Source organism: Schistocerca piceifrons, chromosome 4 (assembly GCF_021461385.2).
Source record: "Schistocerca piceifrons isolate TAMUIC-IGC-003096 chromosome 4, iqSchPice1.1, whole genome shotgun sequence".
In the NCBI taxonomy this organism is placed as follows: domain Eukaryota; kingdom Metazoa; phylum Arthropoda; class Insecta; order Orthoptera; family Acrididae; genus Schistocerca; species Schistocerca piceifrons.
In genome coordinates, this window is record NC_060141.1 from 841,150,723 (window position 1) to 841,294,901 (window position 144,179).

A 144,179-nucleotide genomic window follows, 5' to 3' on the forward strand; every position below is an offset into this window, starting at 1 on the left:
GTGCTCAGAGCCATTTGAACCATTTTGAAAAAATAAATAGGCCCTATATTAAATCTATGGGAAAGCCTTACCAGTAGAATGGTCACGTTAATGGAACATTTGCCACGCAGGCCGCTAAAATTAATTTTGCGCTGGAAGGAATTAGAAATGGAAAAAAAGTAATGTGGGTGTAGACAGATACTAGAACATGCGTCCTAGTACAAAGAAATTATAAACTTGGTGTTCTAGATACGTTGAAACAGACTTCGAGGGGTTGTAGATGGTATCTTGAGGACTACGTTGCAGGTAGAAACGTCGTTCAACAACGCTAGAGCGCGCCGATGTTATAGGCGCTGGCAGCAAACGTGACTTTGCACGCTGAAGGACGGTAGGCAGAAAGTCTCTCAATGTTGTTTGTTTATTCACTGATCGACTGATTACCACGACCTTCAGTGGAGAAGGTGGAGCTAGCTGCTGCTTAGAACGGCTTTGTTTCCTATGAATATGATGCTCTGGTGCTTCGGTTGGTGGCGGTTTCCGACACGAGTATCCACTCGCAGTTTATTTTTCTCCTGGAACCCTCTAAAATACAGGAGAAAAATAAACTACAGATGGAAACCCGTGTCCGAAACAGTCATCCACCAAGGCAACAGAACATCGCATTCATTGGAGACAAGGCCTGTCTACGCAGCAGCTATCTCCATCCTCTCCAATGGTGATCATGGCAATCAGTTGCGATCACTGAATAAGAAATAACATTGCGAGGCATTCCTCTTACATTTCGTCAGTGTACAACGTGATTTTGCTGCCGAAGGGGTGCCCTAGTGGCAGACATAGGCTTCTATGACTTCGACGTTCTGTAGCTTCGTTGGATGAAATTTCTGGACACGTATTCCTATCCTCCATTTATTCCTCAAGACACCCTCTACAACTCCTCGAATTTTGTCGCAACATTTCGGGGACACCCTGTAGAGATGAAAAGTAGTGCAGAAGATAGGAAGCGATGTAGGACTCCAAACCAGTCGAAAGACAGATGAATTAAAAGAACAGACAGTACTTTGGATACACAGCTGTACACCAGGATAAACTGAAGCAATACCACGTGGGAAGACTGTGGCTAAGGTCCTAAATTCTAAGCTTGTATATGTATTGTCAAGCAACGTACAACTCGTTCATGAATCAGTACTGACAATGTTACGCGTCAGTTGTTAAATGTGTGATATAATAACCAGAACATGTTTTGGGACTACGTTATTACGTTATAAAGTGGTATAAAGTAAGGAAACAAATCGAAGATCGCAATACTACATACACTGAAAACCATGTAATTATATTGTCCTGCATTATACCATACCCTGATTGAGCCGTGCGCGGCTCGTGTTAGTGCCGTTTATTGCTTAACATCTTGTCTTTGCGGTACTGCCGTCCCGTTTCTTATTAGATTTACTGGCGTCACTAAGTTGCTGGCTTGCCTGCCCGTGAGTGGCACCAGCGGCGCTTATCGATAAGAGGACTGTCGCACTATCTTTAGAGCGACCGCTAGTATTTCCGGGTCGTCGTGTGTCGGGACGGAGCAGCAGTGAGGTCCGGACAGCCATGTACCTGTTATTGGAACACAGCATTCTGGACAGCTCAGGAACGTATTTAGATAGTTGCATGTATTCTCTGCGGTTATCAAGATTAGTGCTGAACCATCTTTTTTTCTGATTCAGTGCTGGCAGACAGTAATAAACTTAGTTTCATGTAAGTACTGTGTGAATTATGAAATTTTTCCACCACAGTGCTGCCTGCTTATTACTGGATGTTCTGTGAGTAAATTTTCCACTGTAACTGCGAGAAATGCGTTCGATTTTCCCCAAATAGTTGCATAGCTATATCGTTAAAACACTTTCCCCGGTTTTCAGAAAGCATGGGTGGTTTTTCAGGAATTCCATTTCTAATCTGTGCAATCGCATGTGAGCTCGAGAGCAAACTTTTTTATATCCTATTTTGAAATTTAATTCATAGTGTCGCACTTCATAGATTTATACTTAGTCATAGGTTACAGAAGTAGGGGGGGGGGGGGGAGGAGGGGGACGTCAGGGGACGGACAGCAAGGAGTTGCACTTGCCGCTAACCCCCCCCCCCCCCCCTCCCTCCCCACCATGAGCGTCTGCGATAAACTTCATCCATTTAAGAATTCTCACTAATTTCTGGATGTGTCCTGCATGTAATTCGCGACAGACTAAATATTGAGTGTCCTGTCAGTTATTTGTGCAATGTTTCATTCGTTATAATAAATACATCATTTGCCTGTCATTTCGGAACACTGCTGAAACAAAGTACCTTGTGTTGCTTCTTTCGCCCCCTCATACAGCTGGAAATTAGTTGCGGTAATGGACAGTTCCGACTTAGCACCGTGTATACCTGTCTGACAACTGTCTGAAATTTTAAGAACAGCCCTTTCGTTTCTGGACATCGTGACCTTAACAATATGTCTCAACTTACCTGTTAAGGCTTGCTGAGACTTTAACAGCAGACAACTGGATTTCATATCCAAAGATTTATTTCATTTGCGGTATGGACAACATAACATCCTATACTACGTGTTTCTTTACTTTTGGTTCATCTGAGGGCAAACAATAATCCTAGGCTAAACGCGATGGAAAATTGTGAATATTGAGGTTGAAATGGTGTTTGGATCTTTCTCAACTACATACTACTGTATGACCCCGTCTCACTTCTAGTCACATACTTGTGTACTCGAGTTCACGCATGTACACATGATCACTCCAAACCGAAGAGACGAAGACCATTTTGTTTGCATCTTTGGCCATTGATACGTGATTATGCGTATTCATGTCGGCTCTCCAGCCAGATCAGATGATGTTTTGAATCTGGAGCCCCGACATGAATACAACCAATTATTACGCCGGCAGAGATTACGGAATCACATGAAGATCCTCTACGGTGAGGGGAAGTTTCAACTTTCAAGGGTATTTCATGAACTTCGTAAGAAGGGGAAATTACTGAGCGACCTCGCTTTTCGGCTGAGATGCTGGAATGAAGTTTTAATACCTAAATTTGCCAGAATTGTTGATTACATTGAGACAAGAATGGCCAACACCATTAAGAAGCGTGCTGGTTTTGCCTTACTAAGGGAGCGCAATAGTTTTATACGTGCACAACTGGATTTCATATCCAAAGATTTATTTTATCTGCATTTGGCAGTTTCAGCGCTGCTTCAGCTGCATACTGGAATTGGGTTGACAGTTCGTCCTGGGCAATATCAGACTGGGTGTATGCAAATGCCGTCAGTAGGAAATCTTCGAAAATTCAACGGTTTTCTTCGCAGTCTACAGTGATAACACCCGTCGACATGTGATCAGTCTCACAACGAAAGAGTGAACGATGCTAGCCTGCAGTATTGGAACAGGAATTCAATTTTACCCATACACCCAGTGAAGTTCCAATTACGGAATACATTTCCGCCGTTGAACAAGTCGTGTCCAGGTTTCCCGACCATCTAGCTGATGAGGTTAGGTAAGAGGTGTCTCAGCTGCGTCAGGTGCCGCAATCCGGTCCTTCAGAGAAGATTTAGTAATTCCTCCAGCGGACAAGGCCAGTACAACGGTTCTTCTTTCGCGGGACAAATATGTGCTTAAAATTGATCTCTCTCTTGCACACTTGGCATACCAAAGATTGCAGAACTATCCAACTCACCGTATAAAACCCAAGACTCTCAAGACTCTTCCAGTCATTAAAAGAGACTTCATTATCTGATGAAGTTCTGGGAAAAACGTCGACCTGGTTCTGCAGTCCAGCCGAGATTATACGGTTTGCCTAAGGTAGACAGGAAGGACTTTCTCTTTGGCTTTTTGTTAGAAATTTGGGCACTCCTACTTATAAGTTGGCTAAGTATCTAGCGTCTATTCTCAGTCCCCCTGTCGGAAATTGCTATAATCTTATTTCCAATTCTCTGGTTTTTATTCAACATATGACTTCTGAGTCTCAATCCCAAGAATTGGCTCTTTAGTTTTGATGTTGCGTCTCTGTTTCCCAAAGTTCCTCTTGAGGATTCTTTGCAGTTAATATGTGAAAAATTGGACGAAGAAACAACAAGCTTTGTCGCCATGTGTTGACGTTGACGTATTTTTTTACTTAATGTCAAAAGTTTTAAACAAACTGAGTGGCTATTGGGAGTCCATTATCCCCCGTGGTCGCCAATTTGTGGAAGATTGAGGACATTGCAACATGGTTCTTTAAACCAACTTGTTCCTGGGGATACGTCGACCATATGTTTATGGGATGACCATTTGGGAGGGATGATCTGGATCGTTTTCTGTATCATTTTAATTGTGTGCATCCCAATATTGAGTTCACGATGGAAGTCGAAGAGGACGGCGAACATCCGTTTTTAGGTGTCTTGGTTCACAGGAGGGGTGATGGGACATTAGGACAGTTTATCTGAAGCACACGCATATGAACAGATATCTTTATCCATCAGGCAGTCATCAATCCTACCAACGCAACGGGGTCCTACGTACATTGGTGAAAAGGGTTTACGCTATCTGAGATGCAGACAGTTTGACGCAAGAACTGGAGACTGGACATTCGCGGGAACTAACAGAAGATACAAGCAAATCTGAGGAATTCCTACATTTTTCGGGGAGCATATCTTCAGAAACAGGAAAAATTTTAAAGAAGTTTGATATTAAAAGTATTTTCCGTCCACCGCCTGAGACCACACCTCTGCTGGGCTTAGTGAAGGATAACTTTGGTTCGAGAAAGCCCGGGATCTACACAATTCCCTGCAATTGCGGGAAAGCCTATATTGGACGAACTATTCGTACGCTCCAGTATTGTTGCGTGAAGCACGATCGGCATGCACATTTAATTCAGCCAGAAAAATCTGAGTGTCTGAACATTGTCTTACTGAAAAATATGAAATGTTGTACGATGAGACAAGTGGTTGACCCTGCGTCGCTGTATTGGGACTGTGTAGTGGAAGAAGCCATTGGAATGCGGCTATCTAACAATACTCTGAATTGAGATAAGAGGTACCCTTTAACTAACAATTAGAACCTTGTTCTGTTTGATGTTAAGAAACACAATGGTCCCTGTTTCGGTCATCAGAAACTGTCAGTTTTTTATATCTATTGTTCCCACGAGCTTTCACCACCTGTGCGCTGTTGTGCCTGTCGCTAGAGGGCAGTTGTGTTCGCGCACGCGCGGTGGACCCATGGTCGATGGATATTTGTGTTCCGGCAGATAGTGCGATGGCTCACAGCCGTAGTATTGTGACCAGATGACAATGTGTTCCACCTGGAGACCTGACATGAAAACAACCAATGGGGACGTTTACGGAACCTCAAATGGTGATTCTGCCAGCCAATTCTATAATTGTTTTTAACTATTATTCTATGTTCACATTCACATCAAGCATGTCAGAAGATGTACTGCTGATATACTCACGAGGTACGCTTACTTTCAAGGTACAGCTGCCATCTACATTTGAATAATATTCGCTGTGTAGCTGTCAAGCGTTTGAGACAGGATAAGCTGTGTGTACTTCATGTGAAACTTATTTCTGCTGCCAAGGGTATTTAACTCCACTGGACGCTCTTTGTTGCTTCCGTACAAGGTAAAACAAAATTAACCACTCTGGAGCAACCCATACCTCTAGCTACGCTACATATAAATCTGACCACAACCAACATTTCATTGGGGAGGTGGCAGTATTTCTAACTAGTCAAAATCAGCCTCTGATTATCACAAGAAGCAACTGCATGGAAAAAAACGGGAATTTCAGAACATCCTTTAGTTACATGATTTGGCCTCACCAAACACCTGTAATACTTTACTCGGAAGAAACACAGCAGTATGATGAATCTCACAGGATACTGAGCTACAAGCGTGTGAATTGGGCATTGTTCAAGGAAATGCTTGAAAAGTCGTATCCCACAAATTCCCAAAATTACACAAAGCAGGAAACTTGTTGACGCTGTCAAAGCCCTTACCACCGCAGTTCAGGATGCAATAGCAGGTACCATTACAGTACTTATACCACAAGAATGCTCAATGGCCCTGCTCCCAGAAATACAGGGGCCGATGTCAGTGAGAGATCATCTCGGGAGATACTGGCTGTACAAACAGCATATTAGCAGGCTCCAGGGGATCATACAGGCTAAATTAAAACTTTTAAAACCACGAACTGGGACAATACACTCACAGGGCTGCACACCACATGACCTGGAGTGTGGCAAATAGCTGTCCACTCCACCAAGAAGAAATACTACACACCAAGTTTACAAATACCTTACAGACCAGCATACTCCATGGAGGAGAAGCACGAGCTGATGACCAGAACACTAGCAACATCATTCACACTGAATCTGGCTCCTTCCAATCCAGCACTGCTACTTGAAATGGACCAGGAGGTTACATGGCTTGTAACCCAGCCCAAGTGCAATGTAACAATACATACTGCTACACATGAAATTACACAGGTTATTAAGCACAAAACAGCTAGAAAAGCTCCTGGTCCCAATCACTTTCAAAACCGTGTCACCCAGGAGTTCATGAATAAAGCTATAGAGCATCTCACACATATGACGAATACCATTCTACAACATCAACACTTCCCTGTCCTGATGTTCAGGAAGCCAGGGAAATACCACTCCCTACCACAAAATTACGGAGCCATCAGCCTGCTGAGCTCCCCGAATAAGATTGTTGAGAAGATGATTCTCAAACATCTTAGTATGCACTGCAACACCAATGACTCGCTGAGACTGGAGCAATTTGGATTCAGCAATCACCACTCCACAACACAACAACTCCTCCGTGTAGTAGAACATATTACACACACCCCCAACACCAACAAAGCTACAGGAGCGCTGTTCCTGGTCTTCAGTCATCTACGGCACAATCGTCTCATTCGCAAACTCTGCACTGCTAGTCTCTCCGACGAGCTCATACATCTTACACACTCATATCTCACCCACAGAAGCTTCAACACCGACGTTCAGGGCAAACAGTCAATACAACACAGTATACAAGTGGGAGTACCCCGAGGCAGCATCCAAGGGCCCCTCTTGTTTAATCTCTACGTCAATGACTTTCCAACTGAACAAAACACAATGGCAACCATCTACGCAGATGACACTACCATCCTAGTGCAAGACTGGAAACCATCAGGCATAGTTCGCAACTGCAAACAAAACTGCCTAGCTGGAACGACAGTGTGTGCCCCGAGCATCGCACGATACCCAAAACTAACGACAACCTCACCCTTGCAGACAGAAAGAAACTGCTACTGCTCTTACTATCTGACAAGTGTGAAGCAGTTCTGTTCACTGACAAACCATAACAACTGCACAAACATTAAGTGTTCTGGCATACCCACAAGCTCTGGAATGAAAATTAAGATCGCAAGAGCAAAGAAGGCAGTGAACGCACCGTCAGCCAATAGCCCACTGGCAAGGACCACACCACGACGGGAGCAGGCCCCTAGACAAAGAGAATATAAGTGCCGCTCCTGCCAGCCTTGGCTTCTCAGTATTTGGACAGGATTAGGACAGTATACGGACAGGCCTAGCGCAGAATGCTACAATAACAGTTATTAGTGATCCACAAACTGTGTGTCAAACTTGCACGAACATTGTATATATCAAAGGACTCGGATTTATACTGCATGTCGCCTATTGCTTGCGACACCATTGTAAATTCCAGGTTAAGCATTGTCAAGCTTCTTATTTGTAATAAAAACTATTAATGTTGTTTGCTTGAATTGTTGTATAGCATTTTGAGAATGCAGCATCCTTTAGGCACCCTATACGAGATGAGTGGGCAGGACCCCACATTAAGACTGCAGACAAATAACACTACACACACGCCCAATACGTTTCAGTGTGAAAGTCAAATAGTTCAGTGCCAGGCCAACTGAGCAAATGCAAGGCTCAAACAGTGTTACTCTAAGCTTAACAGGTAAAGCACACTGAATAGGAGGGTATCGAGGTCCGTGTACATGATACTGATTAGACCCATGATGATACATGCAGCTGCAGTCTGGGGTTACGTGGCTCTGACCGCCTATGCCGCCTACAGGTGATACAGAACGAAGTGCACCACAGTCCACACACACTGTCGACCTTCACAGAGAATACTGCCTTGAGACTCACACACAGATATTCAAAAAACTCACCACACGACTGTACAGGAACTTGAGACACTCTGACATTCACTTCATTCTTAACGTGGGAAACTACGACCACAACCACGGGTGAAAAGACAACTGCTGAAAAACACTTCAATCTAGGGACAATTAATCACCTGTGGACAGCACAGCACAAGCTCACAGACAAAATAAACACTGGTGAATCCCTGCATTACAGCAAAACTAAATGGCATTGCCAGCTGCAAATATCTAGCTAACCAACTGGCAATACGGGAAAGCAGTATTGCACACTAAACATAAACATATCCAACCAAACCTCTTTATGGCCAATTGACCACTCGTATAACGACCTTGGCATGTTACAAGTACAGATGCTGCAGGTGGCCCAGGAGACACTCAGGTGCACAGCCCAAGAGTACCCCTCCTCAATAGGACTGACACTCGTAAAGAGTGTTTTAAGCTGCGACAGTGGTATCGAGCATCGCACAATACCCAAAACTAACGACAACCTCACCCTTGCAGACAGAAAGAAACTGCTACTGCTCTTACTATCTGTCCAGACTATTGCAGAAGTTCTTTTCCTTTGGTGCTTGCCTTGGCACTTTTCTCCCTCTGCCTTTAAAACTGCTATCTTCTGCTCACTTCTCGACCACTTCTATCGCCTCAAAGTGCCTGTATTAATGGGTAATCCTACGGACAACATCATGACCCCACATCCTGTGCACTTCTCAATTGTAACGAAGCAAACGGAGATGATGGTAGAACTTTGGTGATGGTCACCATGTCAGTGTGGGTGTGGAGTAGCTTCGCCCTTTAAAAAAAAAGGCATTACCACGAATTGGACCTGGGTCCTCCACATAGCAGCAAGATATGCTGACCTCTGAGCTGCTCAAATGGACAAGAGAGAATTTGGCATTAATTGCAAAGTTTGCAACCATAACAATCACAATATAAATAATTTACATAGAGAATATGCATTGAAGCTTAGGGTTAAGAAAACTGTTTTATATTCAGGTGCAACACCCTTTTAACATCTGCCAGCCGACTTTAGGAGCAATCTGGAAATCCCCAAATATTCAAAATTAAAGTAAAAAATGTTTTATTAGCCAGTACACCAATAATTTACCTGGATATGTGAATTTACCTACCTGTCCCACCTCAGATACACAACGCACAAACACTTTCTAACAGAAAACCATATTTAGCCATGCAACATATTCTCTAGAAGCAGACAGGAATGGTAGATGGTTTACTCCACAGAGGGAAGCTGGCAGCAGCTTTGGAATGCCTTTTGAAGTGGTGATTCCATCATAATAATAGCGTATGTGCAGGTACGGTTGGTTCTCCATGGAACAGAAACTACTGTACCGGTCCCAACGTGGCATTGACAGCATAAAGGGCATTGCACAGGAAGGAAGTATATGAATTTATCAGAATAAGTTTAGATGACAGTGTCCTGTGTAAAATTAAATGCCCATTTAGCATGAAGTATTAAATCAAAATAGTGGCAGAGCAGTTTAAGTAGCAGAGCATTGGCTTTTTTCAAGTAGTTGCTTCTCTGTATATTTATAAAAATAAAATGATGTAGAACTGATCCCCTTGAATAATGATTAATGTGAGCAGATTAGTAGTAGATGAAAATGGTTGTTAGTAGTTCAGTGGCACTTCTCACTTACTCGTTTTACACCCCTGAAGGCTCTCTTCGGTGATGGAGCTGTTGGAATATTACATGTGAATGAATGGCTGAACTCGATAATTTTCAAGGTATTCAATATTCTTGTACAGTGCATTCAAAACAAAGTTATATAAAAATGAAGAGGGATGTGTACTTCATAAACTGGCTTGACAACAAGCACGCAACAAAGCAGTGTGATGTAGCTTACCCAAGCACCTCAGTTTCGCAGGAGACCCTGGGGCAACAAGTACACACATCATGTTTGCTCACTGTTTTTTATTGCCTGTGCTCGAGCACAATATGAAATGTATTAATTTTTATGGAGTCAGCTATCCGTCCAATTTCCTTCTCCAGTCTGGGGCTGCTTCCCATCTCTAATTAATTTGTCGTTAACAGGATGTTAATTGTAATATTCCCTTTAATGAACTCATTTTCAGCAAATTGCTAAGCTGGTAATCTTCCTTTCTGTACTGAATAATAATAGTAACTCTGACATTTACATGAAGAGGCATACAAGCAGCAGGAGTTAGCTGTCTTTTAAACTTCATTTGATGCATCCAGAACATTGGAGATATACTGCAACATCAGTAGGACATATTTATTGTGAAAAATCATACACGACACACTTGCCTCCACTGAACGCATCCACACGCATTAATGTACAGGCAAAAATCCACAAAACCAAAGATTCTAGAAGTGGAACAAAATGAATAATATTTTTCAAATACAGTGCTTAAAAAAGTTTCACACTGCCCCCACAGCTTGCATACTTTGTTTTATTAGCCAGTACACCAATAATTTACCTGGATATGTGAATTTACCTACCTGTCCCACCTCAGATACACAACGCACAAACACTTTCTAACAGAAAACTATATTTAGCCATGCAACATATTCTCTAGGAGCAGACAGGAATGGTAGATGTTTTACTCCACAGAATGCCTTTTGAAGTGGTGATTCCATCATAATAATAGCGTATGTGCAGGTACGGTTGGTTCTCCACGGAACAGAAACTACTGTACCGGTCCCAACATGGCATTGACAGCATAAAGGGCAGCAGCCCTGTAAAGTTAATTGTTTCTAAATCATTTTTAATCTGATTGATTTGGTTCAAGGTTAACCCTGTTTTCAGCACAAAATTTCCTGGCTGCTTTGATTTCATCTTTACGCTGTTTTTTGGAAGCCTGCACCCTCCTACTTTAGTCATCACAAAGCTTCTTTCTGTCTTCTACACATTTACTACTCATTAATGTTAATTTCTCATTAGTGTTATGTGCTACTTTCTTTATCTTTTCATCACAACCGTTAGCTACTGCCTCAACCTTCTTATTTAATTCTGAAAGATTAGAGCTGACTACCTTAATCTCCTTTTTAATTTATTTCTCCAATTCATCCTTGAAGCTAACCATGTCAGTTCTAATGCTATGAGTTTTCTTTTCCACCTTAATAATGTCTTCTTTCGTACACATACTACTCATAATTTCTTTTAACATTCATTCCAATTTTTGTCTGCCCTAACCTGTTGCCCTCACTGACTTTCACTACTCCCCCTTAACCTTAATGATTTCATCCACTTCAGTACTGTTTTCATCCATTTCACTTCCATCACCATACAGTGTACATGACCCTTTTATCGTTTCATCTACAATAGGGCTTTTGTCCCCATCATTCAGAGTTACGTGCATGTCATTTACAGAACCAGTTCCCCATTGTCCCTTCTCTCTCATCACACTGTCTCGTTCGTTAAGGCCATTCATAATTTAATATAAAATGCCTTTTTTATGAAATTACCTTATTCTTATTCACTCGTCTTCTGCGGCTGCTGCTGCTGCTGCTGGAGTTGCAGCAGCAGTAATCATCATCTCGATTCATCGTCTGCACAGCTGCGTCTATGTGTGTGCTGATTTGCTGCTCCTGTACTCAATGGCTGCTTCCATAGAACCCACTAGCTGATTGGCTGCTGTCATACTGTGGCCATGAAACCCATTCGCTGATTTGCTGTTGCACTTCCTTCGTTATAATCACTGTATTGTAAACTGTTCTTGAGATAGTGTTCATAGTTCGTGAGTCCTAGTTTTTTGTGCCCAATTATGATAATCATCACCCAGAAGGGAACCATACATGATGTTCACCTGCTTTATTTGTTTGTTCATGGTCCTTGGTGTCAACATATTGCATTGTGTTACTGACTGAAAAATGGGGAGCGGAATTTCAACACTGACTACTGTAAATAATGTAGCCAACAGATGCACAGTTGCATTCCTAGTTCTTTACTTTCACTGTTCACGACCTGCCAATAAACACAGTTAATATGGCCAGTGCACTATTGTTTAACTTTCGATGAACCTCATTGATAGTATTCAGGCAAACCTCAGCATACTGCTACCGTAGTTTACTGTTGAACACCTATGAGCAGTAAAAACCTGATCACACAGTTATTGCAGAATAATATGCTACATATTGAATAAACACTGTCATTGTTTTAACACATGACCTATTACACGTATTTCACAGTTACGTTGATGCATTGTTGTTGACCTAACCAGCACAGGTTTCTCGTCTGAAAATCGCCCGTGGACTGATTGTCTCGGGACCAAAAATTGGGCCTTTATACATCATCTCAGTAATAGGCACTGAAACTACACATTGGTCAGTGTTTAAGTTGCAGAAGTTACAATTAAAACATAAATCATTAAATTAACTGAATACATTGAAAAATTGGTTCTTTTTAACAGTTTGTTCTACACAGGGGTTAAGCCGAATTATTTGTTTAAATGATGAAATTAACAGATATAGATATAGAAACAATACTTTTTACAAACCTGTTAATTACTTTGGAATTAATGAAGGGCTGGATTTGTTAATATATTTTCAAATAGAGCCAAATAAATACTTCAAGAATCCTAGTGATTCTTTTTCCAAATGTGTATAATTAGTACAGAATTTGTATTTGTTTGTAAGTCAGCAATAGAATCTAAGCCACAAAACAATTACTGATTTCATCCTATAACAAAAGATATTAACAATAAATTGTCAAAATAAATTAGAAAATCAATTACATACATAAAACGGAGCACAAATTTAGATCTGGTGCTATATTCTTTAAAACTGAGGGCCAACCTTTCTCTTTTATGAAATTGCAGATTACATTTACATATTTTGATGGTAATTGGTCAAAAATTAAAAAAAAAATGAATTTAAGGAGGCAGATAACAAATCAAGAGGAAGTAAGAAGATCCCAGCTTGCTTTGTCATAAGCTTACATTTTGACAGTGTAAGAAGACTACTGCATCTCACAGGATGATTAAATAAATTTCAGACATTGTTTGTAATACCTTAAAGCTGTTTGTATACTTTTCATTTGATACACAGAAATTAATGTTCCTTTGAATACTCCTCATTGAAGCATTGAGCCTAGATTGAAATGCTTATTTCTTACATGTGTATATGCTGAAGCTTATGTATGATTTATATCCTCAACAGATAGTTTGTTCAAATATTTACACTATGTGATCAAATCACATGTTGAAAACTGCATTCTTCCCTTAGGTGAGAATGGTCTCTTCTACATTTCACAATGATCCTGGTACTTCCTTAAGCAGGAAAGTGTATGAAATTGGTCCATAATTTGAAGAGTCACCCTTGTGGTGGTTTTGAAGGTACTGAAGGTTCATTGGATAAACAAGTCAGTCACCTTTGTTCTAATAGCTTACAATACTTCCTGAAGTCTTGCTCAGTGCACACAAAATAACCTAGACCATAGCTGCTGTGCAGATGGCGTGGTTGGGGAGGGCAACAATAGTTATGGAGACTTTGTTGTGGACAACCACACCATGTTGGGGGAGGTGCAGATCAACAGCTGAAACATCTGCACAAATGTATTTCTTCCATAGCTTGTCAGCTACAACTACTGAGCCTGTGAATGATAATATCAACTGGTTATGCAAGTATGGCCAATGGTTTGACAAATGTAGATGTTAAGATTAAGTACTGTCGCACTAGAATACTGAAGAAGAACAAACCACATAAACAGAAGATCATTGAAAGTGAAACCAGGTGGACTGTGTGCCGCCAGAAGGAAATCTCCTAAAACAAAAAATATGTCATAATGGCCAACACCACTTAATATGGTACTGTCAGTGTAAAATAAAGAAAATGTCACACATAGGGATTGTGTGTAATCCCCCTGATAACCATTTCAGCAGGCATTACCTAAAAATATAATGTTCATATTCTTCTTCTTCTGGTTTTTCCGAAGTAGTGAAGCCTGAGGAAGTACTTTCAGTTATTATATGAGCATGGTGTCTATTGTTTTGGACATTTCTGGAAGAACACACACCACACTGAATCCGCAGCTATGACAGCAATTGTAGTTGGAGGGAGAGGAAGGCAGAGAAAGGGAAGGGACTAATGATATTAGCTGCATCGAGACTTTACACAGAGTCACCAGCGATGAGTGAAAATGTGTGCTGTAGAGGGACTCAAACCCGTGATCTTGTGGTTACTAGGCAGTCACATTAACCGCAATGCCACCTGGACACAGTGTTTATTGCAAAAACGCAGACTATCTCATCGTGCTCCCCAGCAGACTCCCACAGCCCCCCAGTGGCACCTATCAGCAGTCCCTGTCCATGTCGTACTTTCTCGCTGATTTTATATTCACACTGGAGGTTGAATGTAAGTGTACATCCACACTGAAGGTAGGGAATTAATTACCTATTGAGGTGAATCAATAGTATGAATGCATGGTAAAATGTGCTCACAATTAACTCACCATGTAAAAAGAAATTGGTCAAATCTAGAACATAGAACTATTCACACAAATTTTATTCAGCATAACTAAAACAAACTTTTCTTCATATCATTGTCAACTCTCTGCCAGGACAAGAACTTTTTTTTCTTTCCTTCATTATGGGATACTTAACCAACCACAGTTTGTATTTCAAGATGGCTTTCATACTGAGGTAGTTTTCAGTCAGCAGTTGGTTCCCACTCCTTGTTGCACATATCCTGCAGATGCGTGCTGTTTCATTTAGTTTCAACACGATAGACAACTAAATTTTTACCCAGTGAACTCAGTCGTGTAACAGTCCATCCCACAGAAATCAGCTGAAGACAGCAACATTCTCTGTTGCCAAAATAACTGGTGATCTGAGGCATCTCAACACCTTGGAAGATTACTAACATTATCAGACATATTGGGTTTTTAAAATGTTGTCTATATCTTGCTTGCGTCTTTCATTCTTGCAGTCTGTAAATATAATACTGTAATACTGTATTGTATAAGTTGGGCAAGCCCAGATAAACCTATTGTTGACTGCACAAAAATTAGTTGTCCTCTAAGAATTCTAAGTCTGGCCGTCTACACAATCTGGCAACACTATAGTATGTGTATGTGTCTGGAGGAAATGTTGTCTTCCACTCGAGCTGTTACAGTGTTGTATCTGGTAGTAAATGTCGCGCAATGTAGAGGCATAGTTGAAAGTTTAAGTCCTCTCATTCTTTTATTTTTTAACCACATTTCAGCTGTGTACTTAATGTATCAGTCTGATAGAAACTCAGGGATAATTTGCTTCACTTTCTAATCTTCTGTGCAAGAGCTCATGGCTGCATCAAGATCGGAATAGATTATAGTCGAGAGTTTTCTTTCCATAGAGCAGCAACCAGCTGTCTGCCACTGGTCTCTTGATGCCAGCCACCATCTGACCAGTTGAGCTCATTGCGACGTATTTTTGGCACCATGCCGCTCTCGCATTTAAATTGTTTCTTTGTGTAGTTTGATTCTCCGCATGAAATAACTTTGATAAATGGGGTGGACACCGTGCAGTTACACATGTGTAGGTTATTGTGAATATATTTATCAGTTGCCATTTTCTTATTTGAACTTCCAATATTTGATGTGTAGTTATGAACTGGATTGTGTGTAGTTGAATCTTATCAATATTGTTTAAGTGTTATGAAATAGATGCAAGAGGAAAGGGTCTAACACTTCAGACATATTTTTCATTTTGGGGTTAACTGACAGGTGAAGGAGCCTCCATATTTGCCATGTCTTTTATAACAGCATCTTCTCATTGTTGATAGCCATGGCATAGGGAAGCTCTATGAGTGAACTGATGACACTGAAACGAAAATGCGGTAATAGACACCAGTTTGATTTTTGTTGCTGTTAATTGTGGCATGTCGTACTTCTGCTATTGACTTCTTAACTTTGGCAGTTGGGTTGTACGAAAGTTAAATGGTAACAGTTCATCACATATGTCAGCTATTGAAACTTCGTGAATGTGGAAATTCATTCATGCCAGAATGAAAGAAACAAGAAAATGCTTTTCTGATGTGGTTTTCCTAATATCGTTCCACACTTCACACAAATGCTTCAAGGTGCATTCACCCCTCTGTTAAACCCACAGCAAACAGTATGTCACATATATTAGATATCTTCCTCGTGCTACTTAGTTTATAATGCATAAACAATGTTAAAAAGATCAAATTATGAAAAATCCAATTCATAACTGCAAGTCAAATACTAGAATTTTAAATTAGAAAATGACAGTTGATAAATACACTCATACCTTTTGTGTAGCTCCATGTTCACTTGGTTTACTAAAGTTATTTACTGCAGAAAATCCGACTATGCTAATAAATAATTTCATGCTTATCAGTGTGAGAGCATAAATTTACTCCAAACGCAGATGCACCACATTCATCTGTTCAGACTACAAACAGTGTCAGATGCCTGGTGGTGAGCAGCTGGGTTGCAGTGGTTATGTAGGGTGAGGAAACATTTAAGCATAAACTGTTGTGATCTTGATGCAGCCAAAGGCTCTTTTCTTATTACTGTGTGGTTAGAAAGTGAAGCAGATTACCTTTGAGGTTTCATCAGGTTCACACTTTTAGCAGGCAGTCAAACTACAGTTAAAAAATAAAGGAATGCATAGACTGGAGCATACAACTTTGCATCTACATTGCATGACATTTACCACTAGACCACGAGTGGTACAACACTCTAACAACTCAAGTGAAAGACAATGTCTACATCTTACAGTGTCTGCATCCTGTGTTGTCAAATCATGCATATGACAAGGCTTAGAATTCTGAGGGGTGGGGAACTTTCTGTGCTGTCAAGTGTATATGTTCAGTTGTTTCATTTAATGTGGTCTGGTAGTTGCTTCACATACTCATTTGATATAACTTTTTGTTAATGGTAACTACATTACCTGAGAGCTTGTATAGTTACAAATATTATTGATTGATCAATGGAAGGTCCAGGATGTAAGAACAATAATATAGAGGATAGATTTCTACTCGTAACGTAGAGAGTCATCGAGTTGTGGACCGGCACAATGAAAAGGACACTGGAAGTATGCACAATCTCCGACAAAGTCCTTCCTCAGAAGTAGAACTCTCTCTCTCTCTCTCTCTCTCTCTCTCTCTCTCTCTCTCTCACACACACACACACACACACACACACACACACACACACACACACACACACACACACACGGCTACTGTCTGTGGCTATTAAGGCCCGACTGTGACTGTGTTTGACATGAGCAACAACTGCTGAAGTGAGTGACAGGTAAAAGGAGGCAGCACAGGTTGAGGAGTGGGAGGGATAGTGGGGTAGGGGTTGGGGAAGAAGTGAACCAACTGTGAGCTACTACCTGTATTCTGTAATGGTCTAACTTCTGTATCAATATTTTGTGATCAACACAACTGAACACCTTAGTTGATTAAAAAAAGATGGCTAGTGCTCGAAACCATTTGTTTAATCCATCCAGTACCTCACAGAGAAAAGAGAATATAGCATTTTCAGTTGTTAAACCACTTCTAAAACTGATCTGGACATTTGATAGCAAATTATGTGAAATAAAATGATCAATTATCCTTACATACACAGCCTTTTCAATAACTTAAGCAAACACTGTTGGCATAGAAATAGGTCTAAAATTGGTCACATTATCCCTTTCTCCCCTTTTACAAAGTAGCTTTTTCATGCAGACAGATAGTTTGTTAGTGGTCATGCCCACATAGAATGTGTCACAGATGTTACCGCTTATTTGGTAGATCGTATGGCTGTTTTCACAGGTGGCTCTGTCTTTGATCAAATAGGAGATGCCAGTGATAGGACTGGAGTAGATATGGCTTCTGGGTCTGTTGCAGGAATATAAACCTTGAGGCAAGGGGCTAGGAGCAAGAGAGGAGTAGTGATGGATAAGAGTATTGTCTAGGACTGGTGGGCAACAAGATATCATTATGGGAGGGTTGGGGAAGACAGTAGTGAGGATATTTTAGGACAGGTCGGGAGACAGTCAAAACTGAAATGACAAATATCCTCCCCATCCCTCCCACAGTGATATTCCACCACCCACCCAACATATGAAATATACTTGTCCATCTCTAGCCTGCCCCAGTTCCCAACTCCTTGGTACATACATGCCTCATATCTATGCAATAGACTCAGATGCAAGACCTGGCATGACAAATTTTTTCGAAAGTCTGTGCCGAATTTTATTAAATTAGTGGGGTGCCTTAACGATTTAAGAAATTTCACATGGGATGAAAGTCATCCAGAATCTTCTGAAGCCATTAAGGTGGTGCTTAGTAACCCACTAGTATTAGACATACCAAATTTTGAGGTCATGTTCTTCTTGCAGACAGACACCTAATTCTTCTGGAGTAGAAAGTGGTAGCTGTCCTCCTACAGGAACAGAATGGCAGGGGAGGTGTTGCATGTTGATGCCCTATAGCAATGCACCTTGGGAACTTTCACCTGCGGAGATGAAATATTCTATGTGTGAATGGGAAGCCTTGGCGGTTATGTTTGCCCTTAAGAAATTCAGATTTTATTTTGAACACCAGGAATTTTGTTTAGAGACTGACAATCAAGCTCTTAGTTAGGTTTTGGCTCATTATTTCCATAATACCCTCTTAGGCATTTATAAAACTGTTGTCAAGATCAGACGACACATCACCTGGTCCCCCCTGTATAAGCAAGCCTGGAGGTTGGTGGGGTCAAGATCACTCAACATGTCACCTGGTCCTCCCTGAATAAGGCTGTCCAGAGGTTGGTGGAGGAGTGTGAGAGCCGTAAGGGAGCTGAGCCCAACTGGAATTCCCTCAAGTGGCTTTTAGAGCCTACCTGTTAGGAATGCCTGATGGATTAACTTTGTATGGATTATGTGTGTGTGTGTATTAGGCACCTACTAGTTATCATTGATGAATTTTCTCGTTTTTTTTGACACATTCCGAGCAGAGAAATGACATTCCTGGCAGCTGGCCAGCATTTGTTATGAATATTTTCTGTTTCCAGGCCACCGAGGATGCTTGATAGCTTCTGTTTCCCAGCTATTTGTTAGGTTCTGCTTTGACAATGGAATTAAAGATGGGACCACAAATCCTTTTACCAGCATACTTTGCTGACCAGGTGAACTGCAAGTTGAAGGCTGTGCTTATCTTTCACAACAAGGCTCAGACAACGTGGCTCAATTTTATCTTTAACACTGCACAACCCAAGTCCCTGGAGGCTGCTCCAGTATCCCTTATGTTAGCACATCCAGTCAATTTTCCTCTTGTCAACCTGTAGTCAATCAATGATTTGCTTCAAGAACAAGTCACCCTAGCAGTAACACAGCACAACTGGAGCCAGGCTAGACATAATACCAAAATTGCCTGTCACAGGTTATCCATCTGTTAGTCAGGGGCTAAATGGTTCATTGGAAAGGCTGGGGACACAGTGTTAGTCCGAAACCCTAATATTGCTGAAAAGGGGGAGTTAGGGTTCGATAGCAAGCTAGCTCCTCAGTTGTTGGGACCCTGTTAGATTGTCAGGGTGGTGAGTTCGGCAAACCTCCTGGTTCTGAATTTATGGACGAGTAAAGCCTCACACATGCACATTACTCATATCAAGGAGAGGCATATGTAAAGGGCTCCTTAATGGTGGGGACGGGGGATTTTGGTTTGGTGGAGGAGGCTGAACCATGGTGGGCTCCCTCTTCGAATTGGAGCCCCATGTGCCTGGCAGATGTCACTTCTCACAGCTCAGAGCTCGTGGCACCAGTGGGCATTGTGGAGCAAGAATGGGTGTAGAGGAACAGCAGTGGATCTCACGGGCAGTCGGTGTCTTGAAGCTGGACTGGAGGGTGAGTCATGCAGGGCTCGTGGGCAGCATGTACTGTTTATCCGAACTTTATGTGGCAGTATCATTATACCATCACAATCATTACAATAATACAACCTTCTTTCAATAATGGTAACTGCCATAGGCTGATCAGCCCAAGATTATCATCACTCATCTAAAAGCTGGTATGTACACCTCTGGCACAGACAACAGTAGGGAGACATAGTGGCACAGAAGCAATGAGGCCTTCATAGATCACTGGAGGAAGTTGGAACCATATTTATACAATCAGGCCACTTCATTCCCATAAATTCTGGAAGGGGAGATGATCTCTGACGTTATGTTAAATCACATCCCAGATCTGTTCAACCAGGTTCAGGGCTGGCGAGTTGGGTGGCCAACACATCAATTGGAACTCACCACTGTGTTCCTGAAACCACTCGATCACACTCATGGCCTTGTGAAATGGTGCATTGTTTTCATGAAAAATGCCACACTCAATGCAAATACTTTCAGAAAAGACTTCCTGACACTTAAACGTTTACTCAATGGGAAACATGATCGTCACGAAGGAGTGGACCTAACATGAACCATGGACTGTGACAGTGGTAGCGAGGCTTGCGTGCCTCAGCAATACAGATAGTCATTCCATAGGTGCAACCCCAACGGAGGGGTATCTGTTGTGGGGCCAGACAAACATGTGGTCCCTTAAGAGGGGCAGCAGTCTTTTCAGTAGTTGCAGGGGCGACAGTCAGGATGAATGACTGATCTGGTCTTGTAACATTAACCAAAACAGCCTTGCTGTGCTGGTACTGTAAACGGATGAAAGCAAGGGGAAACTATAGCCGTAATTTTTCACGAGGGGATGCAAATTTACTGTCCATTAAATGATGATGGTGTCCTCTTGGGTAAATCATTCCGGAAGTCAAATAGTCCCCCATTCAGATCTCCAGGATGACATCATTACCAGGAGACAGAAAACTTATGTTCTACAAATTGGAACATGGAATGTCAGACCCTTTAATCAGGCAGGCAGGTTAGAAAATTTAAAAAGGGAAATGGATAGTGTAAAGATAAATATGGTGGGAATTGGTTAAGTTTGATGGCATGAGGAAAAAGACTTCTGGTCAGATGAATACAGGATTATAAATACAAAATCATATAGGGGTAATGGAGGAGTAGGTTTAAAAATGAATAAAAAACAGGAGTGCGGGTAAGCTACTATGAACAGCATAGTGAATGCAGTATTGCAGCCAAGATAGACACAAAGCCCACACCTGCCACAGTAGTACAAGTTCATATGCCAACTAGGTCCCCAGATGATGAAGAGATTAAAGAAATGTATGATGAGATAAAAGAAATTATTCAGATAACGAAGGAAGACGAAAATTTAATAGACGTAGGGGATTGGAATTCAATAGTAGGAAAAGGAAGAGAAGGAAAAGGAGGAGGTGAATATGGAATGTGGGTAAGGAATGAAAGAGGAAGCCGTCTGGTAGAATTTTGCACAGCTTCGGGCCACCCCCAAAAACTTACTTTTTTATATGTGGTGCATTGTGCTGCCACCTACTCCATATCAGAGACCTCAGTAGTCATTATACATCGTGAGAGAGCAAAATGGGGCGCTCCGCGGAGCTCATTGACTTTGAATGTGGTCAGGTGATAGGGTGTCATTGGTGTCACATGTCTGTATGCGAGCTTTCCACACTCCAGAACATTCCTACATCCACTGTTTCTGATGAGATAGTGAAGTGGAAGCATGAAGGGACACATGCAGCACAAAAGCATACAGGCCAATCTTGTCTGCTGACTGAAAGATACCGCCGACATTTGGAGAAGGTTGTAATGTGTAATAAGCAGATATCTATCCAGACCTGAAAGAACTGCAAAAAGGTAGGAATTGTAAGAGATGGGATCTGGATAAAGTGAAAGGATCAGAGATTTTAGAGTGTTTCAGAAAGCACTGGGGAACCATTGACAAGGACATGGGTAAGAGATACAGCAGAAGAGAAAGGGTAGCTTTGAGAGATTACTAGTGAAAGTAGCAGAGGATCAAGTAGGTAAAAAGATGAGGCTAGTAGAAATCCTTGGGTAACAGAGGAGATACTGAATTTAATAGATGAATGGTGAAAATATAAAAATGCGGTAAATGAAGCAGGCTGAAAGGAATACAAACGTCTCAAAAATGAGATCGACAGGAAGTGCAAAATGGCTCAGCAGGGATGGTAACAGGACAAATTTAAGGATGTAGAGGCATACTAGGGGTAAGACAAACACTGCCTACTGGAATACTGAAGAGACCTATAGAGGGTCTATACAAGGGTGATGCACTTGCGGGCAATATTTTGAAAATGGAAGAGAACGTAGATGAGGATGAAATGGGAGATACGATATTGCGTGAAGAATTTGACAGTGCTGAAGGACATAAGTTGAAACAAGGCCCTGTGATGAGGCAACCTCCATTAAAACTACTGATAGCCTTGGGACAGCCAGCCTTGAAAAAACTCTGCCATCTGGTCAGAAAAATGTGTGAGACAGGCAAAATACCTCCAGACTTCAAGAAGAATATAATAATTGCAATTCCAAAGAAAGCAAATGTTGAACGGCATGAAAATTACCTATCTATCAGTTTAATAAGTCATGGCTGTAGAATACTAACATGAATTCTGTACAGTCGAATGGAAAAACTGGTAGGTGCTGACCTCAGGGAAGATTAGTTTCGATTCCGTAGAAACGTTGGAACACGTGAGGCAATACCGACCCTTTGATTTATCTTAGATGATAGATGAAGGAAAGGCAAACCTACATTTCTAGTATTTGTAAACTTAAAGAAGCTTTCGACAATGTTGACTGGCATACTCTCTTTCAATTCTGAAGGTGGCAGTCGTCAAATGCAGGGAGTGAAAGGCTATTTACAATTTGTACAGAAACCAGATGCCAGTTATAAAAGGGGAGGAGCAAAAGGGAAGCAGTGGTTGGGAAGGGAGTGAGACAGGGTTTAAGCCTATCCCTGGTGTCGCTCAGTCTGCATATTGAGCAAGCAATAAAGGGAACAAATGAAAAATTTTGAGTAGGAATTAAAATCCAGGGAGGAGAAATAAAAACTTTGAGGTTAGCCAATGACATTTTAATTCTGTCAGCGACAGTAAAGGGCCTGGAAGATCAGTTGAACAGAATGGATAGCACATTCAAAGAGGGATATAAGATGAACATCAACAAAAGCAAAACAAGAATAATGAAATGTAGTCGAATTAAATTGGGTGATGATGACAGATTTACATTATGAAATAAGACAATTAAGGTAATAGATAAGTTCTGCTATTTGGGGAGCAAAATAACTGACGAAGGTTGAAGTAGAGAGAATATAAAATGTAGTCTGGCAGTGCCAAGGACAGCATTTCTGAAGAAGAGAAATTTGTTCACATTGAGCATACATTTAAGTGTCAGGAAGTGTTTTCAGAAAGTATTTGCATTGAGTGTAACCATCTATGGAAGTGAAACATGGACGATAAATAGTTTAGACAAAAAGAGAACAGAAGCTTTCGAAATGTGGTGCTACAGAAGAATGCTGAAGATTAGATGGGTAGATTATGTGACTAATGAGGAGATACTGAATAGAATTGGGAAGAAGAGGAATTTGTGGCACAACTTAACTATTGGGTGGCATACAAAATGTGTTACCAATTGTTTCTTTTACAATTTACACCACACATTAGATACTCCGCTGGGATCTCTACAGCAGTACCAGCAGAGCTTGGAAAAACAAATGAGTTACGAAATGACATGTAATTCATGATACTGCCACTAGGAGACTAGTAACCAGCAATGACTGACAGTGGAAGACTGACAACACAGCAACGATCGGCAATTGTGTTACTTTTTCATGAAACGAAAAGCCTTGTTGTGACTCAGAGGCGTTTTCGACAACAGTTTAACACACGATGGGTCCCTTACAAGAAGACCATTCATGGGTTGTACGATAAATTTGTACAGGAAGGAACAGTATTGGAATCGAAGAGACCTCGGCCTAAGCCTGTTTGTTCGCCAGAGAATATTTAAGCAGTACGAGTTGCTGTACAGAGAAGTCCCAGGAAATTGTGCAGAAAGGCAGCAGTGCAACTGGGAATACCCAGTCGCTCCATTCAATGCATTCTTAAAAGTGGCCTCCACATGTACCCATACAAGATGACCTGTGCACAGAAGCTCACTGAAGAACACAAGCAGCAGAGACTACTGTTTGCTCAGTGGGTGGAGGATAGGGAAGAAACTCTCAACAACGTTTGGTTTTCAGATGAGGCGCATTTTCATTTAGATGGTGTGGTTAACAAACAAAAAGTACACTTTTGGGCCACTGAAAACCCACAAGTGCTTCATGAATGACATTATGCTCTGAGAATTACAGCGTGGGCAGCAATTTCCAGTCACGGACTTACTGGACCCTTTTTCTTTGAAGAAACTGAACAGCGAACGTTATTTGAGCATGCTTCGCAATAGATTCATTCCACAGCTTCTTGCTACTGCCTTGCCCTTCAACACACAGTGATTCATGCAAGATGGAGCAAGGCCACATACTGCAAACACTGTGTTGGAGTTTTTACACAAGCATTTCGACATGCGGATCATTTCACTCAGGTTTCCAGGTTGCTTCAATGATGGACAAAATTGGCCCCCCAATAGTCCAGACCTCAATCCATGTGACTCTTTTCTTTGGGGGTACCTAAAGGAAAAAAATTTCCTGAAATGTCCACGTGATTTAATGGAGCTCAGAAGACTTATTCTTTAAGCTTTCAGTGAAATTAGGGAAGACATGTGCTGTAGGGTACTCATTAACTTCAGCGTTCCTTTGAAGAAAGTTGGGAAACAAAATGGTGGGCATATTGAGCATGTACTGAGTTAGAACAAATCTCCATGGACGGCTCTTCATTATAGCATATGTTCCTTTCGGATTGTATTGACAATAAAGTTTATATTCAAAAACAAAATGGTAACACATTTCGTTGCGCCACCCTATAGAAGAAGGGACTGGTTGGTAGGACAGGTTCTGAGCCATCAAGGGATCATCGATTTAGTATTGCAGGGAAGGGTGGAGGGTGAAAATCAGAGGGAGACCAAGACATGAATACACTAAACAGATTCAGGAGGATGTGGGTTGCAGTAGTTACTCGGGGATGAAGAAGCTTGCACAGGATAGAGTGGCATGGAGAGCTGCATCAATCCAGTCTTGCCACTGAAGAGCACAACAATAGAAGGGGTGGATGTGCTTTGCAACCAGTTTACAATACTTCTTTTGTGACACAGTGCCTCACACAAGCTTCACTGGACCCATGGGTGCCCACGTGGTTGTTTCCCAGAGTATAATGGAGGCCCCTACAGTACAGGAGTCAAGAGGCTGTTCCCCTTGTGGGTGACGGAAATGCACCCTCCAAAAGGCACGATGAAGGTATCGGCCATTGTGCCAACATCCAGCGCCAATAGTTACATACCTATTTCAGTTGTTGTCGATGTCATGGCGTGGGTCATCAGCGGCACAGACTCATGATTAGGAGTGTTTGGAGCATTGTGCATTCAAACACAATTGTACTCTGCCCAGCTTAATGTCTGATGTTAGTTACACCACAGTTTGTTGCCTGTCTTGTTTTACCAGTCTGCCTAGTCTATGATGTCTACCATCTGTGATGAGGAGTACTTGCCCAACCCCATAACGTCTGGCCATGGTCTCACCTTTGTTTTGCCATGTGTTGAAGACAACTGCCATAGTACTACTTCAACACCTGGCAAGCTGTGCAGCTTCCAAAACGTTCATACCAAGCCTTCAGGCCATCAAAATCTGCTCTTGGTCAAACTCAGATTGTGCGCATTTCCTATTTTACAACAAGACGAGATGCTCACTGATACTCCATGCAACGTGTGTGTGTCTGACTAGAAGACAAGGTGAGATGCTATTGCTTGGATGAGTTTATACTGACAGTAGATCAGTGATCATAATGTTTTGGCTGCTGTGTATATGGATTTAGTATTATGACTTCCAAGTGGATGCTGGGCAATGCCAAGGGAACCATTCTGCAACATTTGAGGCAACTGTAAAATGCATCAATTTATTACAAGGGTGTGCCAGAAAATAATGCCTGCAAAATTTTGATTCTGTTCTTAATATCAGTTGTCATGCATATGACACTGTTGATGTTACCACTTTGCTGACACAGTATGCAGCACCCTCCAGATGAACAGTTCTGAACTGCAGGGTGTGTGTGTGTGTGTGTTATTTAACTGTGTCAGCATGTGAGAAAACCCTCAGACAACAGAGCACCAATTCAAATAGTTCATCCACATGTGGAGCACCCTCTCCTTCAGCATGACAATGCCAGACCATACACAACTTTTTTTTTTTTGCACCTGCAACAGTCTGACACCTTTGATTCATTATTATTGATCATCCTCCATACTGACCCGGTTTGAGCCAATGAATTTTCAACTGTTTGCAAAACTTAAAGAACACCTTCAGGGACTCAACTTTGATAGTGATGAATTAGTGTAAGTGTAGGTGAGGCTGTGGGTCTGCCAACGAAGTCAAGCATTCTACAGTGACGACACCAACAACCTGGTGTCTCACTGGGAGAAAGGTGTTCAGTGCCACGGTGACTATGTTAGAAATAAATATAGAAACATGAAGAATAAATATGTTAAATATTAAGTTTGTTTTAATTAAAATGCTTCAATAATTTCCGAATAGAAATTTTGTGTCATTACTTTCCAGCATGTGCTCATGCCCAAAATATACACCAATTAAAAATTGACATTTAATTAATTTGGCAAAGAAAGTGGCTTTCAACTGATACAATGTTAAGGTCATAGGGTAGTTCAGTTCATCAAGTAACACAGCACACAGAGGATGAGAAGACTTCTTGTAGGTAAAAAGTTACATTATGGGCACCATTTGGATGTTTTGGTTAACATTAGGCTGTGCTACTGATCAATTTGCTACCATATCCTTTACATGGCTTTCACATTTCTAGACTTTGTCAGCTCACAGCCACACTGCCACTTTTGAACATAGGCTAAGCCTTGAGATGCACTATGAATCAGACTCCCACTACAACCAATGTTACAAGGGGGGAGTGGGTCTAGAACCACATTTTAACCTTGTAGCCTTTGAATAGTTCTCCAGTTTAGGTCCAAAGTCAATGGATCTTCAAACTGCTTTTCATTTACATGATGTGTCTTGTGCATACATATCATCCTGAATGCCAAACCATCATTACTTCAGGGTTCAAAGCCAAAGCCTGAACTGTGTTGGGTCTAACCACTCTTTTACTGTATTTAATAAAATTTAGTATATTTATTTTCCTATCATTTCCTCACAGTGATTGTTTAGGATTACTGTTGTGATAATGCTTGTCAAATGAATTGCAAGCTGTTCACATAGTTTGTATAATCTATAATGAAGTACTCACATATATTCAAATGCAAATGCTGCATTAATGCTATCCCAGTACTTCTGCAGTTGCACTCAAGATGTATGTTGAAGCAGAGTTTTTCAGCACAGATAGTTCACAAGTAGTTTGCGTGATTGTGTCAGTTCGCTCAATTCTCATTTGCAGGATAAAAATACTAGTGGCACCAAGTGAATTTGTTTGCTGCTGATAGGTGAATACCCTACAACCAGTTGCACTACGTCAGATTTCAAGTGACATGTATATGTAAGATTATTTACACCAGTAACTGTAACATTGTGACAGTTTCACGAACAATATGAGTAACAATGTGCAGCAAATGCAGAAAGTGGTTATGAACAAACCTGTCAATATTTAATGTGTAGCCCCATGGCTTCATCAAAACTTTGCTGCCAACATACAAATTCATTCTGCTGTGTAACAATTTATGCTTCCATGTGATATTTGCCTGAAATTTTACTTTACTGCTGAGAGTTCTACTTACATATGGTTCACATATTCAAAGTAAACAAAATGTACTTCTCAGATTAGTGACCATGCAAGTGTCACTTCAAAATTATTTATAAATAATTTATTTTACATTATCAGTAAATAAATTAGAATTCTCATTCCATACAATGATACACTGCAATAATGCATTAACTGCAGCCATACCATTTATAAATTTAATGGCACTGCTAAGGTTCACTACAGTCATAATCATTCTTAAGTTGCACATTAAGGTTGTCATTCAAAAGAAGTGTATCAGAGCAGAATATACCCACTTTATGGCAACCAGTTTATCAGTATAATTGGGTTGTGCATTAAAAAAGTTTTGCATGTTTACTAACCATTAAATTGAAACTCTTGCTCAATTCTATGTGAGGTTTAATACAAGGCTTATTTCAATGCACTGTGCAAAATGTCATATTTAAGACAGTAAGTTCATCATTTTAGTAAACCGAATTATTCATGTTTCCAGCTGTATGACAGCAATTGTATGTATTCACGCATCACACTGCACACAGAAATTAATGAAACCCTGTTAAGAAATACAAGTAAGCCACTTACTATGAAGTGTAACTCAGTTTGTACTTCATCAGTTTCATCTTTTTTTATCCACTTAGTTGGCTCCTGGTCCATCGCTTCAGTTCTACAGTCTGAAAAGAATAAGCAATCAGATAAGAAAAGTTTTTGGCCCACTCAGTATCTGTTTTTACCATGAGGTATAGCTCAAAGGCAGTATTGTCACTCATATATTGCGTGCAGTAAATGGGTGATTACACACGAAACAGATGCAAAGTGGCTGAGGAAAAGTGTGTTCATTGATATAAACTTATTCACATTTTGCAGGTCATGAAGAGTGAGAACAATCATAAAATAACACGCAATGGAAACTGAGCATTTAAATTTGCTACTGCTTCTTTGTAACACTGGCTCATGGACACCATCCTGTTGTGACAATTATGGAAGATGTGTAATTTTGTGTGCATGCATTAACTTCAGCATTACAAACAATCACAGCAGTCAATAGATTGCAGCAATATTACTTAATAACATCAAATATTTCATTCTATACTTGGTTCATTGTGTTAATTTCAGTGTGATAGGGACATGAAGAAAATCCGGATATACGGATTGTTTATCAGTGAATATGCATTTTCAATGTAGGCATTACCTTGAAACTTACTTCATCTGTATTCATTCACGGATGTATGCCCAATTTACAGGAAGCGTCATCATTTTAGAATCTTTACCTGCTATTAAAGGAAACCAATACCTGCACTGTAGAGTGCACATTGCAATGTGGAAATTCTCATTCTTGATTACCATCAAGATTAAACATTGGTTAGCATTTTCTAACAAAACTGATTTACTGAAACGACTTCATACTAACTGTAAATATGATGAATGATCTATTGAGATCTGATGACATGTAATGCTTTACGTTAGGCAGATTATAGTTAATCTGTACCTTGTATCTTGCCAGTTCATAAATGATGTTACAGTACTCTTATACAGAACTCCATTAAAACCCACACACTACAACAAACTGGTATTTACATATGATTACACGAATACTAACGACACGAATAATCAAAGCACAGTGAAAACTAACAAAATGCAACAGAATTGCAGCATTTCCTTTCATGCGAACATACTCAAACCATGAAATGATGTAACTGTGGGCACTTTAAAAAATGCTTACGTTAGCCCTAAGATCTGGAGCCGCTTTATGTCTACATCACATCACAGAAAATTATCATCACAATCATTACTACTGCTAAGTAAGTCAAAATAACCGTACTAACATGGACAACCTTTGAATTTCACTGTCCGCCTTTTCTCGTTAGCCACGAAGTATATGAGGAGATTACTTCGTAGACAAACTGCTCCTGACAGCACGTCACACACTCAGCCGTTTCTTTTACGAAGATACACGTAGTGATTTTAACGGTCAGGCCAAAAACAAGCACTAACAACTCAGGTATTTAGTTGTTACGAACATAACCTGAAAAATTACAACATTCACACACCGTCACCAAGCACACTATAGGTGATGTGATCACAATTAAATACAGAATAAAATCTCATCCTTATGTACCCATTAAAAATTAAAACATAAAAAAGACAGCAGCCTCAAACAGCAGAGTCATCACAAGATATTCACGAACTAGTACACTCATCAAACTCAACTGTTACTGTGATAGAAATTAAGTACCATGTTAATTTACTTCCGAAACACATTTCTTCACTTATTCTTGTTTACAGTTTATAAACGCTTATAAATTACCTGGAGAATATCACACACAAATTTCCACAACACCACGAGGTTGCTGCTGACTACACAGTACACGAAGGGTGACAGTATCGCAGAACCAGCAGATGCATTCAAAACCAGCGTGAATCTTGTCGCTCGTGTGGCCAACAGCAGAATTTTACGTCTTTTTCAGTGAGTGTTACGAGATATGTAATTAACAGTTTTTTCTGTATTTTCTATAGTATTTGCGTGCATTAGTGTGAAATAGACTTGATAAATTGAAGGTTTCAGTTTTTATTTGCGTTTGAATAGGAAAAGCGAAGGACAGCTTCGCATGTACGCAAACGTTTGTTTACATTCTTAAATTATATTGTTAAATGTGCGGGATCATCAATTAAGTAGTGCACAGTACTCAGTATTTATGTTTATTAGTGTCATTTAGACTCAATACATTGAACATAGCAGTTTTTATACATTTTATTAGGTCATTTTTCGCGTGTACGTGAACGTTTGTTTACATTATAAATACGAGGGTTAATCAGTTTAAGTTAGTGTTGGATGCTTAGTATTCACGCTTATTAGTGTCATTTAGGCTCGTTACATTGAAGGTAGCAGTTTTTATACGTTTTATTAGGAAAAGTGATACTGACGGTGAACTCTAACGCCACTTGCATACGTTTGACTAGCGTTAACAGTTAAGTAGACGTAAAATACGTGGTAAATTGGTGTTACACTAAAATGTCTGAGTAAATCAATGTTGCAATAAAACTTCTGAGCCATTCTTACATACGGTTTAGTTAGCAGAAATCTAATACTCTCCTCGCCGTCTGCTTATTTTCCTTAGCTTGTTGTGGGCATTAGTGATCGTGTACTGTGAGCCTATGGGTTCCTATAAAGTAGAACTTGTATTTGTGCTTTTCATTCTGAACTCTTATTGTTAGCTACAGGTTTTGTTTTGTACCTGCATCTGTCAGTGTACAATACTCAGTATTTACGTTTATTTGTGTCATTTCGACTCGATACATTGAATGTAGCCGTTTTTATAGTTTAGGTCATTTTAGCGTGTACGTAAATGTTTGTTTACTCTGTAAATGTGAGGGATAACCAGTAGGTGTAGTTTACCGCTGGTTACTGTTTAACATTTATAAATAACATTCACTATATAGCCCCTAGCAGTATACTGTAGGTCACTGTTTTTTCCTGTAGTATCCACTTGATAGCCCTAGCAGCAAAATAAGCACCAGATCTAGCTTCTACCATAAATATTTATTGTTTTTCATTGTTGAGTGTCCTTTCTGCCACCTAGAGTGTAGTTGTTAACCTAGTGTGGCAGTAGGTTTCCTTAAGTTTCTTATAGTAAATCACATATTAGCTAGATGGATAGGGACTGTGTCTGTTGTGTGCGGATGCAGGAGGAGTTAGCCACAGTCCAAATGCAGCTGGAAGCTTTGTTGGCCATAGTCAACTGGCTCCAGAGTGCCACCTTGAGGTGCAGTGGGGAGGGGGTACCTGTGCGGGCAGGGGGGCGGGGGAGAGATGTCACAGCTCTCTGTCACAGAGCCGACCTACACTAGTAACATAAAACTGTTTATTTGCTGCCATTAATCATCAATGAGGAAAGAAGTCAACAAACCTAACTCAAAAACTTCATAAAAAGACTGAAAGCATTACAAAAACACACACACATGGAAAAAGATCCTAAATGTAAAACCAAAATGAACTCCCAACACTGAAAAGATAGTCAACAAAAATGTAATAAAGGAGAAATTTTTAAAAAGAAAATCTGAAACTAAATATAATGTGTCATTTCTTATTAATGTGCTCTATTTGTATGTATCCAGTCAATTGAATAAAGTTGAAAAAAGGTTCAAGTCATGGCTGTGATAGAAATTTTAATTAATTTCTTCAGCTTCTACAATTATTAAAGATAAAGCTGAGACTCATACACCTCAAGGAAACTTTAAAACCATCAGTTCATGAAATGAAAGAAAATGATCTGTTTTATGCCCAGTTGTGCAATAAAATCTTCAAAGAAATGTAAATCCAAGTGTATGAAATATCTTTATTGATTTATGAATATTTCAATACCATAAACAGAGGATCATTTATAATTTTTGTCTGTCTGATGCAGTGTATGCGGTACTTTCACTCCTGTGCACTTCACACGTGTAAAAGAGACATCAAGGGACTCCAAACCTCCTGTTTGTGTATTAGTCAGTACAGTATCTTCTCTGAAAAATAACATGAAGAATGACAGAGAGCTTGGATCATTCCCTGGCTGATTGCTGTGTCCTAAGGACAAGTCTTCAAATGCGTGATTAAGTGGACTAAAATGATTTTTTTTTCTAGTCAAATTTGTCACCACCCTTTCTTCCTCGGACAGACTATCAATTACATCTTGTTGACACAAGACTACATGTTACACTTGTTGAGGTACATGACTTCAAGACTGTCATGGTCAGAATCTGTGGAGGAGTTACCACTTGTATCAACATCGAATAATTCATCCCCACTGTGACTATCAATTACATCTTGTTGACACAAGACTACATGTTACACTTGTTGAGGTACATGACTTCAAGACTGTCATGGTCAGAATCTGTGGAGGAGTTACCACTTGTATCAACATCGAATAATTCATCCCCACTGTCATGCTTCATATCTTCATAATTTCATCCTCAATAGAAGGGAACAACAACAACAACATATTCAATAGAAGGGCTGAAGATAAAAACATTTGGATCAACAGAGGCATCCAATCCAACTCGTCGGCTTTGATCCGTGACGTAAGCATGTTGTGGTGTGTGAGGTCATGACGGTGCGGAGTTTAGTTTATGAGTGTGTTGTGTTTGTAGCTGTCGTCTTGTTGCAGTTGGAGGTGTCCTCAAGTGGTGTGTGTATGGTCCGTGTATTATGTGGTGTATTGGGTTCATTTGGTTATCACTGCTTGAAGTGTGCATTTATCGGTCATGACTGTTATAGAAGAACAGAAATTGGTTTCAGTGAGTTAAGAATTAAGTTTGTGTTGTGTTTATGTTATTGTGGTGTCATTTGCTGTTTGTTGAGTGGTAAGTCATTTAATTTAATTTGTGGCTTCTTTTGTTTGGTATGGATATGTTTTCTAAGTTAAATTGGGTTAAGGTTGAGGGGGGGGGGGGGCTGGTTGGTTTTGGATGTGTTTTTGTTTGTTTGTTTGGCGGAGGTGGGGGGATTGGGGTTGCTGACCTAGTGTGTAGCGCTGGAACTTTTTTGTGGTAAGTAGCCATTTTTTTGGATCTATTGTTTGCATGTTATGATGATTGGTGGGGTATTTGTGTGTTGTTGGGTCAGTGTTATTTATTGCATGTGTTGGTGGTTGGTGTTTTGTTATCAGCACTTGTAGTTGATTTATGTATCTTATGGGAAGTACTTTATTTCAATTTTTTTGGTATTGTCAGTTGTATTTGAGTTATATAGGTCAAGGGAAGTGTCCAATTCCAATGACTCGTCGTAGCTACGTGTTTTGGTATTGTGAGCTGCTGTTGACCTATATAGGTCAAGTGAAGTGTCCGATTCCCATTTTTGATGGTATGTGTAGTCGCAGTGTTGCAATTTTTCTAGATGTCAATTTTTCTTTTGTGGTATCGGTAATTGTGGTTGAGCTATGTAGATGAAGGGAAGTGACAGATTCCTGTGAATATTGTGAATGTAGTGGAATTGGGGAAATTTTGATTGGTTTTATGTTGTCATTTTTGTGTGTGTGTGTGTGTGTGTGTGTGTGTGTGTGTGTGTGTGTGTGTGTGTGTCTCTGTTTAGTTTGTCCCCACCCAAAAACCCCCAATTTCCCGCACTGGTCCCGTGAGTTTGATTATATTTATGGATTTTGTAATCGTGTTTACATAATGACCTCATAGGCGCCATATTGGAGACATTGTGAATGGTCGTGTCCGCCATATTGGTGATGTCATTGGTCAAAGCATACGGGTGGAATTGGACATTTCCGTAATCCCAAATATTTTTATTCTAATCTTGATGAACAGTAAGATGAAGTAAAATTGAATGCAGTGAAATAATATCGTAGTAGACGCAGTACTACTACTACTACCAACTTAGTAGCCAGAACTGTGAGAAACTGCTAAAAAATAGGTTCAAAGCTCTATTGTGCACTTAAATTCATGAACAGTACACAGCTGCCTGTGAAGTTGCACATTTATACTTGTCATTAGTGGTCAGGGGGCAGCAGGATGGCTTAAGTTAACTCATCAATAGCGCTCAAGGAAAACCCACAACCTGTGCTTAAACTCGTCAAAAGTACCTGGTGACCAGCAGAACATGAAGACAGTACTCAACAACAACAGTTAAAGGACTATGGACAGATGAGACAGTGGTTGGCCAAGAAATTTATTTGGAGGGTAGGCCCTGAAATTGTCATTTTGTATATAGCTCAGTTGGTCAGTTTCATACTGCATCATGCCCAAAAACAAGTGTGTCCATTCATAGTAGTGAATCATATTAAAAAAAAAACTGTGTTATTAAAAACTAAGTTAAGGAAAAACTGTAGTGTCCTACGATTTCGAACCAAGCATCACAAGAAGTGAACCAAGTATGGCTTATCCCTGGACAATAAGAATAACAATAAAGATGATGATGATGATGTAGTAGTATTCCACATTAATATTAAAGGAAATAATTTTCAACAGACAAAACATCATGCTGCGTTAACTGAAGCCTGTGTCATTCGAAGGAATTAATTAATTCATTGTATATGTGCTATGCCAATCAACGATATCAATTCATTTTGAAATGTGAATTGACCACCTAGTATCTGTTAATGATCAACTTAGGTGGCAACCACTGATCAATGCAACTAGGTGATAGTAATAATTTGAATCTAAGCTTGCTTGCTAAAGAGACTTGATTTTGTAACCCCAAATACAGACTCACATAAGTGCCAAGAGCAGACATTATCAACAAATATTGACTGCAATATCAGACAGTTCTGTGTCGCCTCGCTTTCCCGCTAATGGAGGACATTTTGAACATTTCCTGTAACACAGTGTTTGAAGTCACGCTGGTACGTTCTGTTGCTGTGTGTTTCCATTCCATGATTAATGTGATTTGAAGAGAAGTAATAAAATGAGCTCTAACATGGAAATTAAGTGTTTCTGGACACATGTCCACATAACATATTTTCTTCCTTTGTGTGTGAGGAATATTTCCTGAAAGTTTGGCCGTACCTTTTTGTAACACCCTGTATAATAACCATTTTGATTTTCCCAGCATAATTATTCATAGTTTTCTTATCAGGTTGCCTACTAGAGTGAAAAACCATCATGACAATGTATCTAATTGACTGCCATTTCATATGAGATGCTATTTCTCAATAATGGCATGCCTCACTACTTCATTTTCATCACTGGCACCACAGCGCGCACACAATGCATTAGGGGCAGCATTGATGTGTCTGGTACATATGTCACTCCATATTTTGATCTACATAATATTGCTATCTCCAAAAACAGTATCAATCAATAGCTCACAGAGTAAATTTTATACATGAGATATTTCATCTACCTTTTTTCAATTACTGTAGAAGTAACATGGGGTCAAATTTCTGACACTACTCTGTTTGTTTTAGTGTAACTCAAACCATGTACACAAAATATGAATCATTCTGTATAGAAAGTGAACATTTCAGAAGTAATTTTCTGTTAATCAGTAATGTAACAAAACAAATCTGTAAGCATGTAAGACTCTGAAACCCTTAACATGGGATTATAAAAGAAAGAAGTTATTTTGAAATAACAAATGAATGGAGAGGTGAAACAATTAGTAATAGGGTAAAAGGAACTACTACTATCAATAAGTAAGATATTGTAACAGACTACTGCACACAATGAAGTAGACGAGTACAAATGTAAAATAAGTTACAAATGTAAGACAGGACACAAGATATGATAAAAAATACAACATTATAACAAGGTTTATGGTACATTAATAAATAATCTAGAGAAAATTTATAACTGGTAGAAAATAAACTTTTTCTCGCTTGCATTGAAGTTTCAACACAAAACTTTCCAAGAAGAGACTTAACTCTGTCAAAATTTTAGGTCTCGTACTAATTTTATATTAACCACAACAGAGCAGAAAGTAAAAAAGAAGTCCATAAATGGAAAAAAAAAGTCGTTAAGATTTGAGCGTTATGCTATGTCATCACTAAAAGCATGCACAGTATAAGTGCTATCTTACGTCAATTTCGCCTCAACTTTCCAAAGTATCTAAAGAATCAAGAGTTGTACTCTTATACAGAATGGGTAATGCTGAATATATAAAATTGTGCTTAGGAAACTCGGGCAATAGCCTCAGACCACAGGGCACATACAGCTACTTCTGCATTTGATCACTTGGGCCTTAGAAACACAAATGTTTCTACAACTTCTGAAACAGTGACAATAAACTGCAGATCTCTGGGATCACGATCTAGGTTAGTGGAGTTGCAAGAGGAGCTAATGAAGACCAAATAATATGTAGAAAGGTTATCAGAAGTGTTGAAAAAAATCCAGACCAAATGGAATTAAAATCAGGCCATATGTTTTATTACAGATGAAAAGAGTGGAAGTAAATACAAGTGTAGCCTTTGTAGCAAATAAGAAAATTAAAAATACTACAGGTATTAAAGGAAACTCAAATATTATATTAAAACTGGTTTTAAAAATAAAAAAGAGATATACTGTGGCAATCGCTTGAACCTATGGACCAACACTCAGATGCTGTTGAGGTATAACACCTCTACAAATATTTACAGTTATTTCAAGCAGAATGACCTCCTCCAAACCAACAAGCACGAATTCTGAAAACCTCCATCACACAACACCCCCCTACACTTTTTTGTATTTATTTATTTGTTTTACTCCACATACCATCCTCAAAGACAAAGATTGAGGGAATAAGGTAGATGGAATATTTCCTGATTTATAAAAACAATTCGACTTAATACTGCACCAGTGTTTATTATCAAAAGTATGGTGATATGGGTATCAGACAACATATGTGACTGGGTTGATGTTTTCTATGTAAACAGGGTACAGCATAATCCCTAGACTGTAAATTGATGGGGTAACAGAATGTAAATTATACCAAAATCTGTTCTAAACATTTCTGAGATTTGCTGGATCCACTACAGTAGATGCTATAGGTATATCTTTATACTTGGTCAAGCGATCAAACTGAGCTATAATCTTCTGATTTGTAATTCAACGTTGACAGGCAATGTGAAATACAGTCATGTAAATTTCTTAGTTCTGCCCAATTTCATGGCAGTTTGTCATAACATCCCATGATCTCCTAATGGGTATATCAGCATCGTAGCATCCTTTCAACTATGGAGCTGTCTCCATGTTCAGCTGCATTGTTCTGCTGAACAATCTGTAATGGTCTAGTGCATGGTCATGTAAATTTCTTAGTTCTGCCCAATTTCATGGCAGTTTGTCCTAACATCCCATGATCTCCTAATGGGTATATCAGCATCCTAGCATCCTTTCAACTATGGAGCTGTCTCCATGTTCAGCTGCATTGTTCTGCTGAATTCTCTTCAAAATAAATGTTAATCTTTTAGCCAGGTACTTCACTTTGCTGGAATTCATTTCGGGTGACAGCTTATAAGTCTTGAAACATGAATGGATTTTGTGGTGATAAACAACCTCAAAGGGAATCGACACTATGGTTTCATGTATTCTGGTGTTGTATGATGAAATCACATATGGTAATAGACAATCCCAGTCTGAGGGGAAGCTAATCATGTTATAAGATAAGATTCTAGGTACTGTTTTATGAATGTGTTCAACCCTGCCATTACTCTTAGAATGAAATGACGTAGCTCTGAACTTCTTTATTTTAAACAGTCAAGATAACTGTATGATAAGATTGGCCATAACGTTTGTCCCTCAGTCTGCTATAATGGCCTCTGGACTTCTAGATTATAGTGCAAAATAAGTTACCAGTGCTCTCACAACCACCTCAGCGGCCATGTCTGCAGTGGGTCACACAATAAGATGATGAGAGAAACGGTCACCGACAGATAAAATGTATGTTACTTTTTACTGTTAAGGCAAATGGTCCTGCAATGTAGAGTGCTAAGACTTTGAAAGGTCCAGCTACCTCAGATATAGTTTGAAGAGGTACATTTGGTTTTTGTTCTTGCACTCTCTGCAAAAAGACAATTTTGAACATAATATCCTAATTTATTTGTGGCACTTTCCCCATTATGATGTGTCTGTATACACTCATGACTTTGTCGCAGTATATACTTGCCAGTAGTCTCGGGATTCTTGTGCCTTTTTTAATTCCTCAGTAAGCACATCATCTACTTGCAGGATCTTAATTTTTGTATCAAGGCGCCTGGATTCTGATTTAACTTTCCAGGCTTAAGTCTGGTTATGTAGTCATATTCACAGAGTTTTAAGGCCAATCTAACAAGTCCACTGCTGGGATCCTTTAAACTCAAAAGGCACTGTAAAGCAACACAATCTGCAATTACTGTGAACTGTCATGCCTATAGGTAACACTGACAGTAATGGGTGCCAAAAACAAGAATCAGAAGTTCATTTTGTGTGGTGGTGTAATTTTGCACAGCTGCTACAGCTGATGTGAAGCATAACCAATTGGTTTTTATTCACCATTTTGTATCTGACTCAAAATACAACCAGCTGAGACATTGCTAGCATCACACAACAAGATTAAAGGTAGAGCAAAATGCCGATAACCCAAAACAGGTGCACTTGTTAAGAATGTCTTTCAGTTTTAACATGGCCCTCCTGCTATCCATTGTCCAGACAGGAGCAACTCCCTTCGTTAGTAATTTTGCAAGCCATTTTGTGGTGACCGGATAGTTCTCCACAAAACGGCGATAGTAATTTATTAACCTGAGAAATCAGTTGCAATTCTTTAATGTTCCTCGATGCTGGAAAATCATTCACTGCATTTTTTAATTGTGGTTCTGGTCTTGACCATCTGCTAAAATTATATGGCCTGGATAGTGCAATTATGATAGTGCAAAATCGCAGTTTTTGAATTTCAAATTTATATTAGCATCACTAAAATGGGTTAGTATGTTTTTTAGTTACTTTGCATGTTCTCTCACTGAATTTGAAAAGACAACTGTGTTATCCAGGTATACTAGTCACATGGTTGGCTTTAAACCTCCTAAAAGTAAATCAGCAAAATGTTAAAATTTTGTGGAGGGGGAGAGGCAGGTGTTTGGGGGGGAGGGGGTGGGGGAAGGGCTTTCTTTGATATTCATAATGCCCACAGGGTACAACAAAAGCTGTCTTTTTCTCCATCTTTAATAGCTACATGAATCTGATAGTAGCTGGAGCATGGTGAAGAATTTGCATTTGACAAGATGATTGAAAATATCATCAATCCTTGCAAAAAATGCTGCAAGCTTTTCCTCTGTAACTGGTTTTGTTGGGGACTACCACTGTAACGAGCGTACATAAAAAAGGTGTATACGACCCGGGACAACCGTTTTTTTTTTAGAATTCTAGGTATTTTTCATTGTTTTCAGTTAATTTTTTGTAATTTTGACTGGTAAGAACCGATCCTCTAACAAAGGATATTACTGTACCCCACTACTGCATTATAATACTTCGACAATAAAAGATAAACGAGAGAAAAAGACCGAAAATTACTTAAATTGCAAAGGAAATGCGCCATATACAACGACGACACACAGTGTTCGTGCAAGTGTCTGCCAAATGCAAAATGTGTCAAAGGCTTTAGGAAGACTATGCAATGCTTCATGACAACAAATTGCCTCCGATGAGCATGAAGTCACAACTGTTTACATTAGATTCGTTTTAGCAGTTACGAGTGGGCTCATGCCCATGCGCAGTTGAGTTGCTTTTGAGTAGTAGATTCTCCTAATTCTGGCTACAGGAATGTGGATGTTGGCTGTGCAAGCAGTCGCATCAAGCAGCTAGATGCTACCGGGAAAAGGGGGTGCCAAATTCATATTCTTGAGGAAAAAAACTTGTATCGCAAAGTGCCTAGCATGCAGCGCATGTTTGTCAATTGATTATTCATATGATTTTGAAACGCATCCCTATTGGATTTTGAACATTTTTGAACACATTTTAAGTTTATTTCTGACTGAATCATAAGTAGATTTTTGAATGCATGCATAGTGTATGTGATGTCTCATCGCATCTAGAAATAAACTTCCCGTAGATGGGACAGGGCTATACGATCTGAGCGGACTAAAGCCAAACGGATGAATGCCAATTGCTGTCTGATTATGTGGTTGATTGGGTTTGTGAAAGATCAGTGTTGTTATAATTACTAGCGAAATCCATAGATTCAGACTACCAGAGTGGAAATAAACAACTGTCAGGAATAACAGGTGAGAAAGATTATGTATTATCTTCTCTATGTATCAAAGGAAATGAAATTTTGACAGAAAATTTTTGGCCATATCGCTACACTAGTAAGGACCAGTAGCACAGTTCTCGTCTAGCAGCCACTTAAGTTCTATTCTGGAAGTAACATGGAAAACGTGTTGCACAAAAACGTAAAACGCCTAACCAGAAAATAATTGTGGGATAACCTAACGTGTGATTCTGGCAGGGTTAGTGAAGTTAATCAGCGAACAAATTTTGACAATGGCATGAATAGCTACAGAATTGGTGGTGACAAGATTGTTTGTGGAACGAGGAAGGAGAAGAAACGGGGACAAATTATGGGAGAATAAGATGATCCCAAATTTATATAAAAATTTCGTAATACTACTTTTCGGTCTCATGCTTGAGAAACTGGTGCGTATGAATGAAAGTGAAACTATTTCCTAACATTAAGTTTTTTTGTTTGTAGTAGGCCTAATAGGCATTTGATATTGGTACTTCATGAATTATATTCTGTAGTGTTATAAAAATGGCCATTGGTGCCAAAACAGTCTTGTTTATTTGGTGTGTGTTACAAAACTGCTGACATATTAGAAAGGCCTATTTTGTTTTATCTAGCAGACAGCGACAAAATAGATGTAATCAGATCGAGAAACCACACCAGTCTTGGGTATTATTTCTGTTAACAGCTTTTTGAGTATTAGATAATGACATTTTGATTTTTCATGTAGCAAAACGTTTCACGAACTTTGATGAGGTAATACCGTAGATCCTTTCCCAGAAAGGAAAGCACACCATGTAAAGCTGTAGTGAGATTAGAGAGAAAAAATGCTAGGAGCTAAGGAATGAAGAAATGCGTCATTTCTTGATTATCTCTTGTCTTTATTGGTTTTATGTATCCTATATTTAATTTTATGTCACACAAAACAGCAAGTTATTAGCCAATAGGCAATAAATAGTTCAGATTTTCTGAAGAGTTCTTGTTCTCCTGATTACAAAACATCCCATCCGCTATTAATTGTGAGATTTTGTTTTTTGAAAAGGGGCAGGCTGTCAAACTGGTTGACTGGGAACAGGCGAGGCCCCACAGGACATTTCAATTTCCACTGTCCTGAATATAGTTTGATGGCATCCATTACAAAATATACACGTTTCAATTCCACAGAGCGAAATACAGTGACATGCGTTAGAAGAATGATTTGTCAAGAGGCATGGCACTGCACTTTGGCGTACTTAAGACCAAATAATATGCCTTACATTTCCTCGAACACACATGTTTTATGCTTCAGACTTTTCAGAAAGATGTGCGCTACAAGATGAACATATTTTTGAAAATTCGATTTTTTTAGTATTGATCCGGTACGCAAATATCGTAGATCTGGGGCTGATGTGCAGAGCAGTCAGAGTAGAGTTGTAGTGGGTAGTCTCCACGTGATCCGTGTCTACATTTAGTGATTTTGCTGTTTCCCCTTCATGTACTCTCACGTCAAATCAAAACAAAACGGATGTCTGTGGCCGGGAGCTATCAAGTGAATTAAAATACATTCACATAATTATGGAAGGCTAAAATATGGCATTAGTTTCAGATTTTATTTTATTTCTACCTTTCTGACAGTCAAGCATTAATCACCTTGTGGAACAATGAAGTTATTTTTGTCTGTTTGCTAAAGAAATTTGGCTTTTATTAACCTTTTCTGCAGTGGCAGTCAATGTATTTGAAACGAAATGTTTAATTCCACAGTGCTGGCTGGTTTCAACTGTTTGCTGCATTTTTCCCCCCCTAGCACATATGGCATTATGCCATAATTAAGAACCAAATATGATATAGTACAATACTGGTGCTCCAAGAAAATTTACATCGCGAAAGCCACACTGAAAAGCTCAATATCAGGTTGAGGTCTACTTCATTGGAAATCTGGACATATGAGTGTGCACTTTAAATGTGCACATTTTAATATGGTTCACGAAATTCCGATGCTCATGGAGTATCTTCTAATGTCTTGTTTCTTTTATGACATACTGTATGATCTTTCAGTGTTTAACACGTACGCACATACGGGCTTCCTATGTTATGATAGCTGTGTCGCCTGTTATTTGCGCTGTCTGGCAACTGCTGAAACAAACCTATTTCTGACAGGTCGCGGGAAAATATTGCGACTAGTGGTTTCAAAAGCATTACTTTCAAAGTAAATATCCTTCTACATAAGTTGAACTATGTGCAAGAATGTGACATGAATTTATTAAATTAAAGAGCGTTTGACTCATTTAAAAATCAACTCTTTGATGATGAGTCATTTAGAAGAATTTGGAACCCTGAAGATCAGACATTTATCTCATTATTGTAAATTTTACTGGCACATTTGTGTGATGTATCTCAAAGTGCAACACACACAAAAAAGATCAACATTATATGCGAAAGCGTGACTTCTCTTGCAGCATATTAACCTTAGAGACCAATATTATGTGACAGCTTTGCTTTTCTTGTAGCAACACCATATATATTAATTTAAACTATTAACTTTCCCTGTTTGTGTGTTCGTGCTACTTAACAGTGATGTTGCTGCTGGCTGGCTACATCCCGTGTCCTATGCTCTGAATATCGGCTGGCGAGATCACGTGACATGAGTTATGACTGGCTTACAAAAGCACATCGCAATCTTGATTTCAGTGATTTGGGAAGTAACATATGGTGTTTGGTGGAATTCCAATGTATACTTTTGCAATACAAAAATACGCAGCATGCATGTTGCTGCACATGAAAGATATTTCCAAATCTTGTCTTTTTCCCTGAGTTTCGTTTTCTATTGTGCCAGGAAATTCTATGCCCATGTATAAAACCATAACCATTCAAAGGATTGATAAGGGAAAATATACTATCACTTAACATGGAGAAAGCTTGTTTTCACCTGGGAGAAAGTGTATTTTTATCCGTGAAAAATCCGGGAATTTTTTTTCCTTGTCCGCGTATACACCCTGCACAAGAACAAAACATTGTACAGATATCATACGTATGTCATTTTGAAGAGAAACCCTGAAAGTTCTCTTTTCATGTGTACCGTGCAACGGTTCTTTCGCGTTCTCGTCAATACGGTACCAGAACGTTTAAGTTCTACCACTGTAAAGATGGAAGATCTGCGATTCGGAATGTCAGAACTGTGTAGTAAGTAGTGACAGGCACACTCCAAACCATCGACTCTCGGAGACTGATTTTAACCGTGTTCAACCTAATGGTAAATTATCAAACTATTTTTCTCTGAATCATACAGTTTGTGGGAAAAGCAGTGAGAATAATTACTTTTGGAAACCTTTTAATCAGACAAAGCCTGTTATAACAATAAACTGTTTCGCTTAATAAAACGGCCGCCAGCCCAGTGTCCACACAAAAAGATGAAGTCAATTTTCGACACTGAATAAATAACTGCTTTCACTTACTATGTAAATGAAAGACAACCACTTAATTTCCATTTACTTGGGTCATTTGGCAGTAAGTACTATTAATCCCACTTTCTGTTACTTATGGAATTTACCACTATACTTCAGTAATTATTTAAAGAAAACACACACATGTTTCAACAAGGATACAAAAAAATATTAAACTTATAGCTATTATTCATATGACCAAAACTATTATTCAACACGACTAGATTTCATTTCTTTAGGACTTTTATTTGTTAACATTTAACTAACACCAATATTTGTCTGGCTTTCTTTGACATGGAGAAGCAACACGAACAAATTCTGTTAAGATTGTTGCAGTTAAACAATTATGTTATCTAACTTTCAAAAATGCTATTGAAAACTTACCCTCATGGTCACGCAAAGCGGTGGTTCTTAAACCGATATGTGCAAACTTTAGTATTTAACAATGATTTTCAGAATTTACTACCAAAACAATACTATTGCCAGTAATTTACTATTATTCAAGCTTCAATAAACATCAGAATACTCGGAATAAATTCGTTTAGGTAAGGACCCTACTGAGGTAAATGAAATTGCTAAATTATGGTTAAACACAAAGGTACATTTAACACTTATATTCCACTGATTGAAGAAGGATGGTTCATACTGTGATACACTTCTAAGTAAAGTACTTTGCCTGTTACAGTTGTACTTGAAATATTACATAATTACTTACAAAATATGTTTTAATACATTTATTCCACCTACATCAAAGAGGTTATTTTTAACAGATAAACTGCACTTAACAAAAGCTTACTCTCGTTATAGTATTTACTTAATTTTTCAAAATTATTACGGAACAAAAAATTTAAAATATACAGATTAATGGCAGTATTATATTTACAATAGCATTACAACTGCCACAGCGTATTTTGGTAATTTGCCGATAGTTGGTGCTAGTCACAAGCATGGTGAGTTGAGGTATGTTGTAGTTTGACAAATGGGAAAGTGAACAGGCATAAATGTCGAATATGGGATTCAAAGCATCCACACAAATGCATTGAATTTGAACGTGATTCCCCAAAGGTAAATATTTTTTGTGCCTTGTCACGTCGAAAACTGTACAGGCCATTCTTCTTTGTCGAAAGCACCGTCACTGGGTATTCCTACTTGGACATGTTTCAGCAGAATGGGGCTCCACCCCATTTCCATCTTGAAGTTTGTGGGTACCTGAACAGGGAGCTACTGCATTGGTGGATTGGCCGTGCTGCACAAGGGGACAGCTGTTTCATGAAATGGCCTTCCTGATCACCAGACCTCACTCCATGTGAGTCTTTTCTGTGGGAACACATTAAAGATCTGATGTATGTACCACCTCTACCACGTGATACAGCAGAAGTCTGGGAGAGAATACGGGAAGCGACTGCCACAGTCGACGATGCCATGCTAGGATGGGTATGGCAAGGTATCAATTAACCATACTGACATGTGCTGGGTCTCTCATGGTTCACATATCAAATGTTTGTAAAAAACAAAAACTTTCACAGTCTCTCTTCAAAGTGCAATATGTATGAGACCTGTACAATGTTTAGTTCTTTTGCAATAAATAATGATTGAAAGTGTTCCCGGACTTTATGTACACACTGCATGTGACAACCAGGAACTGAAAGAAGGTTTAATTACTCCAGCTTTTAGTAAATCTGAGGCATTTTTGTCTACTGCAGGCTGCAAGTGATAAGATATGCAATATGGTTTCCAGGCTATTGGCTTGGTATCATATGTAGGAATCTTGTGGTACATTAAGAAGTTTGACAGAAGTTGTTTCTTTTCTTCAGATGAAGTTGCAAAGTCAGCTAGAATGGGGTACGGTTGACCGTGAGTATATCTAACAAACAAAACATTTATTTGTATGCCTGTGTTGATGAGGAAGGTAGAAGTTCTGCTGTTCATTTATCTTGCAAACTTGAGCAATTCCTATCTCTCTTACTGGATTGGCTTTGCAGAAGGGGAGCAAGGAGCACCTCGTTGACCTACTTGGTTAGCTGACCAGTGCTGTAGAGATGGACAGTTTTCTCTCTCGTGTCTGATTTTTCTAAAACAAGCACATGCTGGTGCCAAACACTAAGGAGCCGTGTAACTTTTTGTCATTTGCAACGAGTGTAGCACACTTTGGCAACGAATGCACATCAAGTGGGCTTTATCCCGGTGGATGATTAGACGAATTGTTGCACCTCCTTTGTGAGTTGTGTAGCCTAACTTAGTGTACTCGGTGTACTTCACCTTGTCACGTACCTGTGGTGTCAATCCTGCGAATGAGTGAATCTGCACGCAAGTTTCTGATTTCCTGAGTGGTATCTCATTCTTTTCATTACTTTCTGTTAGTACATATGTACGACAACACACAACTCTTATTCGGTCAGAAAATCACTTGAAATCCTCTCCAGAATTTTGATATTTGATGGAAAGATTGTCCTGATAGTAGCTGACTGTATTTATCTCTGTACACATCCTCAACGCATTCTGCAAGGATGTCAAATGCCTTGGTATTTCTCAGCCCTTCCTTGAATCTACATAAGCATGAGCCACTCCTTGCAATTTCGTGCTGGTACTCCTATAAACTTTTCGTCAGTCGATGGGGACAGTTTCCCTGTATCCATTACATTTTGTACTACTGTGTCAATGTTTACACCTAGTTTAGAACCGCCTATGGGAACACAGAAATAGGGAAGTTAGGCTAGCTCCAGGCACAGTGCTGTTTCGCAGCATCACATTTACTAATGCCTCACTAAGGTGCCTTTGCAGATCATCATTTTTCACACGGAGTTGCTCCACCCGTGTTTGCAATATGTTGGATCCATCTCTAGTTGCCTCTGTGACGTGGTTGAGGGAATTGCTTTAAACTACACACACACACACACACACACACACACACACACACACACACACACACACAAAAAATTTGATCACAGACCTCGATGATGTCAGTGGCAGCATTGGTCCAGAGGCATTTCCCCCTACAAGTGAAGCTTGCACATTTAATATGTAGTAATTGGATAGATAAAAAAATCCAGTCACCAAGTGATGGCAGGAGAAAGGTTTTACTTATGCAAGCTTTTGAAGCCAGTGGCCCCTCCTTCCAGCATAAAGATTGAACGGGTAGGGAGAGGGGTGAAGGGAAGGGAACTTGAGACGTCTAGGGAAAGGGGTGGGGTTCTGAAAAGTCACCCAGAATGCAAGGTCAGGGGAGACTTAACAGATGGGATGATAAAGGAAGACACCAACCGTTGCTTGGTGAATGGATTTTTTAGCTATACAATTACAGTATATTGTCAGGAATTGATTATTTTGATTGTTACAATTAAATTGTTCATTGACAATTGATTGGGCAGCAATGCAGTGGCGATGCCCGGTGTCGAGGTGGCATCGGGACATCATAATCATGATGTGGCCTCGTGCGACCACGATAGAGGAGGCAGACGAGGTTGAATTTCCTTGCCTAATGGGAGTGATGGCAGCGTGGCATTAGGCCTGGGTAGACTGTGGTGGGCAGCTTGGGCTGACTGTGCTAAGCACTTGTCTGTTGCACCGCAGCATGGAGCCGGACTGTCCTGCATGATGGATTCTTACATCTGTTCACGGCTTAGTAATTTGTATGGGGCACCTCAAAGCTGAAAGTGGGTCAAATTTGGCATCTCACTTCAGATGCCAGTTCTTACACCCACTTGGGGGTGTCGTCAGGATTGGTTAGTGATGTGGACTTGTAATCAATATACGTAGTCATGTTGGGAAAAGGAAACTGTATCAGTTTATTTGCTCATAGGGATAACATTGTGAGAATTGTCAGGAGGACAACAGAAGGTAGTTCCAGAACCATCTTGGAGCAGAAGGTAAAGGAGCCAAGGTAAAGAAACTGAGCCATTTAGTGTTTGCTATAGGTGGCGGTTTGGAACATAAGAGAGAGATGTTCTTCAGCTCTGATAGCAGTCAGTGTCTAAAGTCAAGTGATCCTGTGGCATTATTTGGTTGGTAGGTAGGTCTTTACAGTGATGATTTATCCTAGTCCATCATGAACTGGCCCATTGTTGTATCAGCAGCAAGGCGACAGACTGAATGGGAGCCCATTTGTAAAATGAAGTAATAGTAATTTCTTGCTTACGGAGACTGGAGTAGCACCTTGCAAACGAACTACTTTCCAATAACAGTTTTAGCCACGGATGTGACATTTCCTGAGCCTTTTACACAACTATTGTGTAAAAATGGGTGTTTGCGAGACTTTAATATGGTGCATCATTTAAACTATATATTTTCAGAATGAGATATTCACTCTGCAGCGGAGTGTGCGCTGATATGAAACTTCCTGACAGATTAAAACTGTGTGTCCGCCCGAGACTCGAACTCGGGACCTTTGCCTTTCGCGGGCATGTGCTCTACCATCTGAACTACCGAAGCATGACTCACGCCCAGTACTCATAGCTTTACTTCTGCCAGTATGTCGTGCTTCGGTAGCTCAGATGGTAGAGCACTTGCCTGCGAAAGGCAAAGGTCCCGAGTTCGAGTCTCGGTCGGGCACACAGTTTTGATCTGCCAGGAAGTTTCATATCAGTGCACACTCCACTGCAGAGTGAATATCTCATTCTGGAAACCTCCCCCAGGCGGTGGCAAAGCCATGTCTCTGCAATATCCTTTCTTTCAGGAGTGCTAGTTCAGCAAGGTTCACATGAGAGCTTCTGTAAAGTTTGGAAGGTAGGAGACGAGATACTGGCAGAAGTAAAGCTGTGAGTACCGGGCGTGAGTCGTGCTTCGGTAGCTCAGATGGAGGAGCACTTGCCCGCGAAAGGCAAAGGTCCCGAGTTCGAGTCTCGGTCGGCCACTCAGTTTTAATCTGCCAGGAAGTTTTAATATATTTTCAAATTACAAAAGTATAAATATGAAAAACACTGAATGTGACGCTTAAGTATTGTGAACATGTAAATTAACATGGCATGTGGTATCTTTTAACATAACATAGATCCCAGCCTACTTCAGCAAGACATGTTATTTGTCCATAAAAACATGTCAAATCTCTTCCTCATGATGAGATAAAGATGTTCATTTAAAAATATTTTTTAGCTAGTTAGTATATAAAGTACTCCCCACTGTGTAAAATTTGCAGAAATGACGAAAGAATTGTCGGCTTAGGACATCATCAAAGTGTGACAGATATGTAACATCTTCTCCTGCTACGAAGGGGTTATTTACTTATTGGGGTTGTGGCTTGGCAGTGTTTTGGAAGGCAGAGAGGAAGAGGCACTGTCTGCAATATCAACACCCAGAATAAGCTTAACAAGGCTAAGGAGCAATGTCACTCTCTTCTGTGTTGTTATGAGAGTCAATTTGAAAATGTTGTTCTTGTTAATGAGATCTGTTTACTCAATGTATATGAATGTCACATAAGAGTAACAAAATACAAAAGAGTTATTTAAAAGGCAGTTATGTTATTTTGTGGCTTGAAGACTGGAGAGCTGTCTTACAGCCCTCAATCCTCTGCAAATGGAAACAAAGTCACATGACAAGACATGGTGGCAGTGCATAGCAGGTTTGTTAACATGGAGAAACTACAAGAAGGTAACTGACTTGAGGTAAATGTTTATGAGTAGCATCAGGGTGACAGATCATTGAAATGTAATGTGTCTTCTCAGCTCAGTACAGCCATCCCTCTCTTTTTCACTGCTAAATTTCACTACCAACAATTCGTGCTTTGACCACAAGCTTCATTCACAAAGTAGTAAAAATAATATGGAATAACTATTAAAATAAATGTGAGGGTTACCCAAAAAGTGAGGCACTACATTTGTTTGCCTTCAGTAATTATTTATTGAACACAAGGATAAATATACAACAGAAAGAATGTTGTTTATTCTACATTCCCTATACTTCCACACAATTGCTGCCCTTTTCTATGGCCTTCCTCCATCGAGACACAAGGGTGTGTGTACCCTGTCAGTGCCACTCCTTGTTCTGGTATTGAAGCCATTTCTCCACTGTAAGAATCACATCTTTGTCATCCTCAAAATGTCATCTACAAATGTGATGCTTTAATGGGACGAGCAAATGGAAGTTGGAGGTGCGCTAGGTCAGGGCTGTAGGATGGATGAGATGATACTGTCCAACCCTGTTTAATGATGGTTCTGAAGTCCTCAAACTTGTGTGAGGCCGAGCGTTATCATATAGAATCAGTCAATCACCTGGGTTATTATGGTGACAAAATCATTGGAAGCCCCTTTTGGGTTTGGTTAATGTGTTCACATCTGCTTCAGAAATATTGGTACTGTGTCTTGGCATCACATCAAAGAGTGAGAAGATTTAGTTTCCTCGTGAGATAGTGCATAACCCATTGTGCACAAACATCTGAGTAATTAAGACTATGGACAATTGCATCCACACTTTCCTTCCTGAGTGACAGCTTCATTGCCAAGTGCCAAGTTGTTCTGCATTGGTCTTTGTGAATGAGCACATCAGCAAGCTGTGCCTGGTCAAGTTTGAAAGCCACGAATGGGCTCCCTGAATGAAGCAAATCTTGGAGCTCTGCCAAACCAATGTCTCGTAATGGCCTCACTCTCTTTGCCCAGTGACTAACAGAACTTCTGTCTATTGCAGATGCTCCATAAACAGGATGCAAACAATTGGGAATATTCTCGAAGGTTCTATTCTTTGCTGTGAGAAGTTGAATGACGACACGCTGCTTGTAGCTTACATCATATAGAGCCACCATTTCAAAACATTGCTATAGGTATGATACCTGTCAGAATAAATGGGATATTTGTGTGTGCAATTTGGAAACTTCAAATAATGTATATCTTAACTGTCACATTCATACAATTTTTGCTGATTGAGAAAATATGTGGTACATTATTTTCCAGGCAATCTTCGTACTTTCAGTTAGCATGACACCCTCTGTTCGCTGCTGTGTACGGTGGCGAGAACCTGACCAATTGGGTGCAAATTTGATTTACGTGCTAGCTAAAGTGCTATGTGCTATATTTCATGTTGTGTTTGTGTCCTGCAAAAAAATCCTATTTAACTGATGCTCCACTTTACAGATCTCACCAAACTGTCTCATTGTTGGTACAGTTTGTTACGCAAAAATATTGAGAACTCTGATGTCAATGGATGAAACAGTACCTATATTCCAAGTTACAATTGAAGACTGCTTCATTATTATGAGAAATACAAATTTTTGATGCTAAAACCAGCCAGCTTTTGTTAAATGTGAATGGAACGAATGCTTCAGGGCGAGGTGAAGAAAACCGAGAAAGGCACTATGTTGCACCTTCATATTAGGCTAACAACTCTTATGGTGACAGATCTGTATATTTAGTCTTATTCGCAGTCCTGGGCTCTTATTTATAGTGTGATGATGATGAATTATGTTCATGCTGACACAGCAAATAGTTTATGTGTGCATAGGATGGCAGGTCTCAGTTTTGAAATATTCTGAAGGGGTAGCAATACCTTTATAATTTGATGGGAAGCAACTTCCCATGCAAGCAGGATATGTGGACATTGTCAGATGTCTGGTGTTGTGCTGAAGACATTTGGTCCTCACAAGGGGAAGGTCGTGGAATGGCCAACCAATTTGAGTCATATTTGGCAGGGTGCTTGTATAAACCTAAAACAGAGGACTGAGATATTTTGGCTCAAAAAGCTCCCCCATCCTTATATTTGAGGAAACCACTCCTAATTGATTGATTCAAATTTGACGAAATCAATAGGTAATTGAAAATTGGGTGTTTTCATCATGTGGGGGGGGGGGGGGGGGGGGGGGTGCTGCTCAGCATATTCCCATTTCGTAGAATCGAAGAAAGACACTGAGTATGCCTATGGTAAACACTGTTCAAAAGAACTGCCACTGACGTAGTGATCAAGGCATGTGGCTGAGGAGAAGAGAACATATGTTTAATTTCCAAATGCATTCTGCAGTTTTTTCATTAGTATTTTTGCTGTATTGAATCTAGTAGGAATAGGAAAGTGAAAAGGTAATCAGTGAAAAATAATAACAAGGTAGGGAAATAAATTTCTTTAATGACTTGGATTAGAAAGAATTATAATTTTAATCCTGGTTGCCCTACAAAGGCTCTTTCACTCACTGTTACATGCCTTCACTTACCTTTGAACATCTACATGGGTGGTACTTGTCATATAAACATTTGAAGCAAATATGCTTGTGACACGAAGAACGTATAATGAAAGCAGCTTTCGCACAACTACATCATTCATTCTGAAGATTTGGCAGAAAACTGACTTGGGTTACATTTAAAAATATTTCGTTTTTGGGAATTACACTGAAGTGCCAAGGAAACTGGTATAGGAATGTGTATTAAAATACAGAGAAATGTAAACAGACAGAATATGGCACTGCGGTCATCAATGGCTGTATAAGATAACAAGTGTCTGCCACAGTTGTTAGCTAGGTTACTGCTGCTGCAATGGCAGATTATCAAGATTTAAACGAGTTGGAACATGTTGCTATAGTCGGTGCATGAGCGATGGGACACAGTATCTCTGAGGTAGTGATGAAACGAGGTTTTTCCATTTGACCATTCCACAAGTGTACCTTGAATATCAGGAATCTGGTAAAACATCAGATCTCTGACATCGCTGTGGCTGGAAAAAGATTCTGCAAGAAAATGACCAATGACAACTGAAGAGAATTGTTCAATGTGACAGAAGTGCAACCTTTCCTCAGATTGCCGTACATTTCAGTACTGGGCTATCAACAAGTATCAGCATGCAATTCATTCAATGATACATCATCAATATGGACTTTTGGAGCTGAGGCCCACTCGTGTACCCTTGATGACTGCATGACACAAAGCTTTATGCCTCGTCTGGATCCGTCAACACCGACATTGGACTGTTGATGACTGGAAACATGTTGCCTGGTCGGATGAGTCTCATTTCAAATTGTATCAAGTGTATAGATGTGTATGGGTATGGAGCTGGCCTCATGAGTCCATGGACACTGCTTGTCAGCAGGGGACTTGTTCAAGCTGGTGGGGGCTCTGTAATGGTGTGGGATGTGTGCAGTTGAACTGATACAGGACCCATGATATGTCTATATACGACTCTGATAGGTAACTCTAATGTAACCATCCTTTCTAGATTACCTGTATCCATTCATGGCCATTGTGCATTCTGAAGAACTTGGCCAATTCCAGCATGACAATGTGACACCCCACACATCCAGAATTTCTACAGAGTGGCTCCAGAAACACTCTTCTGAGTTTAAACACTTCACTGGTCACCAAACTCACCAGACATGAACATTATTGAGTGTATCTGGGATGCCTTGCAATGTGCTGTTCAGATGATGTCTCCACACCCTTGTGTTCTTACTGATTTATGGACAGCCCTGCAGGATTCATGGTGTCAGTTCCCTCTAGCACTATTTCAGACATCAGTCAAGTCCATGCCATGCCATGTTGCAGCACTTCTGCGTGCTTGTGGGCCCCTACATGATATTAGGCAGGTGTACCAGTTTCTTTGGATCTCCAGTGTAATTCTAATGCATACCACGCATGCAACATCACCTAAAAAATTGGTGCTGAAAATTGATCATGAATTATGCTATGAATTGTTGTGGAATGTGGATAGTTGTGAAATTCCTGCTGGATTTCCAGATGTACATTGCAGTTTTGAAACCTCCAAATAAAGTTCTGTACCACGGCTCATTGTAAACTAGCATAGCATATTAAGCTGTCTGTGGTCCCTCGTGACATTTGTTTTCATATGAGGCTTCAAATTTTAATTTTTCACCAATCCAAGTTGTTTGAGAAATTTATTTACCTCCTTGTTATTGTTCCTTAATAACTGCCATATTAACCCTCCTTTTATTACGAATTTCAATAAGGAAAAGAAAGATGACAAAAAATCCAGCAGACTGCATTTCAGAATTGAACACAGGTTCTCTGCTCCCCAGCCAGATGCCTTGATTGTTGCATCAGCAGTACTTTCATTGAATAGCATTTACTTTACGGGTACATAAGTGGCAGTTGTAATAGTTTCTTTTGCAAATCCCTAGGAAAAAAGTTTGCTTCTGGACACCACCTATGATGATTAGAAGTGTTCCATTTTCAATTGTATATCGATCTGGTCAGTTTTGAATCAAATTCACATCATGAACTGTAGGGATGGTGTTCTCAAAACTGATCTTCATTTTATGTTGTATAGAAGCAGGCTGCCAAATATGAGCTGAATTGGTTAACTGCATTTGTGGCCTTCTCCTTGCCCATGTTAAAAATTTACACTTTACGCTGCTATTTTTGCATTGTTGTGAAGTACTGATCAATTGGTGGTAAAAGGTTTCAAAGAAACCATAATTTGAAAACCTTTTGACAGTGTATGGTTTCTTTAATTGATTACATTTAATGGGTTTCATATAAATGATTTCCTTTTTCTTCTGTGATGCCATATGTAATGTAGTTAAGAGGTATATTTTCGTTTTCATAGTGCTGGAACAGTGATATAAGCCGTTTGATACTTCAAAAATAAGCTATTGGAAAGTGATACCAAACTCCTCAAAAATACCATCAAAATTGGCAGAAAGTAATACCAGAGTTGACAGAAAACAGCAACAAAACGGCAAAAATAACTCTGAAATTGACCATAAAATAAAATGGATTTTTCCTGTCTCTGCTTACTGTTTGTTAGACAGACATTATTTCCACGACATAATACTTATTTCTTTGAGATTGTGTTCTTCGCAGTTGTATACCATTGTTTACACCTGATTCTCTTATCTTGAATCTGCTGCCATACAGTGTATGTTCAAGTACAGCGTGTACATAAAATCAAGGAACACTTTCAATTATTTATTTAAACATTGTACAGATGCCATACATACTGCATTTCGAAGAGAAACTTTTTGAAAGTTTATTTTTTTCTATAAACATTTGATATGCGAACCATGAGTGATCAGGTAGATGACAATACGGTAATCAAATTCTTGCCTTACCCATCCCAGCATGGCATCGTCGACTGTGGCAGTCACTTCCCGTATTCACTCCCGGAGCTCTGCCACATCATATGGTAGAGGTAGTACATACGCAAAAGAGTCACACAGAGTGAGATCTGGTGATCGGGAGGGCCATTTCATGAAACAGATTTCCCCTTCTGTAGCATGGCCGAGCCATCGATGTGACTGCTCCGTTTTCAGGTACCCAGGAACTTCACGATGAAAATGGGGTGGAGCCCCATCCTGCTGAAAGATGAACAGAGAGTCCAATCTCATTTGAGGCATCAGCCATTGCTGCAACATGTACAAGTAGGAATTTCCAGTGACAGTGCTCTTGGCAAAGAAGAATGGCCCATACAATTTTTGACGTGACAAAACACAAAAAACATTTACCTTTGCAGTACAGATTCAGATTCTTTGTTCACCATTGACCACCTGAGGTGGAATAGGCAATTTAAATGGATATCATATAACATTTTCCTTGAATAGTACCTTAAAGCTAAATGAGCTTTGCAAATAGTCCCCATAGATGATAACATACACCATAACATAAGGTAAATACATTGCGTGACATCACATAATGAAATCCTTAAAAATCAATGTTGATTGATTTTATATTCATAAATTCTGTTACATTGTAAAAAGGATTGATTAGTAACCAATTTAGTAGCTTGCTCTTGAAGCTACTTATGTGATCCGACCGAGAAGAAAATGGAAGTTTATTAAATATTTTTAGACTGTTGATTCGATGGGAATTCCCTGTTCTTGTCAGCCTGTGCCTAGGTATGTCTAATTTTGTTTTGCCTCTGGTATTATGGTGGTGCATGTTTTCCCCCATTTCAAAATCTGCTATATTGTTTTTTGCATACAATTCTGAGGCATATATATAAAAATTAATAACGGTTAATATTTTCAGCTGAATGAACAGTGGTCGGCAGTGCTCTGATCTACCAGAATTGCTCATTGGCCTTATCACTTTCTTCTGAATTTTTAGAAGTTCAGTGATGTGAAGAGAGAGTCCCCATATCAGCAGTCCATATTCTATCTGTGACTGAAAGAGTTCAAAATAAATAACTCATAAATATTCTCTTGTCACCAGGCTCCTCAGTTTCCACATTAAATACGTAACTCGAGACAATTTTGCGCAGGTGTGGTTGATGTGTGCTTCCCACATTAACTTAAAGTCTACATGAATTCCTAGAATTTTAACTGCTTTCACCTATACCTCTTTTGACAATCCCAGTGTAATCTGTTGGTTTTTATAAGGATTGCAAAGCAGTGTATTTGGTGAGAACCAATTTAGTGCTGCTTCCATGTCATCTTGCAGAACTGATATGTTCTCGTGCTGAGCAAGCAAAGTTGTGGCATCAGCACAACCAAATAACAAAAGTGAGGATACAATGAGGTAAATCATTGACTGCAGTTATAAAAAAGAAGGGCCTAAGGACAGAACCTTGTGGGACTCCTGTCTAAACTTCTAGCAACTGTGAGTCTCTGTTTCTGACATAGGCAAACTGCTTCCAATTTTTAGGTATGATTCAATTACTGCCAATGCAGAATCTTGTATGCCATAGAATTTGAGTTTAGCAATTAAGATATCACGAGAAATCCAGTCTAATGCCTTACTTAAATCACATAAAAGAAGTGAGGCTTTATTTTTATTCTCAAAGGTTGTTATTACTTCATTCACAATTGAAAGAACAGCGGTGGTGGTATTTTTTCCCTTGCGGAAGCCAAATTGACTATTAGAGAGTAAGTTATGCGACTCAAAGTAGTGGTTCAGTTGGTTATAAATAAGAGATTCAAGTATTTTCAAGAAAATGGGAACTATTGAAACTGGTTGGTAATTTTTGAGATCATGTTTGTCCCCTTTTTTATACACTGGGATAACTTTTGATATTTTTAGAGTTGTCGGATAGACTCCAAACTTTCGACACCTATTAAACAGAAAGGCCAATGGTTCACTAATTATATGCACTGTTTTTTTAATTATGTAATTGGACAACCAAGAGCAGTCCATACTCTTGGGAGTTTGAGAACTTTGCCACTACCTTTGTAATCCAAGTGGGTGCGATTGTCCTCCATGTAAATGTATTGTTTGCAGGTTGTTGTTGCTTAAGTAGATCACTTGCATTGGTGGTTGTTTCAATTTTGTTCCTAATATAACTTACAGAGTCCATGAAAAAATGATTAACTTTATCCGGGTCAAGAGCTATGCGATGTTCATCATTCCTGCAATGCTCTTGTGCAACAGCATTCCATGCAGCTTTGCACTTATTAGGAGCCCCTTCAATGTATCTTTTGTATGCTGTTCTTTTTGCCATTCTAAGCTTAGTTCTGTAGGTTCTCTTACATTCAAGATATGCTTTGTACAAATCATCTTTCTGCTCCGTTCCATCTTTATGAGAATTTTTATTCATGTGGTACAATGATAACATATTTTCCCTCATATTGGTAAGTTTATCTGTGTACCACTTAATGTTTTTCTTTATAGGTTGGCTTTTAAGATAGATTTTTATAGGAGGAGAACAAGAATACCACAAATCTAAATAATTTTTAATGAAGCTCTTAAAAGCAGTTTCAGTTTTATTTATTCCCACTTGACAGTTATATATACAGTCCCACTTAATATATCCGAGTTTCTGAATGAACTGGTTTACTACTTCTTCCTTCTGCCCTCTAACCCACATGACCTTTTCCTTAGCATTGGCACCTATGTTTGGGGAATACGCTCAAATTCAGTGCATTTGTGTGGATGCTTCATACCGTAGATTCGACAGTTGTGCCTGTTCACTTTCACAGTACTGTAAAAAGTTACTTGGTTGCTAAAAATGAAGTGTTCAACAATGCCATACCCACCCCATTCACTTGTTACAACTGTGAATAAATCTCAGAATGCTTGTCTTTGTCATTGCCATTGAGGTTCTGCACTAGTTCCAATTTTAATGGTTTCATAGACAGCTTCTGTAGCAGGACTTTCCACACTGTCATTGGAGTCATTTCCAGTTCAAAGGATGCACGATGCGCCGATTTCCTAGGACTCCTTATGAATATCTCTCGTAAGTGCTCCACATTTACTGCACTCACACTAGGATGTCCGCTTCTCTTCGTCAGGCACAAGCTACCTGTCATAACGAATTTGTTGTGCTGGTGGTACATGGCCTTTCTCGTTGTTGGCTTCTTACCGTACTCGGTTCTAAACATAGGGGAAAAAAAACTTTCAGTGTTTATCTTCGAAATGACATATGTGTGATATCTGTACAGTGTTTGGTTTCTGTGCAATAAATAGTTGAAACTGTTCCTAGACTTTATGTACACCCTGTATTTTGAAATCTCCTATGTTGGCAAACATATAAGTGTTATATCAAATATTGATAGAAACTGCTTACCAAGCACCAAGGAAGACATTAACACAGACGAGGAAAACCTAGTCAAGGAAAACATAATTTTATTTTGAAACTGGAGTTATATTAATCTGCCAAAAGAGAAGAAAGTAGCAATATTATGAAAAGGAAAGTTACCACTCGCTATAAAGCAGAGATGCTAAGTCATAGATAGGCACAACTAAAAGCCTGTCACAAACAAGAAGGTTTGGCCAGTAAGGCCTTACTGGCCGGAAGCTTCTTATTTGTGACTGTCTTTCTGTTGTGCCTATCTGTGACTCAGCATCTCTACCATACGGCGAGCGGTGACTTTTATTTCCATAATATTGTTATATTCCATCCTGGATTTTCCTTATTTGAAAAGAGAAGACAGGTTGGATGAAACAATGCATACTGAGATTAAATAGAAAAAGTTCTCAGGAGTTCCTGGAGCAAGTAGGAGGTGAACAACTCAGTAAGAGCACTTGTTTTTCCTTTCATTCTTTCCATTTAATTTCAGTTACTATTCCTGCTTCTGTACTTTCTTCATTGGAAAGAACCTGAAAAATGGCGCTGTTATACTTCACTGTGTATGCCTGTATCTACAGCTGCTTGGTAAATAAAAATTATATCTAATGTTATTTGACTTCAATTCTGTGTGGGTTGTAATTTTTGCTAGCAGAAAAATATATAATTCCAGTGATACACTATGGCCGACCACTACTTATATTTAGGAAGTGAAATTGCCAGTGCTGCTAATTGTCACACACAAAATGAGGGGGAATGAGGAAGGGAGATATGTCATAACTTTGATGTTCCCCAAGGAGGAAAGATTGATAGCTTGGGGATGATTGGAAGAGGTCCCTCAGACATCAGGAAACTAATGAATTCGAATTTTTTTTTTTTTTTTTTTTTTTTTTTTTCCACCCCATACACTTACAAGTGTCCATCAGCAGTACTTGAAATTCCACCTTCTAAAGGTAAGTACTGCCCACCCCATCTGTCTCTTTGTAATTTTATACACAGTTCAGTCACATTAATGTGAGCACTGCCTATGTTTTATATCAACATGCAGTAACCGCTCACAGACGGCAGATGCCAGCATTAGCATTGGAGTATATATAAAATGGGTCGAGGGGTGATGCAGAAAAGAGTGCAGATGTTGTCATAATGCTGAAACAGAGCTATTTATCGGACATCATTGGTTTTTGGGCCAAGTGTAGAAGCATTTCCAAAAAGGCTAAGATTGTAAACTGTTTACATGCCCCCGTGGTGAAAGTACACTGTGCATGGCGAATTAGTGCCATCCAAAACCGGCATGCAGGCAACTGTGGTGCAAAGATATGTGTGGGTGAATGAATATGCAACTGTTGAGCAACTAACCGGCCAGATGAACCAAGGGGCTACCAACCGTGTCTCCTCAATGACCGTTCAACAAATGTTGATGCATATGGGCCTGTGCAACAATGGTTTGGTTCATGCACGTATTCTGGCTGCTGTCCATCATCGAGAAAGGCAAGAATTTGCATGCCACTGAGTGGCAAAAGATGGCCTTTTCAAATGAATCGTGTTTTATGCTCCATCAGACAGACAGCTTTTGGCATGTATGGCACTGCAACAATTGTTGAAGGGTTCAGGCCGGTGGAGGGGGTTTATGGTGTTGTGAATATTTTTGTGGTCTCCCCTGGGTGATTTCATCATTCTGGAAAGCACAGTGGTTCAACACAAGTAAGCATCAATCCTTGGGGACCACATCCACTCATACGTGCAATTTATTTTCCCTTGGCAAGATAGCGTCTACCAGCAGAACAATGGAGTATGTCACTTACTTCGTAGTGTGAGTGTGTGGTACCACGAGCACCAGAGGGAGTTCACTGTGCTCATGCTCCCCTGCCTCCCCCTACCCGCTCCCTGCCCCCTCCTCTACCCTAAGGCTGAATTCAAAACCCAGTTGAGAATATGCGGTGACAACTTTGATACTGTTTTTGCCACGAATCTTTGGCCCTCGGCTGTGAAACATAGCACACTTGGCCACGATAGTGGATCTGGAGTGGGTCCACATCCCTGTTGGTACCTTCTGGAACCTCACTGACACTCTCCATGCATGTCCTCACTGTGAAAGATGGCTATTTGGGCTTTTGACAGGTGGTTACAAGTAGTTTTGGACCAAGCAGCTTCCTCAAGTTAATTTTACTATAGATAGAATACTTGGGCAAATTCCTGTGGTTTTGTTCACAACAATTTTCTTTCTTGTTTTGTTCTAGTGGCAGATTGAAGGATTTGTTGAGAAGTACAAGAAAATGAAAGACAGGGCAGCTCTTTTGAAAGGCAGTTTACATAAGTTAAGGTGGCATAAACCATCTTTTTAAACACAAGAACATGATAATGAAAACCTATCACCATTATGCATTACAGTGTGCTATTATACTCCGAAATATACAAGGTACATCCAAAAAGTTCGATGAATGGTCTCAGAAAATAAAGAAAATGAGCGTTACAAAGTAACCCAGGGGCGGGGACGAAGGGGAAGGAACGACCACAGGTGAACCAACCTCCTGAGAAACCGGGGCCGCTAGGGGGGCCGGCTCTCGCTGGGGCATCTCGAACGATGGCGATGCCGGTGCTGGAGCTACTGGAGGCTGCCAAGGCTGAGAACCATCGCAGTGCGGCAGAGGCACAGCGGGGAGAGGAGGCAATGTCCCCTGCGAAACCAACACAGGTGCCGGCAATGGGGAAGCCGGTGTCTGAGAGGGCGGAGGGTGGGTGCCCGAACGTGGACGTAGCTGATTTTGGTGACGACGTACCACCTGGTCCCCCGCCTGCAAGGTATAGAGCCGGCGGTCATTTCGGCACAGGACCACCGCTGGTAGCCAACGTTGATTGCGACCAAACCCACGGGCCCAGACCGACATACCCAGTGGAAAACCAGGTACTCCATTTTGTGAAGACTGGCGAGGACCAGGCCGGAGAGGTGCAGGCGAGTCCTAGGTTGACGCCCATGGAGGAGCTCTGCGGGGATGCGGTCTCCCATTGGTGTGGTCTGGTATGCCGTCAAGAAAAACGTCAATGCTTCCTCCGCAGGAAATTCGTGCACATACTTGTGCGTCTTAAATGTGCGCACCATGCGCTCGGCTTCCCCATTCGATTGTGGATGGCAGGGGGGAGAGCAAACGTGCCGAATACCGAAGCGCCTACAAAAATCCTGGAAGGTCTGCGAAATAAACTGCGGTCCATTGTCCGAGAGCAGGGTGATTGGCAGACCTTCCACAGAAAAGATTTTTGCTAGTGCTGGATTGCAACTTCGGAAGTGGTTGAGGAGCAGCGAACCACATATGGGAATCGGGAATAAGCATCAATGACAATGAGCCAAAAACTGTTGACAAACGGGCCCGCAAAATCGATGTGAACATGTTCCCATGCTTGGGTTGCCGGTGGCCATGAAGAGAATGCCGCCCTGGGAGATGCTTGTTGGCTCGCACACTGGGAACAGGCGGCCACCAAGTGCTCAATTTCTCTGTCAATACTGGGCCAGTACACATGTCTGCGAGCCAAGGTTTTAGTACGGGAAACACCCCAGTGCCCCGCATGTAATAATGTGAGGACCTCCCGTCGTAAACTTGCAGGAACAACCACGCGAGGAGCTGTATCGTCGGTAGCCAGAAGGAGAACGCCTTCCAAGACCGAGAGGCGATCCCGTAGAAGAAAATAATTACGAAGAGGGTCCGAGGCTCGGCCCGGAGGGCGGGATGACCACCCCTGCTGAATGAGGCGAACTATTTGCCGGAGAACTGGGTCAGCTGCCGTTTCCCTGGCGACTCGAGAACTAGTGATCGGGAAGCCATCAACCGCTTGGCGGGACGCCACATCCAAATGAAAACACATAATCTCCTCTCGATCGAACGTAGGATCCGGGCCCACCGGAAGACGGGAAAGAGCGTCGGCGTTGGCATGCTGTCCTGTAGGGCGAAAATGAATGTCATAATGGTACTTAGAGAGGAACAAGGCACAGTGCTGTAGTCTGTGGGCCACCCTATCCGGAATATGAGAGGCGGGGCCAAATAACGATATTAACGGCTTATGGTCAGTGATTAACTGAAACTTCGTGCCATACAAGAAAGGGTGAAACTTGGTAACAGCGTAGACAATGGCCAAAGCCTCTTTTTCCACCTGGGAGTAATGGGCCTGTGCGGGACTAAGCGTTTTAGACACAAACGCCAGTGGTTGCTCGGAACCATCTGCATTGCGATGGGCCAGGACCGCCCCCACCCCATTCTGCGAAGCGTCTGTAGCCAGGACCAACGGCTTACAGGGATCAAAAGTAGCCAAACAAGGGGCGGACGTGAGGAGGCCCTTCAACGAGGTGAACGCTCGCTCGCAGAAGGCAGTACAGGGGGTGGGCTATAGTGGAAGCCCTGGGAATGAACCGGTGGTAATAGGCTATCTTGCCTAAAAAAGCTTGTAACTCTTTCAGCGAAGCGGGCCGAGGAAGGTTGACGATACCTTGGACCAAACTTCCTAGTGGCTGGATACCGTGCCGAGAGATGGTGTAGCCCACATACTCAATGGATGGTTGAAAGAAGGTTGACTTAGGCAGGTTGCAACGCAAGCTCACAGACCTGAATTTGAGAAAGAGGGTGCGAAGGTTGTGCAAGTGTTCCTTCGTGCTGCGGCCAGTGACAATTATGTCATCCAGGTAATTAATACAATGAGGAATTGTCGACGTGACGCTGGAATATCGCCAGGGCACTGGATATTCCAAAGGTCAACTGCTGGTATTGGTAAAGGCCAAACGGGGTCTTGACGACCGCCAACCGTTTGGAGTCTTCATCAAGTGGTATCTGATGATAAGCCTCCGACAGATCGATTTTCGAAAAATATTGGCCTCCTGCCACGGAGGAGAACAATTCATCAGCACGAGGCAAAGGATAGGTGTCCACCACCAATTGGGAATTAATGGTGGCCTTGAAATCGCCACAAAGACGTAATTTTCCCGAGGGCTTCCTTACAATAACGAGGGGTGAAGCTCACTCACTTGAAGAAATGGGAAGAATGACCCCTAGGGCTGTCAGCCGGTCTAGCTCTTCCTTTACCTGAGGGCGGAGAGCCAAGGGGATCTGCCTCGCGCGTAGAAAACGCGGGCAAGCCGATGCCTTCAACGTTAAGTGAGCTTCAAAATCTGAAACACGCCCTAGGCCCTCCTCAAAAATATCTGGAAAGTCGGAGATCAAAGATTCCAATGATTGATAGGGAACGTCTTCGGAGACCAACTGTATGGTGTCAGCGATAGAAAAACCGAAAGCTTGAAAGGCATCCAGGCCAAAAAGGTTAGCGGAGCTCGCATCACTGACAACAATAAAAGTAATAGGCCGAGTGACTGATTTGTAAGTCACGTCGGCAGTGAATTGACCCAGTAGGGGAATGAACTGTTTACCATAACTGCGTAGACGCTGGTAAACTGGCGCCAACGGGGGCGATCCAAGGTCGGAATAAGTTTGTGCATTCAACAACGAAACTGCCGCACCCCCGTATCGACTTGCAGTTGTAACGGGCGCGACCGAACCGACACCTTGGTAAAGAGTTTGCGTGCCGATGCGTCGGGAGCCTGGCCCGATGAAACTTCCTGAATGTCAACGTCTATGTCCTCTGTACCTGCTTCCTTCGATTCTTTTGAGGCGGAGCGGCAAACTCTAGCAATGTGACCCGTTCTATTACATTTGCGACAAACGGCCCAACGCTGGGGGCACTCTTACCGATCATGATGTATATAGCTCGACGCACAGGACGGCAACAGGGGCCGGCGGCTATAATTTTGTTTACGCGCCGTGCGGGAGCGGCCGTAACGGCCGGATTGAACCGCTCACACGTCGTCCACCCCCGACACAGTGGACGCGGCCGCGCCGCCCTGAACCTCCGCAATGGCGCACCACGCTTCCAGCTGTTGACCTGCTGCATGACAGACTTCATACGATTGAGCAATGGATAGGACTTCCTCGAGGGAAGGGTTTTCGAACTGCAGGGCCCGTTGCCGGACCTCCCTATCAGGGGCCGAACGAACAATGACGTCGCGTACCATAACGTGGGCGTACGACTCTCGCGACTGCTCCGTGACAAAATGACACTTGCGACTGATGGGGCTGTTTCTTGCATTGATAGAACTCGACCCTAGCCGCCACAACATGCGTGCGGTGGCGATGATATGAAGACAGCAATGAACACAATGCGTCAAAAGACAAGGACGAGGGTTCCTGCAATGGCGCTAGCTGCCGCAAAACTTGATACAGCGAGGGAGATATCCAAGACAAGAAGAGAGCACGACATACCTCCGCATCGGAAACATGAAACGCCTGGAAATGCTGCCGAAGGCGATGTTCATATGCGTCCCAATCCTCCGCCGTCTCGTCATACGGGGGAAAGGGAGGAGGGAATGGCGCCGGAGCAGACGGTGTGGAGAGCAACGCCGGAAGCACTTGTTTCATGGTGGCCATGAGTTCCGTCTGCTGCGCAACCAAAACTCGCACCAAATCCTCCATGCTGTGGAGAAGCTGCAAAACCGGAACAACGATGCAACACGCGAAAGAACGACCCTACTCGTCGCCAATTGTGTAGTAACACTGTTCACGTTTACGTCGCACTGCACTTAGCGTAGACCGGGACTGTGTCCTAGGCATGCCCGATGTTAACTGACTGGGCACGGCCCATGCTGACGGAGCTGTTGTTGTTGTTGTCATGCTGGCAGCGGTTGCGTCCGAATTCTCCCGTGCCCTCTGGTGGACAGGACTCTACTTGCAGCAACTACCGTCCGTGACGCGCCGTGCCAATGTGCGCCTCCCGCGATCTTTCTGGTGGCTACTACAGACTGACTACTTTGGGTAGGATTGGTCTTATAAAGGGTGGTGTAAAGATTTTTGCTGCATTCGGAATCTTGTAATTATTTGAAAATGACTAGGTTAAGTTTTACTACTTTGGATGGGCTGTATACTCAGAACAAAATTGGGTTTATGAAATATGTTGTGGATTATTACATTAGAAAAATTCATGCAACCACTTTATTCATCCATGTTAGGAACACCCCAGCTAAAAGTTTGACAGTCATATTTAAATGTATAATGCCTTATGTTAATTTTATTAAGTTTTTAATTAATTACTTTACATATTAATAAAGGATGCCATTCAGTCCACAAAAATAATGTCTATGATAATACACAGGCGAACTTCAGAAGTAAACAGATATTATGACACAAAAGAAAATAGTGTGCCTGGTTCCAAACTTTAAGTGTGTATATATTTTAATTGAATTATTTTCCAGTGAATCAAAATATCTTCTCACAGATAATGGAATGAGTGCTTTCCGGTGAGTGGTGTCACTGCTTCAGATTATTCCGCTCAGCTCATTCTAAATTTCCTATCTCGTGTAATAGTGAAGTTTTCAGTTGATAACTTTTAATTAGTACAGTACTATGCACCACAGCATCATCAGCAAACAACCCCAGATTGCTGCCTATCCTGTCCTCTAAATCATTTATCTGTATATAGAGAACAACAGTGATCTTATCACACGTACCTGGAGCATTCCTGATGATACCATTGTCCCTGATACTGGATTCTATTACTTAAGAAGTCTTCGAGCGATTCACATATCTGTGAACTTATTCCATATGCTTGTACCTTCATTCAGAGCCTGCAGTGGGGCACCGTGTCAAATGTGTTCCAGAAATCTATGGACTCTGCCTGTTGCCCTTCATATGTAGTTCACAGTATATCATGTAAGAAAAGGTTGATCTGAGTTTCACACGAGCAATGCTCTCTCAAGCTGATTTGTGGACATAATCTTCTCAGTCTCAAGATAATTTATTATATTCAGACTGGGAATATGTTCAAGGATTCTGCAACAAACTGAAGTTACTGATATTCGTCTGTAATTTTGCAGGCGTGTTCCTTTACCCTTCTGCCACTTGGGACTTTGTGCTGGACGAGAGATTCGCAATAAATGCAAGCTAAATAAGGGATAATGCTGTGGAGTATTCTTTGTAAAACCAAATTGGGAGTACATCCGGACCTAGTGCCTTATTTGCTTTTAAATCTTTCAGTTGTTTCTCTGCGCCAGGAGCCTGTCCGATGGTCATATGACTGTATATTTGTATGATTTTGCTGCGTGAATGATTTCTTGGATATGAAATTTAAAACTTCAGCTTTCATTTTGCTGTCTTCAACTGCCACACCTGACTGTTCAACAAGGGACTGAGCAGAAGCGTAAGACGCACTTAGGGATTTTACATAGGACCAGAATTTTCTCAGGTTCTCTGCAAGATCTTTTGCTAAGGTATCACGGTGGTAGTTGTTGTATGCTTTGCACATAGATCTTTTCGTAAACATACGAATCTCTATTAACCTTTTGTTGTTGTCATTTTTGCGGTCTCTTTCGAACTGAGGGTGCAATAACCTCTGCTTCCACAGCATCTTCCAAATTTCATTATTAAACCATGGAGAGGCTTTTCCATCCTTTATCCACTTACAAGGTGCATAACTCTCCAGACCATGATTTACAATCTGTTTAAACTTTACCTGTAACTCCTCTACTTGCATCTTACTGGAACTAAGTGATGTTAATTCACTGGCTAAGTGAGATGCTAACAACTGCTTATCTACTCTTATCTACAAGAAACACTCTCCTAGCCTTCTTACTTGATGTAATATCTTTCATAACCATGGTTAATTGCTAGTTATGATTGCTAATCCCCATTTCTATACTGATATTGTCAGTAAGATCTGGCATGTTTGTAGCTACAAGATCTAAAATATTTCCATTGCGTATGGGCTACCAAGCTAACTGCTCAAAAGAGTTTTCAGAAAATGTTTTCAAAATTATTTTGGCCATCTGTCTGTCAGTATCCTCAGCAATGAATCCATAGATATACCAGTCTATACTCAATAGGTGAAAGTCACCTCCAACTAGTATTTGCATGGTCTGGGAATTTATGCGCAACTGACTGTGGTCTTTCTTTGAAGTTTTAAGAACTGTCACAGTGGAATAGGGTCGCTACTAAAAACATCCGTCTGTTATACGGGACCAGATAACTTCACTGTCGCATTCCACTTCAACCTCAATAGAGGTAATATTTTTGTCAGCTGCAGTGAACACTCCCCCTGCCTTGGAGTCTAATCTGTCTTTATGACATATGTTCCCTGACTTTCTAAATCTCTCAGATCTTTCCACTTTAGGTTGCAGTGAGCTGTTGGTCTCAAGAATACTTTGAGCATGAGAGCTTTCCTGTAGGGCAGGAAATTCAAGAAATTTTGTTATGAATTCTTTGACGGTTTACTGATAAAATTTTAACAGTCGAAGTTTCTTTAGACCTAAAGTGGTAAATTTTAACAGTCGAAGTTTCTTTAGACCTAAAGTGGTCTGACATCCTTTGCTGCGTATTGACTGGGGAGTGTTCTTCAGAGTACTTCAAACTACTGTCTAGTCAAAAAAACCCTCATGTGCACTTCATAAGCACTTTGCTACCTGAGTAGCTGCTTCCTTCATGTAGACCACCCCCTGACCTGACAAAGGGAGTCTTACAAATCCCCAAATCCCCACCAGATAATGCAAGTCTAGAAATCTGCAGTCAAGACAATCACAGAATCAACGAAGCCTTTGGTTGAGACCCTCCACTCGGCTCCAAACCATAGGACCCAATCACCCCTCGGAACAATGCTGCAAATTGCGAGCTCTGCCTGCACCCCACACCAAGGCTAGCAGTCTTCACCACCACCACTTCTTCCTCCTCCTCCTCCTCCCCCCCCCCCCCCCCCCTCCCCCGGCCACCTGTATGAACTGAGTATGGCGACAGAAATCAAAATCATTGGTGCCAATGTGAGCCACAACTTGCAGACTACTGCACCCTGCATGCTCGATAGCTGCAGGCAGAGCTGCCTCCACATCTTGGATGAGGCTCACCGAGACACTACCGAATGCACATTGTCTTTCTTTCCAGCCCTGAACAGTGTCTGTCTAAGGGGCTCCACAATGCACCTAATTTTGGAGTTCCCAATAACTAGTAAACCCCTCCTCCTGTGGACCTGCAGATATCCTACTGAAGCAGCAGCCACATATTTACTTAAAGGGCGAATGGGTGAGGCCAAGCGACCGGTCTCCTCATTGGCTCTCCGCCTTGATTGATGCAAATGCATTACCTCCCTATACTCACCCTGCGGTGAGGGTGAATCCACTGCATCATGTACACTAGGAGGTGCCTGGTTAGCAGAGCCCATGGGCAGAACAAGTGACACCTGAGGTGTCCCATACAACACGCCAGATTCTCCACTACCACTGTACCCTGAGGCAGCAGTCTGAAGGTGACCGATTGTAGCCAGAAGCGCCTCAAGCTGTTCGCGGACCACAGCCAACTCCTCGTGCATCCACATACAGGATGCACACACCTTAATCATCCTAGTAAGACCAACTGAGAAGCAAACTATAAAAGCAGATAGAATCCCAGGTACACAACTTGTTACCCTCCTGATGTGTCACAAATGGGTATTGATGCATTAATTAGCTAGCTGTTCAGTGAGCAATTCTGCGCGACAGGCTGAAGGATATTTTTTCTTACAAAAATGTGAAATTAAACCTTTTAAATAGAGCAGCATATACTAAATTTAGTAAATGTACTACAAGGAAAAGAAGGAAATTCATGAAGACTTAACTTATTGCTCTGTACGATGACTGGGATGTTGTTGTATTAATAATAAATGAAAAAAGGAAATGACATGACAACTGGCTTTTATTAATCTTATATTGAAATTAAGATTTTAATTGTTAAAAATCAGATAGTGTTGAAACTAGCGAGGGCAAAAATAAGAATGAAACCTTCACTTTCAAGGAAATGTCAGTGTTCTGCCACAGCAACAGTTGGGACCTTCATAGCACCCAACAGACCTGGTGGGCAGAGACTGGTATGCAACCAGTCCAAAAATTATTGGCTCAGTGGCCTCCAGTGCATTAAAATGCTCTGGGAAAAATAAAACTTCAAATCAGTTACTAAATCAGTTTGTGAATTCCACATTATGTCACACATAAATACATCCATCCTGAGGAATATTTTTACTGCCGTGATGCTTGTAGATGACTATTTTCATTCTTTGTTTTATGGTAGGAGAAAATGAACCTTTCTGTTAAGCCATTGATTTTAATTGAAATTAGTCTTATGTTAACTCCTAATTCAGGTCAGTTGGTATCTCACTTTTTGTTTGCTATAGGGTACAGTATGGACCCGTGTGAATTGGTAGTACATTGGCAGCACTGTGTCTTCTTACCTTTTAAGCTGTGTGACAGGCTTTACAGTGCATCATAACGAAAAGGCTAGATACTGACCATGCCCAACCCATTTACAACTGCTGCCTGCTTCACTCATACCTACATACCAACATGCATTTCACACTGATATTGTATTATTATTTATTTCTATTCCTGTCTTCATTTTAAACTCATCCAGTTTTCTTATTGGTCTTATTTACATCTTGATGCTTCATGTAGCTTTATCCTTCCTTCGCTATACTTAATCTGGTTTTGTCTTTTTCCAGTTTTCAGAATATTCCCATATGTTTTAATGCTCTGTTACTATTTTTTTTTCTCCACAATCAATTTTAGTTCCTTCCATCTGTGTAAATACAGAAAAGTTTCCTTACCCCTATACCGAACCCAGTCCCACATAACTTGTTTCTGTGTTGCTGCTTAGTTTGTGGAATTGCTCCCAAACAGCTTTCCACAGTGATTCTATGTTATAATTCTGTCATTCCACAGCCCTCACCAACTCAGCCCTACACAATATATAACTGAGTCCTAAACATTTTGTCACTACCTCATCACATCCTGTAAAATATTTCCACTCTGCTGTACCAATTACCACATCACATTGCCAAATTTGAAACCCACGTACTTTAGGAACAAGAGCAGCATGCACCTTAAAAACTGTAAAGTCTATTCACTTTGTACACTTATATTGGACTACCACAATCCAGCACCACTACAAAAACCTCTGTCAAACCTCCTTTACATCAGTTAATAGATGCCTGACCCCATCTTGCAGAACTACATATGCTACAATCTCACAAGCTCCCGCCCACCATCCTACCGAACCCAGCACCTAAACAGTCCTGTAACACAGTAGTGAACCTCCCCTCCAAAAGCCTCATTTCAAAGGGGCTTATCTTTTGCCACATTCACAAATTCAGTCATTCTGAGCTTGTTAAAGACCTACTCTCCTTCCTAAAGTGGAAACACTTTTTTGCTACCAACTCAAAACTAGTACTGAACCCAGCCGTACTTGGTATACTCTTCCATCTAACTGTGATCCTACAGTACATCCCTCCCCTCCACCTTCACTCCCCCCACCCCCACTTCCTGGATCATCCTGTAACCTCAATTCTTGTCTCACCATCATTCCTCCGAACTCACATACGCAGAGAGAAGCACAGTCTGGTGCTTAAAACCTGATTTCCACCTTAAAATCACTTCTAATGGAATACATTTCTGAATGAATAAAGAATATTGTTTGTGACTGCAGCGCACTTTCTGCTCCACCTGTACAGTCCTTGTTAGGGTGTGGAGTACATGGACAGTTTGAAAATTGGCTCATTCCATTTCAAGTGTAACGGGAGTCTCTGCTGGACCATTTGTGAATGTAATGAAATTTTATCAGAAGGTTCCACAATGTCTTGAATGGATATGTACTAATATTCAGCTCCATATCTCCTTTGGTTCATTTCTACAGCCTCTCGTGAATAGGGTTCCCGAGTTTGCACCACCTACACACGTGCCAAAGTGTGAACTTTGGATAACTTTTGTGAAAGGTACTTTCAGTTTACAAGCCCTTGCTTATGTGCACTTAAACAACTTTTTGTGCTGAATTAGAAGATATTATCGTTGACATTTTTAAATGCAAACTGTAAGAGCCGTAAGACTACAAAAATGACAGAAAATTCATTGTGTGACTTTGAGAGCCCATCTTTAACCAGTCACAATTCACAATTTAATCAACAGATTTGGCCAACAATTGTGCTGTCTTCTTGTGCTTTTTGTTTGATAGCCTTGGGCCTTTTCTGTCAAATTATATGCTCCTACCAATTTGGTGTAATGTTTTGGGTGCCAAATTTGTGTAGTTTTTGGAGTCTGTATCTCAACTGTATGTTCTTTAATCTTTATAACCTTTCTGTATGTAAAAAGAGAAACCTTTCAACTTGAGAGGCATTGTAGTTTAATTTTTTACTCTTGCCTGCTTATGACTGAAAAAAAAATTGCTCACAGTTATTACTTTTCATACACATTTTTATGCTCAAATGTGATATTAATGAATAAACAGAAAGAAAAATCAGTGAAACCTTTTTTCTGTCCACAAAAATACAAGTGTAGTTATGTACGACTCAACTTCAAGCAATAAGCAGCAATAAAACAAACGAAAATACAGAATGTTAGAACTCTAAACACAGCTGGAATAATTCTTTTTCACATCAGAATGAATAAATTGCTATTACTGTCTTGTTCATATTCTGAGTAAATATATTGGATTCCTGATGTTTTGATGCTGGCAGGGCACGAAAAGAGGCACTAATAAAGTAGTTGTAAGAATGGGTTATTGTTTTCAATAGAGTAATAATAGGAATTTATATTGAAATGTTTAATCATCAATCTGAAAAGAAAGCAATAAAATCCAATTTCAACTACTTTTCTCTCATTTTTTAAACCCATTTTTATTTTCTCCCTAATCCTGGCTGGTACACTCAGTTCATGTATGTGTAATACATAAAAATGGCCAACTGGTGTTGGATGCAGCTGCTATCAAGGATGGTAACTATGAGGAATTAATAAAGAAAACTGTGTGCCATTTGGAATCAAAGAATGCATGCTGCAATATTGTGAACCATGTCCTGTATAACCTGACCTCGAATCTTATTCAGTACACGTTTTTAAAAGAATATGACCCAGAAGAAATTATACGGTACAAACAGGGTTTTATACTAATAAGAATGTTGTAGAGATGCATCATTCAACTGTATAAGAGTTAATAGAGAAACTGGTTCTTTAAAAAGGAAAACAAATAAAAAAAGTCATGGTCTGTCAAGCTACCATTCGCTCTCTCTCTCTCTCTCTACCGCCCCCCCCCCCCTGCTGTCCCCCTCCTCTCGCTCTCTCTCTCTCTCTCTCTCTCTCTCTCTCTCTCTCTCTCTCTCTCATCACTGCCTTTTCATTTTTGCTGAGTGCTGGAAACTACAGCAGGCTGCTTCTGTGCACCCTACTAAATGAGAGAAATTTCTTCTTTTGTAAACGACAAACATTGTAATGCTTTTTACACACAAGAAAGACTTCAAATAATTCTGTCTGCTTGATAAGCACATTTTGACAACATTTGCAATGAACAGAGTTACAGATTAGAACACACCCTACTATCATGTTTCTTTTGTTCCATGACTTTTTTAAGCACTGTCAAGAATGTCTTCTTCCAAGGAGCCTGTCACAACTCTGAGGTGGTAATCTGCTGCACAGGAAAAACATAAAGTACAGCAAGTGGCCTAATGATCTTCATACCAATTAGTAATCTATTTGAGACCAGTAAATGCTACTCGAGCTACTGTTTGTACGAAATCTGAAGATACTGGCAATATCTGTAGGGTATATAAGAATCCCAGAATTTGACAAGCAGTTGTTCATCTATCCTAGTACTTCGTTTTTATGTAATATTCTTCTTTACAGTGTTGATATTGTAGAGGCCTCCTTTTCCGTTCAAGAGGGTCTTGATTATTATTGGTGCAATCTCTTCCTTGCATAGTTTGTTAATCTGTCCCCAATATTCTGAGTTCCACTTGTCTTGTCACCTGGTATTTTTAAATAACAGATAAATAAATAAGTAGTGTGACTATAATTAATACCAGTGTAAATAAAATCCTTGTATACTCTTATTAACTAAATAATACTACACCAGGCCATGTGAGAGACATTGTGTCAGTAGTGTTTTATGATGCCCTCCAGAAGAAATACTAGCACCACCTCCTAGGCTGAGAGCGTAAATAAATCTTAAATCTTCTCCATCTAAATTTAATTCTTCCGATAGTTCTGGTGAAAGGCGATTGCTTTCATAAAATTTCCATTTACTTAATTTATCTCTGGTTTTATTAAGTCCATCCCAGAGCTTACCTAGTACCTCTTCTGTTTTTCCTAAATCAACTGTGAACCATAGTGTACTGACTGATAAATCTGTTGTTTCTTGTATCTTTTGAGTAATTAATTCACTTACTCATGCCTCCAAAGTTCTGAAAGTGGAGCCTGGTAAAGCTGTTATGTCCAAATTTTTACCCTGCTCTAACACATGTAACCACATTTGCGTGTCTTAAGAATTGTTCATTTACTTTTGTAAACATTTGTTTAGTTAATTCTTTCATATATGTTTTACATTCTGACCTACCTCCTTTAATTGTTCAAAACCAGCATTTCTTACAAGATCACATAGTTCGTTTATCTTAGTACTTAACTACTCTTGTAAAGTGGGTAAAATGTTAGCAAGTTAGTTATTTTTGTATTTATCTCCTTTTTTTTTTCCTCTTCATGCGATTCCTGAATATGCTGTTGGAGGCTACCATTTGTGATATTTGTGATATCTACTTTTCCACTTAAATCCTCAGTCGGTCTTCCACCATTTGTTGCCTAAAATTTATTAATGTAAAAACGCTAATGAGTTGTCTGTTGACTCAGTATTCTAAGACCAATAACACTCAACTTTTTGGCCAGCCACTAACTTCAAATTTCTCACAACACATAGTACCACTTGAAGGCACGTTATTTTGATTCAAATACAGCTCACTTACGATTTTCAGTGGCTCTAGGCACGGCGAACTGCCAGTGCGAAGTGGGACTGTCATGGTGGGAAGGCTACAATAGAAATTGCTGCAGCAGTGGCCAACTCTGGTGTTTGATATACCGCCAATGTAACTGCAGTTAACTGGCGTGTGATGACAAGGAACTGAAGACTAGAAAACAGCCACCGGCTCGAAATCTCAATCTTCTGGATTGTAGACATGTATTTTATTCTGTGTTGTAATTATTGTTGAGTAACTTAATATTCTTGTATTGACAACTAAATTCCTTCTGTTCTTTCTGTATCACTGTATTCTCATCAACAGCTCAATTCTTCATAAACTTTTCTTGAATAAAGTATTATTAATGATTGCTGCATTGAGTAACCTTCACAGTTGACCACATTTTCATGGACAGTGTCCTTTTCTACTGGAACTCATTATGACAAAAATACTAATTTCTTTCAAGTATCTTAACAAATTTTTGCAGATTCGACATTCAGTGGGGCATTCACCACAAATGAAATTTTTCCTGGGTACATACATGACAATTTTCTCTGATGAGGGCAGTACATTAGCTACTATTGTCAAAACACCTTTTGCTCATTACCTGCATAAACTGCTCCCCCCCCCCCCCCCACCCCCATCTCCCCCCATCTCACCGCCCCATCTCCAAATCAGTGTCCAGCTGTACCCTGTATGCCTTGTATTACTGACTGTGTCTCCTTTTTGGCATGCTGCTGAGTGCTGAAGACTCAACAACAGACTACTACTGTGCACACTACTACATGACAGAATTTTCTTCTTCTTCAAATAAATGTCACGGGTGCCAACATGTATCGTCATCTTTCTTGTGTGTTGAACTAATATAAAGTTCTCGGGTTTCCAGATGCGACAGTTCGATGAGTGTCGCTACCATCGTCTTATGGTAAAGTGTTGAAATGTCATCTTGCGTGATCTTATACAGGTACTGCAGCAAGTTGAGTTGTCCTTGCCCTTGACCGAGCACAGATTGGAGCAGATGAGGGAGTACTTGAATCCCAGCATGTTCGGTCACTTACCAACTAGCACATTGCACAGATATCTCTCAGCTCTGAGTGCTCACAGTGTGTTATGTCCAGTAACAGGTCCAAAGCAGAACTTTGTTAATAGCCACCATCTCTGTTTCTGAGGCCGTTATTAGCCCTAAATTTGATGGATTCCTTTATCATGCTGTCCCAAACTACATTGCATTACAAAGCACTCTTGCTAATTCAGAATACAACATGCAGCTTTCTTCCAAACTGTGCTCAGTGACTGCCAATTTGTCTCTCTGCCCCAGAGCTGATGTGCTCCAGGCAGTACTGCTGAATACGACATTGTGTCTGCTCCGTGTAACATGGCCTACGCTCACACTGAATGCTTTAGATGTCATATGGGCACATCTCCAGATGAAGAAGATGGTGATTATCTTTGAAAACTTGAGTTTTAACTCTTGTTTGTCCTGCTCTGGAAACCTAGAAGATTTTATTAGTATATCCCAGTTGTTCTGGAACACATTTCACACACATATATATAACTAGTACTGATAATAACAAACAGCTGGTACATAAAGGGCAGGCTCTATTAAAGGGATCCAGTAGGCTACAAAGCGTGATGGTACTTTTTGAGTGGTATTCTAAGTGAATTTCTAATCAATCATGGGCTGGTTTGAAAATTGTTTTTCCTTGTTTCTTTGTGTTCTGACATACTTTACATCCATTAGGACCTCCTCACTATTGATCTATACATTGAACAGTGTATCTAAGGCAATCTAATCTAGTGAAGTGAAGAACAAGCATATTTTTTTGAATGGGTTTGTACCAGCTGGAAATGAATGTGTAAGCTTGCGACATTTGCCTACTTTATTTCTTCCCTGATGGTCCTCAGTGTTGACGTACTGTGTTGTGAGACTAGCTGAAAAATGGGCGGTGGAATTTCAACACTGACTACTGTAAATAATGTAGCCGACAGGTGCACAGTTGCGTTCCCAGTTAATATGGCCAGTGCGCTGTTGTTTAACTTTGGATAAGCCTCGTTAATAGTTCTCAGGCAAACATCAGCATACTGCTACCATAGTTTACTGTCGAACATCTATTAGCAGTAGAAAACTGGTCACACAGTTATTGCAGAATAATATGCTACATATTGAATAAACACTGTCATTGTTTTAACATATGACCTATTACACATATTTCACAGTTAATAATACCTCTTGTTTAGCACACTTTGGTAGCTTACCAGTAGCACCAATAATTCTTATTCCAGAAACATGCATCACCACCATACCCTCTGTGTTCTTAATAGCTTCAAAAAATGCCTGTGAGATGCCTTTCAAATCGCTACCATTGTCCAGTAAACACTTACCATCACTTGCTTTTGTTACAGGGTGCCACAATTCTTTTTTACTAACCATTTGATCTTCTTCATACAACAAATACTCATTAATCCTTATCCTGGAAAGACTATAATCCAGATTACCAAATTAATTACCAGACACAGTCAAATGACAAATAGCATGGTTCTCTTCCTCATTATCACTCTCAAACTCCAACTCTTCATTACACCTAACATTATCTTCCTTTATTGTTTCTTTATGTAACAGATTGTCATCATTATCAATTATAAATTTAAATACCTCATCCTCGTCACTACTGAATTCGTCACTGCTATCATCATTACAGCTACTGTCAGAATCAGACCCACTGTCACTTTGATTGTCATCAAATACTTGGCTTATTAGTTGATTATTGTTTCCAGTATTAGACCATAAAGCAATACACCTGAATTCCTTATGTTCTCTTAAAAATTTACCATCTGTATGGACACTTTGGACATCCTGGGCAATAGCAACACACTGTGTTTCATCACTTGATTTTATTATAGTACATTCCTCCTCTACTTTTATGGGATAAACATTGCTACCCACACCATCATTCAACATCTCACTAGAATTAGAAATTACACTCATCTTACTACTATCATTTACATTACCCTTACCTGTGATTACAGTACATTTATATACACATGGTTCTTCATCACTACCTGCTCTAGTGCGAGCCAAAACTGGAGCATTATCTAGTTTAAATGGTTTGATCCAGAATCTGCTCCATTTCTTTTACTTGAATTTCTCCTACTATTTCTGTGTCCATTCTGGCTATCGTCCACCCAACCATTCCTTGAATTTCTACTGTAATTAGTCCTGTTCATCCTATTTACCTGAAATTCTCTCCCTAATTGATTATTGTCATCAAAATTCCTCCTATGATCTTCCACTGAGGGCTGCACCCTCTCCACTTTATCAATATGACTCAGATATCACTAATATTACCTGTAGGGGCAGGTATGAGCAATTCTCTAACTTTCTGAGGCAACTTAGTTTCGAAGCCCACTAGCTAGCTCTTTGTCCAAATATTTCAGTTTTTTTTATCCAAAGCTGACAGAATTCTTTCATAGTACCCTTCCTAGAGGCAAATCTCTCTCCTCCACAAAATTCACTCAAAATTCTCTGCTGCTTCTCCTTGGACCAATATTCATCTAGAATTGGTTTTTCAAAGCTGTGCCATGAAGGCATGATCTGTATCACTTCATAGGCTCAGGTGTTATTGAATTTAGCATCTGTTAAACTTCAGGAGTAAGTAAACAACCCATAATTTTTTGTTCTCTCCAAAAAAAATTCCTACCCCGAGATACAGGCCTCCGAAGATGAGACTGCGAACACCATTTTGAAGTTGCGAATTTAGGAAAAATTTTTGAAACGCTTTATCTCTGTAACTGTTATTGATATTTTAAGAGTTTTTTTTTAAATTTAAAAGATAATTGCTTTATGATTACAATGATATCCTCCATTTGGACATATCTGCCAAAGTTCTTTTACTGTCGCCTTTTGAATTTTATTTTTTTAATAATTTTCGGATTTTTTTTTTTTTTTCAAAAATGCTAATCCAGAAAAGTTAGATTTTTTTGGTTGATTAGTACTATGTAGTACTCTGTGTAAAGGAAAGCTTCCACTTTTAAGTTGGACAGGTTTTATTTTAAAAAAATCTTTTTTTTTTCAACTTTCATGGGTAATATATGACTCCACTGAAGTTGTTTCTTACTAATTTCTTTGTTACAATGTTTATTTCTATTGTCTTTGTTGCAGTTATTTTTTATCACTGTCTTTTTTGCATTTACTTCTTTTCACTTTCATTGTTGAAGATATTTCTTACACTTGGTGGTAGTTTCTTGTCAGTTTCTTTGTTGTGGGTGTTCATTGCAGGTTTCTGTATTGTAGTTGTTCAGTGCTAATTTGTTTACTGAAGAGGCTTCTAAGAAATCTGAGGCCATCCAGTGAGTTATGTGTTTTCCTGAGGAATTTGCCAGTTGACGCAGTTGCAGCGTGTTTTTTGAAAATGACTGTTTGAAATGTCTTCTGACTGGGCCCACAGGAGAGTGAAGTGTGCTGACTGTTTGGATAGTCATAAAAGAGTGAAATATAAGACAAACAGAAAAAGCAGACTTTGTTCAGGTTGGGAATAAGTGTTCTTATTTAAAGACTCTGTTTCAAAGTAAAGATGTACCAGTGATGACTTTTTGTGTTATAAATGTTTTGACAGAATAACAACAATGATAGTATCAGAACAATGTGAAGCCTCCCATGGTGCAGATGACGCAAATTTTGCATCAGTAAAGGAGAAATTAAATACCCTGAATCAGTCAACTACAGAGGTAGATGTTTGTCCTGTTAAGAAACCGTGGTCAGTGAAGTCGAATCAGCAGCTCTATGCATCAAGAAAGTGCAGAAAAATTACTAAAGCTATGGACGAATACACTACAGCAAAACTGACCATACTCTCGAAAGTAGAAATTCAGAAGAAAATGAATCAAAGCCCTCTTGCACCTCTAGCCAGGAATTTTTCACAAATATCAATTCAGCTGTTGTATACTGTGCATCCTACAGTGAAAAGGCGCAAGTTTTAACTATTATTCCAGAGACATTTTCAAAGAAAACAAATTTGAACCACTTTCCGTCAGTATCAAAGTACATGGTAGACAAATCAAGAAATGTGAAGTCTGTAAAAGGAATCTTAGGAAGACCAGATCCCTATTATTGTCATCCTGTAGAAGCAGCTCAGGTTCTTATAGTGCAGTCATTTTATCTGGAAGATAAATGGGACTCTTCTTGTCAGAGTGCCGACAAAAAAGACACTATAACACTAACAGGTGAAGGTAAAAAAGTTGTGAAAGTGTAGAGGTACATGACTTACAGTATTAAAGAAACTTTTGCAATTTATAAGATCAACAATCACATATCGGAAGATCAAAATTTTATGCACTATGACTTAAGTGGGTAGTTCCAACCCACCTAGAGATGTCTATTTATGTGTGTACGGCATGAATTTTGAACTTTGTGTGGTAACTTTGAAGAACTTACTGGAGCACATGACATATGACACCTCTGTTAGGCGTGTGAACTCATTGGTAGTCTGTAACATAAAACAAGGGTACCATTGGTGTAATGACCAGATTTCAATTTTTACAGGAGGGACATATTTTCAAAACAAGACCACAAGTGTTGCAGCTATAAGTGATGACACAGGACATGACTCAGCACATGCTTTGCTAGCAGTGCAGAAAATTCTTCAACTGCAAACAGGGGCAGACAAGATCGTTATTATTTCTGATGGTACTCCTAATCATTTTAAAAATTGTTACCAGTTGTTTGAATTGAGTAAGTCACTATTGCCAACTGATTGGGTACACAGTGCTACTGGTCACAGGAAGGGGCCTTGTGATAGAAAAGCAAGACCCAACTCGCTTTATTTGTTCATGAGACCCAGAAAATATTAGATACAGGCTCCCTGGTAGATGCTATTTTTCTTGACTTCCGGAAGGCGTTCGATACAGTTCCGCACTGTCGCCTGATAAACAAAGTAAGAGCCTACGGAATATCTGACCAGCTGTGTGGCTGGATTGAAGAGTTTTTAGCAAACAGAACACAGCATGTTGTTATCAATGGAGAAACATCTACAGACGTTAAAGTAACCTCTGGCGTGCCACAGGGGAGTGTTATGGGACCATTGCTTTTCACAATATATATAAATGACCTAGTAGATAGTGTCGGAAGTTCCATGTGGCTTTTCGCGGATGATGCTGTAGTATACAGAGAAGTTGCAGCATTAGAAAATTGTAGCGAAATGCAGGAAGATCTGCAGCGGATAGGCACTTGGTGCAGGGAGTGGCAACTGACCCTTAACATAGGCAAATGTAATGTACTGCGAATACATAGAAAGAAGGATCCTTTATTGTATGATTATGTGATAGCAGAACAAACACTGGAAGCAGTTACTTCTGTAAAATATCTGGGAGTATGCGTGCGGAACGATTTGAAGTGGAATGATCATATGAAATTAATTGTTGGTAAGGCGGGTACCAGGTTGAGATTCATTGGGAGAGTGCTTAGAAAATGTAGTCCATCAACAAAGGAGGTGGCTTACAAAACACTCGTTCGACCTATACTTGAGTATTGCTCATCAGTGTGGGATCCGTACCAGATCGGTCTGACGGAGGAGATAGAGAAGATCCAAAGAAGAGCGGCGCGTTTCGTCACAGGGTTATTTGGTAACCGTGATAGCGTTACTGAGATGTTTAATATACTCAAGTGGCAGTCTCTGCAAGAGAGGTGCTCTGCATCGCGGTGTAGCTTGCTCGCCAGGTTTCGAGAGGGTGCGTTTTTGGATGAGGTATCGAATATATTGCTTCCCCCTACTTATACCTCCCGAGGAGATCACGAATGTAAAATTAGAGGGATTAGAGCGTGCACGGAGGCTTTCAGACAGTCGTTCTTCCCACGAACCATACGCGACTGGAACAGGAAAGGGAGGTAATGACAGTGGCACGTGAAGTGCCCTCCGCCACACACCGTTGGGTGGCTTGCGGAGTATAAATGTAGATTTAGATGTAGATGTGATTTTGTAGGAGGCCTGACGAAGCAGCATGCTCCAAAACATAATCTTTACATTCCAAACATAGCTGCGATACAGAATGCTTAGGATTTTATGAGAGTTGTGAAATCTTACACATCCGCAGCCCTCATTCTTTTGTCCAAAGAGGAAATCGAAGAATTCCGTGAGCAGAAAAAAGAAGAATGGTCCAAAAAAATTACTCGTGTGAAAGAAATTCAGAAGACACATTTTTGGACTCACTTTAAAGAGCAAGAAAGAAGACATTTCATTCATTCAACCAACACCTCAGAAACAGTAGGATAATATTCAGGTTCACAACCTGAGAAGGGGGATGTTTGTGGCATGTGTGTGTTGACTGGGATTGCAGAGATTTATAGACACTAGTTATGAGTTAAACGAAATTGTAGTGAAATTTATGCTACCACATGGACCTGTTGCTGGATGTAAGTGTCCAGCTGAAGGACAGCAACAATGCCATCAGTGCTCACCTTCTGTTCACAATGTTCTCAAGTGCTCCAGTTCCTATTGGTTCAACAGGAAGGCATCACTCTATATTAAAGGAAGATACTGAAGCACTGGAACACATTTTTAGTTCATTAACTGGCTAATTTCGGTACAAACAGAGTACACATAAGTTATATAAATTGAAACTTTTTACTCTTTGGACCTTTCACATATGTTTTGGAATCATTTAAAATGCTTGAAAAATGTGTCTCTTACTCATCTTTCAAACTACTAAAATTTTGTTAAATAAGGGTAGTTTTTGATTTTTATTAGCCTGTTATGTGATGATAAAACATGCTTTATGTATGGCAGAAATTTCAATTGTTTGTGAAACCTGTTCAGCTGAAAAGTGGAGGCTCCCCTTTTCAGGGAATGTAAAGTAATATGGTACTAATCAACAGAAAAAAATCAAAATTTTACAGATTGGAATTTCTGAAAAAAAAAAAAGATCCATAAATTAAATAAAAAAAGTTGAGAATGCTATAGTAAAAGAACTTTGTCAGATAAGTCCAAATGGAGGATTTCTTTGTAATCATAAAGCAATTAGCTTTCAATTAAAAAAATCAATAAAATATCTAGAGATGTTCCAGAGATACAGCATTTTAAAATTTTATCAAAAAGTCACATCTTCAAAATGGTATGCACAGTGTCATTTTTGGAGGGCTGTATCTTGGAGCAGAAATATAAACTACATTCAATAACATCTGAGACTATGAAGGTAACATTTTTTCCTACCCTGCCTGTATTGTTATGGACTATGCCTGAAGTACAACTATCAGCTACCTGAGCTGCCCACCCGTGAGCTACCCCTTTAAAAAAATCTTTCACAAATGACATTTTCTCCTTGTGATTGCATGTTTCAAGCAAATTATTAAATTATCTAATGAGATCCTATGGATGCACTTGAACATATGGTTCAAAACTATTAAATTTGTTACAGCTAACAAATGAAGTTCTGTTTGGGACACTACATATTCTATACTTTAGATTTTGTATTTCTTCCATCTTTTTTTCCATATCAGCCAATTTGGAATCTACATTATTATTTACTTTTACCAGTTTACCCTCTACCACTACTGCACACTTGGTTTCCACTTCTGTTTCTAAATCATTTTTAATCTGATTGATTTGGTTCAAGTTTAACTCTGTTTTCAGCACAAAATTTCCTGGCTGCTTTGATTTCATCTTTACGCTGTTTTTTGGAAGCCTGCACCCTCCTACTATAGTCATCACAAAGCTTCTTTCTGTCTTCTACACATTTACTACTCATTAATGTTAATTTCTCATTAGTGTTATGTGCTTCTTTCCTTATCTTTTCATCACAATCGTTAGCTACTGCTTCAACCTTCTTATTTAATTCTGAAAGATTAGAGCTGACTACCTTAATCTCCTTTTTAATTTATTTCTCCAATTCATCCTTGAAGCTAACCAGGTCAGTTCTAATGCTATGAGATTTCTTTTCCACCTTAACAATGTCTTCTTTTGTACACATTCTACTCATAATTTCTTTTAACATTCATTCCAATTTTTCGTCTGCCCTAACATGTTGCCCTTGCTGACTTTCACTACTCCCCCTTAACCTTAATGATTTCATCCACTTCAGTACTGTTTTCATCCATTTCACTTCCATCACCATACAGTATACATAACGCATTTATCGTTTCATCTACAATAGGGCTTTCGTCCCCATCATTCAAAGTTACGTGCATGTCATTTACAGAACCAGTTCCCCATTGTCCCTTCTCTCTCATCACACTGTCTTGTTCGTTAAGGCCACTCATTATGCATAATTTAATATAAAATGACTTTTTTATGAAATTACTTTATTCTTATTGACTCATCTTCTGCGGCTGCTGCTGCTGCTGCTGCAGTTGCAGCAGCAGTAATCATCATCTCGATTCATCGTCTGCACAGCTGCGTCTATGTGTGTGCTGATTTGCTGCTCCTGTACTCAATGGCTGCTTCCATAGAACCCACTAGCTGATTGGCTGCTGTCATACTGTGGCCATGAAACCCATTCGCTGATTTGCTGTTGCACTTCCTTCGTTATAATCACTGTATTGTAAACTGTTCTTGAGATAGTGTTCATAGTTCGTGAGTCCTAGTTTTTTGTGCCCAATTACAATAATCATCACCCAGAAGGGAACCATACATGATGTTCACCTGCTTTATTTGTTTGTTCATGGTTCTTGGTGTCAACATATTGCGTTGTGTTACTGACTGAAAAATGGGGAGTGGAATTTCAACACTGACTACTGTAAATAATGTAGCCAACAGGTGCACAGTTGCATTCCTAGTTCTTTACTTTCACTGTTCACGACCTGACAATAAACACAGTTAATATGGCCAGTGCACTATTGTTTAACTTTCGATGAAACTCATTAATAGTATTCAGGCAAACATCAGCATACTGCTACCGTAGTTTACTGTTGAACACCTATGAGCAGTAAAAACCTGATCACACAGTTATTGCAGAATGATATGCTACATATTGAATAAACACTGTCATTGTTTTAACACATGACCTATTACACGGATTTCACAGTTACGTTGATGCATTGTTGTTGACCTAACGAGCACAGGTTTCTCGTCTGAAAATCGCCTGTGGACTGATTGTCTCGGGACCAAAAATTTGCCTTTATACATCATCTCAGTAATAGGCACTGAAACTACACATTGTTCAGTGTTTAAGTTGCAGAAGTTACAATTAAAACATAAATCATTAAATTAACTGAATACATTGAAAAATTGGTTCTTTTTAACAGTTTGTTCTACACAGGGGTTAAGCCGAATTATTTGTTTAAATGATGAAATTAACAGATATAGATATAGAAACAATACTTTTTACAAACCTGTTAATTACTTTGGAATTAATGAAGGGCTGGATTTGTTAATATATTTTCAAATAGAGCCAAATAAATACTTCAAGAATCCTAGTGATTCTTTTTCCAAATGTGTATAATTAGTACAGAATTTATATTTGTTTGTAAGTCAGCAATAGAATCTAAGCCACAAAACAATTACTGATTTCATCCTATAACAAAAGATATTAACAATAAATTGTCAAAATAAATTAGAAAATCAATTACATACATAAAACGGAGCACAAATTTAGATCTGGTGCTATATTCTTTAAAACTGAGGGCCAACCTTTCTCTTTTATGAAATTGCAGATTACATTTACATATTTTGATGGTAATTGGTCAAAAATTTAAAAAAAAATGAATTTAAGGAGGCAGATAACAAAACAAGAGGAAGTAAGAAGATCCCAGCTTGCTTTGTCATAAGCTTACATTTTGACAGTGTAAGAAGACTACTGCATCTCACAGGATGATTAAATAAATTTCAGACATTGTTTGTAATACCTTAAAGCTGTTTGTATACTTTTCATTTGATACACAGCAATTAATGTTCCTTTGAATACTCCTCATTGAAGCATTGAGCCTAGATTGAAATGCTTATTTCTTACATGTGTTATATGCTGATGCTTATGTATGATTTATATCCTCAACGGATAGTTTGTTCAAATATTTACACTATGTGATCAAATCACATGTTGAAAACTGCATTCTTCCCTTAGGTGTGAATGGTCTCTTCTACATTTCACAATGATCTTGGTACTTCCTTAAGCAGGAAAGTGTATGAAATTGGTCCATAAATTGAAGAGTCACCCTTATGGTGGTTTTGAAGGTACTGAAGGTTCATTGGATAAACAAGTCAGTCACCTTTGTTCTAATAGCTTACAATACTTCCTGAAGTCTTGCTCAGTGCACACAAAATAACCTAGACCATAGCTGCTGTGCAGATGGCGTGGTTGGGGAGGACAACAATAGTTATGGAGACTTTGTTGTGGACAACCACAGCATGTTGGGGGAGGTGCAGATCAACAGCTGAAGCATCTGCACAAATGTATTTCTTCCATAGCTTGTCAGCTACAACTACTGAGCCTGTGAATGATAATATCAACTGGTTATGCAAGTATGGCCAATGGTTTGACAAATGTAGATGTTAAGATTAAGTACTGTCTCACTAGAATACTGAAGAAGAACAAACCACATAAACAGAAGATCATTGAAAGTGAAACCAGGTGGACTGTGTGCCGCCAGAAGGAAATCTCCTAAAACAAAAAATATGTCATAATGGCCAACACCACTTAATATGGTACTGTCAGTGTAAAATAAAGAAAATGTCACACATGGGGATTGTGTGGCATCCCCCTGATAACCATTTCAGCAGGCATTACCTAAAAATATAACGTTCATTTTCTTCTTCTTCTGGTTTTTCCGAAGTAGTGAAGCATGAGGAAGTACTTTCAGTTATTACATGAGCATGGTGTCTATTGTTTTGGACATTTCTGGAAGAACACACACCACACTGAATCCGCAGCTATGACAGCAATTGTAGTTGGAGGGAGAGGAAGGCAGAGAAAGGGAAGGGACTAATGATATTAGCTGCATCGAGACTTTACACAGAGTCAGCAGCGATGAGTGAAAATGTGTGCTGTAGAGGGACTCAAACCCATGATCTTCTGGTTACTAGGCAGTAACATTAACCACAATGCCACCTGGACACAGTGTTTATTGCAAAAACGCAGACTATCTCATCGTGCTCCCCAGCAGACTCTCACAGCCACCCAGTGGCACCTATCAGCAGTCCCTGTCCATGTCGTACTTTCTCGCTGATTTTATATTCACACTGGAGGTTGAATGTAAGTGTACATCCACACTGAAGGTAGGGAATTAATTACCTATTGAGGTGAATCAATAGTATGAAAGCATGGTAAAACGTGCTCACAATTAACTCACCATGTAAAACGAAATTGGTCAAATCTAGAACATAGAACTATTCACACATATTTTATTCAGCATAACTAAAACAAACTTTTCTTCATATCATTGTCAACTCTCTGCCAGGACAAGAACTTTTTTTTCTTTCCTTCATTATGGGATACTTAACCAACCACAGTTTGTATTTCAAGATGGCTTTCATACTGAGGTAGTTTTCAGTCAGCAGTTGGTTCCCATTCCTTGTTCCACATATCCTGCAGATGCGTGCTGTTTCATTTATTTCAACACAATAGGCAACTAAATTTTTACCCAGTGAACTCAGTTGTGTAACAGTCCATCCCACAGAAATCAGCTGAAGACAGCAACATTCTCTGTTGCCAAAATAACTGGTGATCTGAGGCATCTCAACACCTTGGAAGATTACTAACATTATCAGACATATTGGGGTTTTAAAATGTTGTCTATATCTTGCTTACGTCTTTCATTCTTGCAGTCTGTAAATATAATACTGTAATACTGGATTGTATAAGTTGAGCAAGCCCAGATAAACCTATTGTTTACATTTGACTGCACAAAAATTAGTTGTCCTCTAACAATTCTAAGTCTGGCCGTCTACACAATCTGGCAACACTATAGTATTTGTATGTGTCTGGAGGAAATGTTATCTTCCACTCGAGCAGTTACAGTGTTGTATCTGGTAGTAAATGTCGCGCAATGTAGATGCATAGTTGAGAGTTTAAGTCCTCTCATTCTTTTATTTTTTAACCACATTTCGACTGTGTACTTAATGTATCAGTCTGATAGAAACTCAGGGATAATTTGCTTCACTTTCTAATCTTCTGTGCAAGAGCTCATGGCTGCATCAAGATCGGAATAGATTATAGTCGAGAGTTTTCTTTCCATAGAGCATCAACCAGCTATCTGCTACTGGTCTCTTGATGCCAGCCACCATCTGACCAGTTGAGCTCATTGCGACGTATTTTTGGCACCTTGCTGCTCTCGCATTTAAATTGTTTCTTTGTGTAGTTTGATTCTCTGCATGAAATAACTTTGATAAATGGGGTGGACACCATGCAGTTACGCATGTGTAGGTTATTGTGAATATATTTATCAGTTGTCATTTTCTTATTTGAACTTCCAATATTTGATGTGTAGTTATGAACTGGATTGTGTGTAGTTGAATCTTATGAATATTGTTTAAGTGTTATGAAATAGATGCAAGGGTCTAACACTTCAGACATATTTTGCATTTTGGGGTTAACTGACAGGTGAAGGAGCCTCCATATTTGCCATGTCTTTTATAACAGCATCTTCTCAATGTTGATAGCTATGGCATAGGGAAGCTCTATGAGTGAACTGATGACACTGAAACAAAAATGCGGTAATAGACACCGGTTTGATTTTTGTTGCTGTTAATTGTGGCATGTCGTACTTCTGCTATTGACTTCTTAACTTTGGCAGTTGAATGCAAATGTTGTACGAAAGTTAAATGGTAACAGTTCATCACATATGTCAATTATTGAAACTTCATGAATGTGGAAATTCATTCATGCCAGAATGAAGGAAACAAGAAAATGCTTTTCTGATGTGGTTTTCCTAATATCGTTCCACACTTCACACAAATGCTTCAAGGTGCATTCACCCCTCTGTTAAACCCACAGCAAACAGTATGTCACATATATTAGATATCTTCCTCGTGCTACTTAGTTTACAATGCATAAACAATGTTAAAAAGATCAAATTATGAAAAATCCAATTCATAACTGCAAGTCAAATACTAGAATTTTAAATTAGAAAATGACAGTTGATAAATACACTCATACCTTTTGTGTAGCTCCATGTTCACTTGGTTTACTAAAGTTATTTACTGCAGAAAATCCAACTATGCTAATAAATAATTTCATGCTTATCAGTGTGAGAGCATAAATTTACTCCAAACGCAGATGCACCACATTCATCTGTTCGGACTACAAACAGTGTCAGATGCCTGGTGGTGAGCAGCTGGGTTGCAGTGGTTATGTAGGGTGAGGAAACGTTTAAGCATAAACTGTTGTGATCTTGATGCAGCCAAAGGCTCTTTTGTTATTACTGTGTGGTTAGAAAGTGAAGCAGATTACCTTTGAGGTTTCATCAGGTTCACACTTTTAGCAGGCAGTCAAACTGCAGTTAAAAAATAAAGGAATGAATAGACTGGAGCATACAACTTTGCATCTACATTGCATGACATTTACCACTAGACCACGAGTGGTACAACACTCTAACAACTCAAGTGAAAGACAATGTCTACATCTTACAGTGTCTGCATCCTGTGTTGTCAAATCATGCATATGACAAAGCTTAGAATTCTGAGGGGTGGGGAACTTTCTGTGCTGTCAAGTGTATATGTAGAGTTGTTTCATTTAATGTGGTCTGGTAGTTGCTTCACATACTCATTTGATATAACTTTTTGTTAATGGTAACTACATTACCTGAGAGCTTGTATAGTTGCAAATATTATTGATTGATCAATGGAAGGTCCAGGATGTAAGAACAATAATATAGAGGATAGATTTCTACTCGTAACGTAGAAGAGTCATCGAGTTGTGGGTCGGCACAATGAAAAGGACACTGGAAGTATGCACAATCTCTGACAAAGTCCTTCCTCAAAAGTAGAACTCTCTCTCTCTCTCTCTATCTCTCTCTCTCTCTCTCTCTCTCTCTCTCTCTCTCTCTCTCTCTCTCTCACACACACACACACACACACACACACACACACACACACACACACAGACACACACACGGCTACTGTCTGTGGCTATTAAGGCCCGACTGTGACTGTTGAAGTGAGCAACAGGTAAAAGGAGGCAGCACAGGTTGAGAAGTGGGAGAGATAGTAGGGTAGGGGTTGGGGAAGAAGTGAACCAACTGTGAGCTACTACCTGTATTCTGTAATGGTCTAACTTCTGTATCAATATTTTGTGATCAACACAACTGAACACCTTAGTTGATTAAAAAAAGATGGCTAGTGCTCGAAACCATTTGTTTAATCCATCCAGTACCTCACAGAGAAAAGAGAATATAGCATTTTCAGTTGTTAAACCACTTCCAAAACTGATCTGGACATTCGATAGCAAATTATGTGAAATAAAATGATCAATTATCCTTACATACACAGCCTTTTCAATAACTTAAGCAAACACTTTTGGCATAGAAATAGGTCTAAAATTGGTCACATTATCCCTTTCTCCCCTTTTACAAAGTAGCTTTTTCATGCAAACAGATAGTTTGTTAGTGGTCGTGCCCACATAGAATGTGTCACAGATGTTACCGCTTATTTGGTAGATCGTATGGCTGTTTTCACAGGTGGCTCTGTCTTTGATCAAATAGGAGATGCCAGTGATAGGACTGGAGTAGATATGGCTTCTGGGTCTGTTGCAGGAATATAAGCCTTGAGGCAAGGGGCTAGGAGCAAGAGAGGAGTAGTGATGGATAAGAGTATTGTCTAGGACTGGTGGGCAACAAGATATTATGGGAGGGTTGGGGAAGACAGTAGTGAGGATATTTTAGGACAGGTCGGGAGACAGTCAAAACTGAAATGACAAATATCCTCCCCATCCCTCCCACAGTGATATTCCACCACCCACCCAACATATGAAATATACTTGTCCATCTCTAGCCTGCCCCAGTTCCCAACTCCTTGGTACATGCCTCATATCTATGCAATAGACTCAGATGCAAGACCTGGCATGACAAATTTTTTTGAAAGTCTGTGCCGAATTTTATTAAATTAGTGTGGTGCCTTAACGATTTAAGAAATTTCAAATGGGATGAAAGTCATCCAGAATCTTCTGAAGCCATTAAGGTGGTGCTTAGTAACCCACTAGTATTAGACATACCAAATTTTGAGGTCATGTTCTTCTTAAGAAATTCAGATTTTATTTTGAACACCAGGAATTTTGTTTAGAGACTGACAATCAAGCTCTTAGTTAGGTTTTGGCTCATTATTTCCATAATACCCTCTTAGGCATTTATAAAACTGTTGTCAAGATCAGACGACACATCACCTGGTCCTCCCTGTATAAGCAATCCTGGAGGTTGGTGGGGTCAAGATCACTCAACATGTCACCTGGTCCTCCCTGAATAAGGCTGTCCAGAGGTTGGTGGAGGAGTGTGAGAGCCGTAAGGGAGCTGAGCCCAACTTGAATTCCCTCAAGTGGCTTTTAGAGCCTACCTGTTAGGAATGCCTGATGGATTAACTTTGTATGGATTATATAGGTCCACTTCATCAAGTGTGTGTGTGTATTAGGCACCTACTAGTTATCATGGATGACTTTTCTTGTTTTTTTGACACATCCCGAGCAGAGAAATGACATTCCTGGCAGCTGGCCAGCATTTGTTATGAATTTTTTCTGTTTCCAGGCCACCAAGGATGCTTGATAGCTTCTGTTTCCCAGCTATTTGTGAGGTTCTGCTTTGACAATGGAATTAAAGATGTGACCACAAATCCTTTTACCAGCATACTTTGCTGACCAGGTGAACTGCAAGTTGAAGGCTGTGCTTATCTTTCACAACAAGGCTCAGACAACGTGGCTCAATTTTATCTTTAACACTGCACAACCCAAGTTCCTGGAGACTGCTCCAGTATCCCTTATGTTAGCACATCCAGTCAATTTTCCTTTTGTCAACCTGTAGTCAATCAATGATTTGCTTCAAGAACAAGTCACCCTAGCAGTAACACAGCACAACTGGAGCCAGGCTAGACATAATACCAAAATTGCCTGTCACAGGTTATCCATCTGTTAGTCAGGGGCTAAATGGTTCATTGGAAAGGCTGGCGACACAGTGTTAGTCCGAAACCCTAATATTGCTGAAAAGGGGGAGTTAGTGTTCGATAGCAAGGTTGCTCCTCAGTTGTTGGGACCCTGTTAGATTGTCAGGGTGGTGAGTTCGGCAAACCTCCTGGTTCTGAATTTATGGACGAGTAAAGCCTCACACATGCACATTACTCATATCAAGGAGAGGCATATGTAAAGGGCTCCTTAATGGTGGGGATGGCGGATTTTGGTTTGGTGGAGGAGGCTGAACCATGGTGGGCTCCCTCTTCGAATTGGAGCCCCATGTGCCTGGCAGATGTCACTTCTCACAGCTCAGAGCTCGTGGCACCAGTGGGCATTGTGGAGCAACAATGGGTGTAGAGGAACAGCAGTGGATCTCACGGGCAGTCGGTGTCTTGAAGCTGGACTGGAGGGTGAGTCATGCAGGGCTCGTGTGTAGCATGTACTGCTTAGCCGAACATTATGTGGCAGTATCATTATACCATCACAATCATTACAATAAAACAACCTTCTTTCAATAATGGTAACTGCCATAGGCTGATCAGCCCAAGATTATCATCACTCATCTAAAAGCTGGTATGTACACCTCTGGCACAGACAACAGTAGGGAGACATAGTGGCACAGAAGCAATGAGGCCTTCATAGATCACTGGAGGAAGTTGGAACCATATTTATACAATCAGGCCACTTCATTCCCATAAATTCTGGAAGGGGGGATGATCTCTGATGTTATGTTAAATCACATCCCAGGTCTGTTCAACCAGGTTCAGGGCTGGCGAGTTGGGTGGCCAACACATTAATTGGAACTCACCACTGTGTTCCTGAAACCACTCGATCACACTCATGGCCTTGTGAAATGGTGCATTGTTTTCATGAAAAATGCCACACTCAATGCAAATACTTTCAGAAAAGGCTTCCTGACACTTAAACGTTTACTCAATGGGAAACATGATCGTCACGAAGGAGTGGACCTAACATGAACCATGGAACGTGGCACTGGTAGTGAGGCTTGCGTGCCTCAGCAATACAGATAGTCGTTCCGTAGGTGCAACCCCAACGGAGGGGTATCTGTTGTGGGGCCAGACAAACATGTGGTCCCTTAAGAGGGGCAGCAGTCTTTTCAGTAGTTGCAGGGGTGACAGTCAGGATGAATGACTGATCTGGTCTTGTAACATTAACCAAAACAGCCTTGCTGTGCTGGTACTGTAAACGAATGAAAGCAAGGGGAAACTATAGCCGTAATTTTTCACAAGGGGATGCAAATTTACTGTCCATTAAATGATGATGGTGTCCTTTTGGGTAAAATATTCCGGAAGTCAAATAGTCCCCCCTTCAGATCTCCAGGATGACATCATTATCAGGAGACAGAAAACTTATGTTCTACAAATTGGAACATGGAATGTCAGACCCTTTAATCAGGCAGGCAGGTTAGAAAATTTAAAAAGGGAAATGGATATTGTAAAGATAAATATGGTGGGAATTGGTTAAGTTTGATGGCATGAGGAATAAGACTTCTGGTCAGATGAATACAGGATTATAAATACAAAATCATGTAGGGGTAATGGAGGAGTAGGTTTAAAAATGTATAAAAGACAGGAGTGTGGGTAAGCTACTATGAACAGCATAGTGAATGCAGTATTGCAGCCAAGATAGACACAAAGCCCACACTTACCACAGTAGTACAAGTTCATATGCCAACTAGGTCCCCAGATGATGAAGAGATTAAAGAAATGTATGATGAGATAAAAGAAATTATTCAGATAACGAAGGGAGACGAAAATTTAATAGACATAGGGGATTGGAATTCAATAGTAGGAAAAGGAAGAGAAGGAAAAGGAGGAGGTGAATATGGAATGTGGGTAAGGAATGAAAGAGGAAGCCATCTGGTAGAATTTTGCACAGCTTTGGGCCACCCCCAAAAACTTACTTTTTCATATTTGGTGCATTGTGCTGCCACCTACTCCATATCAGAGACCTCAGTAGTCATTATACATCGTGAGAGAGCAAAATGGGGCGCTCCGCGGAGCTCATTGACTTTGAATGTGGTCAGGTGATAGGGTGTCATTGGTGTCACATGTCTGTATGCAAGCTTTCCACACTCCTGAACATTCCTACGTCCACTGTTTCTGATGAGATAGTGAAGTGGAAGCATGAAGGGACACATGCAGCACAAAAGCATACAGGCAATCATGTCTGCTGGCTGAAAGATACCGCTGACATTTGGAGAAGGTTGTAATGTGTAATTAGCAGATATCTATCCAGACCTGAAAGAACTGCAAAAAGGTAGGAATTGTAAGAGATAGGATCTGGATAAAGTGTAAGGATCAGAGATTGTAGAGTGTTTCAGAAAGCACTAGGGAACCATTGACAAGGACAAGGGTAAGAGATACAGCAGAAGAGAAAGGGTAGCTTTGAGAGATTACTAGTGAAAGTAGCAGAAGATCAAGTAGGTAAAAAGACGAGGCTAGTAGAAATCCTTGGGTAACAGAGGAGATACTGAATTTAATAGATGAATGGTGAAAATATAAAAATGCAGTAAATGAAGCAGGCTGAAAGGAATACAAAGATCTCAAAAATGAGATCGACAGGAAGTGCAAAATGGCCCAGCAGGGATGGTAACAGGACAAATTTAAGGATGTAGAGGCTTATATGGCTGGGGGTAAGACAAACACTGCCTACTGGAATACTGGAAAGACCTATAGAGGGTCTATACAAGGGCGATGCACTTGCAGGCAATATTTTGAAAATGGAAGAGAACGTAGATGAGGATGAAATGGGAGGTACGATACTGCGTGAAGAATTTGACAGTGCTGAAAGACATAAGTTGAAACAAGGCCCTGGGAGGAGACAACATCCATTAAAACTACTGATAGCCTTGGGACAGCCAGCCTTGAAAAAACTCTGCCATCTGGTCAGAAAAATGTATGACACAGGCAAAATACCCCCAGACTTCAAGAAGAATATAATAATTGCAATTCCAAAGAAAGCAAATGTTGACAGGCATGAAAATTACCGATCTATCAGTTTAATAAGTCATGGCTGTAGAATACTAACATGAATTCTGTACAGTCGAATGGAAAAACTAGTAGGTGCTGACCTCAGGGAAGATTAGTTTCGATTCCGTAGAAACGTTGGAACACGTGAGGCAATACCGACCCTATGATTTATCTTAGATGATAGATGAAGGAAAGGCAAACCCACATTTCTAGTATTTGTAAACTAAAAGAAGCTTTCGACAATGTTGACTGGCATACTCTCTTTCAATTCTGAAGGTGGCAGTCGTCAAATGCAGGGAGTGAAAAGCTATTTACAATTTGTACAGAAACCAGATGGCAGTTATAAAAGGGGAGGAGCAAAAGGGAAGCAGTGGTTGGGAAGGGAGTGAGACAGGGTTTTAGACTATCCATGGTGTCGCTCAGTCTGCATATTGAGCAAGCAATAAAGGGAACAAATGAAAAATTTGAGTAGGAATTAAAATCCAGGGAGGAGAAATAAAAACTTTGAGGTTAGCCAATGACACTGTAATTCTGTCAGAGACAGTAAAGGGCCTGGAAGATCAGTTGAACAGAATGGACAGCACATTCAAAGAGGGATATAAGTCGAACATCAACAAAAGCAAAACAAGAATAATGGAATGTAGTCGAATTAAATTGGGTGATGATGACAGAATTACATTATGAAATAAGACAATTAAGGTAATAGATAAGTTTTGCTATTCGGGGAGCAAAATAACTGACGAAGGTTGAAGTAGAGAGAATATAAAATGTAGTCTGGCAGTGCCAAGGACAGCATTTCTGAAGATGAGAAATTTGTTCACATCGAGCATACATTTAAGTGTCAGGAAGTCTTTTCAGAAAGTATTTGCATTGAATGTATCCATGTATGGAAGTGAAACATGGACGAAATGTGGTGCTACAGAAGAATGCTGAAGATTAGATGGGTAGATTATGTGACTAATGAGGAGATACTGAATAGAATTGGGAAGAAGAGGAATTTGTGGCACAACTTAACTATAGGGTGGCGTACAAAATGTGTTACCAATTGTTTCTTTTACAATTTACACCACACATTAGATACTCTGCTGGGATCTCTACAGCAGTACCAGCAGAGCTTGGAAGAACAAATGAGTTACGAAATGACATGTAATTCACGATACTGCCACTAGGAGACTAGTAACAAGCAATGGCTGACAATGGAAGACTGACAACACAGCAACGATCGGCAATTGAGTTACTTTTTCATGAAACAAAAAGCCTTGTTGTGACTCAGAGGCGTTTTCGACAACAGTTTAACACACGATGGGTCCCTTGCAAGAAGACCATTCACGGGTTGTACGATAAATTTGTACAGGAAGGAACAGTATTGGAATCGAAGCGACCTCGGCCTAAGCCTGTTTGTTCGCCAGAGAATATTTAAGCAGTATGAGTTGCTGTACAGAGAAGTCCCGGGAAATGGTGTAGAAAGGCAGCAGTGAAGCTGGGAATACCCAGTCGCTCCATTCAATGCATTCTTAAAAGTGGCCTCCACATGTACCCATACAAGATGACCTGTGCACAGAAGCTCACTGAAGAACACAAGCAGCAGAGACTACTGTTTGCTCAGTGGGTGGTGGATAGGGAAGAAACTCTCAACAACGTTTGGTTTTCAGATGAGGCGCATTTTCATTTAGATGGTGTGGTTAACAAACAAAATGTACACTTTTGGGCCACTGAAAACCCACAAGTGCTTCATGAATGACATTATGCTCCGAGGATTACACCGTGGGCAACAATTTTCAGTCACGGACTTACTGGACCCTTTTTCTTTGAAGAAACTGAACAGCGAACGTTATTTGAGCATGCTTCGCAATAGATTCATTCCACAGCTTCTTGCTACTGCCTTGCCCTTCAACACACAGTGATTCATGCAAGATGGAGCAAGGCCACATACTGCAAACACTGTGTTGGAGTTTTTACACAAGCATTTCGACATGCGGATCATTTCACTCAGGTTTCCAGGTTGCTTCAATGATGGACAAAATTGGCCCCCCAATAGTCCAGACCTCAATCCATGTGACTCTTTTCTTTGGGGGTACCTAAAGGAAAAAAAATTCCTGAAATGTCCACGTGATTTAATGGAGCTCAGAAGACTTATTCTTTAAGCTTTCAGTGAAATTAGGGAAGACATGTGCTGTAGGGTACTCATTAACTTCAGCGTTCCTTTGAAGAAAGTTGGGAATCAAAATGGTGGGCATATTGAGCATGTACTGAGATAGAACAAATCTCCATGGATGGCTCTTCATTATAGCATATGTTCCTTTCGGATTGTATTGACAATAAAGTTTATATTCAAAAACTTAATGGTAACACATTTCGTGCGCCACCGTATGGAAGAAGGGACTGGTTGGTAGGACAGGTTCTGAGCCATCAAGGGAACATTGATTTAGTATTGGAGGGAAGGGTGGAGGATGAAAATCAGAGGGAGACCAAGACATCATTACACTAAACAGATTCAGAAGGATGTGGGTTGCAGTAGTTACTCGGGGATGAAGAAGCTTGCACAGGATAAAGTGGCATGGAGAGCTGCATCAATCCAGTCTTGCCACTGAAGAGCACAAGAACAATAGAAGGGGTGGATGTGCTTTGCAACCAGTTTACAATACTTCTTTTGTGACACAGTGCCTCACACAAGCTGCACTGGACCCATGGGTGCCCACGTGGTTGTTTCCCAGAGTATAATGGAGGCCCCTACAGTACAGGAGTCAAGAGGCTGTTCCCCTTGTGGGTGACGGAAATGCACCCTCCCAATGGCACGATGAAGGTATCAGGATTCATCAGACCACGCAGTGCTCGGCCATTGTGCCAACATCCAGCGCCAATAGTTACATACCTATTTCAGTTGTTGTCGATGTCATGGCGTGGGTCATCAACGGCACAGACTCATCATTAGGAGTGTTTGGAGCATTGTGCATTCAGACACAATTGTACTCTGCCCAGCATTAATGTCTGATGTTAGTTACATCACAGTTTGTTGCCTGTCTTGTTTTACCAGTCTGCCTAGCCTATGATGTCTACCATCTGTGATGAGGAGTACTTGCCCAACCCCATAACGTCTGGCCATGGTCTCACCTTTGTTTTGCCATGTGTTGAAGACAACTGCCATAGTACTACTTCAACACCCAGCAAGTTGTGCAGCTTCCAAAACGTTCATACCAAGCCTTCAGGCCATCAAAATCTGCTCTTGGTCAAACTCAGATTGTGCGCATTTCCTATTTTACAACAAGACAAGATGCTCACTGATACTCCATGCAACGTGTATGTGTCTGACTAGAAGACAAGGTGAGATGCTATTGCCTGGATGATTTTATACTGACAGTAGATCAGTGATCATAATGTTTTGGCTGCTGTGTATATGGATTTAGTATTATGACTTCCAAGTGGATGCTGGGCAATGCCAAGGGAACCATTCTGCAACATTTGAGGCAACTGTAAAATGCATCAGTTTATTACAAGGGTGTGCCAGAAAATAATGCCTCCAAAATTTTGATTCTGTTCTTAATATCAGTTGTCATGCATATGACACTGTTGATGTTACCACTTTGCTGACACAGTGTGCAGCACCCTCTTGATGAACAGTTTTGAACTGCAGGGTGTGTGTGTGTGTGTGTGTGTGTGTGTGTGTGTGTGTGTGTGTGTGTGTGTGTGTGTGTGTGTGTTATTTAACTGTGTCAGCATGTGAGAAAACCCTCAGACAACAGAGCACCAATTCAAATAGTTCATCCACATGTGGAGCACCCTCTCCTTCAGCATGACAATGCCAGACCATACACAACTTTTTTTTTGCACCTGCATCAGTCTGACGCCTTTGATTCATTATTATTGATCATCCTCCATACTGACCCGGTTTGAGCCAATGAATTTTCAACTGTTTGCAAAACTTAAAGAACACCTTCAGGGACTCAACTTTGATAGTGATGAATTAGTGTAAGCGTAGGTGAGGCTGTGGGTCTGCCAACGAAGTCAAGCATTCTACAGTGACGACGCCAACAACCTGGTGTCTCACTGGGAGAAACGTGTTCAGTGCCACGGTGACTATGTTTCAAATACACTCCTGGAAATTGAAATAAGAACACCGTGAATTCATTGTCCCAGGAAGAGGAAACTTTATTGACACATTCCTGGGGTCAGATACATCACATGATCACACTGACAGAACCACAGGCACATAGACACAGGCAACAGAGCATGCACAATGTCGGCACTAGTACAGTGTATATCCACCTTTCGCAGCAATGCAGGCTGCTATTCTCCCATGGTGACGACCGTAGAGATGCTGGATGTAGTCCTGTGGAACGGCTTGCCATGCCATTTCCACCTGGCGCCTCAGATGGACCAGCGTTCGTGCTGGACGTGCAGACCGCGTGAGACGACGCTTCATCCAGTCCCAAACATGCTCAATGGGGGACAGATCCGGAGATCTTGTTGGCCAGGGTAGTTGACTTACACCTTCTAGAGCACGTTGGGTGGCACGGGATACATGCGGACGTGCATTGTCCTGTTGGAACAGCAAGTTCCCTTGCCGGTCTAGGAATGGTAGAACGATGGCTTCGATGACGGTTTGGATGTACTATTCAGTGTCCCCTCGACGATCACCAGTGGTGTACGGCCAGTGTAGGAGATCGCTCCCCACACCATGATGCCGGGTGTTGGCCCTGTGTGCCTCGGTCGTATGCAGTCCTGATTGTGGCGCTCACCTGCACGGCGCCAAACACCCATACGACCATCATTGGCACCAAGGCAGAAGCGACTCTCATCGCTGAAGACGACACGTCTCCATTCGTCCCTCCATTCACGCCTGTCGCGACACCACTGGAGGCGGGCTGCACGATGTTGGGGCGTGAGCGGAAGACGGCCTAATGGTGTGCGGGACCGTAGCCCAGCTTCATGGAGACGGTTGCGAATGGTCCTCGCCAATACCCCAGGAGCAACAGTGTCCCTAATTTGCTGGGAAGTGGCGGTGCGGTCCCTACGGCACTGCGTAGGATCCTACGGTCTTGGCGTGCATCCGTGCGTCGCTGCGGTCCGGTCCCAGGTCGACGGGCACGTGCACCTTCCGCCGACCACTGGCGACAACATCGATGTACTGTGGAGACCTCACGCCCCATGTGTTGAGCAATTCGGCGGTACGTCCACTCGGCCTCCCGCATGCCCACTATACGCCCTCGCTCAAAGTCCGTCAACTGCACATACGGTTCACGTCCACGCTGTCGCGGCATGCTACCAGTGTTAAAGACTGCGATGGAGCTCCGTATGCCACGGCAAACTGGCTGACACTGACGGCGGTGGTGCACAAATGCTGTGCAGCTAGCGCCATTCGACGGCCAACACCGCGGTTCCTGGTGTGTCCGCTGTGCCGTGCGTGTGATCATTGCTTGTACAGCCCTCTCGCAGTGTCCGGAGCAAGTATGGTGGGTCTGACACACCGGTGTCAATGTGTTCTTTTTTCCATTTCCAGGACTGTAAATATACAAACATGAAGAATAAATATGTTAGATATTAAGTTTGTTTTAATTAAAATGCTTCAATAATTTCCGAATAGAAATTTTGTGTCATTACTTTCCAGCATGTGCTCATGCCCAAAATATACACCAATTAAAAATTAACATATAATTAATTTGGCAAAGAAGGTGGCTTTCAACTGATACAATGTTAAGGTCATAGGGAAGTTCAGTTCATCAACTAACACAGCACACAGAGTATGAGAAGACTTCTTGTAGGTAAAAAGTTACATTATGGGCATCATTTGGATGTTTTGGTTAACATTAGGCTGTGCTACTGATCAATTTGTTACCATATCCTTTTCTTGGCTTTCACATTTCTAGACTTTGTCAGCTCACAGCCACACTGCCACTTTTGAACATAGGCTAAGCCTTGAGATGCACTACGAATCAGACTCCCACTACAACCAATGTTACAAGGGGGGAGTGGGTCTAGAACCACATTTTAACCTTGTAGCCTTTGAATAGTTCTCCAGTTTAGGTCCAAAGTCAATGGATCTTCAAACTGCTTTTCATTTACATGATGTGTCTTGTGCATACATATCATCCTGAATGCCAAACCATCATTACATCAGGGTTCAAAGCCAAAGCCTGAACTGTGTTGGGTCTAACCACTCTTTTACTGTATTTAATAAAATTTAGTATATTTATTTTCCTATCATTTCCTCACAGTGATTGTTTAGGATTACTGTTGTGATAATGCTTGTCAAATGAATTGCAAGCTGTTCACATAGTTTGTATAATCTATAATGAAGTACTCACATATATTCAAATGCAAATGCTGCATTAATGCTATCCCAGTACTTCTGCAGTTGCACTCAAGATGTATGTTGAAACAGATTTTTTCAGCACAGATAGTTCACAAGTAGTTTGCGTGATTGTGTCAGTGCGCTCAATTCTCATTTGCAGGATAAAAATACTAGTGGCACCAAGTGAATTTGTTTGCTGCTGATAGGTGAATACCCTACAACCGACGTCAGATTTCAAGTGACATGTATATGTAAGATTATTTACACCAGTAACTGTAACATTGTGACAGTTTCACGAACAATATGAGTAACAATGTGCAGCAAATGCAGAAAGTGGTTATGAACAAACCTGTCAATATTTAATGTGTAGCCCCATGGCTTCATCAAAACTTTGCTGCCAACATACAAATTCATTCTGCTGTGTAACAATTTATGCTTCCATGTGATATTTGTCTGAAATTTAACTTTGCTGCTGAGAGTTCTTCTTACATATGGTTCACATATTCAAAGTAAACAAAATGTACTTCTCAGATTAGTGACCATGCAAGTGTCACTTCAAAATTATTCATAAATAATTTATTTTACATTATCAGTAAATAAATTACAATTCTCATTCCATACGACGATACACTGCAATAATGCATTAACTGCAGCCATACCATTTATAAATTTAATGGCACTGCTAAGGTTCACTACAGTCATAATCATTCTTAAGTTGCACATTAAGGTTGTCATTCAAAAGAAGTGTATCAGAGCAGAATATACCCACTTTATGGCAACCAGTTTATCAGTATAATTGGGTTGTGCATTAAAAAAGTTTTGCATGTTTACTAACCATTAAATTGAAACTCTTGCTCAATTCTGTGTGAAGTTTAATACAAGGCTTATTTCAATGCACTGTGCAAAATGTCATATTTAAGACAGTAAGTTCATCAGTTTAGTAAACCGAATTATTCATGTTTCCAGCTGTATGACATCAATTGTATGTATTCACGCATCACACTGCACACAGAAATTAATGAAACCCTGTTAAGAAATACAAGTAAGCCACTTACTATGAAGTGTAACTCAGTTTGTACTCCATCAGTTTCATCTTTTTTTATCCACTTAGTTGGCTCCTGGTCCATCGCTTCAGTTCTACAGTCTGAAAAGAAAAAGCAATCAGATAAGTAAAGTTTTTGGTCCACTCAGTTTCTGTTTTTACCATGAGGTATAGCTCAAAGGCAGTATTGTCACTCATATATTGCGTGCAGTAAATGGGTGATTACACACGAAACAGATGCAAAGTGGCTGAGGAAAAGTGTGTTCATTGATATAAACTCATTCACATTTTGCAGATCATGATGAGCGAGAACAATCATAAAATAACACGAAATGGAAACTGAGCATTTAAATTTGCTACTGCTTCTTTGTAACACTGGCTCATGGATAACATCCTGTTGTGACAATTATGGAAGATGTGTAATTTTGTGTGCACGCATTAACTTCAGCATTACAAACAATCACAGCAGTCAATAGATTGCAGCGATATTACTTAATAACATCAAATATTTCATTCTATACTTGGTTCATTGTGTGATAGGGACATGAAGAAAATCCGGATATACGGATTGTTTATCAGTGAATATGCATTTTCAACGTAGGCATTACCTTGAAACTTACTTCATCTGTATTCATTCACGGATGTATGCTCAATTTACAGGAAGCGTCATCATTTTAGAATCTTTACCTGCTATTAAAGGAAACCAATACCTGCACTGTAGACTGCACAATGCGGAAGTTCTCATTCTTGATTACCATCAAGATTAAACATTGGTTAGCATTTTCTAACAAAACTGATTTACTGAAACGACTTCATACTAACTGTAAATATGATGAATGATCTATTGAGTTCTGATGACATGTAATGCTTTACGTTAGGCAGATTATAGTTAATCTGTACCTTGTATCTTGCCAGTTCGTAAATGATGTTGCAGTACTCTTATACAGAACTCCATTAAAACCCACACACTACAACAAACTGGTATTTACATATGATTACACGAATACTAACGACACGAATAATCAAAGCACAGTGAAAACTAACAAAATGCAACAGAATTGCACCATTTCCTTTCATGCGAACATACTCAAACCATGAAATGGTGTAGCTGTGGGCACTTTAAAAAATGCTTAAGTTAGCCCTAAGATCTGGAGCCGCTTTATGTCTACATCATATCACAGAAAATTATCTTCACAATCATTATTACTGCTAAGTAAGTCAAAATAACCGTACTAACATGGACAACCTTTGAATTTCACTGTCCACCTTTTCTCGTTAGCCACGAAGTATATGAGGAGATTCCTTCGTAGACAAACTGCTCCTGACAGCACGTCACACACTCGGCCGTTTCTTTTACGAAGATACACGTAGCGATTTTAATGGTCAGGCCAAAAACAAGCACTAACAACTCAGGTATTTAGTTGTTACGAACATAACCTGAAAAATTACAACATTCACACACCGTCACCAAGCACACTATAGGTGATGTGATCACAATTAAATACAGAATAAAATCTCATCCTTATGTACCCATTAAAAATTAAAACATAAAAAAGTCAGCAGCCTCAAACAGCAGAGTCATCACAAGATATTCGCGAATTAGTACACTCATCAAACTCAACTGTTACTGTGACAGAAATTAAGTACCATGTTAATTTACTTCCGAAACACTTTTCTTCACTTATTCTTGTTTGCAGTTTATAAACGCTTATAAATTACCTGGAGAATATCACACACAAATTTCCACAACACCACGAGGTTGCTGCTGACTACACAGTACACGAAGGGTGACAGTATCGCAGAACCAGCAGATGCATTCAAAACCAGCGTGAATCTTGTCGCTCGTGTGGCCGACAGCAGAATTTTGCGTCTTTTTCAGTGAGTGTTACGAGATATGTAATTAACAGTTTTTTCTGTATTTTCTATAGTATTTGCGTGCATTAGTGTGAAATAGACTTGATAAATTGAAGGTTTCAATTTTTATTTGCGTTTGAATAGGAAAAGCGAAGGACAGCTTCGTGTGTACGCAAACGTTTGTTTACATTCTTAAATTACATTGTTAAATGCGCGGGATCATCAATTAAGTAGTGCACAATACCCAGTATTTACGTTTATTAGTGTCATTTAGACTCGATACATTGAACATAGCGGTTTTTATACATTTTATTAGGTCATTTTTCGCGTGTGCGTGAACGTTTGTTTACATTATAAATACGAGGGTTAATCAGTTTAAGTCAGTGTTGGATGCTTAGTATTCACGCTTATTAGTGTCATTTAGGCTCGTTACATTGAAGGTAGCAGTTTTTATACATTTTATTAGGAAAATTGATACTGACGGTGAACTCTAACGCCACTTGCATACATTTGACTAGCGTTAACAGTTAAGTAGACGTAAAATATGTGGTAAATTAGTGTTACACTAAAATGTCTGAGTAAATCAATGTTACAATAAAACTTCTGAGCCATTCTTACATACGGTTTAGTTAGCAGAAATCTAATACTCTCCTCGCCGTTTGCTTATTTTCCTTAGCTTGTTGTGGGCATTAGTGATCGTGTACTGTGAGCCTATGGGTTCCTATAAAGTAGAACTCGTATTTGTGCTTTTCATTCTGAACTCTTATTGTTAGCTAAAGGTTTTGTTTTGTACCTGCATCTGTCAGTGTACAATACTCAGTATTTACGTTTATTTGTGTCATTTCGACTCGATACATTGAATGTAGCCGTTTTTATAGTTTAGGTCATTTTCACATGTACGTAAACGTTTGTTTACACTGTAAATGCGAGGGATAACCAGTAGGTGTAGTTTACCGCTGGTTACTGTTTAACATTTATAAATAACATTCACTATATAGCCCCTAGCAGTATACTGTAGGTCCCAGCAGTATACTGTAGGTCACTGTTTTTTCCTGTAGTATCCACTTGATAGCCCTAGCAGCAAAATAAGCACCAGATCTAGCTTCTACCATAAATATTTATTGTTTTTCATTGTTGAGTGTCCTTTCTGCCACCTAGAGTGTAGTTGTTAACCTATTGTGGCAGTAGGTTTCCTTAAGTTTCTTATAGTAAATCACCTATTAGCTAGATGGATAGGGACTGTGTCTGTTGTGTGCGGATGCAGGAGGAGTTAGCCACAGTCCAAATGCAGCTGGAAGCTTTGTTGGCCACAGTCAACTGGCTCCAGAGTGCCACCTTGTGGTGCGGTGGGGATGGGGTACCTGGAGCAGCCTTTTCTGTACTAGATGTGCGGGCAGGGGGGCGGGGAAGAGATGTCACAGCTCTCTGTCACAGAACCGACCTACACTAGTAACATAAAACTGTTTATTTGCTGCCATTAATCATCAATGAGGAAAGAAGTCAACAAACCTAACTCAAAAACTTCATAAAAAGACTGAAAGCATTACAAAAACACACACACATGGAAAAAGATCCTAAATGTAAAACCAAAATGAACTCCCAACACTGAAAGATAGTCAACAAAAATGTAATAAAGGAGAAATTTTTAAAAAGAAAATCTGAAACTAAATATAATGTGTCATTTCTTATTAATGTGCTCTATTTGTATGTATACAGTCAATTGAATAAAGTTGAAAAAAGGTTCAAGTCATGGCTGTGATAGAAATTTTAATTAATTTCTTCAGCTTCTACAATTATTAAAGATAAAGCTGAGACTCATACACCTCAAGGAAACTTTAAAACCATCAGTTCATGAAATGAAAGAAAATGATCTGTTTTATGCCCAATTGTGCAATAAAATCTTCAAAGAAATGTAAATCCAAGTGTATGAAATATCTTTATTGATTTATGAATATTTCAATACCATAAACAGAGGATCATTTATAATTTTTGTCTGTCTGATGCAGTGTATGCGGTACTTTCACTCCTGTGCACTTCACATGTGTAAAAGAGACATCAAGGGACTCCAAACCTCCTGTTTGTGTATTAGTCAGTACAGTATCTTCTCTGAAAAATAACATGAAGAATGACAGAGAGCTTGGATCATTCCCTGGCTGATTGCTGTGTCCTAAGGACAAGTCTTCAAATGCGTGATTAAGTGGACTAAAATGATTTTTTTTCTAGTCAAATTTGTCACCACCCTTTCTTCCTCAGACAGACTATCAATTACATCTTGTTGACACAAGACTACATGTTACACTTGTTGAGGTACATGACTTCAAGACTGTCATGGTCAGAATCTGTGGAGGAGTTACCACTTGTATCAACATCGAATAATTCATCCCCACTGTCATGCTTCATATCTTCATAATTTCATCCTCAATAGAAGGGAACAACAACAACAACATATTCAATAGAAGGGCTGAAGATAAAAACATTTGGATCAACAGAGGCATCCAATCCAACCCGTCGGCTTTGATCCGTGACGTAAGCATGTTGTGGTGTGTGACGTCATGACAGTGCGGAGTTTAGTTTATGAGTGTGTTGTGTTTGTAGCTGTCGTCTTGTTGCAGTTGGAGGTGTCCTCAAGTGGTGTGTGTATGGTCTGTGTATTATGTGGTGTATTGGGTTCATTTGGTTATCACTGCTTGAAGTGTGCATTTATCGGTCATGACTGTTATAGAAGAACAGAAATTGGTTTCAGTGAGTTAAGAATTAAGTTTGTGTTTTGTTTATGTTATTGTGGTGTCATTTGCTGTTTGTTGAGTGGTAAGTCATTTAATTTAATTTGTGGCTTCTTTTGTTTGGTATGGGTATGTCTTCTAAGTTAAATTGGGTTAAGGTTGAGGGGGGGGGGGGCTGGTTTGTTTTGGATGTGTTTTTGTTTGTTTGTTTGGCGGAGGTGGGGGGATTGGGGTTGCTGACCTAGTGTGTAGCGCTGGAACTTTTTTGTGGCAAGTAGCCATTTTTTTGGATCTATTGTTTGCATGTTATGATGATTGGTGGGGTATTTGTGTGTTGTTGGGTCAGTGTTATTTATTGCATGTGTTGGTGGTTGGTGTTTTGTTATCAGCACTTGTAGTTGATTTATGTATCTTATGGGAAGTACTTTATTTCAATTTTTTTGGTATTGTCAGTTGTATTTGAGTTATATAGGTCAAGGGAAGTGTCCAATTCCAATGACTCGTCGTAGCTATGTGTTTTGGTATTGTGAGCTGCTGTTGACCTATATAGGTCAAGTGAAGTGAACGATTCCCATTTTTGATGGTATGTGTAGTTGCAGTGTTGCAATTTTTCTAGATGTCAATTTTTCTTTTGTGGTATCGGTAATTGTGGTTGAGCTATGTAGATGAAGGGAAGTGACAGATTCCTGTGAATATTGTGAATGTAGTGGAATTGGGGAAATTTTGATTGGTTTTATGTTGTCATGTGTGTGTGTGTGTGTGTCTCTCTGTTGAGTTTGTCCCCACCCTAAAACCCCCAATTTCCCGCACTGGTCCCGTGAGTTTGATTATATTTATGGATTTTGTAATCGTGTTTACATAATGACCTCATAGGCGCCATATTGGAGACATTGTGAATGGTCGTGTCCGCCATATTGGTGATGTCATTGGTCAAAGCATACGGGTGGAATCGGACATTTCCGTAATCCCAAAACATTTTTATTCTAATCTTCATGAACAGTAAGATGAACTAAAATTGAATGCAGTGAAATAATATCGTAGTAGACACAGTACTACTACTACCAACTTAGTAGCCAGAACTGTGAGAAACTGCTAAAAAATAGGTTCAAAGCTCTATTGTGCACTTAAATTCATGAACAGTACACAGCTGCCTGTGAAGTTGCACATTTATACTTGTAATTAGTGGGCAGTGGGCAGCAGGGTGGCTTAAGTTAACTCATCACAAGCGCTCAAGGAAAACCCACAACCTGTGCTTAAACTCGTCAAAAGTACCTGGTGACCAGCAGAACATGAAGACAGTACTTAACAACAACAGTTAAAGGACTATGGACAGATGAGACAGTGGTTGGCCAAGAAATTTATTTGGAGGGTAGGCCCTGAAATTGTCATTTTGTACATATCTCAGTTGGTCAGTTTCATACTGCATCATGCCCAAAAACAAGTGTGTCCATTCATAGTAGTGAATCATATTAAAAAAAAAACTGTGTTATTAAAAACAAAGTTAAGGAAAAACTGTAGTGTCCTACGATTTCGAACCAAGCATCGCAAGAAGTGAACCAAGTATGGCTTATCCCTGGACAATAAGAATAACAATAAGGATTATGATGATGATGTAGTAGTATTCCACATTAATATTAAAGGAAATAATTTTCAACAGACAAAACATCATGCTGCATTAACTGAGGCCTGTGTCATTTGAAGGAATTAATTAAGTCATTGTATATGTGCTATGCCAATCAACGATATCAATTCATTTGGAAATGTGAATTGACCACCTAGTATCTGTTAATGATCAACTTAGGTGGCAACCACTGATCAATGCAACTAGCTGATAGTAATAATTTGAATCTAAGCTTGGTTGCTAAAGAGACTTGATTTTGTAACCCCAAATGCAGACTCACATAAGTGCCAAGAGCAGACATTATCAAAAAATATTGACTGCAATATCAGACAGTTCTGTGTCGCCTCGCTTTCATACTAATGGAGGACATTTTGAACATTTCCTGTAACACAGTGTTTGAAGTCACGCTGGTACGTTCTGTTGCTGTGTGTTTCCAGTCCATGATTAATGTGATTTGAAGAGAAGTAATAAAATGAGCTCCAACATGGAAATTAAGTGTTTCCGGACACATGTCCACATAACATATTTTCTTCCTTTGTGTGTGAGGAATATTTCCTGAAAGTTTGGCCGTACCTTTTTGTAACACCCTGTATAATAACCATTTTGATTTTCCCAGCATAATTATTCATAGTTTTCTTATCAGGTTGCCTACTAGAGTGAAAAACCATCATGACAATGTATCTAATTGACTGCCATTTCTTATGAGATGCTATTTCTCAATAATGGCATGCCTCACTACTTCATTTTCATCACTGGCACCACAGCACGCACACAATGCATTAGGGGCAGCATTGATGTGCCTGGTACATATGTCACTCCATATTTTGATCTACATAATATTGCTATCTCCAAAAACAGTATCAATCAATAGCTCACAGAGTAAATTTTATACATGAGATATTTCATCTACCTTTTTTCAATTACTGTAGAAGTAACATGGGGTCAAATTTCTGACACTACTCTGTTTGTTTTAGTGTAACTCAAACCATGTACACAAAATATGAATCATTCTGTATAGAAAGTGAACATTTCAGAAGTAATTTTCTGTTAATCAGTAATGTAACAAAACAAATCTGTAAGCATGTGAGACTCTGAAACCCTTAACATGGGATTATAAAAGAAAGAAGTTATTTTGAAATAACAAATGAATGGAGAGGTGAAACAATTAGTAATAGGGTAAAAGGAACTACTACTATCAATAAGTAAGATATTGTAACAGACTACTGCACACAATGAAGTAGAGGAGTATATATGTAAAATAAGTTACAAATGTAAGACAGGACACAAGATGAGATAAAAAAATACAACATTATAACAAGGTTTATGGTACATTAATAAATAATCTAGAGAAAATTTATAACTGCTAGAAAATAAACTTTTTCTTGCTTGCATTGAAATTTCAACACAAAACTTTCCAAGAAGAGACTTAACTCTGTCAAAATTTTAGGTCTGGTACTAATTTTATATTAACCACAACAGACGGCTGAAAGCAAGGGGAAACTACAGCCGTAATTTTTCCCGAGGGCATGCAGCTTTACTGTATGATTACATGATGATGGCGTCCTCTTGGGTAAAATATTCCGGAGGTAAAATAGTCCCCCATTCGGATCTCCGGGCGGGGACTACTCAAGAGGATGTCGTTATCAGGAGAAAGAAAACTGGCGTTCTACGGATCGGAGCGTGGAATGTCAGATCCCTTAATCGGGCAGGGAGGTTAGAAAATTTAAAAAGGGAAATGGATAGGTTGAAGTTAGATATAGTGGGAATTAGTGAAGTTTGGTGGCAGGAGGAACAAGACTTCTGGTCAGGTGACTACAGGGTTATAAACACAAAATCAAATGGGGGTAATGCAGGAGTAGGTTTAATAATGAATAGGAAAATAGGAATGCGGGTAAGCTACTACAAACAGCATAGTGAACGCATTATTGTGGCCAAGATAGATACGAAGCCCACACCTACTACAGTAGTACAAGTTTATATGCCAACTAGCTCTGCAGATGACGAAGAAATTGAAGAAATGTATGATAAAATAAAAGAAATTATTCAGATTGTGAAGGGAGACGAAAATTTAATAGTCATGGGTGACTGGAATTCGAGTGTAGGAAAAGGGAGAGAAGAAAACATAGTAGGTGAATATGGATTGGGGGACAGAAATGAAAGAGGAAGCCGCCCGGTAGAATTTTGCACAGAGCACAACATAATCATAACTAACACTTGGTTTAAGAATCATGAAAGAAGGTTGTATACATGGAAGAACCCTGGAGATACTAAAAGGTATCAGATAGATTATATAATGGTACGACAGAGATTTAGGAACCAGGTTTTAAATTGTAAGACATTTCCAGGGGCAGATGTGGACTCTGACCACAATCTATTGGTTATGACCTGTAGATTAAAACTGAAGAAACTGCAAAAAGGTGGGAATTTAAGGAGATGGGACCTGGATAAACTAAAAGAACCAGAGGTTGTACAGAGATTCAGGGAGAGCATAAGGGAGCAATTGACAGGAATGGGGGAAATAAATACAGTAGAAGAAGAATGGGTAGCTTTGAGGGATGAAGTAGTGAAGGCAGCAGAGGATCAAGTAGGTAAAAAGACGAGGGCTAGTAGAAATCCTTGGGTAACAGAAGAAATATTGAATTTAATTGATGAAAGGAGAAAATATAAAAATGCAGTAAGTGAAACAGGCAAAAAGGAATACAAACGTCTCAAAAATGAGATCGACAGGAAGTGCAAAATGGCTAAGCAGGGATGGCTAGAGGACAAATGTAAGGATGTAGAGGCGTATCTCACTAGGGGTAAGATAGATACTGCCTACAGGAAAATTAAAGAGACCTTTGGAGATAAGAGAACGACTTGTATGAATATCAAGAGCTCAGATGGAAACCCAGTTCTAAGCAAAGAAGGGAAAGCAGAAAGGTGGAAGGAGTATATAGAGGGTCTATACAAGGGCGATGTACTTGAGGACAATATTATGGAAATGGAAGAGGATGTAGATGAAGATGAAATGGGAGATACGATACTGCGTGAAGAGTTTGACAGAGCACTGAAAGACCTGAGTCGAAACAAGGCCCCGGGAGTAGACAATATTCCATTGGAACTACTGACGGCCGTGGGAGAGGCAGTCCTGACAAAACTCTACCAGCTGGTGAGCAAGATGTATGAAACAGGCGAAATACCCTCAGACTTCAAGAAGAATATAATAATTCCAATCCCAAAGAAAGCAGGTGTTGACAGATGTGAAAATTACCGAACTATCAGCTTAATAAGTCACAGCTGCAAAATACTAACACGAATTCTTTACAGACGAATGGAAAAACTAGTAGAAGCCAACCTCGGGGAAGATCAGTTTGGATTCCGTAGAAACACTGGAACACGTGAGGCAATACTGACCTTACGACTTATCTTAGAAGAAAGATTAAGGAAAGGCAAACCTACGTTTCTAGCATTTGTAGACTTAGAGAAAGCTTTTGACAATGTTGACTGGAATACTCTCTTTCAAATTCTAAAGGTGGCAGGGGTAAAATACAGGGAGCGAAAGGCTATTTACAATTTGTACAGAAACCAGATGGCAGTTATAAGAGTCGAGGGACATGAAAGGGAAGCAGTGGTTGGGAAGGGAGTAAGACAGGGTTGTAGCCTCTCCCCGATGTTGTTCAATCTGTATATTGAGCAAGCAGTAAAGGAAACAAAAGAAAAATTCGGAGTAGGTGTTAATATTCATGGAGAAGAAATAAAAACTTTGAGGTTCACCGATGACATTGTAATTCTGTCAGAGACAGCAAAGGACTTGGAAGAGCAGTTGAATGGAATGGACAGTGTCTTGAAAGGAGGATATAAGATGAACATCAACAAAAGCAAAACAAGGATAATGGAATGTAGTCTAATTAAGTCGGGTGATGCTGAGGGAATTAGATTAGGAAATGAGGCACTTAAAGTAGTTAAGGAGTTTTGCTATTTGGGGAGCAAAATAACTGATGATGGTCGAAGTAGAGAGGATATAAAGTGTAGGCTGGCAATGGCAAGGAAAGCGTTCCTGAAGAAGAGAAATTTGTTAACATCCAGTATTGATTTAAGTGTCAGGAAGTCATTTCTGAAAGTATTCGTATGGAGTGTAGCCATGTATGGAAGTGAAACATGGACGATAAATAGTTTGGACAAGAAGAGAATAGAAGCTTTCGAAATGTGGTGCTATAGAAGAATGCTGAAGATTAGATGGGTAGATCACATAACTAATGAGGAAGTATTGAATACGATTGGGGAGAAGAGAAGTTTGTGGCACAACTTGACCAGAAGAAGGGATCGGTTGGTAGGACATGTTCTGAGGCATCAAGGGATCACCAATTTAGTATTGGAGGGCAGCGTGGAGGGTAAAAATCGTAGAGGGAGACCAAGAGATGAATACACTAAGCAGATTCAGAAGGATGTAGGTTGCAGTAGGTACTGGGAGATGAAAAAGCTTGCACAGGATAGAGTAGCATGGAGAGCTGCATCAAACCAGTCTCAGGACTGAAGACCACAACAACAACAACAACCACAACAGAGCAGAAAGTAAAAAAGAAGTCCATAAATGGAAAAAAAGTCATTAAGATTTGAGCATTATGCTATGTCATCACTAAAAGCATGCACAGTATAAGTGCTATCTTATGTCAATTTTGCCTCAACTTTCCAAAGTATCTAAAGAATCAAGAGTTGTACTCTTATACAGAATGGGTAATGCTGAATATATAAAATTGTACTTAGGAAACTGGGGCAATAGCCTCAGACCACAGGGCACATACAGCTACTTCTGCATTTGATCACTTGGGCCTTAGAAACACAAATGTTTCTGCAACTTCTTAAACAGTGACAATAAACTGCAGAACTCTGGGATCACGATCTAAGTTGGTGGAGTTGCAAGAGGAGTTAATTAAGACCAAATAATATGTAGAAAGGTTATCAGAAGCGTTGAAAAAATCCAGACCAAATGGAATTAAAATCAGGCCGTATGTTTTATTACAGATGAAAAGAGTGGAAGTAAATACAAGTGTAGCCTTTGTAGCAAATAAGAAAATTAAAAATACTACAGGTATTAAAGGAAACTCAAATATTATATTAAAACTGGTTTTAAAAATAAAAAAGGGATATACTGTGGCAATCGCTTGAACCTATGGACCAACACTCAGATGCTGTTGATGTATAACACCTCTACAAATATTTACAGTTATTTCAAGCAGAATGACCTCCTCCAAACCAACAAGCACGAATTCTGAAAACCTCCATCACACAACACCCCCCCTACACTTTTTTGTATTTATTTATTTGTTTTACTCCACATACCATCCTCAAAGACAAAGATTGAGGGAATAAGGTAGATGGAATATTTCCTGATTTATAAAAACAATTCAACTTAATACTGCACCAATTGTTATTATCAAAAGTATGGTGATATGGGTATCAGACAACATATGTGACTGGGTTGATGTTTTCCATGTAAACAGGGTACAGCATAATCCCTAGACTGTAAATTGATGGGGTAACAGAATGTAAATTATACCAAAATCTGTTCTAAACATTTCTGAGATTTGCTGGATCCACTACAGTAGATGCTATAGGTATATCTTTATACTTGGTCAAGTGATCAAACTGAGCTATAATCTTCTGATTTGTAATTCAATGTTGACAGGCAATGTGAAATACAGTATCTATAATGGTCTAGTGCAGCAATGTGAAATACAGTATCTATAATGGTCTAGTGCAGGGTCATGTAAATTTCTTAGTTCTGCCCAATTTCATGGCAGTTTGTCATAACATCCCATGATCTCCTAATGGGTATATCAGCATCGTAGCATCCTTTCAACTATGGAGCTGTCTCTATGTTCAGCTCCATTGTTCTACTGAACAATCTGTAATGGTCTAGTGCATGGTCATGTAAATTTCTTAGTTCTGCCCAATTTCATGGCAGTTTGTCATAACATCCCATGATCTCCTAATGGGTATATCAGCATCCTAGCATCCTTTCAACTATGGAGCTGTCTCCATGTTCAACTGCATTGTTCTGCTGAATTCTCTTCAAAATAAATGTTAATCTTTTAGCCAGGTACTTCACTTTGCTGGAATTCATTTCAGGTGACAGCTTATAAGTCTTGAAACATGAATGGATTTTGTGGTGATAAACAACCTCAAAGGGAATCGACACTGTGGTTTCATGTATTCTGGTGTTGTATGACGAAATCACATATGGTAATAGACAATCCCAGTCTGAGGGGAAGCTAATCATGTTATAAGATAAGATTCTAGGTACTGTTTTATGAATGTGTTCAACCCTGCCATTACTCTTAGAATGAAATGACGTAGCTCTGAACTTCTTTATTTTAAACAGTCAAGATAACTGTATGATAAGATTGGCCATAACGTTTGTCTCTCAGTCTGCTATAATGGCCTCTGGACTTCTAGATTATAGTGCAAAATAAGTTACCAGTGCTCTCACAACCATCTCAGTGGCCATGTCTGCAGTGGGTCACACAATAAGATTATGAGAGAAACGGTCAGCGACAGATAAATTGTATGTTACTTTTTACTGTTAAGGCAAATGGTCCTGCAATATAGAGTGCTAAGACTTTGAAAGGTCCAGCTACCTCAGATATAGTTTGAAGAGGTACATTTGGTTTTTGTTCTTGCACTCTCTGCAAAAAGACAATTTTGAACATAATATCCTAATTTATTTGTGGCACTTTCCCCATTACGATGTGTCTGTATACACTCATGACTTTGTCGCAGTATATACTTGCCAGTAGTCTCGGGATTCTTGTGCCTTCTTTAATTCCTCAGTAAGCACATCATCTACTTGCAGGATCTTAATTTTTGTACTCAAGGCACCTGGATTCTGATTTAACTTTCCAGGCTTAAGTCTGGTTATGTAGTCATATTCACAGAGTTTTAAGGCCAATCTAACAAGTCCACTGCTGGGATCCTTTAAACTCAAAAGGCACTGTAAAGCAACACGATCTGCAATTACTGTGAACTGTCATGCCTATATGTAACACTGACAGTAATAGGTGCCAAAAACAAGAATCAGAAGTTCATTTTGTGTGGTGGTGTAATTTTGCACAGCTGCTACAGCTGACGTGAAGCATAACCAATTGGTTTTTCTTCACCATTTTGTATCTGACTCAAAATACAACCAGCTGAGACATTGCTAGCATCACACAACAAGATTAAAGGTAGAGCAAAATGCCGATAACCCAAGACAGGTGCACTTGTTAAGAATGTCTTTCATTTTTAACATGGCCCTCCTGCTATCCATTGTCCAGACAGGAGCAACTCCCTTCGTTAGTAATTTTGCAAGCCATTTTGTGGCGACCGGATAGTTCTCCACAAAACGGCGATAGTAATTTATTAACCTGAGAAATCAGTTGCAATTCTTTAATGTTCCTCGATGCCGGAAAATCATTCACTGCATTTTTTAATTGTGGTTCTGGTCTTGACCATCTGCTAAAATTATATAGCCTGGATAGCGCAATTATGATAGTGCAAAATCGCAGTTTTTGAATTCCAAATTTATATTAGCATCACTGAAATGGGTTAGTATGTTTTTTAGTTACTTTGCATGTTCTCTCACTGAATTTGAAAAGACAACTGTGTTACCCAGGTATACTAGTCACATGGTTGGCTTTAAACCTCCTAAAAGTAAATTAGCAAAATGTTAAAATTTTGTGGAGGGGGAGAGGCGGATGTTTGGGGGGGAGGGGGTGCGGGAAGGGCTTTCTTTGATATTCATAATGCCCACAGGGTACAACAATAGCTGTCTTTTTCTCCATCTTTAATAGCTACATGAATCTGATAGTAGCTGGAGCATGGTGAAGAATTTGCATTTGACAAGATGATTGAAAATATCATCAATCCTTGCAAAAAATGCTGCAAGCTTTTCCTCTGTAACTGGTTTTGTTGGGGCTGCCACTGTAACGAGCGTACATAAACAAGGTGTATACGACCCGGGACAACCGTTTTTTTTTTAGAATTCTAGGTATTTTTCATTGTTTTCAGTTAATTTTTTGTAGTTTTGACTGGTAAGAACCGATACTCTAACAAAGGATATTACTGTACCCCACTACTGCAGAATAATACTTCGACAATAAAAGATAAACGAGAGAAAAAGAACGAAAATTAATTAAATTGCAAAGGAAATGCGCCATATACAATGACGACACACAGTGCTCGTGCAAGTGTCTGCCAAATGCAAAATGTGTCAAAGGCTTTAGGAAGACTATGCAATGCTTCATAACAACAAATTGCCTCCGATGAGCGTGAAGTCACAACTGTCTACATTAGATTTGTTTTAGCAGTTACGTGTGGGCTCATGTGCATGCGCAGTTGAGTTGCTTTTGAGTAGTAGATTCTCCTAATTCTGGCTACAGGAATGTGGATGTTGGCTGTGCAAGCAGTCGCATCAAGCAGCTAGATGCTACCGGGAAAAGGGGGTGCCAAATTCATATTCTTGAGGAAAAAAACTTGTATCGCAAAGTGCCTAGCATGCAGCGCATGTTTGTCTATTGATTATTCATATGATTTTGAAACGCATCCCTATTGGATTTTGAACATTTTTGAACACATTTTAAGTTGATTTCTGACTGAATCATAAGTAGATTTTTGAATGCATGCATAGTGTATGTGATGTCTCATCGCATCTAGAAATAAACTTCCCGTAGATGGGACAGGGCTATACGATCTGAGCGGACTAAAGCCAAACGGATGAATGCCAATTGCTGTCTGATTATGTGGTTGATTGGGTTTGTGAAAGATCAGTGTTGTTATAATTACTAGCGAAATCCATAGATTCAGACTACCAGAGTGGAAATAAACAACTGTCAGGAATAACAGGTCTGAAAGATTATGTATTATCTTCTCTGTGTATCAAAGGAAATGAAATTTTGACAGAAAATTTTTGGCCATATTGCTACACTAGTAAGGACCAGTAGCACAGTTCTCGTCTAGCAGCCACTTAAGTTCTATTCTGGAAGTAACATGGAAAACGTGTTGCACAAAAACGTAAAACGCCTAACCGGAAAATAATTGCGGGATAACCTAACGTGTGATTCTGGCAGGGTTAGTGAAGTTAATCAGCGAACAAATTTTGACAATGGCACGAATAGCTACAGAATTGGTGGTGACAAGATTGTTTGTGGAACGAGGAAGGAGAAGAAACGGGGACAAATTATGGGAGAATAAGACGATCCCAAATTTATATAAAAATTTCGTAATACTACTTTTCGGTCTCATGCTTGAGAAACTGGTGCATATGAATGAAAGTGAAACTATTTCCTAACATTAAGTTTTTTTGTTTGTAGTAGGCCTAATAGGCATTTGAAATTGGTACTTCATGAATTATATTCTGTAGTGTTATAAAAATGGCCATTGGTGCCAAAACAGTCTCGTTTATTTGGTGTGTGTTACAAAACTGCTGACATATTAGAAAGGCCTATTTTGTTTTATCTAGCAGACAGCGTCAAAATAGATGTAATCAGATCGAGAAACCACACCAGTCTTGGGTATTATTTCTGTTAACAGCTTTTTCAGTATTAGATAATGACATTTTGATTTTTCATGTAGCAAAATGTTTCACGAACTTTGATGAGGTAATGCCGTAGATCCTTTCCCAGAAAGGAAAGCACACCATGTAAAGCTGTAGTGAGATTAGAGAGAAAAAAATGCTAGGAGCTAAGGATTGAAGAAATGCATAATTTCTTGATTATCTCTTGTCTTTATTGGTTTTATGTATCCTATATTTATGTCACACAAAACAGCAAGTTATTAGCCAATAGGCAATAAATAGTTCAGATTTTCTGAAGAGTTCTTGTTCTCCTGATTACAAAAAATCCCATCCGCTATTAATTGTGAGATTTTGTTTTTTGAAAAGGGGCAGGCTGTCAAACTGGTTGACTGGGAACAGGCGAGGCCCCACAGGACATTTCAATTTCCACTGTCCTGAATATAGTTTGATGGCATCCATTACAAAATATACACGTTTCAATTCCACAGAGCGAAATACAGTGACATGCGTTAGAAGAATGATTTGTCAAGAGGCATGGCACTGCACTTTGGCGTACTTAAGACCAAATAATATGTCTTACATTTCCTCGAACACACGTGTTTTATGCTTCAGACTTTTCAGAAAGATGTGCGCTACAAGATGAACATATTTTTGAAAATTCGATTTTTTTAGTATTGATCCGGTACGCAAATATCGTAGATATGGGGCTGATGCGCAGAGCAGTCAGAGTAGAGTTGTAGTGGGTAGTCTCCACGTGATCCGTGTCTACATTTAGTGATTTTGCTGTTTCGCCTTCATGTACTCTCACGTCAAATCGAAACAAAACGGATGTCTGTGGCCGGGAGCTATCAAGTAAATTAAAATACATTCACATAATTATGGAAGGCTATAATATGGCATTAGTTTCAGATTTTATTTTATTTCTACCTTTCTGACAGTCAAGCATTAATCACCTTGTGGAACAATGAAGTTATTTTTGTCTGTTTGCTAAAGAAATTTGGCTTTTATTAACCTTTTCTGCAGTGGCAGTCAATGTATTTGAAGCGAAACGGTTAATTCCACAGTGCTGGCTGGTTTCAACTGTTCGCTGCATTTCTTTTCCTCCCCCCCAGCACATATGGCATTATGCCATAATTAAGAATCAAATATGATATAATACAATACTGGTGCTCCAAGAAAATTTACATCGCGAAAGCCACACTGAAAAGCTTAATATCAGGTTGAGGTCTACTTCATTGGAAATCTGGACATATGAGTGTGCACTTTAAATGTGCACATTTTAATATGGTTCACGAAATTCCGATGCTCATGGAGTATCTTCTAATGTCTTGTTTCTTTTATGACATAATGTATGATCTTTCAGTGTTTAACACGTACGCACATATGGGCTTCCTATGTTATGATAGCTGTGTCGCCTGTTATTTGTGCTGTCTGGCAACTGCTGAAACAAACCTATTTCTGACAGGTCACGGGAAAATATTGCTACTAGTGGTTTCAAAAGCATTACTTTCAAAGTAAAGATCCTTCTACGTAAGTTGAACTATGTGCAAGAATGTGCCATGAATTTATTAAATTAAAGAGCGTTGGACTCATTTAAAAATCAACTCTTTGATGATGAGTCATTTAGAAGAATTTGGAACCCTGAAGATCAGACATTTATCTCATTATTGTAAATTTTACTGGCACATTTGTGTGATGTATCTCAAAGTGCAACACACACAAAAAAGATCAACATTATATGCGAAAGCTTAACTTCTCTTGCAGCATATTAACCTTAGAGACCAATATTATATGTGACAGGTTTGCTTTTCTTGTAGCAACACCATATATATTAATTTAAACTATTAACTTTCCCTGTTTGTGTGTTCGTGCTACTTAATAGTGATGTTGCTGCTGGCTGACTACATCACGTGTCCTATGCTCTGAATATCGGCTGGCGAAATCACGTGACATGAGCTATGACTGGCTTACAAAAGCGCATCGCAATCTTGATTTCAGTGATTTGGAAAGTAACATGTGGTGTTTGGTGGAATTCCAATGTATACTTTTGCAATACGAAAATACGCAGCATGCATGTTGCTGCACATGAAAGATATTTCCAAATCTTGTCTTTTTCCCTGAGTTTCATTTTCTATTGTGCCAGGAAATTCTATGCCCATGTATAAAACCATAACCATTCAAAGGATTGATAAGGGAAAATATACTGTCACTTAACATGGAGAAAGCTTGTTTTCACCTGGGAGAAAGTGTATTTTTATCCGTGAAAAATCCGGGAATTTTTTTTCCTTGTCCGCGTATACACCCTGCACAAGAACAAAACATTGTACAGATATCATACGTATGTCATTTTGAAGAGAAACCCTGAAAGTTCTTTTTTCATGTGTACCGTGCAACGGTTCTTTCGCGCTCTCGTCAATACGGTACCAGAACGTTTAAGTTCTACCACTGTAAAGATGGAAGATCCGCGATTCGGAATGTCAGAACTGTGTAGTAAGTAGTGACAGGCACACTCCAAACCATCGACTCTCGGAGACTGATTTTAACCGCGTTCAACCTAATGGTAAATTATCAAACTATTTTTCTCTGAATCATACAGTTTGTGGGAAAAACAGTGAGAATAATTACTTTTGGAAACCTTTTATCAGACAAAGCCTGTTATAACAATAAACTGTTTCGCTTAATAAAACGGCCGCCAGCCCAGTGTCCACACAAAAAGATGAAGTCAATTTTCGACACTGAATAAATAACTGCTTTCACTTACTATGTAACTGAAAGACAACCACTTAATTTCCATTTACTTGGGTCATTTGGCAGTAAGTACTATTAATCCCACTTTCTGTTACTTATGGAATTTACCACTATACTTCAGTAATTATTTAAAGAAAACACACACATGTTTCAACAAGGATACAAAAAAATATTAAACTTATAGCTATTATTCATATGACCAAAACTATTATTTAACACGACTAGATTTCATTTCTTTAGGACTTTTATTTGTTAACATTTAACTAACACCAATATTTGTCTGGCTTTCTTTGACATGGAGAAGCAACACGAACAAATACTGTTAAGATTGTTGCAGTTAAACAATTATGTTATCTTACTTTCAAAAATGCTATTGAAAACTTATCCTCATGGTCACGCAAAGCGATGGTTCTTAAACCGATATGTGCAAACTTTACTATTTAACAATGATTTTCAGAATTTACTACCAAAACAATACTATTGCCAGTAATTTACTATTATTCAAGCTTCAATAAACATCAGAATACTCGGAATAAATTTGTTTAGGTAAGGACCCTACTGAGGTAAATGAAATTGGAAAATTATGGTTAAACACAAAGGTACATTTAACACTTATATTCCACTGATTGAAGAAGGATGGTTCATACTGTGATACACTTCTAAGTAAAGTACTTTGCCTGTTACTGATGTCGAAGGTGGCATGATGCGGTGCTGCGTAGTAACATTGCACAGGTACGGCTCCTGATGTACATAGCTCTACCTTCCTCTTGTTGCCGACGATAAAATTGCAAATTTCTGAGCTATTAATTTATTGCTGTGCTGCGCCAATCATGTAGAACACGTCTGAGCATGTTCACCACTTGCAGGGCAGCTACCGACTGTGTGTGTCACTTGCGCGCCAATTCTCACTCGCATGCCCCACCACCTTTCCCATTCCACCACAGAACGGAGTTCCGTTCTACCTATGATCCCTACACATTTTCATTTTACACTTCTGCTTACAAAAACCCTAAGTATGAACCATCTACAATTGCATGACAGCACATACATACAAAATTGACATAATTAATTACAGTTGTACTTGAAATATTACATAATTATTTACAAAATATGTTTTAATACATTTATTCCACCTACATCAAAGAGATTATTTTTAACAGATAAACTACACTTAACAAAAGCTTACTCTCGTTATAGTATTTACTTAATTTTTCAAAATTATTACGGAACAAAAAATTTAAAATATACAGATTAATGGCAGTTTTATATCTACAATAGCATTACAACTGCCACAGCGTATTTTGGTAATTTGCCGATAGTTGGTGCTAGTCACAAGCATGCTGAGTTGAGGTATGTTGTAGTTTGACAAATGGGAAAGTGAACAGGCGTAAATGTCGAATATGGGATTCAAAGCATCCACACAAATGCATTGAATTTGAGCGTGATTCCCCAAAGGTAAATAATTTTTGTGCCTTGTCACATTGAAAACTGTACAGGCCATTCTTCTTTGTCGAAAGCACTGCCACTGGGTATTCCTACTTGGACATGTTTCAGCAGAATGGCGCTCCACCCCATTTCCATCTTGAAGTTTGTGGGTACCTGAACACGGAGCTACTGCATTGGTGGATTGGCTGTGCTACACAAGGGGACAGCTGTTTCATGAAATGGCCTTCCTGATCACCAGACCTCACTCCATGTGAGTCTTTTCTGTGGGAACACATTAAAGATCTGATGTATGTATCACCTCTACCACGTGATACAGCAGAAGTCCGGGAGAGAATACGGGAGGCGACTGCCACAGTCGACGATGCCATGCTAGGATGGGTATGGCAAGGTATCAATTACCATACTGACATGTGCTGGGTCTCTCATGGTTCGCATATCAAATGTTTGTAAAAAACAAAAACTTTCACAGTCTCTCTTCAAAGTGCAATATGTATTAGACCTGTACAATGTTTAGTTCTTTTGCAATAAATAATGATTGAAAGTGTTCCTGGACTTTATGTACACCCTGTATGTGACAACCAGGAACTGAAAGAAGGTTTAATTACTCCAGCTTTTAGTAAATCTGAGGCATTTTTGTCTACTGCAGGCTGCAAGTGATAAGATGTGCAATATGGTTTCCAGGCTATTGGCTTGGTATCATATGTAGGAATCTTGTGGTACATTAAGAAATTTGGCAGAAGTTGTTTCTTTTTTTCAGATGAAGTTGCAAAGTCAGCTAGAATGGGGTACAGTTGACAGTGAGTATATCTAACAAACAAAACATTTATTTGTATGCCTGTATTGATGAGGAAGGTAGAAGTTCTGCTGTTCATTTATCTTGCAAACTTGAGCAATTCCTATCTCTCTTACCGGATTGGCTTTGCAGAAGGGGAGCAAGGAGCAGTGGCAGAACTGCTCCCATTCACATTTCGCGTATTCACATTCCTTCGAGCACCTCGTTGACCTACTTGATTAGCTGACCTGTGCTGTAGAGATGGACAGTTTTCTCTCTCATGTCTGATTTTTCTAAAACAAGCACATGCTGGTGTTAAACACTAAGGAGCCGTGTAACTTTTTGTCATTTGCAACGAGTGTAGCACACTTTGGCAACGAATGCACATCAAGTGGGCTTTGTCCCGGTGGATGATTAGACGAATTGTTGCACCTCCTTTGTGAGTTGTGTAGCCTAACTTAGTGTACTCGGTGTACTTCACCTTGTCACATACCTGTGGGGTCAATCCTGCGAATGAGTGAATCTGCAAGCAAGTTTCTAATTTCCTGAGTGGTATCTCATTCCTTTCATTACTTTCTGTTAGTACATATGTACGACAACACACAACTCTTATTCGGTCAGAAAATCACTCGAAATCCTCTCCAGAATTTTGATATTTGATGGAAAGATTGTCCTTATAGTAGATGACTGTATTTGTCTCTGTACATATCCTCAACGCATTCTGCAAGGATGTCAAATGCCTTGGTATTTCTCAGCCCTTCCTTGAATCTACATAAGCATGAGCCACTCCTTGCACTTTCGTGCTGGTACTCCTATAAACTTTTCGTCAGTCGCTGGGGACAGTTTCCCTGTATCCATTACATTTTGTACTACTGTGTCAACGTTTACACCTAGTTTAGAACCGCCTATGGGAACACAGAAATAGGGAAGTTAGGCTAGCTCCAGGCACAGTGCTGTTTCGCAGCATCACATTTACTAATGCCTCACTAAGGTGCCTTTGCAGATCATCATTTTTCACACGGAGTTGCTCCACCCATGTTTGCAATATATTGGATCCATCACTAGTTGCCTCTGTGACGTGGTTGAGGGAATTGCTTTAAACTAGACACTCACACACACACACACACACACACACACACACACACACACACACACACACACACACACACACAAAATTTGATCACAGACTTCGATGATGTCAGTGGCAGCATTGGTCCAGAGGCATTTCCCCCTACAAGTGAAGCTTGCACATTTAATATGTAGTAATTGGATAGATAAAAAATCCAGTCACCAAGTGATGGCAGGAGAAAGGTTTTACTTATGCAAGCTTTTGAAGCCAGTGGCCCCTCCTTCCAGCATAAAGATTGAACGGGTAGGGAGAGGGGTGAAGGGAAGGGAACTTGAGACGTCTAGGGAAAGGGGTGGGGTTCTGAAAAGTCACCCAGAATGCAAGGTCAGGGGAGACTTAACAGATGGGATGATAAAGGAAGACACCAACCGTTGCTTGGTGAATGGATTTTTTAGCTATACAATTACAGTATATTGTCAGGAATTGATTATTTTGATTGTTACAATTAAATTGTTCATTGACAATTGATTGGGCAGCAATGCAGTGGCGATGCCCGGTGTCGAGGTGGCATCGGGACATCATAATCATGATGTGGCCTCGTGCGACCACGATAGAGGAGGCAGACGAGGTTGAATTTCCTTGCCTGTAGTGGGCAGCTTGGGCTGACTGTGCTAAGCACTTGTCTGTTGCACCGGACCATTGAGCCGGACTGTCCTGCATGATGGATTCTTACATCTGTTCACGGCTTAGTAATTTGTATGGGGCACCTCAAAGCTGAAAGTGGGTCAAATTTGGCATCTCACTTCAGATGCCAGTTCTTACACCCACTTGGGGGTGTCGTCAGGATTGGTTGGTGATGTGGACTTGTAATTAATATACGTAGTCATGTTGGGAAAAGGAAACTGTATCAGTTTATTTGCTCATAGGGATTACATTGTGAAAATTGTCAGGAGGACAACAGAAGGTAGTTCCAGAACCATCTTGGATCAGAAGGTAAAGGAACCAAGGTAAAGAAACTGAGCCATTTAGTGTATGCTATAGGTGGCGGTTTGAAACATAAGAGAGAGATGTTCTTCAGCTCTGATAGCAGTCAGTGTCTAAAGTCAAGTGATCCTGTGGCATTATTTGGTTGGTAGGTAGGTCTTTACAGTGATGATTTATCCTAGTCCATCATGAACTGGCCCATTGTTGTATCAGCAGCAAGGCGACAGACTGAATGGGAGCCCATTTGTAAAATGAAGTAATAGTAATTTCTTGCTTACGGAGACTGGAGTAGCACCTTGCAAACAAACTACTTTCCAATAACAGTTTTAGCCACGGATGTGACATTTCCTGAGCCTTTTACACAACTATTGTGTAACAATGGGTGTTTGCGAGACTTTAATATGGTGCATCTTTAAAGTATATATTTTCAGAATGAGATATTCACTCTGCAGCGGAGTGTGCGCTGAAATGAAACTTCCTGACAGATTAAAACTGTGTGCCCGACCGAGACTCGAACTCGGGACCTTTGCCAGGAGCAATGTCACTCTCTTCTGTGGTGTTATGAGATTCAATTTGAAAATGTTGTTCTCGTTAATGAGATCTGTTTACTCAATGTATATGAATGTCACATAAGAGTAACAAAATACAAAAGAGTTGTTTAAAAGGCAGTTATGTTATTTTGTGGCTTGAAGACTAGAGAGCTGTCTTACAGCCCTCAATCCTCTGCAAATGGAAACAAAGTCACACGACAAGACATGGTGGCAGTGCATAGCAGGTTTGTTAACATGGAGAAACTACAAGAAGGTAACTGACTTGAGGTAAATGTTTATGAGTAGCATCAGGGTGGCAGATCATTGAAATGTAATGTGTCTTCTCAGCTCAGTACAGCCATCCCTCTCTTTTTCACTGCTAAATTTCACTACCAACAATTCGTGCTTTGACCACAAGCTTCATTCACAAAATAGTAAAAATAATATGGTATAACTATTAAAATAAATGTGAGGGATACCCAAAAAGTGAGGCACTACATTTGTTTTCCTTCAGTAATTATTTATTGAACACAACGATAAATATACAAAAGAAAGAATGTTGTTTATTCTACATTCCCTATACTTCCACACAATTGCTGCCCTTTTCTATGGCCTTCCTCCATCGAGACACAAGGGTGTGTGTACCCTGTCAGTGCCACTCCTTGTTCTGGTATTGAAGCCATTTCTCCACTGTAAGAATCACATCTTTGTCATCCTCAAAATGTCATCTACAAATGTGATGCTTTAATGGGACGAGCAAATGGAAGTTGGAGGTGCGCTAGGTCAGGGCTGTAGGATGGATGAGATGATACTGTCCAACCCTGTTTAATGATGGTTCTGAAGTCCTCAAACTTGTGTGAGGCCGAGCGTTATCATATAGAATCAGTCAATCACCTGGGTTATTATGGTGACAAAATCATTGGAAGCCCCTTTTGGGTTTGGTTAATGTGTTCACATCTGCTTCAGAAATATTGGTACTGTGTCTTGGCATCACATCAAAGAGTGAGAAGATTTAGTTTCCTTCCTGAGTGGCAGCTTCATTGCCAAGTGCCAAGTTGTTCTGCATTGGTCTTTGTGAATGAGCACATCAGCAAGCTGTGCCTGGTCAAGTTTGAAAGCCACGAATGGGCTTCCTGAATGAAGCAAATCTTGGAGCTCTGCCGAACCAATGTCTCGTAATGGCCTCACTCTCTTTGCCCAGTGACTAACAGAACTTCTGTCTATTGCAGATGCTACATAAACAGGATGCAAACAATTGGGAATATTCTTGAAGGTTCTATTCTTTGCTGTGAGAAGTTCAATGACGACACGCTGCTTGTAGCTTACATCATATAGAGCCACCATTTCAAAACATTGCTATAGGTATGATACCTGTCAGAATAAATGGGATATTTGTGTGTGCAATTTGGAAACTTCAAATAATGTATATCTTAACTGTCACATTCATACAATTTTTGCTGATTGAGAAAATATGTGGTACATTATTTTCCAGGCAATCTTCGTACTTTCAGTTAGCATGACACCCTCTGTTCGCTGCTGTGTATGGTGGCGAGAACCTGACTAATTGGGTGCAAATTTGATTTACGTGCTAGCTAAAGTGCTATGTGCTATATTTCATGTTGTGTTTGTGTCCTGCAAAAAAATCCTATTTAACTGATGCTCCACTTTACAGATCTCACCAAACTGTCTCATTGTTGGTACAGTTTGTTACACAAAAATATTGAGAACTCTGATGTCAGTGGATGAAACAGTACCTATATTCCAAGTTACAATTGAAGACTGCTTCATTATTATGAGAAATACAAATTTTTGATGCTAAAACCAGCCAGCTTTTGTTAAATATGAATGGAACGAGTGCTTCAGGGCGAGGTGAAGAAAACCGAGAAAGGCACTATGTTGTACCTTCATAATTGGCTAACAACTCTTATGGTGACAGATCTGTATATTTAGTCTTATTCACAGTCCTGGGCTCTTATTTCTAGTGTGATGATGATGAATTATGTTCATGCTGACACAGCAAATAGTTTATGTGTGCATAGGATGGCAGGTCTCAGTTGTGAAATATTCTGAAGGGGTAGCAATACCTTTATAATTTGATGGGAAGCAACTTCCCATGCAAGCAGGATATGTCGACATTGTCAGTTGTCTGGTGTTGTGCTGAAGACATTTGGTCCTCACAAGGGGAAGGTCGTGGAATGGCCAACCAATTTGAGTCATATTTGGCAGGGTGCTTGTATAAACCTAAAACAGAGGACTGAGATATTTTGGCTCAAAAAGCTCCCCCACCTTTATATTTGAGGAAACCACTCCTAATTGATTGATTCAAATTTGACGAAATCAATAGGTAATTGAAAATTGGGTGTTTTCATCATGTTGGGGGGGGGGGGGGGGGGGGGGGGGGTGCTGCTCAGCATATTCCCATTTCGTAGAATCGAAGAAAGACACTGAGTATGCCTATGGTAAACACTGTTCAAAAGAACTGCCACTGATGTAGTGATCAAGGCATGTGGCTGAGGAGAAGAGAACATATGTTTAATTTCCAAACGCATTCTGCAGTTTTTTCATTAGTATTTTTGCTGTATTGAATCTAGTAGGAATAGGAAAGTCAAAAGGTAATCAGTGAAAAATAATAACAAGGTAGGGAAATAAATTTCTTTAATGACTTGGATTAAAAAGAGTTATAATTTTAATCCTGGTTGCCCTACAAAGGCTCTTTCACTCACTGTTACATGCCTTCACTTACCTTTGAACATCTACATGGGTGGTACTTGTCATATAAACATTTGAAGCAAATATGCTTGTGGCACTAAGAACATTTAGTGAAAGCAGCTTTTGCACAACTACATCATTCATTCTGAAGATTTGGCAGAAAACTGACTTGGGTTACATTTAAAAATATTTCGTTTTTGGGAATTACACTGAAGTGCCAAGGAAACTGGTATAGGAATGTGTATTAAAATACAGAGAGATGTAAACAGACAGAATATGGCACTGCGGTCATCAATGCCTGTATAAGATAACAAGTGTCTGCGACAGTTGTTAGCTCGGTTACTGCTGCTGCAATGGCAGATTATCAAGATTTAAATGAGTTGGAACGTGTTGCTATAGTCGGTGCATGAGCGATGGGACACAGTATCTCTGAGGTAGAGATGAAGCGAGGTTTTTCCATTTGACCATCCCACAAGTGTACCTTGAATATCAGGAATCTGGTAAAACATCAGATCTCTGACATCGCTGTGGCTGGAAAAAGATTCTGCAAGAAAATGACCAATGACGTCTGGAGAGAATTGTTCAATGTTACAGAAGTGCAACCTTTCCTCAGATTGCCATACATTTCAGTACTGGGCTATCAACAAGTATCAACATGCAAATCATTCAACGATACATCATCAATGTGGACTTTTGGAGCTGAGGCCCACTCGTGTACCCTTGATGACTGCATGACACAAAGCTTTATGCCTCGTCTGGATCCGTCAACACCGACATTGGACTGTTGATGACTGGAAACATGTTGCCTGGTCGGATGAGTCTCATTTCAAATTGTATCAAGTGTATAGATGTGTATGGGTATGGAGCTGGCCTCATGAGTCCATGGACACTGCTTGTCAGCAGGGGACATGTTCAAGCTGGTGGGGGCTCTGTAATGGTGTGGGATGTGTGCAGTTGGACTGATACAGGACCCATGATATGTCTATATATGACTCTGATAGGTAACTCTAATGTAACCATCCTTTCTAGATTACCTGTATCCATTCATGGCCATTGTGCATTCTGAAGAACTTGGGCAATTCCAGCATGACAATGTGACACCCGACACATCCAGAATTTCTACAGAGTGGCTCCAGAAACACTCTTCTGAGTTTAAACACTTCACTGGTCACCAAACTCACCAGACATGAACATTATTGAGTGTATCTGGGATGCCTTGCAATGTGCTGTTCAGATGATGTCTCCACACCCTTGTGTTCTTACTGATTTATGGACAGCCCTGCAGGATTCATGGTGTCAGTTCCCTCTAGCACTATTTCAGACATCAGTCAAGTCCATGCCATGCCATGTTGCAGCACTTCTGCGTGCTTGTGGGCCCCTACATGATATTAGGCAGGTGTACCAGTTTCTTTGGATCTCCAGTGTGATTCTAATGCATACCACGCATGCAACATCACCTAAAAAATTGGTGCTGAAAATTTATCATGAATTATGCTATGAATTGTTGTGGAATGTGGATAGTTGTGAAATTCCTGCTGGATTTCCAGATGTACATTGCAGTTTTGAAACCTCCAAATAAAGTTCTGTACCACGGCTCGTTGTAAACTAGCATAGCATATTAAGCTGTCTGTGGTCCCTCGTGATATTTGTTTTCATATGAGGCTTCAAATTTTAATTTTTCACCAATCCAAGTTGTTTGAGAAATTTATTTACCTCCTTGTTATTATTCCTTAATAACTGCCATATTAACCCTCCTTTTGTTACTAATTTTAATAAGGAAAAGAAAGATGACAAAAAATCCTGCAGAATGCATTTCAGAATTGAACACAGGTTCTCTGCTCCCCAGCCAGATGCCTTGATTGTTGCATCAGCAGTACTTTCATTGAATAGCATTTACTTTACGGGTACATAAGTGGCAGTTGTAATAGTTTCTTTTGGAAATCCCTAGGAAAAAAGTTTGCTTCTGGACACCACCTATGATGATTAAAAGTGTTCCATTTTCAATTGTATATCGATCTGCTCAGTTTTGAATCAGATTCACATCATGAACTGTAGGGATGGTGGTCTCAAAACTGATCTTCATTTTATGTTGTATAGAAGCAGGCTGCCAAATATGAGCAGAATTGGTTAACTGCATTTGTGGCCTTCTCCTTGCCCATGTTAAAAATTTACACTTTACGCTGCTATTTTTGCATTGTTGTGAAGTACTGATCAATTGGTGGTAAAAGGTTTCAAAGAAACCATTGAAGCTATAATAGTACTTTAATTTGAAAACCTTTTGACAGTGTATGGTTTCTTTAATTGATTACATTTAATGGGTTTCATATAAATGATTTCCTTTTTCTTCTGTGATGCCATATGTAATGTAGTGATATAAGCCGTTAGATACTTCAAAAATAAGCTATTGGAAAGTGATACCAAACTCCTCAAAAATACTATCAAAATTGGCAGAAAGTAATACCAGAGTTGACAGAAAACAGCAACAAATAGGCAAAAATAACTCTGAAATTGACCATAAAATAAAATGGATTTTTCCTGTCTCTGCTTACTGTTTGTTAGACAGACAGACAGACACTATTTCCACGACATAATACTTATTTCTTTGAGATTGTGTTCTTCGCAGTTGTATACCATTGTTTACACCTGATTCTCTTATCTTGAATGTGCTGCCATACAGTGTATGTTCAAGTACAGCGTGTACATAAAATCAAGGAACACTTTCAATTATTTATTTAAACATTGTACAGATGCCATATATACTGCATTTCGAAGAGAAACTTTTTGAAAGCTTATTTTTTTCCATAAACATTTGATATGCTAACCATGAGTGATCAGGTAGATGACAATACGGTAATCGAATTCTTGCCTTACCCGTCCCAGCATGGCATCGTCGACTGTGGCAGTCACTTCCCGTATTCACTCCCGGAGCTCTGCCACATCATATGGTAGAGGTAGTACATACACAAAAGGGTCACACAGAGTGAGATCTGGTGATCGGGAGGGCCATTTCATGAAACAGATTTCCCCTTCTGTAGCATGGCCGAGCCATCGATGTGACTGCTCCGTTTTCAGGTACCCAGGAACTTCACGATGAAAATGGGGTGGAGCCCGATTCTGCTGAAAAATGAACAGAGAGTCCAATCTCATTTGAGGCATCAGCCATTGCTGCAACATGTGCAAGTAGGAATTTCCAGTGACAGTGCTCTCGGTGAAGAAGAATGGCCCATACAATTTTTGACATGACAAGACACAAAAAACATTTACCTTTGCAGTACAGATTCAGATTCTTTGTTCACCATTGACCACCTGAGGTGGAATAGGCAATTTAAATGGATATCATATAACATTTTCCTTGAATAGTACCTTAAAGCTAAATGAGCTTTGCTAATAGTGCCCATAGACGATATCATGCACCATAACATAAGATAAATACATTCAATGACATCACATAATGAAATCCTTAAAAATTAATGTTGATTGATTTTATATTCATAAATTCTGTTACATTGTAGAAAGGACTGATTAGTAACCAATTTAGTAGCTTGCTCTTGAAGCTACTTACGTGATCCGACCGAGAAGAAAATTCAAGTTTATTAAATATTCTTAGACTATTGATTCGATGGGAATTCCCTGTTCTTGTCAGCCTGTGCCTAGGTATGTCTAATTTTGTTTTGCCTCTGGTATTATGGTGGTGCATGTTTTCCCCCATTTCAAAATCTGCTATATTGTTTTTTGCATACAATTCTGAGGTGTATATATAAAAATTAATAACGGTTAATATTTTCAGCTGAATGAACAGTGGTTGGCAGTGCTCTGATCTACCAGAATTGCTCATTGGCTTTATCACTTTCTTCTGAATTTTTAGAAGTTCAGTGATGTGAAGAGAGAGTCTCCATATCAGCAGTCCATATTCCATCTGTGACTGAAAGAGTCCAAAGTAAATAACTCATAAATATTCTTTGTCACCAGGCTCCTCAGTTTCCACATTAAACACGTAACTTGAGACAATTTTGCGCAGGTGTGGTTGATGTGTGTTTCCCACATTAACTTAAAGTCTACATGAATTCCTAGAATTTTGACTGCTTTCACCTATACCTCTTTTGACAATCCCAGTGTAATCTGTTGGTTTTTATAAGGATTGCAAAGCAGTGTATTTGGTGAGAACCAATTTAGTGCTGCTTCCATGTCATCTTGCAGAACTGATATGTTCTCGTGCTGAGCAAACAAAGTTGTGGCATCAGCATAACCAAATAACAAAAGTGGGGATACAATGAGGTAAATCATTGACTGCAGTTATAAAAAAGAAGGGCCTAAGGACAGAACCTTGTAGGACTCCTGTCTTAACTTCTAGCAACTGTGCATCTCTGTTGCTGACATAGGCAAACTGCTTCCAATTTTTAGGTATGATTCAATTACTGCCAATGTAGAATCTTGTATGCCATAGAATTTGAGTTTAGCAATTAAGATATCATGAGAAATCCAGTCTAATGCCTTACTTAAATCACATAAAAGAAGTGAGGCTTTATTTTTATTCTCAAAGGTTGTTATTACTTCATTCACAATTGAAAGAACAGCAGTGGTGGTATTTTTTCCCTTGCGGAAGCCAAATTGACTATTAGAGAGTAAGTTATGCGACTCAAAGTAGTGGTTCAGTTGGTTATAAATAAGAGATTCAAGTATTTTCAAGAAAATGGGAACTATTGAAACTGGTTGGTAATTTTTGAGATCATGTTTGTCCCCTTTTTTATACACTGGGATAACTTTTGATATTTTTAGAGTTGTAGGATAGACTCCAAACTTTCGACACCTATTAAACAGAAAGGCCAATGGTTCACTAATTATATGCACTGTTTTTTTAATTATGTAATTGGACAACCAAGAGCAGTCCATGCTCTTGGGAGTTTGAGAACTTTGCCACTACCTTTGTAATCTCAGTGGGTGCGATTGTCCTCCATGTAAATGTATTGTTTGCAGGTTGTTGTTGCTTAAGTAGATCACTTGCATTGGTGGTTGTTGTTTCAATTTTGTTCCTAATATAACTTACAGAGTCCATGAAAAAATGATTAACTTTATCCGGGTCAAGAGCTATGCCATGTTCATCATTCCTGCAATGTTCTTGTGCAACAGCATTCCATGCAGCTTTGCACTTATTAGGAGCCTCTTCAATGTATCTTTTGTATGCTGTTCTTTTTGCCATTCTAAGCTTAGTTCTGTAGGTTCTCTTACATTCAAGATATGCTTTGTACAAATCATCTTTCTGCTCCATTCCATCTTTATGAGAATTTTTATACATGTGGTACAATGATAACATATTTTCCCTCATATTGGTAAGTTTATCTGTGTACCACTTAATGTTTTTCTTTATAGGTTGGCTTTTAAGATTGATTTTTATAAGAGGAGAACAAGAATACCACAAATCTAAATAATTTTTAATGAAGCTCTTAAAAGCAGTTTCAGTTTTATTTATTCCCACTTGACAGTTATATATACAGTCCCACTTAATATATCCGAGTTTCTGAATGAACTGGTTTACTACTTCTTCCTTCTGCCCTCTAACCCACATGACCTTTTCCTTAGCATTGGCACCTATGTTTGGGGAATACGCTCAAATTCAGTGCATTTGTGTGGATGCTTCATACCGTAGATTCGACAGTTGTGCCTGTTCACTTTCACAGTACTGTGAAAAGTTACTTGGTTGCTAAAAATGAAGTGTTCAACAATGCCATACCCACCCCATTCACTTGTTACAACTGTGAATAAATCTCAGAATGCTTGTCTTTGTTGTTGCCATTGACGTTCTGCACTAGCTCCAATTTTAATGGTTTCATAGACAGCTTCTGTAGCAGGACTTTCCACACTGTCATTGGAGTCATTTCCAGTTCAGAGGATGCACGATGCGCCGATTTCCTAAGACTCCTTATGAATATCTCTCGTAAGTGCTCCACATTCACTGCACTCACACTAGGATGTCCGCTTCTCTTTGTCAGGCACAAGCTACCTGTCATAACGAATTTGTTGTGCCGGTGGTACATGGCCTTTCTTGTTGTTGGCTACTTACCGTACTTGGTTCTAAACATAGGGGAAAAAAAACTTTCAGTGTTTATCTTCGAAATGACATATGTGTGATATCTGTACAGTGTTTGGTTTCTGTGCAATAAATAATTGAAACTGTTCCTAGACTTTATGTACACCCTGTATTTTGAAATCTCCTATGTTGGCAAACATATAAGTGTTATATCAAATATTGATAGAAACTGCTTACCAAGCATCAAGGAAGACATTAACACAGACGAGGAAAACCTAGTCAAGGAAAACATAATTTTTTTTTGAAACTGGAGTTAAATTAATCTGCCAAAAGAGAAGTAAGTAGCAATATTATGAAAAGGAAAGTTACCACTCACTATAAAGCAGAGATGCTAAGTCATAGATAGGCACAACTAAAAGCCTGTCACAAACAAGAAGGTTTGGCCAGTAAGGCCTTACTGGCCGGAAGCTTCTTATTTGTGACAGTCTTTCAGTTGTGCCTGTCTGTGACTCAGCATCTCTACCATACGGTGAGTGATGAGTTTTATTTCCATAATATTGTTATATTCCATCCTGGATTTTCCTTATTTGAAAAGAGAAGACAGGTTGGATGAAACAATGCATACTGAGATTAAATAGAAAAAGTTCTCAAGAGTCCCTGGAGCAAGGAGGAGGTGAACAACAGTAAGAGCACTTGTTTTTCCTTTCATTCTTTCCATTTAATTTCAGTTACTATTCCTGCTTCTGTACTTTCTTCATTAGAAAGAACCCGAAAAATGGCGCTGTTATACTTCACTGTGTATGCCTGTATCTACAGCTGCTTGGTAAATAAAAATTATATCTAATGTTATTTGACTGCAATTCTGTATGGGGTGTAATTTTTGCTAGCAGAAAAATATATAATTCCAGTGATACACTATGGCCGACCACTACTTATATTTAGGAGGTGAAATTGCCAGTGCTGCTGATTGTCACACACAAAATGAGGGGGAATGAGGAAGGGAGATATCTCATAACTTTGATGTTCCCCAAGGAGGAAAGATTGATAGCTTGGGGATGATTGGAAGAGGTCCCTCAGACATCAGGAAACTAATGAATTCGATTTTTTTATTTTATTTTTTTTTATTTTTTATTTTTTTTTCCCACCCCATACACTTACAAGTGTCCATCAGCAGTACTTGAAATTCCACCTTCTAAAGGTGAGTACTGCCAACTCCATCTGTCTCTTTGTGATTTTATACACAGTTCAGTCACATTAATGTGAGCACTGCCTATGTTTTATATCAACATGCAGTAACCGCTCACAGACGGCAGATGCCAGCGTTAGCATTGGAGTATATATAAAGTGGGTCAAGGGGTGATGCAGAAAAGAGTGCAGATGTTGTCATAATGCTGAAACAGAGCTATTTATCGGACATCATTGGTTTTTGGGCCAAGTGTAGAAGTATTTCCAAAAAGGCTAAGAATGTAAACTGTTTACACGCCACCGTGGTGAAAGTATACTGTGCATGGTGAATTAGTGCCATCCAAAACCGGCATGCAGGCAACTGTGGTGCAAAGATATGTGTGGGTGAATGAATATGCAACTGTTGAGCAACTGACCGGCCAGATGAACCAAGGGGCTACCAACCGTGTCTCCTCAATGACTGTTCAACAAATGTTGATGCATATGGGCCTCTGCAACAATGGTTTGGTTCATGCACGTATTCTGGCTGCTGTCCATCATCGAGAAAGGCAAGAATTTGCATGCCACTGAGTGGCAAAAGATGGCCTTTTCAAATGAATCGTGTTTTATGCTCCATCAGACAGACGGCTTTTGGCATGTATGGCACTGCAACAATTGTTGAAGGGTTCAGGCCGGTGGAGGGGGTTTATGGTGTTGCAAATATTTTTGTGGTCTCCCCTGGGTGATTTCATCATTCTGGAAAGCACAGTGGTTCAACACAAGTAAGCATCAATCCTTGGGGACCATATCCACTCATACGTGCAATTTATTTTCCCTTGGCAAGATAGCGTCTACCAGCAGAACAATGGAGTATGTCACACACTTCGTAGTGTAAGTGTGTGGTACCACGAGCACCAGAGGGAGTTCACTGTGCTCATGCTCCCCTGCCTCCCCCTACCCGCTCCTTGCCCCCTCCTCTACCCTAAGGCTGAATTCAAAACCCGGTTGAGAATATGCGGTGACTACTTTGATACTGTTTTTGCCACGAATCTTTGGCCCTCGGCTGTGAAACATAGCACACTTGGCCACAATAGTGGATCTGGAGTGGGTCCACATCCCTGTTGGTACCTTCTGGAACCTCACTGACACTCTCCATGCATGTCCTCACTGTGAAAGATGGCTATTTGGGCTTTTGACAGGTGGTTACAAGTAGTTTTGGACCAAGCAGCTTCCTCAAGTTAATTTTACTATAGATAGAATACTTGGGCAAATTCCTGTGGTTTTGTTCACAACAATTTTCTTTCTTGTTTTGTTCTAGTGGCAGATTGAAGGATTTGTTGAGATGTACAAGAAAATGAAAGACAGGGCACCTCTTTTGAAAGGCAGTTTACATAAGGTAAGGTGGCATAAACCATCTTTTTAAACACAAGAACACGATAATGAAAACCTATCACCATTATGCATTACAGTTTGCTATTATACTCCGAAATATACAAGGTACATCCAAAAAGTTCGATGAATGGTGTCAGAAAATAAAGAAAATGAGAGTTACAAAGTAATCACCATTAGCTACAACACATTTGTGACACTAATTGTAAAGCTATTGAAAACTGTTCATAAACACTTCTTGTAGAATAGTTTTAAGTAATGTGGTCATGCGTTGTTGGATTTATCGCATCATTACATGAGGTGAGATCGGGTGCTACCAGTACGATCCAGAGACTGAGCGACAGACAATTCCCTCACCTCCCTCAGATAGAAATTCATGATAGATCACGACTTTGCTTTTGAAAAAAGCAATCAACATCCTTTAATCTTGGATTTTGACAGAAGACTCGTTTTGGGAGGTGGGGAAGACAACAAACATTGTGCCACGGACTGTCACTCGGTCTCAGGATCTTATTGGTAGCACCAGGCCTCATCACCTGCTATGCCACAGATATGCAACGGTGTGTGACCACAGTGCTTTGAGCGATTGCACAAGAAAATTTGTTGACAGTTTCCAACAGCTTTACAACTGATGTCAGAAGTGTGTTGTAGCTAACAGTGGTTACTTTGAACTCCAAGACTTATTTGGTTCACCTCTTCTTGTTTGTCTTTTCTGTACAGATCTTTTTGTTTTCGTATAACTGCTGCAATCTGCATCCATTTGGCTCTGCATGCTGTTGTCAAAAATTGTTCTCCCTTTATAATATTACCCCTGTCCCCTCCTCTCGAACTTCCCTCCATTACAAAATTGAAATGTTTTTCTGGTGACCTCCTCCTCAGTATTCACCAACTGGGAAATCCAAAAGGAAAAGCATTTCTCCTCCAGAATATTATCCCCAAGGGGATGCCATTATCAAGCTGTATAGTATAGGTGGATAATAGTGATGTGTTGTGTTGATTGTAGCAAAATTGGGAGTTGCACATGCTCCTAATTTAGAAAAGTAAAAGTATGTGCTCTGAAACACTTGCCATCAGAATAATTCCTAATATGAATGAAATATTTTCATTTACTTGTGGATTTGTGAATGTTTTCTAAGGCAGTTAATGGGCAATGAAAAATGTCTACACCCAAAATGAGATTATTAAAGAGTTACATGTGTCTCGTCACCCGAGAAATCTCCTGTCAGCCTTTTTAAGAAAGTGGGAACATTGACCACAACCAAACATTCTCTCTCTTCAATCATAACTTTCTCACAATCAAATGTACCACAACCATAATATAAGAAGAAAATGTGACCCACATTATGTTCTGATGAAGCTTTCTGTAGTACAGAAATGTGTGAAATAGAACTAGCACTGAAATCTTTTAACTTGCTTGGAAGTAACCAAGATTCCTAAGAGATAATAACACGTTATTTGAAAGTAAGAAGAAGAAAATTTTGTGTAATAATCGTATTATTGTCTTACTTAATTTTTAAGGCAGAAAAATTTTGGAATATGGTCTGATTTGTTCAAGTTATGTCTTTCTGGTTTTGATTGTACATGATTAATAATGCATTCTATGTTATATAATACATAGAAAAGTTCTTTAAGTTTGAGAAATCCAATGCAATGTTTATGTAATCAGGGAACAGTGTTATATGATTTGTTATAAAGTCTAATTTTATATTTATTTTTGATTGACGTTTATGTAATACTAAATTAAATTTTTTGAGAGAGTCCACCTCCGGATACACAAAAGAGATATGTGACGGCACGCGCGTGCGCCCACACACACACACACACACACACACACACACACACACACACACACACCTATCATCTCCGCATGCTAAGACTGATATGTTTATTTCTGGATCTTCAAACTAATCTCACCACTTCTCTTCTCCATCATTGTATTTTCTGCTCATGCCAGCACCAGACATATAGTCTCACATTTTCAGTGGCATAAGTTGCAAGATCCCTTGCCTTTTGGTATGCTGAACTGTAAAGTGTCACACAGCATAACAGGAAAGGAGAGACAGTACTGTCAACGTACTATATGTTTACAACTATATGTCTACACCATAAAACAAGGAAGGAAAAGAGCAATTCACAAGAATCACAGCCAGTAAAAACATTGCTCCTGATGTGCACATTTTTGTATGACATGATGTGGAGTTGTAAATGGATTTAGTAACTGATCTGCAATTTTATTTGTCCCTCCTACAGCATTTTAAGCTTTTCACAACTGACACTTGCATTTCTACACGCATGTCAAAGTAGTATTAGTGAATGGAGATAATACAAACAAGAGTTGAGATGCCACAGTTCGAATGTATTAGACTTTTCTGAGGGATGTTCAGTGAGTCACTAAGGAGCTGAAAATTGCATCCCCAGACAAGGATAAGACAAAAACTGAAAGCATATTTGTTTCTCAGTATTAACATGATTTTATGTCTATATGAGAAATAAGTTGTGTATTAAGGTAGTCTTTCTAGCTGCACTAAGATCCATATAATTTTTCCTATTGTTTCCAACTGTCAAACATTTAAGTAAAACAAAAACCACTAACCATTTGGTCTAGTAATAACAGCGTTTCTGTGTTGATGGGCTGGACTAGTGTGATCCTGTTTTACACCCTTTATTACGAAGTACTAGATGCCACTGAGGCCAACCATTCTCGTACCGGCTGTGTGACAGTGTTCACCCATCGGCCCTGCCAGGTGCCAGGAAAGTGACTACTGGTTGGTGGGCGTAACACTGATCATTTTCTTGAGAGGTGAAGATTTCATTCTTTTTGTCACCTCTACGAGTTTCGAAACTGTGGTAGACATAACAATTAAAATGTTATTTTAAATGTAAGATGAATATAAGCTAGCTGTCACGTCATTCCTGCTTTCTGTTTATAGTCCCCATACATTAATACCAACAACTAAAAATGTTGACAGTGAATAGTGAACCTTTACTGCTGCAGGTAAGTGATAAAAAAATTAAAGTTTTTATCAAAATAATGAATGATAATTATATGATAGAATGTTCAGATGTAATACAAACACGTATCATGATCTGAAGCAACAACTCAGAGCACAGTTTGTGAACAGTTAACAATATAGATCAACAAAGGCAAAAGTCAGGTGTTCATGTCCTGTCCTTATCATTCTTATGTTACATTTCCACATATTGCTCACTGTGTGTATGCTACCACAAAGAAAAATGCTTTTATGACCTTAATGTGCTGAATTGAAAGCAAATACTACAAAGATATTATTGTGATCATGTATTATTTAGAATCTTGAAAAAATCTGATTAGAAAGAAAAGAAACAGAACTGTGTAGCACAAAAAGAATTGCTTGAAGCCATCTACTCACAAATGGCTAAAGACTTTCATTTCCTATTTTTTGATAATGACACAGAAACTAAATTTTGTTTGTGACACAGTTTCCAGTTGCTGTGACAACCATCCGTGGACATTGCTTAGCTGCAACTTTGTATTCTGCATTTGCTCTATCATTGACAGAAGATCGCACTATTAGTGAACACCAGTTCTGTGGAAAGTTGTCCTGTAATGTATGCCAAAATAAATACTATAATTGATTTTGAGTATCTATTCCTCAAAGTCAAATTGATGACCACTCTCAGATCTTTGATAAATGTTTATTACCGGTAAAAATAACCCACAATCCGAAACGGTAGTGTGACAGTGTTGATGTAGACACAGAGCATTTCATCAGATGAAGAGTGACATATTAACATAACCACAGTATTCCTGGTGCTTACAGTTTGATACATCCAGTTTCCAGGAATGTAACCCATGTACACTGTCTTTCATAATGTTGACACAATTACACAACGCATATGCTGCCTACAGAATGTTTCCAAAAAGTTAAAGGTAATGCATGTCACTGCAAAGACTGTAGAAAAAGAAAAGAAAGATGTTAATGAAGATGTTAGGTGGACTGACTTTTGATAATATGAATGCAGATAGGTTAATCATGTGAGAGATTGCCACTGACTGACTACTTTGGGTAGGATTGGTCTTATAAAGGGTGGTGTAAAGATTTTTGCTGCATTCGGAATCTTGTAATTATTTGAAAATGACTAGGTTAAGTTTTACTACTTTGGATGGGCTGTATACTCAGAACAAAATTGGGTTCATGAAATATGATGTGGATTATTACATTAGAAAAATTCATGCAACCACTTTATTCATCCATGTTAGGAACACCCCAGCTAAAAGTTTGACAGTCATATTTAAATGTATAATGCCTTATGTTAATTTTATTAAGTTTTTAATTAATTACTTTACATATTAATTAAGGATGCCATTCAGTCCACAAAAATAATGTCTATGATAATACACAGGTGAACTTCAGAAGTAAACAGATATTATGACACAAAAGAAAATAGTGTGCCTGGTTCCAAACCTTAAGTGTGTATATATTTTAATTGAATTATTTTCCAGTGAATCAAAATATCTTCTCACAGATAATGGAATGAGTGCTTTCCGGTGAGTGGTGTCACTGCTTCAGATTATTCCGCTCAGCTCATTCTAAATTTCCTATCTCGTATAATAGTGAAGTTTTCAGTTGATAGCTTTTAATTAGTACAGTGCCATGCACCACAGCATCATCAGCAAACAACCCCAGATTGCTGCCTATCCTGTCCTCTAAATCATTTATCTGTATATAGAGAACAACAGTGATATTATCACACGTACCTGGAGCACTCCTGATGATACCATTGTCCCTGATACTGGGTTCTATTACTTAAGAAGTCTTCGAGCGATTCACATATCTGTGTGAACTTATTCCATATGCTTGTACCTTCATTCAGAGCCTGCAGTGGGGCACCGTGTCAAATGTGTTCCAGAAATCTATGGACTCTGCCTGTTGCCCTTCATATGTAGTTCACAGTATATCACGTGAGAAAAGGTTGATCTGAGTTTCACACGAGCAATGCTCTCTCAAGCTGATTTGTGGACATAATCATCTCAGTCTCAAGAAAATTTATTATATTCAGACTGGGAATATGTTCAAGGATTCTGCAACAAACTGAAGTTACTGATATTCGTCTGTAATTTTGCAGGCGTGTTCCTTTACCCTTCTGCCACTTGGGACTTTGTGCTGGACGAGAGATTCACAATAAATGCAAGCTAAATAAGGGATAATGCTGTGGAGTATTCTTTGTAAAACCAAATTGGGAGTACATCCGGACCTAGTGCCTTATTTGCTTTTAAATCTTTCAGTTGTTTCTCTGCGACAGGATCCTGTCCGATGGTCATATGACTGTATATTTGTATGATTTTGCTGCGTGAATGATTTCTTGGATATGAAATTTGAAACTTCAGCTTTCATTTTGCTGTCTTCAACTGCCACACCTGACTGTTCAACAAGGGACTGAGCAGAAGCGTAAGACGCACTTAGGGATTTTACATAGGACCAGAATGTTCTCAGGTTCTCTGCAAGATCTTTTGCTAAGGTATCACGGTGGTAGTTGTTGTATGCTTTGCGCATAGATCTTTTCGCAAACATACGAATCTCTATTAACCTTTTGTTGTTGTCATTTTTGCGGTCTCTTTCGAACTGAGGGTGCAATAACCTCTGCTTCCACAGCATCTTCCAAATTTCATTATTAAACCATGGAGAGGCTTTTCCATCCTTTATCCACTTACAAGGTGCATAACTCTCCAGACCATGATTTACAATCTGTTTAAACTTTACCTGTAACTTCTCTACTTGCATCTTACTGGGACTAAGTGATGTTAATTCACTGGCTAAGTGAGATGCTAACAACTGCTTATCTACTCTTATCTACAAGAAACACTCTCCTAGCCTTCTTACTTGATGTAATATCTTTCATAACCATGGTTAATTGCTAGTTATGATTACTAATCCCCATTTCTATACTGATATTGTCAGTAAGATCTGGCATGTTTGTAGCTACAAGATCTAAAATATTTCCATTGCGTATGGGCTACCAAGCTAACTGCTCAAAAGAGTTTTCAGAAAAGCTTTTCAAAATTATTTTGGCCATCTGTCTGTCAGTATCCTCAGCAATGAATCCATAGATATACCAGTCTATACTCAATAGGTGAAAGTCACCTCCAACTAGTATTGCATGGTCTGGGAATTTATGCGCAACTGACTGTGGTCTTTCTTTGAAGTTTTAAGAACTGTCACAGTGGAATAGGGTCGCCACTAAAAACATCCGTCTGTTATACGGGACCAGATAACTTCACTGTCGCATTCCACTTCGACCTCAATAGAGGTAATATTTTTGTCAGCTGCAGTGGACACTCCCCCTGCCTTGGAGTCTAATCTGTCTTTATGACATATGTTCCCTGACTTTCTAAATCTCTCAGATCTTTCCACTTTAGGTTGCAGTGAGCTGTTGGTCTCAAGAATACTTTGAGCATGAGAGCTTTCCTGTAGGGCAGGCAATTCAAGAAATTTTGTTATGAATTCTTTGACGGTTTACTGATAAAATTTTGACAGTCGAAGTTTCTTTAGACCTAAAGTGGTCTGACATCCTTTGCTGCGTATTGACTGGGGAGTGTCCTTCAGAGTACTTCAAACTACTGTCTAGTCAAAAAAACCCTCATGTGCACTTCATAAGCACTCTGCTACCTGAGTAGCTGCTTCCTTCATGTAGACCACCCCCTGACCTGACAAAGGGAGTCTTACAAATCCCCACCAGATAATGCAAGTCTAGAAATCTGCAGTCAAGACAATCACAGAATCAATGAAGCCTTTGGTTGAGACCCTCCACTCGGCTCCAAACCAAAGGACCCAATCACCCCTGGGAACAATGCTGCAAATTGCGAGCTCTGCCTGCACCCCACACCAAGGCTAGCAGTCTTCACCACCACCACTTCTTTCTCCCCCCCCCCCCCTCCCCCCGCCGGCCACCTGTCCTGCCTGTATGAACTGAGTATGGCGACAGAAATCATTGGTGCCAATGGGAGCCACAACTTGCAGACTACTGCACCCTGCATGCTCGATAGCTGCAGGTAGAGCTGCCTCCACATCTTGGATGAGGCTCACCGAGACACTACCGAATGCACATTGTCTTTCTTTCCAGCCCTGAACAGTGTCTGTCTAAGGGGCTCCACAACGCACCTAATTTTGGAGTTCCCAATAACTAGTAAACTCCTCCTCCTGTGGGCCTGCCCATATCCTACTGAAGCAGCAGCCACATATTTACTTAAAGGGCGAATGGGTGAGGCCAAGCGACCGGTCTCCTCATTGGCTCTCCGCCTTGATTGATGCAAATGCATTACCTCCCTATCCTCCCCCTGCAGTGAGGGTGAATCCACTGCGTCATGTACACTAGGAGGTGCCTGGTTAGCAGAGCCCATGGGCAGAACAAGTGACACCTGAGGTGTCCCATACAACACGCGAGATTCTCCACTACCACTGTACCCTGATACAGCAGTCTGAAGGTGACCGATTGTAGCCAGAAGCGCCTCAAGCTGTTCACGGACCACAGCCAACTCCTCGTGCATCCACATACAGGATGCACACACCTTAATCATCCTAGTAAGACCAACTGAGAAGCAAACTATAAAAGCAGATAGAATCCCAGGTACACAACTTGTTACCTTCCTGATGTGTCACAAATGGGTATTGATGCATTAATTAGCTAGCTGTTCAGTGAGCAATTCTGCGCGACAGGCTGAAGGATTTTTTTTCTTACAAAAATGTGAAATTAAACCTTTTAAATAGAGCAGCATATGCTAAATTTAGTAAATGTACTACAAGGAAAAGAAGGAAATTCATGAAGACTTAACTTATTGCTCTGTACGATGACTGGTATGTTGTTGTATTAATAATAAATGAAAAAAGGAAATGACATGACAACTGGCTTTTATTAATCTTATATTGAAATTAAGATTTTAATTGTTAAAAATCAGATAGTGTTGAAACTAGCGAGGGCAAAAATAAGAATGAACCCTTCACTTTCAAGGAAATGTCAGTGTTCTGCAACAGCAACAGTTGTGACCTTCATAGCACCCAACAGACCTGGTGGGCAGAGACTGGTATGCAACCAGTCCAAAAATTATTGGCGTCAGTTGCCTCCAGTGCATTAAAATGCTCTGGGAAAAATAAAACTTCAAA